Source organism: Zootoca vivipara, chromosome 1 (assembly GCF_963506605.1).
Source record: "Zootoca vivipara chromosome 1, rZooViv1.1, whole genome shotgun sequence".
Taxonomy (NCBI): domain Eukaryota; kingdom Metazoa; phylum Chordata; class Lepidosauria; order Squamata; family Lacertidae; genus Zootoca; species Zootoca vivipara.
Window position 1 is genome coordinate 14,427,406 of NC_083276.1, and position 121,896 is coordinate 14,549,301.

The window sequence follows — 121,896 nt, forward strand, 5'->3', positions numbered from 1 at the left end:
CTAGGGATTGCTGATCAGAAGGTCGGCGGTTCGAATCCCTGTGATGGGGTGAGCTCCCGTCGCTTGGTTCCAGCTCCTGCCAACCTAGCAGTTCGAAAGCACGCCAAAATGCAAGTAGATAAATAGGAACCGCTACAGCGGGAAGGTAAACGGCGTTTCTGTGTGCTGCTCTGGTTTGCCAGAAGCGGCTTTGTCATGCTGGCCACATGACCTGGAAGCTGTACACCAGCTCCCTTGGCCAATAATGCGAGATGAGCGCGCAACCCCAGAGTCGGTCACGACTGGACCTAATGGTCAGGGGTCCCTTTACCTTTACCTTTAAACTAAATTTGCAGGTGCTGGGCGTTATGTATATGTGAAACAGAACCATATATCCTAAAGGCACCACAGTTTCCATTGACCTTCCTTTCAAGGAAAACGAACCGCTCAGAGATTGCGATGCACACAGCAGTAATCTGTGTAGCTGCTCCCTGTGCCTGCATGTTTATTCAAACCCAGGTTTGCAAAACTCCACCTCCAGTGCAGGATGAGCCCAGAGTGACCTCCCAGCAAAGACTCCAAGGCCCTGGCAACAGATGAGAGAGATGACTCGCTTGGAGAACACCGTGACCATTTCTTTGAGAGCCGCAAGCATCTGCAGTCACCGCAACTGTTTTTCTTTTTTTTTTCCCGAACATGGAAATGTCGTTCCCTGACAGAGAGGTGAGAGGCAGCGACAGCTCAGCTCTGCTGTTCTTGACTTGAGGTGAATCACTTCCCCTCACTTTATTTTACCTTTCCCGTCTATAAAAACAAAAGCAAGGCAAAAAAGATTTGAGATAATGATACAGCTTGGAGACACAAATGGGCATGAATTGTTTAAAACTACTATTATTTCCCAGGATTGACAGCCGCCCACTGAGAAAGACAGCGCAAAGCAGGTGCCTGTTTTCTCCACTGAAAGAATGTCAGCCATTCTATGGCACACATTCAATATATGTATTTGTTTGCTTGCTTTTTTTAAAAAAAAAATCCCCGCAGACATCTTTATTAAAAGTTAAAAAATACATAATTATACATGTGCTAAACATGGTGAGACGTAAATAAAAGAGAAAGAAAGAAAAAGAGAAACAGCGCCAGTGTAGAAGGGAAAGTAAGGGGATGGGACCCAAAACGGTATACTTTACAAAGTTGTTATTGTACTTCACCAGATCTTAACCTATTACAGTATGTATTCATAAGAATGGATTCCAAATGTCATTGAATTTGTCCATGGCAAGTCTGCGTTTATATGCAAGTTGTTCATATGTTGTGAGTTTGTATAAGTCTTCAATCCAATCGTAGAAAAGAGCTGCGTTTTTATTTTTCCAATTCATCGGTGTCAGTCTTTTTGCTGTGGTAGGGGCACATATTGTCCTTTTGTAAGGTTCCATGTGCCGGGTATATAATTCAAGAGGATATTTTGCCCTGTAAATGTTAGGCTGTTCCATACAGTTCCGTTGATAGTTTCAGTTAACTTCTGTCGAAACTCTTTCAATATAGGACAATGAAAAAACATATGTTTTAGGGAAGCTTTATCCCTATTGCATCCCCAACAGTTAGATACCTTAAATAGCCCATTTTTAAACAAACGTGATGGGATCCAGTATATTCCAAATATTAATGTTTTGTTGTATGAGCCTCAATTTAAGGTCCAGAGACGCCCTTGTTATAGCACTTAAAACAGATTCCCACTGTGTGGTCAATAACAACAACAACAACAACAACAATAACAACAACAACAATAATATTTTATTATTATTCCTACCCCACCCATCTGGCTGGGTTTCCCCAGCCGCTCTGGGTGGCTTCCAACAAAAGATTAAAAAGAGCCACAAGACAGGTCTAAGCAGTTGCCCATCAGGAACATAGGAAGCTTATTCTGAGTCAGACCCTTGGTGCAACTTTCTGAGTATCACCTATGCTGACAGACCCTGACTCACTCTAAAGGGTGGTAGTGGCCATTCTCAGCCCTACTTGGATTGAACTTTCTGCATGCAAAGCAGGTGGTCTACCACTGAGCTGAAATAATAGGAGCTGACTCCTAGGGGCCGAGGTGTATTTGCCCCCCCCCAATTAAAACATTTGCAAGGGCTGCTGCCCCCAAGTTGATGGCCATTCCAAATCTGCAACCTGTTGGGGAGTTCCTTTCCTTTTTCGTATTCTGCTCGTCCTTGCATATTGATGAGACAGGCTTCCTCTCCTTCTTTTACCGCACCAGTCATTGCAGTATGAGGCTTTTAATGTTTAATAGATTATTTTATTTCATTTGTCTGTTGGAAGCCGCCCAGAGTGGCCTGGGAAACCCAGCCAGATGGGCGGGGTATAAATTATTATTATTATTATTATTATTATTATTATTATTATTATTATTATTCGTCTTCATCTTCTTCACCTTTCTGCATGTAGCACTTCCTCCTCTCTGTCTTGTCTTCTCTCAAAGGGAAACAATCCCTGCCATTTCAGCCTTTCATCACAGGCTGCTCCTGCTCCCTTAATTGCTTTCCCAGAGCAACTTTTGCCAGGCATATGCCAATTGCTTCTCGGATGTTGCTGGGGAGTGAGGGTGAAATGCATGCATGAGAATGTAACTGACTTGAATTAAAAGCACTTTGCTAAAAACCAGCAGAACAGCTACTATAACCCTGCAAGCCTTTGTAGTGATGCCTTTGCCAGATGAAAGGAGGCAGGGACATGACGCTGACCTTACAAATGGTACTTTCTCAGTTAAGGTTGCATTTCAGGTCTGCTAAGTGAACCCATCCCAAGGACTCCCACCACCCACCCCGACATAATGTATGATTCAGGAGCTAATGCAAAATATTGTATCTTCACGAACAGAGGGAAATGGCCCTGACATATGGCAGTCACCACATTATTATTTTTTGTTGTTGTTGTTTAGTCGTTTAGTCATGTCCGACTCTTCGTGACCCCATGGACCATAGCACGTCAGGCACTCCTGTCTTCACTGCCTCCCACGGTTTGGTCAAACTCATGTTCGTAGCTTCGAGAACACTGTTCAATCATCTCGTCCTCTGTCGTCCCCTTCTCCTAGTGCCCTCCATCTTTCCCAACATCAGGGTCTTTTCCAGGGATTCTTCTCTTCTCATGAGGTGGCCAAAGTATTGGAGCCTCAGCTTCAGGATCTGTTCTTCCAGTGAGCACTCAGGGCTGATTTCCTTCAGAATGGATAGGTTTGATCTCCTTGCAGTCCATGGGACTCTCAAGAGTCTCCTCCAGCACCATAATTCAAAAGCATCAATTATTCAGCGATCAGCCTTCTTTATGGTCCAGCTCTCACTTCCATACATCACTACTGGGAAAACCATAGCTTTAACTATATGGACGTTTGTTGGCAAAGTAATGTCTCTGCTTTTTAAGATGCTGTCTAGGTTTGTCATTGCTTTTCTCCCAAGAAGCAGGCGTCTTTTAATTTCGTGACTGCTGTCACCATCTGCAGTGGATAAATGAAGAGGGGAAATACATCTTTCATTGGTTTAGCTTAAGGTAAAGGTAAAGGGGCCCCTAACCATCAGGTCCAGTCGTGTCCGACTCTGGGGTTGCGGCACTCATCTCACTCTATAGGCCAAGGGAGCCAGCGTTTGTCCGGAGCCAGCTTCTGGGTCATGTGGCCAGCATGACAAAGCTGCTTCTGGTGAACCAGAGCAGCGCACGGAAACGCTGTTTACCTTCCTACCGGAGTGGTACCTGTTTATCTACTTGCACTTTGATGTTCTTTCAAACTGCTAGGTTGGCAGGAGTTGGGACTGATCAACAGGAGCTCACCCCATTGCAGGGATTCGAACCGCCAACCTTCTGATCAGCAAGCCCTAGACTCTGTGGTTTAACCCACAGCGCCACCTGGGTCCCATAGGTTTAGCTTAGTGGTGGGGAATCATTTGGCCTAGGCAGGCCAGATTGGATTTCAACTACTACATGCTCACCCTGCACAGTGTCTCATGCCCAAGCCACCCCACCCCGAAAAAACCTGATCCAGAGAACTGGGGGAATACCTAGAACAGATTTGTGGGGTACACAGGGAGAGGTGAGGGCAGGGATTTCCAATGCACAAATGGAAATCTTTGCACTGACGGGATGCATTAGTTCTATACCACCCTTGATCTCTCCCTCATCCAGCGCTGTGGTCTAAACCACTGAGCCTCTTGGGCTCACTGATCGGAAGGTTGGCGGTTCGAATCCGCGTGACGGAGTGAGCTCCCGTTGCTCTGTCCCAGCTCCTGCCAACTTAGCAGCTCAAAAGCATACCAGTGCAAGTAGATAACTAGGTACTGCTGCGACGGGAAGGTGAATGGCGTTTCTGTGCGCTCTGGTTTCTGTCATGGTGTTCCATTGCGCCAGAAATGATTTAGTCATGCTGGCCACGTGACCCGGAACGCTGTCTGTGGACAAACACCAGCTCCCTCGGCCTGCAAGTGAGAAAAGCGCTGCACCCCATAGTCGCCTTTGACTAGACTTAACCATCCTGGGGTCCTTTACCTTTACCATCTGGGCAGGACCACTCACAATCATCTTATGTAATAATGAGATAGCAAGACGGATTGTACTCCCCACATAATGGCTGATGGATTCAACTGATATTATGTAGGGATTGGGTGTGCAACAGAGGGTCCTGACAGGCTGGAAGTTCAATCTTCTGTTTAGGGAATCTATTTAGGGAAGTTTTTAATGTTTGATGCTTACTGTTTTTAATATTCGGTTGGAAGCCGCCCAGAGTGGCTGGGGAAACCCAGCCTGATGGGCGGGGTGTAAATAAATTATTATTATTATTATTATTATTATTATTATTATTATTATTATTATTATATCCTGCTTTTGGGGGGGTTAATGCTGGGGTGGGTGGGACATGGAGCTGGTCTTTTGGCAGAGCTGGTGGAGTAAACCCTCCCCCTCTGCCATAGACAAATAGAATGGCTACTGGTAGATGACAATGGGAAAAAATAAGAACTCCTGCTGATCTTATGCAGGATCTAGAAGATGCCCCAGCCTTTTATGCCTGGCAGCTGGGCAGCAATTCAAAAGCTGGCATGTTCCTTTGCCAGCAGAAGTTGGTCCAATAAAAGACCAGCATTATTTTTGTTATTTCGCAGATTTGGCTTTCCGTTGCAGTTCGTCAATAGCGGACTCTGAAAGCCGCCCTCTCCAACTCCTTTTATCCTTGCAGGTAGAATTAATGACATGGTTTGTGTTACAGCGGCAGCTGAAAGAAGCAGAGATGACTATATCACACCCCTGAGATGATTTCCAGCTGGAACCATTGGAGGCCAAATGCATTAATTTCAGTTACTCCCTCTCTCTCGCCCCGCAATCAACTCCCAGTACAGTTTGTGATGATCACGGCTGGTACCTCTCCTTGGCAAACCTATCGGGTTCCAATATGTAGCCTGTGAACAACAGAGACTGAAGTATATATTACGTTCTCTGCTGTCAGATGCAATACCTTAAATTTAGGAACAGGCAAAGGCCCATCTAGTCCAACATCCTGTTCTCACAGTGGCCAACTGAGAAGCTCAATAGCACTCTCTCCCTCAGAACTGGCATACAGAGAGAGGCCTTTTTCCTCTGACTCTAGAGGTAGAAGCTAGGTACTATAGCTAGCAGCTATATCCTCTATGAATTTGTCTAGCCCTCTTTTAAAGCCATTCAAGTTGTGGGAGTGAATTTCATAGTTTGACTGTGTGCTTTGTGAAGAAGTTATTTGTCCTGAACCTTTCAACATTCAGTTTCATTGGAAGGCCTACTAAAAACATTTTTCTATCCAGTTGTGTTTTAATCTGGGGTTCTTTAGCTTACCGTTGAGTTATTTATTTTTTTCAAAAAAATGTTTCAAATAGTTCTTTTTAACCACTTTTTCTTTTACTGATAATCTTATTATTTTGTTCCTTTGGTAAGCTGCTTAGTGGTCTAAGGGTTGGGGTTTTTATTTATTTATTTTGTTGATTGTGAAAAAAACAAAAAAGTAGCTATATAATGTTGGGGGGGGGGAGAGACAAATAGGCAATAAAAACTTCTATCCACTCCCAAACTGTGTGAATTTCACAATATGTCTTGTGCTTCAGTTAGCATAGTGTTTTGGAAAAGGGCAGATTTGGTAGGTTTGCTTTTAAAATGCAAACTGAATCAAATTTCTCCACCAACCCTAGGCACTAGATCCCTGTAAGCTAGGTTAGGCCACACATTTTTTGGGTGCCACAGTTGCTTGAGATTTTAAAAAGGCAGGAGGGAGGAGGTACGCAGGAGGCAACTAAGGCCAGCAATTCTCCTTTCCTCAAATAACAAGCATCCTAAAAAAAAACAACCAAAGCTCTCCATGGCTCTGGAGAAAGGGCTCCTAACTGATAACCTGGCAAGAGTTCAGCGATGGCTGAGGTAAAAAAAGAAAGAAAGAGAGAATTTGAGGGTCAAACTGTGCTTTATACATAATGTGTAGTGTGTGTATCTAAGGTCTCTTGTTTTTTCTTAAGTTAGTTACAGCCACAGGGAGGGAGATGTTTACTGGGATTGCAGCATGTGCTTCCCTAGACACGATCCTGCCCCACACTGAATGCCAGCCCTTCCACGCAGCTATACGAGGCTGAACAAAAAGCAGAAACAGTTCCAGTTGGCAAATTAAGGTCAAATCTACACCATGCCTTTAAGACACATGGCGAAGAAGAGGAGGAGGAGGAGGAGGAGGAGGAGGAGGAGGAGGAGGAGGAGGAGGAGGAGGAGGAGGAGGAGGAGGAGTTTGGATTTGATATCCCGCTTTATCACTACCCGAAGGAGTCTCAAAGCGGCTAACATTCTCCTTTCCCTTCTTCCCCCACAACAAACACTCTGTGAGGTGAGTGAGGCTGAGAGACTTCAAAGAAGTGTGACTAGCCCATTGTCACCCAGCAGCTGCATGTGGAGGAGCGGAGATGCGAACCCGGTTCCCCAGATTACGAGTCTACCGCTCTTAACCACTACACCACACTGGCTCTTTGGAGCTGCAGTTTTCCTCCAAAGCGCTACAGTTCCCAGCACAAATCTACCGTTCCTAGGATTCTTGGGAGGTAGCCACGTGCTTTCAATGTCCTTTAAATGGTGTGGATGTGACCTAAGTGTAGTGTGTTGTTTAACTCTGAGCCCATCAGCTGAACACTGTATCCCAATAGATACTCGGGTACATAGGAGCCAACTTCTAGGAGCCAAGGGGGTCCTCAGCTCAGGGCCCGGCACAACACCCAACCTTCTTCCAACCGTGGGGTGCTCCAGCGCAAGGTGCAGGGGGCTCGGCACAGCGCCCGGCCTTCTCACGACCGTGCAATGCTCTGCCACTGAGCTATGACCCTTCCTTGATTTATCACCTGTACCTTATTCCCTTTCCATTCTTCTTTTCCCATGTCACCAGGTAGTCTGTGACTGCTCTGTACAAAAGTATTTAAATTCGAATGTAGGCAAACATTTGGAATGTAACTTTTGCCCTCCTCCTGCTCCCCATCATGTCATTAGGCAACGGTGCTGCATTATTTGGATAGCACAGCAGGACTGTGAATTGCCGCACATTTCTGCTAAATATGTTTTCTTAGATGTTGTTTTGTTTATTCTCTAGCTACTTGTTAGCTTCAGCTGGTAATAGCCAGAGGCTAGTTAAAAAAGAAAACCCTTCTGCTTTTTAATTTCCAGTTTGGAGACGCTTAAGGGCACGGAGGAGTTAGAAGGCCAAACTAAATAAAATGCTACTTCTCCGAATGCAATTTGCATGCATGTTTTTTGTTATGTAAATAATAGCCTTATGGAAACATGAACAGCCTCAGGACGGAGGGCACAGTGGAGAGGGGAAGTTTCTTTCTCTGCCTCCAAGGTCCTGACAAAATACTGTCTCTCAGAAGTTGCTGTTTGCTCCATTGGCACAAGAGGAAGCTTTCCTTGAAATGCAAATGGCAGCTTTTGAGGGAAAGAGAGAGGGAGAGAGGGAGAGAGGGAGAGAGGGAGAGAGGGAGAGAGAGAGAGAGATGTACCTTCCTCCCCTGCCTCCCTCAGAGTCTTGAGGTTGTGCCCAGGTTCCCCTGTAGCTAGGGTTGCAAATTTTTTCTGTTTTATTGTTTTGCAAACTGCTTCGAGGGCAGTGTATAAAGGTTATTTACACACACACACACACACACACACACACACACACTGGTACCTCGACTTACGAACAACTCGACAGCCGAATTTTTTGACTTACAAATGGGGCAAATGGCCGCACGCTTATGAATTTCTCGACATCCGAACAGAAACCGCGGCGGTTTTAGATAGGGTTTTTTCGACTTATGAATTTTTAGATGGGGTTGCTTCGACTTACGAATTTTTCCATTTCCAATGCATTCCTATGGGAAATCATGTTTCCAATGGCGCTTTTCGACTTACGAATTTTTCGACCTACGAAGGTGCCTTCGGAACGGATTAAATTCGTAAGTCGAGGCACCACTGTATATATATTAGGTTGTTTTCTGCTGCTCCAGAGAAGCGGACATGGAGCAATGGATTCAAACTACAAGAAAGAAGATTCCACCTAAACAGTAAGAGCTGTTCGGCAGTGGAATTTGCTACCAAGGAGTGTGGTGGAGTCTCCTTCTTTGGAGGTCTTTAAGCGGAGGCTTGACAGCCATCTGTCAGGAATGCTTTGATGGTTTTTCCTGCTTGGCAGGGGGTTGCACTGGATGGCCCTTGTGGTCTCTTCCAACTCTATGATTCTATTACTGTTGCGCCTGTGTCCTGCTTGTGTTAGTTGATTTCCCTGTTACTCTAATCATGGTGACAAGGTCTCCACAAGACTCATCCGAAGCAGCAAATTGTACCCCAGGTCCAAGCAGCTTCTACAGCAGACATACACAGATGGCATAGTGTCATCCATTTAGAGCCATCATGGCCGCTGTACTGTGCACATGGAATATACCGTCACTGCTGGTTGTGATGGATATGTAGGCCTAGCAGGACCCAGATCAAGAGCTTATAGGATCCCCGCAGGCCGTTAGTGCAGCTGAACTAGATGGGACACCTGCCAAGGCGGGAGCCAGGAGTCAGTCAGCAATAGCTCCCAAGGTGTCCTTTCCAAAGAAACATAACAGCTCATGCAACTCTTCCCAGTAGGTCTTGCCCCAATGAAGCAGCTGCAAGGACTTGTGTTTCCCACCACACTCTAAATCTCCTCCTCCCCAGGGTCCTTCCCAAGCGACCTGAGACTTCTTCGCCTGGTATGCCTTTGCTCTGCCCTCTTCATACCTCTTCTGGGAGACCAAAGGAGAGGGGAGCTGGTCTCAGTAAGAGCGGAAGACTCCCTGCCTCCTCCAGCAGCCTGCCTCATCTCTGCCTCTGAGCCTCCCCTCCCCTCCAGTCTCCGCTTCTGCCTCTGATTCTGGCCCGCTCTCTGCCACAGTCTCTTCCCGCTCACCAAAACCTGTTACCTCTTCAGCTTCTGACGCCTCCTCATCTTGTGCCCAGGTTCCCCACGGGCACCTGGATGGCCACTGTAAGAACAGGACGCTGGAACAGATGAACCATTGGCCTGATCTAGCAGACTCCTCTGCACTTAGAATACGAGATTAGGTAGGACTTTGCTCTGATCCAGCAGAGCAGATAGTGGGGAGGGGCGGCTCAAATGTTACAATGCTCTCTTAAAAGATTGATTTATTAAAATAACCAAACCCAGACACCCTCCTCCTCCTCCTCCATTTTGTCATTCTCCGTGTCTTTAATTTGTAAGCCATCCATAGCTCTCACATTTGGACATAGCAGAATGTCGAAGTCAATGGCATTTTTTACTGTCAGGAAGTCTGTTTTTCTCCCCTTTACAGATAAAAGGGAAATAATATCCACATATATAGGAAGTAAATGAAAGGAAATGGGCTAGTGACAGGTTGTGGTGAATTTTAAGAAGGGAATAAAAAGAAGACGACTCTGAGGCAAAATCGTGTTTGAAAAAAACAATCTATCACTTCTAAACTAGAAGCAGTAAGAATAAGGGGGGAAAAACATTCCAGTTCCTGCATGTGATAATGAAAAGTCCCATGTGTGAATGAACAAGTAAAAAAGCCTTCGTAGAGTCTACATCATTAAGTGTGCAGTAAATCCCTGGAGATTTTGTGTTTTTGTTTTGTTTCAAGTTTAAAACACTCTGAGTTGGGGAGAGAAATGACTCTTAACTTCCTTTTCAAGAAATTCAGGCTGCAGTTATCATCTCTTTCAATCTCCTGCTCATGCAGAGAGCTAGCATCACACACATGAGAAATCATCTTAATTATTTCAACTTCATCTGCAAAGGGCATTAGGATTAATCATGCAGAGGCTGAGACACAAAGGAGGCTTCAGGTTTGAGATGAAGTATCCTAATGATGATAGTACAGTTGTGTCTCAGCTTCAAGAGGGCAGCCTTGAGTTTGATTCAGGAGGTATTTGTAAGATTTAAAGATGATCCCTTGTGCGTGTCTTGCCATGCTGCAGGATTCTATTCAATGTGGTGAACTGGTATGTTAATATTGAGCAAACTCGGACTGATAGACCACGGGAAGCTGTGAGAGCAATGTCCAATTGAAGCATCTCCTCAGAATGTCTCCTCATTCTGGAGCACGGACAGTTGAATGAGAGAACAGGGCATTCTGGTGGTGACCCTACATTTGTGGAAAACTACTCTAAATGGGTACCCAGGTGGCACTGTGGGTTAAACCACATAGTCTAGGGCTTGCTGATCAGAAGGTCGGCGGTTCGAATCCCTGCGACGGGGTGAGCTCCCGTTGCTCGGTCCCAGCTCCTGCCCACCTAGCAGTTCGAAAGCACATCAAAGTGCAAGTAGATAAATAGGGACCGCTCCGGCGGGAAGGTAAACGGCGTTTCCGTGCGCTGCTCTGGTTCGCCAGAAGCAGCTTTGTCATGATAGCCACATGACCTGGAAGCTGTCTGCGGACAAACGCCGGCTCCCTTGGACTATAGAGCGAGATGAGCGCCGCAACCCCAGTCGGACACGACTGGACCTGATGGTCAGGGGCCTCCTCTAAATAGGTCTGACTGGTGCCTAACTTCAATATGTTTTTTGTGCCGCAGGGCTTTCTACATTTCTTAACAATTTAATGCTATTTTAGTGTAATTTATTGTTAGCCTCTGTTTAGTGGATGACGATTAGCTGGTTTTAGCTCGGATGCAGGTCTTCTTAATTTTTTAAACGTTAATATGAGCGTGCCAACGTTGATTTCTTTCTTTCTTTTCATTTTGTTGGCTTTGTTATCGTGTTTGCATTTTGATGCTTTCATCATACACCGCCTAGAGCCCTTCGCTGCATGAAATTGATAAATATGCCAGACAAGCAAAATCATGGAAAAGACTGGGGAAACAGTGTGAAGTCACAGAGCTGGAAGCTGTCCCTCTGATCCGGAGGCATGTATGGGTCCAACGCCTGATTCTTAAGAACTCAAGAGCAGCTGTGCTGGGTCAGAACAAAGGCCCAGCAACTTGTTTACCACGATGGCTAACAAAATGCCTCGGGGAGGCCTAAAAACAGGATATGAAGGCAATAGCTTTTTGTTTTTGCTCAGCAACTTCCGAGAGTGGAAGGAGCATATAGTCATGACGACTGATAGCCATAGCCTCAATGAATTTGTCCAACTCCCAAACCATGTTCAGGGTTCACAGAAGATGAAGGGCAGAGGACGCCAGAACCTTATTTGGTGCGATCCGATTCTGCTTACAATCTGCTCCCACCAAGAAACTGTGATGCCGAAAGCTGAATACTCTATACCCAAATGTCCTGGGGGAAAAGGACATCTCTGCAACCTACAGCACAGAATATACTACCATTTTATTCCTCAACAATGACATCATCCGCCTGAACTCCTGCACTTTTTTTTTAACCTAGCCCACGGGTTCCCAACAAAATTTTCTCGAGGACCCCTCATCGAGCCGCTATTGTGACAAGGACCCCCATTAATTCCTAATCCTAAAATTAAAAAGTGAGAGCCAAATTAAGAGTCTTTTTATATTTTATATTTATACGTTTTTTACAGTTCTTCCTCTTCATCTGTAGGCCTTTGTCGTTTTAATGAACCACTTTTTAACCAACGGTCCATTTTTAACTACGCGAACTGTAGCTTCCGCGAAAAACAACGCTTTGTTTACAAACACTACTGTTTTGCAAAGAGGCAGTGCGCGCCAGGGAGGAGGGAGGGGAATGGAGAAGACAGGGTACCTGCGCAGTAGCGCACAAATGAAGCCGACACGCGCAAAGCATCTTGGGGAGGTGAGCGTTAGTAGAATGCGCACGCTGCCTCTTTGCAAAACAGTGGTGTTTGTAAAGCGCCACCTAACGGCATACAGCAGAACTACTGCCTCTATCTAATTCTAGTTTTGCGCTAGACTCTGCTCATGCAGGAAGCGGCCAAAACAAAAAATCTGTTATCATACGAAATATATTTAATATATTTTTTATTCTAATAGCATCTTGCGGACCCCTCTGGCATAGCTCGCGGACCCCTGGGGGTCCCCGGACCACCTGTTGGGAACCACTGACCTAGCCAATGAAGAGTTTCGCTATGTAAAAGAATCTGGTTTAAAATGTGTTAAATATTTTGGTTCTTCTAATACTTCTTTGCTGCTCCACATGAGAAAGTCCCAACTCTTAGTATATCACAACTTTCATTGTTTCATTTCATCCTTCTGTTTCAGATTTTCATGCTTTGCCTGTTTTGTTTTTGAGTTTATGAAAAAGCTGTGAAAACTGATTGAATTTCATATTGTTGCAAGACCAACTCTGCAAAACATTGAAATCTCATATGTTTAGACTGCCTAAACCTTCCCACTACTGTATTGCTGCCAATTAAGTAAGATGCTAGGGACCCAGGTGGCGCTGTGGTTAAACCACTGAGCCTAGGGCTTGCTGATCAGAAGGTCGGCGGTTCGAATCCCTGTGACGGGGTGAGCTCCCGTTGCTTGGTCCCAGCTCCTGCCAACCTAGCAGTTCGAAAGCACGTCAAAATGCAAGTAGATAAATAGGAACCGCTACAGCGGGAAGGTAAACGGCGTTTCCATGTGCTGCTCTGGTTTGCCAGAAGCGGCTTTGTCATGCTGGCCACATGACCTGGAAGCTATACGCCGGCTCCCTCAGGTAATAATGTGAGATGAGCGCGCAACCCCAGAGTCGGTCACGACTGGACCTAATGGTCAGGGGTCCCTTTACCTTTACCTTAAGTAAGATGCTATCCATTTCTTTGTCCAAGATATTAAACTAATGTAGTGAACTATACCTGATAGGAATTGATTGAGAAGCCAAACTTAATAGTTCTTGTTTCCTGTCACTCTCCACTCAATAATACACCAAGACTGAAATTGTATGCCCACTCTCCGGGGAGTAAGCGATGCTGAACTCAATGGGGCTTACCGTACTTTTGAATAGGCATGCATTAGATTGCACTATAAATGAAATTTTGAAATCCACCATGTGTCAGACCTTGTTAGTTCCTTCAAGTTATTAAAAGGATCTATATGTTAAGCCAAGACATAGCCTACATGCAAAAATGGATCCAACATGTATCTCAGTGAAAGAAAATTCAAATACTTTGTGAAAATAAATCTACACAGGATTGTATTTACCCCAGTGTTTCCCAAACTAGGATCTCCAGCTGTTTTTGAACTACAATTCCCATCATCCCTGACCATTGGTACAGCTGGTTGGAATGATGGGAGTTGTAGTCCAAAAACAGTTGGAGGACTGCAACTCCCGTAATTTCTAACCATTGGCTATAGAGATAATGGAAGCTGGGAGTCCAGTAACATCTCGGGGACCACAGATGGGGATTGGGGGTTGTTGTTGTTATTTTGATTCTGTATTTTGTGGTTTTGTATTTTTATTTTGTTCTGTGAACCACACTGAGACCTCGGGGTATATAAAGGAGGAGGAGGAGGAGGAGGAGGAGGAGGAGGAGGAGGAGGAGGAGGAGGAGGAGGAGGAGATTCCCCATCTGTGAGAGAACATGTTTCTAGGAGCCATGAAAGTGAATGGAAAATGGCTCAACACCATATGACAAAATAAAAACACAATTCTGTTTATTTAAAAAATATCACTTCCTATTTAGGTTTATTTCCCCCCCCCCCTTTAATACAGTTCAGCATTTCAAAGTTTTGCATTCTACACACTGTTCTCATTTATTAGCATCAAAACACAAGACATAGCAAGACCTTCAAACACAAATAAATACCAAATAACAATACAACAAACCAAAGGACAACATATAATAATGCTATTGGGAAATCAGGGCTTGTTGCTAATCATTATTAACAACCTGGGTATTGCTGAGCAATAAATTATACACTTTAAAAGTTCTTTTCCTTTAAAAAATAAACATACAAAAACCATTGATTACCAGATTCACTTACTTGCACTGTATCCTTTATAGCTATCAATAATTAAGACAGGCAGAATATACACAGTCAAATGAGGTTGGCCTTCTTTGGTCTTTGTTTCTGGATCAGAAAACCGAACACAACCAATGTACCTTTTTACCAAATATGAAATAAAAAGAAGTCACACAAGTTTTATACAGACTGATTTTGTACACAGTTCATGATTACTGGTGTGTTTTCAACAGACATTTCTTCTTGGAAAAGGATACCCATATTTCCCACCCACCCCCCAGCTCATTCAATAAATGGCATTTTATGGATGTTAAAAGGTTATCCTACTTGTCCTAAAGGAGAATGGATTCATTGCCCATCTCTTCAGCACGGGGGTGTCTCCAACGCCCCCTTTTTATCCCTAAATCATGAGAGCTTTTGGATCACAGCTGGGTGGGGAAATTATATATTTTCTCATAGTCATACAAAATGCAGAAGATATATATCCTAGATAGCTACATGGAAAACAATACTATGTGAATGATCCAGTGCCTCAGCACTAGCAAGAGCATTGTTCCCGCCCCGCCCCACAATTCTACAAGTACCAACAACTCCGCGGGCGGAAGCAGTAATGGCTGGGAAATGATTTGCTCGCAAGCAGCAGCCCAGTTCATAGCTCTAAGAGTACTCTCTCTGCAGGGAACGAGATCCCTTAAATTATGCTGATAAATGGTTTAATCTCTCTCTCTATATGAACCAGTTTACCAAGCAATCTGCAGGCAGTACTGCCTTTTGTAAGAAGTTTAAAGTCCTTGCAGAACTAGCCACTGCAGTTAATAGTTTTGTTCTTAAGAACGACTTTACATGGTGGGTGGGATGGATGAAATCTTATCAGCAGAGTTAGGGAGGGAATCCCAAATCTTAAGTCCAAAAGCATTATGGGATTCCAGTTCAAGCTGCATGCTTACAAATATTAAAGGTGTTAGCATGAATTCCCCATTAATAAGAATGAAAATTATTGAATTATTGACTCTCACTGCCTGATCCTAAGCTTCAATAAACCTTGCCGATCATCGCTTGGAATATGGTCTCCTGATAGCTGGTCCCGCAAGTCACGCTCAGCTTAACGCCAGAAGTGCAAACAAATGTTTAGGATCAGGGCTTATAACTGTGAAGTGGAAGACAAAAAAGCTACATAGTCTTGCCAATATGTTAGAAGGTAATTTAGGATGAAACAGATCCCTTTTGTGGTGTATCATTGCTTAGAAACAATGAAGGATGCCCCCATTAATGTACCGTACTTATTCCTACATCTGGCACAGGTCTCAATAAAGTCTAGGGATCGGTTCCAACGTAATATTTCGCATCTGAAGGATGGCTCCTGAATGAATCAATCTCATGGTTGCATACTTGGAAAACACTGTCAGAAGGGGACAGTAATTCTACAAGCGGAGAATGGAACATCGAACTCCTCAGTACACACATGTAAGTTATGAGCAAGTTCATTGGCTATAACCAACAAGTGTGTGGATAGCATATACACATTCCTTGGGAATACATTTCAGTAGCCATGTCGCGGATGCAAGAATGTTACGTTGAATTAAAAGGCAGGAAGTAATAGTAAAGCCCTCAGTGTTCTATTTTATTTTTGTTTGAAGTACATAATTAAAGTATTCACAGTGGAAAAGGTGACAGAACCAGAATTAAGTCATGCACTTAAAAATATTTTGAGTTTCCCTTGTCCAATAAAGCCCTTAAAAACTTAATCCTCTAAAACAAAAAACATAAATTGCTGTATCAGAAGATTTTTTTTTTATAAAAACCAAGACACAGGTTATCGTTTATTACTGGGCACAAGTGGGAATATGTTACGCTAAGCTTCTCGTTAATCTCATGAGCTCTGAAGAGTAAAAAGGGACACTGGAACATGGACAGCTGAGTCATCACATCACAAATACATTCCCAAAGCATGACAGTTATAGACTTTGCAATCCGTAAAACCGGTTCCTTGTCCCCCGTCCCCCCCCCCAAAACCCTTCTTAATGGGTTAGAGATCAAAAACGATGTTTCAGTGGCCTGAAAGCAGCACAAGGAAGCAAGAACTGGTGTTTACCATATAGCACCAACACCAGCTTTTCCTCTGTGCCACATTCAATTTCTACATAAATACGCAAGTCTATTTTTATTTTATTTTTGAGGCTTGACTGACATTTTGTAAAGCAGTGCACAGATGAAAGATGCACCAAGCACCAATAGTTGTTATATTAAACAGACTTGAAATCCCAGGTTCATTGGCTTGTAATTGTTTTTGGATTTGTAACAGTGAAGAGTACTAAACACAGTTAACTGTGGAAGCTGGTAGACATTCTCACACTGCCAATTTACTTATTGTTTTGTCCCTCCTTCCCTGTATTCCATTTCGGTCTGCTGAGTTCTATGGTCAAGTTTCTAGTTTGACGCGCCCCTGTGGCCCCTCCAGAGGCTCTCTCAGATATGGATGTTTCCAAGAAGCAGGGAGGCTGCTACTTCACATCAGCCAAAGCTGATCTTTTATGTTCTGGGCTTTCGTTGCCCAAAACCATTACTTACATCCATGAGCCCCTGCAGCAAATGGGGGGGGGGAGGCGGAAGGTAATTGAGTTACTAGAAAAGGACAAATTTCTGTGAGATTAAAGCTTCTGTCTTTTGCCTTGAAAAAAACCAAAACATAATTTGTAGCAAACCAAGGCTATGATCTATTATATTAGGATTTGTGCGGAACCTTTTTTCTTTTTCTTTTTTAAAGGTTTCTTTCGTGGGCTAATTTCACAGAACCACAGATCACCACCCCCAGTGGCAACTGGTTTTAAAACTCTTCTTGGATTTGGCACAAAAACATTTCAAAAGGAGAGCCCTGGCTGTGCACAGAAGCTATTTCTCCCTATCATCCCGTGGTTTTTTTTGTACAATGGACAAACGGAAGGAACTTCTTTATGACCAGGTCAGACTATTTTGTTTCTGTCCACCTGGCTATTGTGATTTGCATGAGCCCCCCCCCCCCCCGGGTCTCCAGGTGAGGCCTTTTAAATAATCAGATACCTGGTCCTTTGAGGTGGAGATGCCAGGGATTTTATCCAGGACCTTTTGCATGTAAAACATGTGCTCTACCTCCCAGCTACTGCCCCTCTCCCTATTAAGGGACTTTAAAGAACAGTTGGGAGCAGCTATTGGGAATATGTGCTTAGAATAATTCCGGCATGTGCCACATGCCTTTAGGTCCAGACCGGAAAACAAATTACCAAGTTGTTGTTGTTTCTCTTCTTAAAACCTGCCCACCTCTTTATACATTTGCATAGTTGCATAAATGAAGGCATCAAGACCACAGGAGATTGGAACTTGTGTCATCGAGGTGCAGAAAATATCTCCTGTAGTGACTGCTCTATGCCAGCCTTTGCATGCACCAGTCAGTATTTCTAAAGTGGCTGGTTTGTCGGTGAAATGCCTGTTGAGCACGATGAAAAAGAGATATAAACAGGTGAGGTTTTAGAGAGAGAGAAAAAACCCACTCAAAGTTTTATAAGCAGGTGAAATTGGTAGTACTTTGAGCAATACAATCCCAATCATTATAGCAAATCTCTATTTGGATTTCGACAAAGATTAGCATGGCAAAACACAAAACATTCCACATCTTTGAGTTTCCCTCCTCCCAAGGTGTAAGGAAACACAGCTTTTTATAAAGGAACTGAGAGTGCACCTCACTTTTAAAGTTTTAAGAGATCTATTACATTCCATCACTTGTAGAGCCATACCTCCTCTTCTTTTCTTCCTATTCTACATTCTTCTCAAGAACAATGAAAGTTACAGTATAAGGCTGAAAGACAAGGCTGCATTTTAGCCACTCGCATCTTACTCAATAATTGTGTGGTAGACAGTAGCTGAAACGAAATCAACAGAGAAGCAATGCAAATACAGTCATGCAGGAAGATCACACATTGATCTTTAGGCCCCGGAACAGTTTACTCCTGTTTGGATCTGAGACTTAAAAAAGAAGAAAATAGGAAACAGGGAGGACGCATGTGGTGCAAAAGTTGTTTGATGCAGCAGTCTAAAGTGCTTTGTAGAGGGTAGGAAAACAAAAGCTGCTTTGAAATGTAGAATGGGGAGATAAAGGACAGCAACAATGGGACTGTGCTTTCCTAAGCAGTCAGTGGCCAGAACTGTACTTTCAACACCTTATATACCCTCGTGTTGCAACACAAAAAGCTACAGTTATGCAACACCAGTGCAACTGTGGGGTTATCACAGGAGCGCAGAAGGGCGACACTAATCAATTATCTATACATCACCAAATTGGCCCTACAAGGCCATGAAGGGAGAGCTGTGATTTTGGGTTGTGCTCCCTTCCGCAACTGTAGGATCCTGGCATTTGAGCATCTTTCGGAACCATTTAAAGACCTTTAAACTGGGGCTGGCTTTTGCAACCAGAGTGGGGTAATTTGTTTGCTATATGCCTTTTTTTTATTTGTCTTTTTATGGCGCTTTTTAAAAAACCTACCTGAGCATTTGAGATAGGCTACAAATGTAAATACAGTGGTACCTCTACTTACGAATTTAATGCGTTCCGAACACACATTTGTAAGTCGAAAAAATTTGTAAGTCGAATCCCATAGGAATGCATTGGGAGAAAACATTTGTAAGTAGAAGCAACCCTATCTAAAAATTCGTAAGTAGAAAAAATCCTATCTAAACCGCATCCAAGATGGCGGACGGAGCTCCATTCGTAAGTAGAAACATTCTTAAGTAGAGGTACCACTGTAAAATTATTCTGAAAACTTGATCAAAGGGGGAGGGGGGATTAAGGAAAGGAAAAATAAAGACATTAACCAATAGTGCAAACCCTAATCTTATTTGAAGGCTGCATATTCAGAGAGTAAGCTTATCTTAATTTCAGGAAACTGCTTCCTCCCCAAACAATTGTCATGTGTGGCAGGCCAGCCAAATTTACTGCAGTGATTCATCAGAAAAAGTGAGCCAATCAAGGTATATTCTATGAGCCGGCAAGTACTTGGGCTTACATCTTTAGTAAATACTGAGTACTGTGATACATAACCGTTGCTCTGTCCCAGCTCCTGCCAACCTAGCAGTTTGAAAGCATGCCAGTGCAAGTAGATAAATAGGTACTGCTGTGGCGGGAAGGCAAACAGCATTTCCGTACGCTCTGATTTCCGTCACGGTGTTCCGTTGTGCCAGAAGCGGTTTAGTCATGCTGGCCACATGACCCGGAAAGCTGTCTGTGGACAAACACCAGCTCCCTCGGCCTGAAAGCGAGATGAGCGCTGCAACCCCATAGTCATCTTTGACTGGACTTAACGACTTAACTACCAACATGGCAGACTGCATACATCACCTAAGATTAGTGACCAGTATCTTGAGCTGAACATGATTTTGCCAAGAGGCGCAGCCCCAAAAAGACACTTGCATACCTGCCAAGTTCCTGCTGGAAAAATAAGGGATCAGCAGACCGGAAGTAGCGCTGCCGCTATTTCGGAACTGGGCGGAGCATGCTCAGAAGCGACTTTCAATGCTGCTCTTCCCAGTTCCAAAATGGCCGTCGCGCTGCGGCCATTTTGAAACTGGGCAGAGCAGCATCGAAAGTCGCTTCTGCGCATGCTCCACCCAGTTACAAAATGGCCACCGCTCCAGGAATCGCTTCTGCGCATGTCCAGACTCCAGTTATGCGCAGAAGGAGCCTCCCCCGGCCGGTAAGTAAACCGGGAAAAAACAAAAAAAATTCCGTTTTTCCAGCTAGGAACGGCTGGAAAAACGGGGGTTTCCTGGGGAATACGGGAGACTTGGCAGCTATGCACGTGGCTTGATGTGGGTGACAAAGAAAGTTGTGATGTGGAAAAGGGAGTCCCAATTAAACCTGCACTCATGAGTCATGTCTGTTGTAAACGGCACCATGTTTGAAGGTCAAAATCCCACCCCCAACCCCTTGGTAGTCCAAGCTACCTCTTTTCTTGCAGGGTTGCGGGCGGGATTGCTTTTTAACAATGGAGAGAATCTGCACTTTCAGTTATATCAGGGGCATTTGATATAACAAGGATGGGAGAAAGAAAAAGAAAAAATCCTTGTAATGGTGGAAGGAAAATAATTATAGCAACGAGTGTCACAGCTGGTGATGTATTTACTCTGATGTTCAGCCTTCTTTAAATGTAATAACAGGTAAGTATTGGAAAAAATGCCGCGGTCCCAATCCGGATATGGCATTTAAGCTTCGGGAAGCTGGTGACTTAATTTAAACGCCAAAAAGCGAAAACATAGAACTGTAAGCACATCAGAGAAGAAGAGCTGAGTTTGAATTTGATATCCTGCTTTATCACTACCTAAAGGAGTCTCAAAGCGGCTCACAATCTCCTTTCCCTTCCTCCCCCTACAACAAACACTCTGTGAGGTGAGTGGGGCTGAGAGACCTCAGAGAAGTGTGACTAGCCCAAGGTCACCCAGCAGCTGCATGTGGAGGAGCGGAGACGCGAACCCGGTTCCCCAGATTACGAGTCCACGCTCTTAACCACTACACCAAACTGGCTCTTGTAAACTTGAGTTTACAAGCTGAAAATTAGACTTCTGCGGACTCAGGAAAAAAGAGAGAGACTGCACTGACTTCCACTCCATTCACATTTTCTAGGGTTTCAAAAAAATGAAGAGATGTTTTGAAAGGAATTCTGGACTGCATGGGGTGTGGGTTGTCATCGAGCAGTATCATATTCAAACAGGACATAAACTGTTCGTAGAAGACCGCGCTCGTAAAATGCCCATGACGTAATAGCAATGAGGAGGGTGAGCCCTTTGGACATTTCCACTAGGGAATCCTGTTTTCAGTAAAATTCTGTAATGCATATACAAAAGCTCAGCTGCCTACATTCATGACTATTAAAAGAGTACCACAAGCCAACTGAACACTTTCCTCTAAAGCAGAAGGTTATGGGTTTACACCGGCCTGCGTAAAACTGCGCCAGGTTCTCTTTTCGGCAGGAGAAGTCTTCCTTTCGTGTCCGAGCCAGGATTTTAACGCTTGCCTTTCTCACGTCGGCTTGCACCAGCGGACACAGCTAAGTTAGTACCATAAGAGGAAAATACAGTACTTTGAACCATGGAAGGCAAGAAGAGGAAGACATGTTGCTACTGAAGGCTTTGGCTGCCAAGCAACAGGCAGTACTCAAGCAGGCGCCTGGGAAAATGAAATTAAAATGAAATAACCTCACGAGGATCACTCGGCATGCACGGTACTTGTTAACAGAACGAAAAGGGGGGGGAAAAGCCTCTGGCAGGCACTGAGTGAGAAGGCACAGCCATAAAAGACAATGGCAAGAGCAAGGAACTTAACTACAATGACGTGAGGTTTCAACTGAGCCCTAGACATGGAACTCTGGCTATAACACCCGACCTAAGCGGAAAGGTTGAGTGGGTACGACAATTGACTGGTTAGGGAAACGGGGCCACGGTCCCTCTGCGCCCACGTGCACGTCAGCTCTGTCCAGGGGGAGCACTCTAGTGTTACACAGCCACCCATGCAATTAAAAAGCAGCACCCACATGGTTGGCGTAGTAGTACAGGTCAAGCTATGCCATTAGACTTACTAGTCGCACAAGGGACTATTAAAAACAGAAGTCGGTAAGTTCTGTGGGTTGCAATCAGCATGATTCGAAGGCTGGGAAAGATGCTTCCTAGCAAAGGCTCAGGTAGTCGTTTATAACAGCAGGGTCCAGTGGGTTTCCCCCTGCAAGGATGCATGTCGCATCCGCCAGAAAGCCAACCAACCTGAATGCAATAGTTCAATGCATCCCCTTGCACATTCTGAAACCGAGCCAGTTTGAAATGATGTTAGCTCTGCTACCTAGGAGCATGGCATCATTGAACAGCAGCTCTCCTTGGAAACAGGGGCGCTGTCAGAAGTCCTGGCTCCATAGGAGCACCGTGCACCAAAAATATAGATATAGCACCTGAAGAAGTAGTATTCCACAACACTGAACGGGTGGAATATCTGGTTAAGTCAGAAGCACAGCTGTTTGGCTTCTGTTTCCGTATCTTGCAAAAAATATCGGTGTGGGTTTTTACAGACCAGTCAGCACATTATGCCTAAAGTCCAGTTTAAAAAAAAAAAAGAGAGACCATTTCAGGAATCTGAACTTAAAATCTGAATACAAAGCTATGAGCTATAAAGCAGCACATCACAGCTAAGGCACATGAATCGCATGCAAGCCACCGGTTCTCCAATTAAGACACTGCTTTCTCCTAACGGATTGTCCTCTGCAGGATGCGGTTAATTCCTAAGCAGAGGTGTCAATTAGCAGGTTTCCTATATAGGTATTACTCAGCACTATGCCCCCTTCTCAAACACCAAAAATATGTTGCACATTTATGCTTTAGCAAAAAAATAGATTATATATAGATATATAGATATATTTTTATAGAGCTTGGTCTGAGCGCATGAGGCAGAACTTTAAAAACATACAGGATTCCGTTTAGAACTCCAAAGTTCAACAAATGCCCTATTTTAGGGTGAAAATTATAAATCTGATAATGATGCACAGCATCCATGAGTGATTATCTTTTCTTAATTTTGAAATAGTGTCATTAACTACGACATATATTGTTAGGTTTACATTTCTAAAGAGAAATAACAGCTGTAGTTGAATAGTTTCTTTTCATATCACAAGTGATAACCTGCATTTGATCTTTTTTTTTCTTCCAAGAAATATCAGTCTATCAACAGTTTTAAAATAAAATGCTTTTTTTCTGTAGCAATTAATAGAACTCTAAACAAAAATATGACTCTGATTTAGACACTTTCGAGAAGATCTGGACATTCTGTCGAGGTCTTCTGGCAAAGTAATTATTTTAAAACAGAGACCAGGAGAGGCCTTAAAAATATACAATATACTGTATTTCAAACAGGATTGCACTTATCGATTTTCAAAGTAATAATATCTTTTAACTGCAATGCTACTTCATAATTTCTTCTTCTTCTTTTTAACTTAACATGCTGACAGTTTCTAGCTAACCCACATGTGAACTTTTACTTTTGTTTTCTAGTTAAAAAGGAATAAAAGTTTCGTGTCTTTTCCAGCACAGGATATTTTGTCTTTCCCCTCCCCCCTCCCCCTTCCAACTGATTAAGAGATTACCAATAAATTACGAAAAGGTTTTCTGACTGTAATCTTTTGTCCTCATGAGGATTAAGTGACTTGTCAGAACTCGAAGTGTTCCTATTAGTTTTAATTAGAAAATATACCATGGTATGACTTCTTAATGGGTTGCTACGTTTGCCATTGGACCCCTATGCAAATTTATGTCTCCAAATGCTTCCTTCTGTTAACACAAGGTGGTCCCCTCTGAGCTTTAGGGACCTCTTATTGAAGACAGGTAGATATAAAAAAGATCCCCAAATGGAGTTGTCTTCTGTTGACTCTGCCTCTCTTTCTATACGTCAGGGGTCTGGTAGGTCCGATGTATCCACTATGACTTTAATAAAAATAGTATCATCTTTAATATATGTTCCGTTTTCTAGAACGGTCTGTGCAACGAACACTGGGCAGCCAGAAGCAATATTCATTTCTCCGCTGGGCTTCTTGAAACTACTGCTGTTGGGGTCTGGTTTGAAAGCATCCCCTAAATGGCGCCGGGAAGGTCCTTGATCCATCAACATCAGGGTGACTTTCTGCTTGAAGGGCCACGGAAGCAATGCGTCGTATTCTCCCCGCATGATGACGAAGAACAAGGACAAGTGCGTCCCTTTTCCCATGCCGTCTCCATTGAGATAAACTCTGGCACACATCTTATAGCCGAAGTACCCCGTATAAAAAGGTTGGCTGTATAAGGACAAAGTCTTCCCCATGACCGCCTCTTGCTTCCGACGTTTATAATCTCGGATTTTCCAGATCAATATTCCATTGTAGCTGGCCGTTTCCAAAACTTGAAAGCGGAGATCCATATCAGCCAATCGGATGTCGTGGACGCTCAGCATCTGATCATGCCTAGATAATTGTGATTCTAGCATACCTGGAAGGAAAAGAGAGAAAATCCAAACATTATCAAGGAAAAACATTTATTTTTTTTGGGGGGGGGAGTGTTAGGTCAGTTTTTAAAAATGATATTGGGCTTCTTTTTCCTTGGGACCTGAAAACACAATGTGAACAATGTAATACAATGGAGATCATTCACACACGCACACGCACGCACACACACACACACTGTATGTTGTTTAGTCGTTTAGTCATGTCCAACTCTTCACGACCCCATGGACCATAGCACGCCAGGCACTCCTGTCTTCCACTGCCTCCCGCAACTTGGTCAAACTCATGTTCGTAGCTTCGAGAACACTGTCCAACCATCTCGTCCTCTGCCATCCCCTTCTCCATATATGTACTCTGTATCCACGGGACAAATGCATTCCAAGTGCAAAAAATAGAGTGTCACCGCAAAAAAATATGTAAGAAGCTCAATATGAAATGAAATCGGCAACAAAAATGCAAGGAAAGAAAGCAATACAGTGGTACCTTGGGTTAAAAACCTAATTCGTTCTGGAGGTCTGTTCTTAACCTGAAACTGTTCTTAACCTGAGGTCTTCTTCTTCTTTGGTGATCACTCGTATCCGAGTAACATTGTCTTCCATAAACCTGAGGTACCACTTTTGCTAATGGGGCCTCCCGCTGCCGCCGCGCCGCCATCATGCGATTTCTCTTCTCATTCTGAAGCAAAGTTCTTAACCCGAGGTACTATTTCTGGGTTAGTGGAGTCTGTAACCTGAAGCTACCACTGTACTTTGACAGCATGACCCAAAACACAGCCTTAAGACAGCAAACAAGGCACACCTCACTGCCAGTTTCTTACTGATGCTTAGTCCACAGAGCTTTCACCGTGGCATTTTGCTCTGTGGAAAGTTGCAAAAAAGGAAGAAAAACCTTGCAATTTTGACTAAGCGTTAAGAAAAGGCACACGGTAGCATCCACAGCAAGCAGAACTGGGTGTGGTGGGATGACTAACCTGGCTTCCCAACCCAGAGGTGGCTGGCTGGAACCAAGGAAGGAGGGGCGAGGCAGCAGAGGCCAGCAAAGTGTGGACACGGCAGCAGAAACGGCAGATTCCCTTCCCTGCTGCCCCTGCCCCAACCTCTCCACTGCCTTGCCCGTCCTGGTTACTAACAGCGACCTGGGCATTAGGAAGCCGGGTAAGCAACATCCCACCCTGTAGCCTTATTAGCTGATAAGGGTCCTTAAGTTGCGCCCAGGCAGGGACAGAGACAGTCAATATCACGACAAGAGTAAAGTAACACAAATTTGCAAAGCTTCTTATACACTTCTTGGGCTCCTTTCCCCCTCCTCTGTAAACGTGTGTCAGACTGATAGCATCAGACAAGACAGTCATCCGGCCTTGATAGCTTAGCAGGGCATTCTGTCTGGCTTACATTACCCTTTGGCACACAGAGAGAGGCAAAGAAAAAAACATTTTAAGCAAGACATCCCAGGGATATTGGGGGGGGGGGGCTGGCTAAGCCATACAATCAGATTTCATACAATGCAAGCAATGCAAACTATAGGATCAGATCAGATCAGATCCAGCTCAATAATACAATTAGCAATTCTCTCTCCACAACCCCACTTGATGCTACTAGAAGCACTTGCTGGCATTCTAAAAACATAAGAACATAAAAAGGAGCTTGCTGGTTCAGACCGAAGGCTTACATAGCATCCTGCTCTGACAGCGGCCAACCTGTTGCCTATGGGAAGCCCACAAGCAGAAGAGAAGCACAAACGCACTTCCTTGCTCACAATATACAGCAACCGTGGTTCAAAGGCATACCAGAGGTACTATAGCAATCAACTCAGAGAAGGAGAAGTTATATGCTTAATGCCTGTATATATTCTCTGTGGTCTCAACTGAATAACAGACCTGCTCTATGGGACTCCAGAATCAATTTTCTAAATTCATGGTCTCCAGCAATATAGGTCTAAATGGCTGTGCCCCTTTTCAGGTGGCAAAGGGGAAAGCGCCCTGTGCGCTGGTGAAATTCCATCTGTCACCATCAGGCACAACACAGCACCGAGTTATAGATCTATATACTACTGTTCAGCAATGAATGGACTGCATGTTTACACAAGAGTCCAAGCAAGGTGCAGTAACAGATGGCTTATTCTTCATAAAAGTTGTTTTTTCCCCTTGCTGATTCGCGTTTGAACCAAACCGTATCGGGTAAGCCGCTAAGAAAGGCCTGTGTCGTATTGCTAATTTGTGGTTTTATTACTTTGTTCACAGAATAAGGCAACGGCCTCCTTTATTTTATCATGGTGATGCTCAGATGAAACATCTCTCTGAACTACACATGAAAGACTGTAAGCCCTACAGCAAAAGCAGCCAGATTATAAATGGGGAGACTATTAAGGATATGGGAGGGGGGAACGATGACATTTTGGAAAACCGATTACTGATCGTTTGAATACTGATTGTGCTTTTTCAATCACAGCAGCCGAAAAAGCGTGCCAGCAACATGTTTGGGAGGTACTAATGCCTGTATGAGGAGCATCTAAAAGTTGTCTTCACCAGCAGGTCACAACAACTTAAAATTCTAGATTAAAGCGAGTTAAAGCAGGTTACAATCACAGGAATAAGCTGGGCCCTGGAAACACAAATTTCAGGTGTCAAAGGCAAGGTATAGAGAGGACTCATAATGTTCGTTATTAAGGGGTTGAGCCACATGACAAAGCTGCCTCGCCTGGTTTGCTCTGACAGCTACACAATTTGGCAAGGGAATCGCATAGGCTAAAGTCCTCAATTGGTGCTGTAGCATAGACACAATGGGGATGAACTTCTGAGATGGCTATTAAGCAGACAGCTCTCAAGAAACCACAACGTTTGCAGTTATTGCTTGTCTTCAGAGGAAAACATCCTCGGTAGGAGTTCCATTTCAGAATGCACCTTATTAGTTATTTTGACAGGATCTGCCAGGCAAGTTGTGCTCAGATTTATTTTTTTATTTTTTACCTGCATTCCTATTTCCTTGCCCGGCATTCTTATCGACGCTTTCCAGCTCAGTCACTCTGTTCTGGAGGGACTCGACGCTGCTCTTCATGCTGTCTGCTTCCTCCCAGTTCTGTCGGAAAGGACGGATCTCTTTGTCCAATTCTTTCAGCTTCTCAGCTTGGCTGTCTATCACTCGCTTTGTGAAAAGAATAAATTGTTTTTTTTAAAAAAAATTGAAAAAAGAAACCTCCAAGGGAAACAACAGACGAGGGAATACAGGAAGACTCGCTATTACTGAAGGAGGATCTAGGAAATGCTATGATGCAAGCATTGAAAGTAAATAAACGTCCATGGATTGTATTGAATGCTAGTATAACCCACCCTGCGGGACATGGGTGCCGCTGTAGTCTAAACCATAGAGTCTAGGGCTTGCCAATCAGAAGGTTGGCGGTTCGAATCCCTGTGACGGGGTGAGCTCCCGTTGCTCGGTCCCTGCTCCTGCCAACCTAGCAGTTCGAAAGCACGTCAAAGTGCAAGTAGATAAATAGGTACCGCTACAGCAGGAAGGTAAACACCATTTCTGTTCGCTGCTCTGGTTTCGCCAGAAGTGGCTTAGTCATGACCCGGAAGCTGTCTGCAGACAAATGCCGGCTCCCTCGGCCAGCAAAGCGAGATGAGTGCCGCAACTCCAGAGTCATCTGCAACTGGACCTAATGGTCAGGGGTACCTTTACCTTTATAACCCACCCCAATAAGCCTTCGTAGCAGCAAAGTAAATGGCAACAGACATGTTCAACTGGACTTATTCCTAGGAAAGTGTATACTGTATAGGACTGCGGCCTGAATTGTCATACTTTGCTCTGCAAACAGGAAGGCAAAGAGGAGAAAAATCCTCACCATGCTCTGCTCAAGCACAGGAAGAAATCAAGAACTTACCTGTAAGTGGTGTATTTTGGACTCATTACTCCGCAGCATTTCCTTCTGTCTCTCAATTTCTATTTCAAAGCTACAAATCTGATTATGTAAAGTTTGTATACTCTTGTTCTTTTCCAAACTTTCATTCTGGAGCATGGCCACCTGGGGGGGGGAGAGAGAATAATCTACAATTACTCCCACCAGACGTATGCAAAAAGAATCCGCCATCTCTCACGAACAAGGAGGAGCGTTCCAAATAAAATATATCTTCACTGTGTTTAGTGTATTTTCTAGCCCTTCCTGAAAGCAGATTTCTTCTTCTTCTTCTTCCTCCTTCCCCTCTAGTTCCCTCAACCCTGGATTAAAAGGAGTAATACAACACTGGTCATAACTCTTAACTTCTAAGCAAGTTTCACTTATTTAGTTGGTCGTTCCCTAGGCTTTGATTTCTGGAGATAAGGAAACTGCATTATTTGAGGGCAATCCATACTGGGCACCCAAGTCCTTTACAATAGACAGGCCAGCAGAAAGACTTATAGAAGAAAATGATGACCAAAAAGAAAAATAGAAAAGAGGGTGATTAAAATTGCTTCACCCCACCTGGTGTCTAAAGAGAGATAGGCTGTGGCTGCTTTAAGAATCGCGTTTGAATGGTTCTTCAGTAAAGGGCACAAGACAAAAACCAGCCTGTAATGATTTCTGTGAATGAAAGATACATACTTAGGGAGCAGTATGAAAGATTACAGGGGTATACACTGATGATATCATCTAAAAGAAATCAGATTGTCCTCGGAAAATATTTAGTGCACCTACTGGGCTGGGCTGGAACCACAAAGAACAGCTGACTATCATTTTTCACTCACTGTGAGGATCTTTCCTCTATTCATCAATGCTTTTCTTCCCTTCAACCATCTCACACCTGGAACCCTGCCCTCTCGTCTTGGCAAAGCGTGACGATTGCATTCAGCATTCGTCAGCAAAACGGCAAAAAAAGAAACAGCTAGAAATTTATGTACCTGAAATACCACCACAGACTGCCTAGGAGCACCATTTGTGATCCATCTAAAAAAAGTAGGGAAGACTTCTCAAATGTTTCCGACACAATGATGCCTATCAATAACAGTAAAAGCACACCTGTGCCAGTACTGATAAGGATGAAAGCATCCAGTTTTCTACCACAAAAGGAGGGGGTCAAAGTCTTTATAAAACTGGTTGTACTTCATTTTGCAATAAAGGCACACTTCCTTGCCAAAACAAAAAAAAAATTTTTGCTTCTTTCTCCAAGAAGTCCTGTCCTCTATTGAGTCTGGCAACCCTACTTTCAAGATGCAGAAATACTAGAGAGGTGTGGGATTTGACAGGCAGATTAGTCGGCCCACTGAGATGGCATAACTCAAGGATAGTTTGTCACCCTAGGATTTCAGTCCTCAATCTGCTCTTCGCTTTCCTGTTGGTTCCTGGATCTATGAGTGATTTGAGCACTCAGTCCAGATTCCTCTGAGACATAGCAGTTAAGCGCACTCAGCATGCCAACACACATAACCAAGCCTAGGGGTTAAAAAAAACAAAACCCCCAAAAACTAGAGCCAGATTTGTTAAAAGTAGTAGAGATGAAGGCATAATACATGCTGGTTTTCTTTTGACATCTGAGAAGGGAACAGACCTTTGCCATCCTTAAAGGGCTGAACAAGGGGATTTTCTTGGTAAACATCTGAAGAAAAACATCATTTTTCAGGTTCCTCTTCCGCGCCAAAACAAAAACAAAACCCCAAACCCAAAAGTCTTGTGGCATTTGCCAGTTATATTCCAGCTATTTCGCATTGGACAAGCTGTCTAATACATTAGCGTACTAAATTCCCTGATTATTTCAGAAGGCTATTTTTAGAAACCCAACCCACAAATGAGCAAACTTCTCCGCTTGTACCAGATTTGATAAAATGCTTATCGCTATTGCCTCGGGCTAAAAGAGTAAAATCCCTTTCATCAGCTAATAGGTTTTATTAGAGAGGGGCGAGGGGTTCAAAATTTGAATTCGGATCACTAGTCGCGAGATCCTTTTAAAAAGAAGTTTCCGTCTTGTAAAACTGGGGAGGGGGTTGCCACCCTACTTTGGAAAATTTTCTAAGTGGGGATTAATTTGGCAACTCCGGCTGTAGGAAGACAACTTCAATAAAACAAAAGGGTAACACCAGTGCCAATTCTGAAGTACCAACTGTATAACTGCACCTGCAGATTACAGATACTACTCAGAGGTAGTGCTGGGTCTTTTGAGAGAGCCTTCTTGAGTGAAAATGGTTGTCCCCCCCCCCATCTTTTCTACTATGCTACTCAGGGTATAGCTATGTAAGATGGCAGTTTCGTATCAGTTTAACAGTTGTGACTTCCTCTGAAGAATCATGGGAATTGTAGTTTAGTAAGGGCATTGAGACCTTGTTTAAAATATATTTAGCCATGCTAACAGAGCTACAGTTCCCATGGTTCCCCAGGGAAAGGAAATGGCTTTTGAAGGCTGCTGCACAGCAGAGCAAAACTAAGAGCAAAAAGAAAAGATTCTTTGATAAGGGGACAGCTGAGGATGGCTGTTTTATTTTAATCTGTCAAACCTGCCTTTTATGTAGGGAGGATAGAAATCTCACAAATAAACAAACGAGACATGAAACAGCCCTACAGAACAATCGTATGTAATTTTATTCCAATAAGTGTGCATTTTCTCCTTTGACTGCTAACGATGTATAATTGTTCAACTTACTTTCGCTGATTTGGAAGAAAAAGTTAAGTTTTAATTAAGTCCTGCCTCACATCTTAAACCACATATGGGACTTTTGTTTTCTGAATACTTGATCAGTTTGTATTGAATTAGGTCAGGAGTCCATTTCCCCACCCAACTCCATTCCAGAGCTTTGTTTGCACCATGAACACAGTGACATGCGAAAAGGGAGCAGGCCAATCAGGTTATTTTTTTCCCCCATTTGCTCTTGGGGGCTTTGGAGATGGCAGCAATAAATGTGAACTATAACTACATATTAGTCCTAGTTACAGATAGGTAGCCGTGTTGGTCTGACGTAGTCGAAACAAAAAATAAAATAAAAAATTCCTTCCAGTAGCACCTTAGAGACCAACTAAGTTTGTTACTGGTGTGAGCTTTCGTGTGCATGCACACTTCTTCAGATACACTGAAACAGAAGTCACCAGACCCTTATGTATAGTCAGAGGGTGGGGAGGGGTATTACTCAGAAGGGTGGTGGGAATGGATGATTGGCTGATAGGGGTGGTAAACCTGTTGACTGTTAACGACTGCAATTGATCTTACAGGAAAAAGCAAGGGGTGAGATGGCTAAAGATAGCTTTATCATGTATAATGAGATAAGAATCCAATGTCTCTATTCAGACCAAGTCTCTCCATGGTTTAAAGCAGGCATCCCCAAACTTCGGCCCTCCAGATGTTTTGGACTACAATTCCCAGCTTCCCGGACCACTGGTCCTGCTAGCTAGGGATCATGGGAGTTGTAGGCCAAAACATCTGGAGGGCCGCAGTTTGGGGATGCCTGGTTTAAAGCTTGGTAACGAGTTGCAATTCAGCAACTTCTCTTTCCAGTCTGTTTCTGAAATTTTTCTGTAATAAGACAGATACTTTGAGATGTTGTATAGAATGTCCTGGGAGACTGAAGTGTTCTCCTACTGGTTTCTCTGTCTTGTGATTCCTGATGTCAGATTTATGTCCATTTATAAACAGAAGTCTGGTGACTTCTGTTTCAGTGTATCTGAAGAAGTGTGCATGCACACAAAAGCTCATACCAATGGCAAACTTAGTTGGTCTCTAAGGTGCTACTGGAAGGAATTTTTTTATTTTTTTGTTTCGACTACATATTAGTCCCTAAGTAGAAAAATGAAGAGCAACACCCATGGCTATTTCAAACCTTGGCGTCCAGGGAATTCTCCATTTTATTATTTAACCAAATTACAAAAAACCAACACACACAAAGACATGTATATTAAACTATCTAGTGGGGGAGGGGTTATCCGTTTATTTTGTTCTTATTCTTGTTCTTATCATGTATTTTGTGTTCTTGTCTTTTTATGCTGTGAATCGCCAAGAGATCTACAGATGAAGTGCGGTAGAGGAGGAGGAGGAAGAGAAGAAGAAGAAGAAGAAGAAGAAGAAGAAGAAGAAGAAGAAGAAGAAGAAGAAGAAGAAGAAGAAGAAGAAGAAGAAGAGGAGGAGGAGGAGGAGGAGGAGGAGGAGGAAGAGGAAGAGGAAGAGGAAGAGGAAGAGGAAGAGGAGGAAGTTGTTATGCCAAGAAGGGGGGGGAAACATTTTCTGCAACGAAAGAGAGACATAGGTGCACTGATTCAAGTGTAGCCCTTCGTGGTACTCTCCAGATGTTGTGAGACTACAGCTCCCATCATCCTTGAAGATTGAGCATGCTGGCTAGGGATGATAGGAGTGGTAGTTCAACAACATCTTGAAGGCACCACATTGGGTATGCCTGCCAAGTCTACCATGCAAGACCCTTTAAAACTGAGGTGCCACAGAATGGAAGTTGACACCTTGTGCCTGTAAAGTATGAGGGGGTCTAGTACTGAGTTATGGCCTCTCGCTCTACGCTGAGCTGTTGGAAATGCCCACATTAAAAACATCCTCAAAATCAAGCAGCAATGCAGGCTTGAATAGCGTAGATTTTTCTTACTTGCCTGTCTTTGTAAGGCAGCCCAATGGGGGAAAATTATAATTAACCAGTTGGGTGTGAAATACAAGTTTACCCATCTACATTATGCACATTCTACCAGTTAATGAAAACCTCTTGGGAAGACTTCTTGTTTTTTTCAAAACGTAAGAATAAAAACCCTGCAGCTACACAATTCATTGCTTTCGGAAACTGAGAAGTATTTCAGCAGCCGTTCCGAACTCCCACAACGGTATCCCCTGCTAGACGCATAAAACATAAAAAGTAAGGCAGATAAAGGTGAGGAGGAGATTGTACCTTATTTTCTAGACAATTACTCCACTCTTTCAATAAGTCTACATGCTGCACTGCTGAGGTGGCTTCATGTGCTTTGACTTGCTGGTTTGTTCCCTGTGACAAAGAACATGATTTAGCCAACTTCATTCCTTAGCCAACCCTGCATTAAATGCAGCACCAACCCACCCACCACAGGTCTGGCCCGATGATGCATTTCTCAGGCATATTATTGCAGCAAACCTGCTTTAATAATAATAAAGACACGCAACACAAGAGACCACATTTGCACATCCTGCTAAACCATAGGTTGGTGCAAGGTGCACAAGCAAGCAATGTGCCACAAGGAGCCTTGAGATTGTGTGCTCAGGGCTTCCTTTTCCTCCACCTATGCAGCTGAGAGGAGTAGTTTGGGGGCTCCTGCTATATTGTTGTAAGGCAGCCTTCCCCAGCCTGATGCCCTCTGAATGCTCCTGGACTACAACACCCATCATCCTTGACCACTGGTCATGCTGCCAGGGCTGATGGGCTTTGTAGTCCATCAACGTCTGGAGAGTACCATGGCCATGAGGGGCAACCACTTTAACCTAAACATAGGGGTTGTTGTTTTTTTTAATTACTATTTTATGAAAATAATTTCTTTCATTAAAAAAAAAATAGGGTAAGGAAAAAACGTGAGAACGAAAAAAATAAAGAAAAATACTGTTACATTAAAAAGGTAAAGGGTAAAGGGACCCCTGACCATTAGGTCCAGTCGTGACCGACTCTGGGGTTGCGCGCTCATCTCGCATTATTGGCCGAGGGAGTCGGCGTACAGCTTCCAGGTCATGTGGCCAGCATGACAAAGCCGCTTCTGGCAAACCAGAGCAGCGCATGGAAACGCCGTTTACCTTCCTGCTGTAGCGGTTCCTATCTATCTACTTGCATTTTGACGTGCTTTCGAACTGCTAGGTTGGCAGGAGCTGGGACCAAGCAACGGGAGCTCACCCCGTCGCAGGGATTCGAACCGCCGACCTTCTGATCAGCAAGCCCTAGGCTCAGTGGTTTAACCACAGCGCCACCTGGGTCCCCTTACATTACCACACATTAATATACAGATGAGTATATCCTTGTTATCCTAATACACATATAATTGTCAATAACCTAATATATTCTGTGTAAACGGATTCCAAATGTCTCTGTATCTATCCAAAGAAAGTCTGAGTCTATAAGCTGTCTCACGTTGTCAATCATTGATTAAGGGGAATTGTATCTCCGTTCTTCCAATTCATCAGAATCAGTCTCTTGGCCATGGTTAATGGTAACTGCAGTTTGCCTGCCATGGCCAACCGTGGTTAAGTAACTGCAGAAGCACAAAAGCTTCTGAACTCCTCCTGGCTGCGTAAGAGGCATGGGAAGCGCATGAGCCCAAGCCTTACTGCAGCTCATTCCTGCTCATGCGCTTCACGGTAAACTGTGGCTTAGCATGATGTGGAAACACAGCCTGAATTGACCTTCCATTAAGGAACGCTGGAGCCAAACAAACAAACAAACCCTCCTGCATGGCTTTAAAACAGGCATAGGCAAACTCGGCCCTCCAGATGCTTTGGGACTACAACTCCCACCACCCCTAGCTAACAGGACCAGTGGTCAGGGATGATGGGAGTTGTAGTCCCAAAACATCTGGAGGGCCGAGTTTGCCTATGCCTGCTTTTAAAACTACCATGCAAAAAGAGGTTTTTGTTTTTAAATGCATTTCAGAACCATTTGTGTAACCACCAAAACACACACACACACACACACACACACACACACACACACACACACCAGCCTTCAAAAGGTAAAGGCTCAATCCACCACCCAACCTTGCCTGTGGGAAAAAATACCCCTATTTATTTCATTTAAACAGTACGTTGAGGGGACGAACAAAGGGGCAGGAACCCTATTTTTCTACAGTGTTAAGTTGATTGGAGATAATGGGGTATGTGGACCCATCTGAGGACCCAAGGCTAAAGAAGCACTTGTAATACCTAAATCTTCCCTGAAGACTCAGAACCCTAGAGCTGTGGGGGCCATTCTCTAAGGGGCACAGACCCTGGGTTGCTGGGCTCTCTCTTCCACCGTTAAGCACGGTGTGGTCTGGAGAGAGTGCTTCTCCTTCTCCTTCTCTCATAACAGGAACCCAAGGTCATCCAGTGCGGGTGATGGGCAGGAGATCCAGGTCAAAACCGTTTCTTCTCACACAGCATCCTTGGGATTTGCTGCTGCGAGATGCTTACGGTGCTGCTTTAACAAGGGGGATTAGACAAGTGCACAGAAGACGAGGGTGTCAAAGGCTGTGTGATACATCCTGGATCAGACACAGCATGTTTCTGTATGGCAACCCTAGGGGAAAGGCTGCTCCCTTCATGTCCTACTTCCTAGATGTGTCTAGCTAGCCACCATGAAAAACAGGATGCTGAACTGATAGGCCTTTGGCCTGTTCTCTCTTCAAACCTTTAAGGTTGGAAGCGAATCACAGATGTTCACACAGTCTGGCTTCACTGTGTCTGGAGGACACAACAATGTAAGAACAGCTTGCCAGGGGGCAATTTTTACTTGCTCCCAGAAAGTGGCTATTTGCAACCTGCCTTCCCAAGCAGCACTTTAGCACAATGGCAAAAAAAAATTTTTTTTAAAGCAAACTATTAGTGATGAAGTTTATATCTTATTAGCCAACAAATACCTTTTGAATCTACATGCTCTATTTTACTTGTCTTTTCTATTCTATGGTTATCACGTTCCCAGGAAAAGGAAGGAAGTGTGATGCAGAGAGAGAGAGAGAGAGAGAGAATGGTGGAAAAACTGTGAAAAGCAATATGCCTTCTGCTCTCTCCTGTGGCCAATGGGACACAGGTCTAGTTCTGATGCTGCAAACCATTGCTCACAACCTGTTCTGAAGCCCCTGAACTTCTTCACTCATTGGCCTAAAGGGTTAATTCCACAGGAGCAGAACTTGGTAGATTGTCTACCCAGGAAACTAGAGAAAGCAAACCAACAGGATTTGATGCTTTTATATATGGAAATGCTCACTGGCTGCATTTGGATATAATGCTAAACCATGGTTTAGTGTTACAAGGACAAGCTTCAGTGAGTCCTGCCCTTCCCCTTCCCCTCCTCTAACACGGGTGCAAGGAGTCTGGAAGCTACCACTTCTGTTCTATATTAACAGCAGCTTTAAAAAGAAAAACTTATCTAGACCACTTTTTTTAAAAAAATATGTGTTGTAGTTTAGTGTTTTTTCAACTCTAAACTCTGGTTGATTTTAACTATGATTAAACCATTGTTAAAGCCTTAAACTATGGCTTGAAGTTGGTTTGTTTCCACTAACCAGTTAAGATTAACTGTAGGTTGTCAAGGTTCAGATGACACACTAAATTATAGTAAAATAGAAGCTCCAGGTTCACTGAGGCTTATTCTCATAATGCTAAGTTATGATTTAGCATGACACCCAAACCAGTCCACTGAGTGAAAAGAGAACAAGATGTTTGTGGGGTGGGGGTGGGGAGCAGATTGAAAGATTATAATTTGATTCATCAACCCTAGAAATGGCAGTACTGCTTCAACAGAGTGAAATTTTTCCATTTTAGACAGTTTTCAAAATGCTCTGCTTAATGCTTTTAGGTGATCAGAAAATGTGTGATCCTTATAAACAGACACATCAGTATGAATAACTACTACATACAATTACATAGAAAACAAATACTATGCGGAGTATGTACATCTGCTTGTTTCAGTCCCTTTAGGGGATGAGACACTGTGCAAAAAAGGTTTGTGTAAATTAACCTTTCAAATGTGCGTAAATTAAGATGCAAGTTTAATATTTCTGTGATTTCAAATGTACATGTTCTGTATATTGGGTATTCCAGTAAAATATATATCTACATACGCACAGAAACATGGAACATAAAAATAGTGATTGGTGATAAGGGAACAGAAACCAGTGCTAACAAGACAGACTATTTCTACCACAGAGAGCAATTGTGTTCGTGTGCAAACTGTTGAATGCTTTGTTTCCCAGGTGTTAAGAACCCCTTGGAAGTTTCTTCACAGTGTAATCCTAATCAGGCCTACTCAGGAGTAAATTGTATTAAATTCAATGGAGTTTGCTCCCGGGTAAGTAAAGATAAGATTACGGCCCCAGCCCTGTTGCTCCTCACTGCTCTTATGGCCTGTCTGTGCTACAGATATATAACCCAGTTTAAGAGAATATTGAGAACCGTAGCTCTATATGGGAATTGGACACAACTATTCACTACCCCAAGAACCACCTGCAAACTTCACTGTTTTTGGGAGGGGGTACCTGTTGAGTTTTGGGGGCTCACATTTGGGCTAAAGAGGGTTTAAATTTTTAAATTAAAAAAGCAATAAACTGCAGGTCTGCAGAATGTCTCTTTATATCCTTGTTCCGGCACATTTCCTCAAAAGGAACAAGAAATGGGCAATTTATATTAGACTGAGCACTTCCCACTAATGCCCAACTGTTGATGGGTTTCACTGGAGAGCTAAGACAAGAGGCATGGCAGGAAAGAAAGAATCGATCTACCTGGCAAAAAGTCTCATTTTAAAGTTCAGCATCTTCCACTTGGCACACTCATTCATGGTGGCTTCATTTATGCATGCCAAGGGTTGGACAATGGACCTACTCTTTGTAGGGATAAAGAACCAGGGTCATCCTTCCCCCAGCCCAGAATCCTGCAGATGTTTGGGGGCCACTGGCCACTGTACCCCCGGCCTAGGCTGACACATTTTAAACTCCTTAAAGGCCACTCACTAAACCTCCACATATACCCTGTTTAAACGCACAAAGGCAGAAGTTGCAGAACAGAAGCTTATAGCCGGTTAAGCCTTTTGTGGATTTTATTGGGCACAAGCAGTATTAAGGCCGGCAAGTTTCATTGCAGAAAAGTAGTAAGTTTTGTGGAAGCAAGTAATTGCAGTCTGCTTTCTTAAGGAGCAAATTGTGCCTTTCGAATTCCAAATGCAATGTATCTATTATGTTAAGCAACAGAGTACTGAAACCCTGACACACTGTGGTTCCTAGAAACACATTTACACATTTAAATTTCTATGGCAGGTAAATTGATCATCACCCAATACATAACTTCAAAATCACTTAAGCAACTGGGTGCCTTTCTCTTAGCGGATAACGAGAGACGCCAAGCCCAGTCGAGAGAGCTTTCAATAAGTATTAAGTTTTCTTATTGTAGACTTTCAATCAAGTATATAAATCATTATATACTGACCTGAAAAATGCAGCCATAACGCTTAAAACTACAGGTGCTTGGGGCATTAATACATTCTGACAAATGTGCATTCAACTGTAACGGGAAAAAAATGTGAGTTTTTTTCTTTCTTTCTTTTTTGAACGGAAAAATGTATGCACAATAAGGTTCATAAGTATATTGGGCACACAATGCAGGTTTGTGCATTGTGTGACTTAGTTTTTTGGGGGGCTTGCTTTAAAAGCATGTGGTCATATATTACCTCCAGTTGTACTTGAGGGGTATACATATACACATGTAATCACAAGAACATTCCAATAAGATATACAAAAGTGACACATTTACAGTGAAACCTCTTCGGGCGACTACTGCAACCTGATTCGAAAAGGACCTCTGCACACTTCCCGCGTAATTTTGATTTCTGATGAGAGACTAATTTCTCAAAGTTATCATGGTCCGCTGAGCAGCCACTCTCGACAGCAGTTTCACTGTATTAATAATGCACCCCCCCCTCCCTCCTGCCCTCTCCGAAACTGTTTTTAATTCGGAACGGATTTTCTTCTTCTTCCCGAAACATGTCATGCAAAATTCCAGTGATAAGCATAAAGAACAGAATGACGGAGACTTAGAACAAATATTGCATGAAACGGACATATACATTTTGAATAAAGAAACACGGGTTTTATATTTACAGAAACAGCAGGCAAAAATAAGTGTTACTTAAGAGTAGAGAAAGGATCTTTCACACTCAGCATATATAAGCACCCTGGGGTTTCAGCTAGTTTTGGCTTAAAGGGCAGCAGCTAAGATCAAAACAGAAGACAGCAAGAAAATGGATGAATAATAAAGGAAACAAAGGTCCGTGAGTTTCCACGAAATGTTTTTGGACAGGCGTTGCTAGACTACCACTCCCATAATCCCCAAACGCTGGCCATGCTGCCTGGGGATGGTGGGAGTTGGAGTCCAAGAACTTCTGGAGAACCATGTTTCGTGTTTCCTACATCTGCTTTAGGACCTTTCAGGGTCCTAATATTGCTTATTCCAGAGCCTAGGGCAAGGTATACGAAACTTGGGTCTCCAGCTGGTTTTGGACTGCAACTCCTATCATCCCTAGCTAGCAGGACCAGTGGTCAGGGATGATGGGAACTGGAGTCCAAAAACAGCTGGAGACCCAAGTTTGGCCTAGCATGTACAATCTCTCCAGAGCTTCAAACCGCCTCACTCCTCGGTCCAACCTTGCAGCTAATAAGAAGGTCTGCATAGCCAGCTTTTTGTTGAAGGTGTGTAGCACGTGTGAGAGAAAAGCAGGGGGAACAGCAGATGATACGTGGAATGTCCCTATTATCACAAAGCACAGAAATAATCTAGGAATTTACTTAAGGTCTAACACTGAAAACTCTTTATGAACCAGAAGACTTAGTGAAGGGATGGAACAGGTGGGATTCATTCCTCTTACATTTATACCCCACCTTTCTTCCATCATGGAAACCAAGGCATCACACATGTTATTCCCAAAGAGTCCCCATTTCAGGCCACTGACCCCATCCAGAGCAGGTTCGCTTCAGCCTTACATGCCTTCAAAACATCCCTTGGGAGTTGGTGCTGACCACAAATATTGTCTGGCCTCAAGAGTTCAGATCATAGCTGCCAAGTTTTCCCTTTTCTCGCGAGGAAGCCTATTCAGCATAACGGAAAATCCCTTAAAAAAAGGGATAACTTGGCAGCTATGGTTCAGATCACCTGATTTGGGGCATTGCTTCAGGTTGCTTGCTTAAAAGGTAAAGGGACCCCTGACCATTAGGTCCAGTCGTGACCGACTCTGGGGTTGCGCGCTCATCTCGCATTATTGGCTGAGGGAGCCGGCGTATAGCTTCCAGGTCATGTGGCCAGCATGACAAAGCCGCTTCTGGAAAACCAGAGCAGCAGATGGAAACGCCGTTTACCTTCCCGCTATAGCGGTTCCTATTTATCTACTTGCATTTTGATGTGCTTTCGAACTGCTAGGTTGGCAGGAGCTGGGACCAAGCAACGGGAGCTCACCCCGTCACAGGGATTCGAACCGCCGACCTTCTGATCAGCAAGCCCTAGGCTCAGTGGTTTAGCCCACAGCGCCACCTGAGTCCCTCTTTCAGGTTGCTTATTAGATTGCAATTTACCTTTCGAAGTTCACTACATTGCCTGTGCACAGTCTACACAGCCCAAACCAGGACAGCCCGCAGGAAGATAAATCAGCTCATATAATCTTTGCACCAGATTCGCCTGCAGATGGAAAAGGTGGGCTCCACTGCAAAATCGATAAGGGATGACCCTGCTCCTCTCTTTCAGAAATGCCTGTGGGATTGTTCCCCACCATTTGGGGGGGGGGGCTGAAGCCTGGCATTTCGTAGTGTTTTACTCATGAGAGAGAGCAGGCATTATACGTTCTCTCTCTGCTCCCAACCTCTGCTCAGCACACACACTTTGATTTATGACAGGCCTGCTCCCCCAGTTTGAGAAATCACCTGTTGGTCCTGTTGTTGTGCTAAAATATTGATGTTTATTAATATGTCCCAATATCAATACTGAGCATTCTTGGGGTGCTCTTGACTCTAGGGTCAGATTCAAATAAATCTAGCACAGCAAGACTTCCCTCTCACTTGAACTCCCCCCCCCCCAAATCAGCTCAGGGGAACCTCAAAACAGCATGCAGGAGAGGAATAGGGTCGCTTGACAAGTGAAATGCTTGTGTTGATGCAACAATCAACTTAGCATGACACTAAGTTAGCATCTTCTAGGGCAGGCACCCCCAAACCCAGCCTTCCAGATGTTTTGGGACTACAACTACCATCATCCCTAGCCAGCAGGACCAGTGGTCAAGGATGATGGGAATTGTAGTCCCCAAACATCTGGAGGGCTGAGTTTGGGGGTGCCTGTTCTAGGGTCTTAACTTCCATGTCAGTGGACCATTAGTATACAGGCTTAAGGATGTTATATCATAAGAAAGTTAACATCATTGATCCATAATAGACAGCTAAATAGTATGCCTTATCGGACCATCACAAATACTATTTTTTTCCTATTTAATACCAATAAACTAACGTGGAACAACACATGATGCTGGTCAATGTATTTCAATAAATGTGTGTGACAGTTAATGGTGCGAGGTGCATTTATGTGCTCGTACGAAAACTTCAAATGAGAACCGATGAGCAGAATAAGGGGTGCTTAACCCTGCTCCCAGAGATTTCCCCCTAGGGCCTTCCCTCCCCACAGTTTGTTTTCAGTTTTGGACATGGTAGGGCACGGCAAGGAAAAAATGGCAGAGGAGAAGCAACAGACAACAGGCAATAGCTGCTCTACCCCTTGCACATCTTCCAGTTCTACCCTGCAATCTCATAGGATTATCATTCTTACTTTCTGCGGCTAGATGTTTAAGTCACTCTTAACGCTATACTTGAAAATGATGGTTACAGGAGCTGGATCACCTCTTTAAAGTTAAATTACCAGTGCAGAAGTTTTGTTCCTAGTGACAAAAATAAAATAATAATCCGCAGGTGAAATTAAGTGTAGCAAGAGGTGTCTGTGCGTACACAATATCAAATGCAAAGAGTGGTTGTGACGGACGGACAGCCGAGCCAGACCAGTCTGGTGGTGCAGTTCCCCTGAAACTGCACCAGAGTACCGGAGCCTCTCTCTGATTGGCTACAGAGTCGGTTAGTCACACAAGGGGGAGGAGCAGCACTTTGGGAGGGAGAATAAAAGGAGCAGTTTCAGAAGGAGAGAGTTAGAGAGGGCTAAGGTTCAGATTATGAGAAACTGCCTTAAAGCTTTGGACCTGGTCAGTAAAGGACTGAACTGACAGAAAAGCTGTGAGTCCGACTCAATTTCTTCCAGCACAAACTGCCCTGTGCTTGGGGAGCTGCACATGTTTGGCACATGCCATATGCCAACAGTCCTGTTGGTGCAAAGACTTCTGGTTCCATAAGAGAACTTCCCATCCCCAACCCTAAATCCGTTTCAGGGTTTCTTCCAACCATCCAGAACAGATATGGGGAGAGCGCACAGAGAGCAGGGATTTGTACTAAACAGAAATCCTTGCGCTAATGGAACTGCTTTGTTGGGTACTACACAAAACATTTTAAAAACTGGTGCTTTTTGTAAAAAAACAAAACCCACCCTCAACGTTGGAGAATCATCAGCTAGATTACAGACTGTAAGAGTATGTATTATGAACTCTTGTTATTCAAATTATTTTAGGGTGTTTTTAAAAAAAGCCTTCTAAAAGCCTCTAAAACTACAACTTAAATTCAGAGTACTAACACCGCCTAAATGTTGCAAAGGTTACACGGTGCCAAGAAGTTCTTCTCTGATACCCACAGTCAGCTTTCGGAATTGAGTTCTAACTATGACTGAAGCGATGAGAAAATAGACAGGATCAACGCCACACATTTAGGAGAGGGGGAAGGGGAATGTGCATGACAAAATCAGAGAAGTCTAGAGATTTCTTTATAACAGTACGAAGGTTTGTTTCCTTTTTACAGCAATAAAAAGCATACTGGAGCTGCTTCTCGCAAATTTCTTGCACGTTATTACTAAGAACAACATTCTAAGCCGAGTAATATATGACAGGCAATTCTTCATTCTTTCATTTTCATGAATGGCTGTGCAATATGATCTCTTACCTCTTTTCTCAGGAGCGCTGAAACGCTACATTTATGAGGACATGTGACCATAACGCAAGGGCAGTCTGCATCTTCATGTTTCTAAGCGGAAGAAAGGAGAAATCACATACTTGAAAGTCCATTAATAATTTTCACAGGAGGACATTAAAGAACCAGCACGTCTCTCCTTCGTAATTTACATCTCAGTACTCTTGAGACATATTGCGGTGTTTGTGAAGTCCTGCAACACTCGTTACTGAAGCCACACTTAAGAGCATCAACACACTTATTTCCTTTCTGATATAATTCACAAGGGTGCGCATTATTTTAAAACCAATTATTAAAGTAAATAAATGAAAAACCCTTGCTTCAAGCTGTAGCACATTCTTCAACCTCGGGTCTCCAAATATTATCATCATCATGACCACCAGCACTATTTATTAGATTTATTTCCTACAACTTCTCCCCCCCCCCCCGCTCCATAAAATGCTAACTGCATGGATTTCAGACTATATAGCTGCAATTCCAATGTTATAGTTTTAAACCATTTTAGTTTTCATTGTATTGCATTCCTTAGACACAGTTGTGATTAGGTGATATATGAAATCTATAAATAAATAAATAAATAAATATCAGACATGCACACAGGGAGTGGGAGGCTGAAACTGTGAATTTACAGTTCTCTGTGTTGTTAAGTTGTTGTTTTTTGTTTATTATTATTATTATTATTATTATTATTATTATTATTATTATGTATACCCTCAGGTCTCAGGGCGGTTCACAATATAAAATCACAATATAAAAACACAAAATACATAATAAAAACAAGAACAGCAACCCAATAATCCCTAACACATTTTAAAAGGTCATTGGATGTCAATCAACCAAACACCTGGTTAGAGAGGAAACGTATTTTGCCTGGTGCCTAAAGGTTAACTCAAGTTAAACTAACTGATTAATAGGCTTCTATTACACTGGTCATCGGTGCAGATAACAGGGCACGATACAGCATAAATCAAAGCATTTGACATATAAGAGACAATAAAACAAGTTGACGAAACGGAAAAAATTAGGAACCTGTGCAAAAGTCACCAGGCTCTGGAAAGCTATGGAAAATCGGTTTATTAGTTCTTGAGCTACAAAGGGGATTTCCAACTCTGCGAGGCATGCAGAGTCTATGAACCCTTGAGTTCTAGCTAGCAGAAGATATTTAAAGATCTCGTTTGCATAACTTTGATTCCCTTCCCTCCCCACAAAAAACAACAACAACCCTCCCCCCCCCTTCCGAAAGGGCAGAGAGAATTGTTTGCTTTCTTTTCATTTTCAGAACGTCACTGGAAGGCTGCCTGATATGATAAAATATGGATGGGTTTATCTTGTGACAAAAGAAGAGGCCTCCAAGCAAGCAGCTGCTAATTAAGAGCAGATCTCCTTTTGATCAGCTTAAAATGTTTCCCCAGTAAAGAGAGGAGGTTTCTTCCTGGAGTGGGCACAGTGTCCTATTCGCTGTGGATCAGATCACAAAAGATTCTAAGCAGAGATCACAGGCTCTATGCTGCAGCGCCATTTGTGGGTCCAAATGCCTCCCTACTGTTTTTAAAAAAGGCTTTTTACAGTTTCTGCTATACAGTAGTTGAAAAAGCAACGACAACTTTTAGCAATGAAGAGTTTTAGCGAAAAGCAATACTCACTTGTATCATAATCATTGGGACTTGGTTTTTACAGTATTTACACGTTGTTTCCCGATATTTACAGGTCTTCTCTACGTGGTCTGGCAAGTCTCTCCGCAGTATTTTCTCCTTACAATCAGCACGAGGGCATGGAAGCTCTTCAAACAGGCAGTCATTTCTCAGATGAGTCTGAAGCAAACATGCACCAGCTGGTCACATACACTTTTGGGTTTCACATTTTCTCACTTTAGCCATTAACAGGTGAATCTTACCAAGTTAATTTAAAGAGAGATAGCACCACCCTTTCTCGAAATCAACCCTTTCCCTTGTTTCAGTTCAAGTGCAAATATAATTAACCAGCACAAAGCTGGAAAAAAATCTCAGACACCTGGCTACCTACGCACCTGCGTTTGCCACCCAGAAAAGCTTTAAATACGCCTTTTGCAGATGTGGTGGTTGATACCTCCTAAAACTTAACAAAGTGGCACCTAGAAAAGGTACGGAGGTTTTCCAGCTTTGTTCAAAAAAAGCAAAATATTGGTACCCGACATCTTTCGTGACCACATAAATCCTAACGGCACAGTTCCAAACATCTTGCCTCCTCTACCCACCGTTCCAAACACTTCCTTTTTTCACACATTTAATGAATTAAATGTCCCACCTTTCCTCCAAAGGGAGCCCAGGATGGTAAACATACAAGCGATAAACAATCAAAAAGTCGAAAAAGCAATTCCAATAGCTGCAGATGAAAATGTAGCTTCTGCCAACTATGCTTGGATAACCAGCACCTTTTCTCACATTGCATTAGGAGTTGGATTACAACACCCCCTGGCAGATAGTCGCTTTATTCTGGTGCTTTGGTTTTGATCCGACAGGTCACAAACAGTGACTGGAGTGTGACCTGACTGAGGGCTGGCCCAGGAGAGAAAAAGTAGGGGGAGTAAGTGTTGGGAAAAGCAGGAGAAAGATCAGACTGAAGGTGTTTGTCCTGCTTTTTGAGATCTCAAAATCCACCCTTAAATGTTTTCAACAGGGAATGATATTCAAGGTTTCGAAGTCTAGGGGTCATTAGTTGTTCTGCTTTCCAACATCTGTTCCCTTGTTTTGGTTAATAGGGTGGACACGTTTGCACATCACAATAAGCCAAGGTTTCTGGTGCGCCGTGGTTTGTTTTGAATGAACAGCACGCTTGCACATGCTGCCCAATCACTCCCTCCCTGTGCACGAAGACAGGAAGCAAAACAAGCAGCTGCAGTTAGAAACTGGCTTCCCACTGCATCCAAACCCAGGACTGTAGTTTGCTGCTCCCTAACAGCCTGGGATCTGTTAGCCTATTGGCTAACCATGGCTTAAGCCAATATCAAACCATGGCTTAAGGTTGAGTAGCAATCCTGCCTTACTAAAGAGAAATAAATGAGATGCAATGGGAAGCCATTCTTAAATGCAACTTCCTTTTTCATTTCTCCCACTTGCACCAGGGGAGGGGTGACACAGGGGCATCTGGACAGCTCGTGGGTATTAAAGTGCATAAGTAAGGAACCCTGGCTCACCTTAATGTGTGAACGCAGCTGCTAGGGAACTTTAGTTAGTTGACCACAGAACATAGACCACGCCATTCTGTAAACTGGGGGGGGGGGAGTAATTGCAAGATATTCCAACTACTTACAAGCAACTGTCCCAAGGTCAATTGTTCTCTGCAACCTTTGTTTTCATTCCTGCAGAATATCTGAAGGGCAAGAAGCTCCCTCCGACAGCAATTATCTTTAAATATCTAGAATTAAGAGACATTTAACACAGATGGTTATAGCAGTATTCCAATTCTTCACACTATTACATGATTGTAAGTGGCTCACTAAAAGGCCAGCTTTTTATCAGCTATATAAAGACACACAGAGATTCGCATGAAACGAAGAAAATTGTTTCCAGAACAATTTCTTGAGAACAGTATCAGCTAACACCAGTTTTGAGCACGGGTGCTGCTGTTGTCACCTCGTGCAGACAGGCTATCAATCAGCACAACAAAAACATCCTGATTTCTGCCTACACAGCAAGACAACAGTGTTGCTGCGATGGATGTCCGATGTAGCCTGGGAAAGAGCTCTTTTTATTTATATCATGTTCTTCTTCTGTGCTATGAATACAGGTCTGAAAGTTGTCTACACTTTTAGAACACTCGTTTCTCTGCTCAAATAATTTGCCTTTTTTTTTATTAGCAGGCGTCGTAGTACAAAAAGTTAGGACACAAGCAGGTTTGCTCTTGGTTTTGCAAAGCAATGTGAATGAGGAGCTACAAATCTTTCAGCTGGCATCCCAATGAATCAAATGGGAGAGTATGATTGGCCATTCCAAATTAAATCAGAAGATTGCTACTGAATATCATCTGCAGGTAACCTTTCAGATTCTCAGCTGGTACAGATTTATCCTTTAAAAAAGCCCAGCCATGAAGAACCCTCTTAGACTGAAGACACTGAACAGCCACAATGTCACAAAAATTGGGGAAGAAGGTTCTGAAGTGATCTACGTTATTTGACTACAGTGGTACCTCTACTTACGAATTTAATGCATTCCGAACGCACATTTGTAAGTCGAAAAAATTTGTACGTCGAATCCCATAGGAATGCATTGGGAGAAAAAAAATTGTAAGTCGAAGCAACCCTATCTAAAAATTTGTAAGTAGAAAAAATCCTATCTAAACTGCATCCAAGATGGCGGACGGAGCTCCATTCATAAGTAGAGTTATTCGTAAGTAGAGGTACCACTGTACGTTATTCCTCACCTAACCTTCTGCGGGGATAAGGGAGTGCCAGACCACAGACCACATCAGCCTTGGCACCCTTCCAAAGGGACTACAATTCCCATCATCCCTGACCAATGGGCCATTGCTGGCTGGGGCTGATGGGAGTTGAACAACATCTGCAGGGCACCAGGTTGGGAAGGCTAGACTACATACACCAGTAAACTTGCTTTTATCTTGTATTTTAATCCTGAGATTTTAGGATGAAGGGTGGTATATAAGAAATAAATAAAATGAACTGATTTTGAATCACCCAGACAGTTTTCAAGAGAACCTGAGTGAAGTCAATGAGCATTCATTCCTTCTGGCCAATATGATGGCCACAGGTTTATTGTGGTGTATGCACAGACAAAGTGAGATCACAGGTCACTAATATAGTCCCCTCTACATATGCCTCCCAATATAGGTTGGAGTTGAGACTTGGGCTGATGACACCTGGAGAGAATCAGTGTCTACCCCATCACAGGTGGCGGAACACACTATGCTTCTTGTTGCCCAGCGAACACCCAACTCTCTTTTCTGCAGACCACACAGACCCAAGTTTAGAACATCTGAAGATAGGGCAGATGGCCCGTGGGAAAGGAAATCGGCTTTATGATGAAATAAAAGCCTACACTGGGTCATAGAAATCTGCCATGAGTGACCAGGGAAGAGAGAAACGCAATAGGACAGTGAAGAGTGTGCACCAAAAATGCTCTGTAGCAAAAATGCAACAAGGCCAGCTCAGCTGCAGCAGCAGCAAAGCAACAGAGAATGAGAATAGGGATCAGGTGGCCAAACCCATGATGGGAGTGAAGAAATATGAAAACAACCACAAAGCAACAGTTAAGATTTGTCTTTACTAGGCACTGAAGAAGAGTCAACACTTCTAAGAAGCCTCCAGCCCAACTAGCTTTGGCATGGTGACACATTATCAATTCCCACCTCCCTTCCTGCCCTCCGCTCCAATAAGGAAGTAGGAGGAGGCTTCCTGGATGATGTCAACAACTACTGACCACTGCTCCATGTGGCAAGCCATCTCTCTACAGCTTCTCGAGGAAGAAAACTCCAGACTGGCCTTTGGCTGTTCCTGGGGATGGCAGAGTACAAGAGGGATTGCTGCCTTAGTGGATATTTGCTCGAGCAACAAGGCCTACCTGAGCCGTGGCTCGCCTTGTGTTTCGCCATTTTCCTGCATTATGTTGGGATTCACACTTTCGTGCCTCTATGGGCATTAATTGCCCTTGAGTAGGCACCTTCATTTCTCTGGACCGATGCCCAGTCTGACGTCAGTGCTACTGTTATATCCTCCCTAAGTGTCCAATGTTTGACCCAGGTGCTTGTATTAACTTGCTTGGGTATAGTTTTGGAACATGAGGTGTGCCTTGTGCCACCTACCTCTGTTCCCACACTGGTCTTGATCACAGATCATTGACCATAAAGCCTGAAGGACTATTGATCTTGACACTGATTCGCAGACCACCTGGTTTTAAGGATTCAGTCCTGTTGGGTTTTCAAATGACCCGATTCTCACAACGATGCAACGGAGGCATGGGGCTGGTATCGACAGCCGTCCTTTCTCCTACACTGCGTGTGTTTCAAATACCACTACTGCAGTCTTGGATACCAGGATTACCTTCGTATGAACAGTCGCAGTATCCTGCTAAAGCTGTAGTACCTAGAGCATTTCTTGGCAGGCTCCAGTTTAAGCCTGAACAGTTGGCATCCCTTGGATATGGAAGTCTCGGTAGGCAAGCACATGCCTTGGTACCTAGAGTGTTTCTCTAAACTGGCAGTCTTGGTGTTTGGCTTGTATTCTGGTGCCTACGGTTCCTCAGCACCAACTCATGCCTAGTGCTAGTCCCAATATCTAGCCTCTCACTCTGTCCTGACAGGTTTGAATTCCAGCTCAAGTCTCCGTTATTGTGGGTTTTAATGCGAAGGTTATCTGCTTACATTCCAATTTCAGTACCTAACATTTCTCAGCAATGACTGTTTCAGTGGCAAGTCCCATCCTTTGCCCCTGATATCCAACTCTATCCTCAGCGCCACGTGTTCTCTGTACAAAGAGTGTTCAAGCTTCAGTATCTCCTGTTTCCTCATTACTGGCTGCTCTAGGACCCGGACTCAGCCTTGGAACCTCACATCCTCTACATTTTATGGGCTCAATGTGGGCATTTACAGGTGGCCTTGACACCTGCGATGGTGTCCCTGGGTGGGCACGAACCACCAACCTATTTCAACACCTTGGTGGCCTTGACATCTGGCCTATGGCTTGGTGCTCATTAAAGAGGCAGTCCCAGCCAAAGCCCCAGTGCCCTACACTCCCTGCACTGGGCAACCCTTGGCGTAAAGCACATACGGTTGAAGTGCACTCAACAACATAGGCACCACATTTTCTGGGCACATAACTGCTTTTCCGTGAATGATCTCGGTTCCCAACAAGTTCTAGCACAAAATGCACGCTGTAAAGTGAGAGGAACCTTAGGCCCGGGGCCCAAATGTGGCCCTCCAAGAATCTCCATCCGGTCCTCAGGGGTCTCACCCAGGCCTCACCTGTCACCAGCCCTGCACTGTGCCTTCCTGGAGTGCTCTTGCCTGGCTGAAATGTCAAAAAAGCTTCTTGCTTGCCATGATGGGAGGCAGGTGTGTGTGTGTGTATATACAAAACCTCTGGCTTTTGCACAATTGTCAAGAGTTGCATGCAGCTTTGCACCTGGTCCCACATGCCACAAAGGCAGCTCCAGGGGCCAAAATTGCTCCCCACTCCTGCTGTGCAGACTTGCTCCTAAAAACCTGTAGCTTTGTAACCTGGCTTCAATCCTGGAGCGTGCTGCCTTCGCAAGGAGCGTTTAGGTCTGTGGTCCATACCCCAACACCTAGCCTTCTGCTATGAATGCTTTATTTGCACGGCAGGCTTTCTCCTCCTCCTTCTGCGCTGTCTACATGCTCCTCGGCATCCCCCTGGTTTGATTCGCCTTCAAGTGAACTTCATTAGCAGCCCACATCTGAACAGCACTGTTCTCAGAGACCGCATGCTGTTGACTACCTGGCTGTATATATCGTTAAGGCTGGAGTTCCTACCTGCCTCTCATTTATTAGCATCATCCCAGTGGCAGCTTGTCCTTACAAATCACAGCAGATTACACCACGGCTATCAGGAGTGATCAGGGACAATGCGCACCTGTACACTTTCTGCATAGGGAGCATCTAACCTTCTAGGGCTTCTGGGACATGCCCTGCGTGTTTTCCTTCAGCAGATGCACCTGCCTAGCTGTCTTCTAAGCACCTGCCCAGCTTGAGTGTCAACGCAGAGCCACTAACTGGTGCAGCAGGACCAGAAGCAGGGTTTTCACGGCAGCCTCAGCCATCCCGCCAACTTTCGCCTAGTGACAAATCTCCATCAGATGATCACTGCCAAGCATCACCTGCTGGCTTTGCTAGAAGACGAGTGAATGCTTGTACTTGTGGGGAATGCCTGCTCTCTCATCGCTGGATGCAACTTCCTCTACTTCCCCCATGGGCACTGGACAAACTCCACACTAGTAAAATGAGAAGAGACAGGTAATTCTAGTTCTTAACCGCATTGGTGCTGCCACGGGGCAGCTATCTGCATCTCTGGTGACTTGACCATGACTCTCTCTATAAACCTGTCCACAGCTTCCCTTTCCTGCATGTGTATTTAGGAAGATCCACATCCATGAGGCAGTATTCAACTGCATAGGCAGAACGATTTCCACTTGTGCAAAGGGACTTCCTCCTCTCTCCGCCCCTCGTTCCCCCCCACAACCCCCAAATCTGCCCCAGTGTTGTGGGAACCTCCACAACAGGTTTAGGGGGTGAATGGGGTGAAGAACGTTCTGATACACAAAGAGAAATCATTGCACTGATGAAACATTCCCCACAACACATATATATACATAGCTAAAGGCTAACAAGAGGGATAGAGTGTGTTGAAAGGACCCGCTCAGCAGCTGATTGCAAGAGAACGGGGAGGGAGGTAAGGGAGCTAGCTCTGCCCCGCTCCCTTGCCTCAATTGTTGTCTGCAGAGAGAGGCTGCTTGTTTCCCCAGTGACATGTGACTGGCTGATTAGATTATCTGTCTGGAAACTGTAGAAATGGGTCCCTTTCCTAGAGAAGCTGCAGAACTGTGAGTTGAACCCCATAAAAACAGGATTTCTCCCTTTGCAAGGAAACTCAGCAACTTTGAGCTGATCCTAAAAAATGGAGCTTTCCCCCTTTGCAAAAGAAGCTCCCTCAAATATTTAATCGGGGGGGGGGGGGGCGCAAAGGGACCTAGGCCTCTAGAAGTTGGCTGCTATGCCTACTAGGACAATTCAAGAAAGCAAAATATTTTTTTCTTGTTTTCCTACTCTAAAAACTAGGTGCGTCCTATAGAGCGAAAAATACGGTAAGTACATCTCTATCCGCCTGTTATGGACTGTTGGCTACCCGCACCTCAGCTGATTCCTCAGAGAAGAACTGCAGCTATGTGTGAATGGTGAGCAATTAAGGAGACAGTTCATCATCAGCTGCCTGCTATCAGGAGTTAGAAGATCAGCTATAAGAATCCTGCTCTACCTGCTTTCCTGGGGGGTCAGGTGGGCCCTGTTTCTGAAAAGGACAACCCATACAAGAACTGCACTCATGAAAAATTCTGGAGCAAGAGAAAGAGAGCTAGAAATGCATTTACATTGCAGAAAGTAAAGGCCAATTTCTTGTTTTGAGGTAAGCAAAGCAACCCAGTTTAAGATGCAAAATAAGGTGGTTTGTTTGTTCTTTTGTTTTGTTTTTTGGGGGGAGGGGGTGGGGAGATGGAACTATACCTTATCTTTCACTATTGTTTCTTGACATGCTGTACATTTTGGAATTGCAGAGCTAGAAAAGAAAAACAACAACAACAACTGATCTTACACCAAAACTTCGTTTGCATACATGTAGCATTTCATACGTTGACAATAAATTTAAACAGAGGTCAGTACATTTATTTATTTTTTTAAAAAAGGAAAAATAGGCAAAGGTTGGGACCGCACTGGTCATAGAGGTTAAATGACACACATACACGCAAAAAGCAGGCAGAATACAACCAATCAAATCAAAAGCCACCTTATAAGTTGGGTCCAAAACTTGCTCCTGTATGAATGAAAGAAAGGGAAAGGAAACGCTGATCCAACAGAGGCTCACCACTAGTGAAAGGGAGCAGGGTGGCAATTTCTACTGGTTCCCCCTTTCCACTGCAACCCCCAGCACAAGCACCTATGCTGTTCCAGAAAATAGTCTCCCACGAGAGGTGGTGGACTCTCCTTCCTTGGACGTTTTAAAGCAGAGGTTGGGTGTCCATCTGTCATGGGTGCTTCAGTTGAGATTCCTGCAATGCAGGGGGTTGGACTAGATGACTCTCAGGGTCCCTTCCAACTCCACAGTTCTACGATTCTGTGGCCCTCTGGGTTGAGCATCTCAGGGGGCTACAGGGAAGAAAAGGACTCAGCACCCATCTTTCCAGCACAAGGAGAGCTCTGCTCAGCACAAATCTGGATCCAGCCCAGTGAATATTCAAGAAGAATATTATTTCCCCTTCCTTCCTTTTTTTTTCTTTGTTTAATCTGTATGATCAGCTCAGCATGCTCTTTACCAACAAGGTTAAGTCTTCCTGAGAGAGGTTGTGCCAGCTTTCCTTAACCAGATGCTTCTCGGTCAGGAATGTTGGGAATTGTAGTCCTAAACAACTAGAGGACACCAGGTCGGAGGAGGCTGGGTTATACTATTTACGGCTATTACGGAAGTTTATGGCATTAAAATGCCTGGACAGCTCAGTTGATTAGAGCATGGTGCTGATAGCACCAAGGCTGCAGGTTCGACCCCTGTGTGGGACAGCTGATGGGGGTCCCCTTCCATCTCTAAAATTCTATGTTTTAAAAACGGGAAGCTATAACTTTATTAATAATGTAGCAAGCTTACTGTTCCAAGTCAACTTTTAAAAGCACGGCTATAAACAGTTTAAAGAAACCGTACTTGCACCGTAAGACCGTCTACCTGCAACCCTGAGCCAAAGCTCTTGCAAAAGCAGCATAATGCTATTGCAATGCTCCATTCACGATCACTTGTCGGCTTTGATGCAACAAGAAGATTACCTTAAGAGCATAACACTGAGTGAAAGCTTCTTTCTTACTGACAGCAACAATGCTGGGAGATAAGGTTGCTTCGCAGCTGGTGCCTTCACGCACACTGTGTGCACACGCAGTTCTTCATGCGTGGAGGGGGTCCCGCTCCCGTAGAGCTCACTATGCCCCCCTGACAGCTGGACATGCACAGTGCCAGCACAGCGATACAGTTGGGGGAAAGCTTCCTCAGGACACCTGGCGGCATCTCCCAAAGAGGTCCAACATCTCTGCTCTTCTCCAAAGCTCCAGTGCATAGTCTTTATGTGTGCCAAAGTTTCAGCCCCGATTGTCTGCTGCTCAATGTATGAGTAGGATGCTGGCAATTCAGTTGTGCAAAACTCAGCGGCCAATGCTGTTCTAGACGATGCCCTCGCATCACCTATATTAGCTACTTCAATTGCAGCCCTTGATTACTCTAGTCAATTTAATCCTCATCTTTTAAATGCTGTCATGCCAACAGCAACAGACTTTCTAACGTCTTAGTAGGCCACAAGCTTAACGTAAGTTAACAGAGCGATGCAGCAGCAAAAAGGAAAGGAAAGGAAGCTAATGCAATTCTAGGCTGCATCAACAGAAGTACAGTGTCCAGATCAAGGGAATAGTCCCACTCTGTTCTGACTTGGTCAGACCACACCTGGAATATGGGCACCACAATTTAAGGAGGATGTTGACAAGTTGGAACATGTGCAGAGAAGGGCTACCAAGATGATCAAGGGTCTGGAAACCAAGCTTTTATGAGGAACGGTTGAAGGAGCTGGGTATGTTTAACCTGGGTTAAGAGGAGACTTAAGATGATGCGATAGCCATTTTGAAATAGATAAAGGGCTGTCAAATGGAAGATGGAGCAAGTTTGTTTTCTCCTGCTCCAGAGGTTGGGACCTGAACCAATGAACCAAGTTACAAGAAAGCAAATTCCAACTAAACACCAGGAACCACTTTCAGATGGTAAGAGCTCTTAAGACAGCAGAAAGGTCTCTCTCGGGAGGTTTCTAAGCAGAGGTTGGATGGCCATCTGTCATGGATGCTTTAGTTGAGATTCCTGTGCTGCAGGGGGTTGGACTAGATGACCCTCAGGGTCCTTTCCACCTCTACGATTCTATGACTCTCTTCATTTCTTTCATCTCTAATTTTCCGTCCCTTTGAGATGAGGATAATGCAGGAAACTTGTGTTCTGCTTTAGAACAAGCACCATTCATCTGATACTGTGCTATTGTCTCCTAGTCCTTATTGAATGCACTCAAGCATCCTGTTTGCTCTTTTAAACTACTGCTGCATACTGAGCAGTAATCTTCACTGGGCTGTCTTCAGTGGATCTCGTCTCTCTATCCTCAGATGACCCAGAGAGAGAGTATGTGAAAGGCTCCACGGCATAATCGTTATATTCTAACAAGTACACGAGAACCGAGAATGGAATTGCTTTCCACCCACAGCTCCAAACCCAATGCAGTGGCACACTCTCCATTCATTTTAACAGCCGGGAGTTGGAAATGGAAGCGGAGCCCACACAATCACTGCAAACAATGATTCTAGAAGAATTATATAGAAAGGGGTAGTGGTATGCAAACAGCATTGCACGAGCAGTGAAACACCACAAAGCCATTTACTCTTTGCAGCTTTCAGATTATTTGAAATTCATATTATTATTATTTAATTCACACACACACACACACACACACACACACTTTCACAAGGCCATTTGCTTGGTACAACACAAAAACACAATTAACATTTAATCACATATCTAAACATCTTAGGGAAGCAGATGCCAACCAAGTTAGCTTTTTGGACTACAAGTATCATTCTTCCCAAATTGATTTCATCATAACAGGAACATTTCCCCCCCACATCTTTCACTTTACCTCATCTAATTATTATTATTATTTGCCTCCCTCTTATCGGCTGTTAACAGTACGAGATGACAGCATTCTACTATGAAAATCACACACACACACACACACACACACGAACAAATGACTTTCATTTCTAATATATCCTGCATTGCAGGGGGTTGGACTGGATGGGCTCTTGAGTTCCCTTCCAACCCTATGATTCCATGATACATATATCCAGGAAGAAATAACTAGACTTTTCCCTTTATTTGCAATAAAACAGCACTTTTATCTGTAGGACTCATTAAGATTTGTTTCTGATGCCTGCATATTTACAGTGATGGATCAAGAAGGACAAGAAGCCTAGGTGCTGCGCAATGAGCTTAACAGCAGTAGCGAGCAATTAACAACTGCCTGAAACAATATTACAGCCCATCATTCCAAAAGCTCAGAGCCACTACGAAGGCCCTAGGGCTGGGTGTCTTCTTCACTTCCGTTTTCTTCTACAGCTATATAATTGGTGACGTGGATGTTTCACATCTATCCGGCAAAATATGGAAATGTCAACTCCTCCATTTCTCTGGAACTATTTCGGAACTGGCAAATAATTTATGGTAATGTTATCAGCATCAACTTGCAAGAGATGCAGTTTAAAATTAGCTACTCTCTCAGGTGTTCCATAACTCTTCCTTTGGTCTTTGGGGAAAATATAATCCCATTCTTTCCGACTATCTGTCTGTCATAGAACCACAGAATTGTAGTGTTGGAAGGGACCATGAGAGTCATCTAGTCCAACCCCTGCAATGCAGGAATCTTTCGCCCATTGTGGGCTTCGAACACACAAACCTGAGATTAAGAGTCTCATGGTCTACCGAATGACCTATCCAGTCTGTCTTCTCTCTCTCTTTCTCTCAACAACATGCATCAAGCACTAAGGAGCAAAGGAGTTTTGGATGGCCTTCACGGTCAGCCAAAATGTATGGTTCCCCTAACTGAGGGCAGGGGGGCAGAATCTCATACCTGGTGTCACATAGAGCACTATTTTCTGGAAGGCGAGTGAGGTCACAGGGGAGCCCACCTGCCCATTTTGACTCAATTAAAAAATGACTGGTGAGCTGATTTGTGGACTGCGAGATATGAAACTAGTCCAGGTGTTTGCTCTTTATGTGTATATGTTCAACATGCGAAGTTACTTCATGCCTAGAACTTGACCATGAAAGGATTTAGCTTAGGAAGCCAGCACCTTGCCTTCAGATATCATTTTACCCCATTGAAACAATACCAAGAAACACTAACCTTAGCAAAGCATTCATACAGGTCTCACAATACCGATGTCCACATTCCGTCTGCTTTGGATTGCACAATATGAGGTGGCACTTTTCACACTTGTATTTGTCCTCCACTGCATTCACAAATTTCTCTTTGTAGCCACCTTGTTCGGGTACGTAAATGGATGGCACTGGGCTGCGGTCGGGATTTGCCTTTTGGACCAGTTCCACTGACACCGGGGGATCTGTTTTCTTGCTTGCGTCCATGTTGCAGCTGGTAAATATTACTAAAAGGAAACACACATCCACACAAATGAATGAAGAGAGAGTCTTGTACTCACACAATTCAGATGAAAAACAGGTGCGTATTCCATGCAAACATTTGTCTGAAGTTCATCCAACACCATGAGCATCGGAATGTATTGAGTACAGAGAAATACCGGTATGCAAAAGCACTTCCCTCTCTTTCCTTCGAAGAGAAAGTCCACACATGCAGATTTTACTACTCAAGAGCTGCAACAGCAAGTGGCGATTTGCAGGCTTGGCAAAACAGCTTCAGACAAAACTCCCATTATCATCTATCTCCTCAAACACAATGCTTCTCCAATGAGGTTGTTCCAGCATTCAGTTGCAAATGACCAAATGAAAAGTCACCCACTTGTGTCTGTGGTGGGGATCCTGCAGCCTGCAGCCCTGATTAGGTCCACAAGACCACTTACCTGAAGCCACAGCCACCTGCCCTACACCTGACAAGTATTATATTAGGTATGGTGCGGATAAAGACGCCTAAAGGAAGGTTTGAAGGCAACTGCAAAGCCATTCCTTTTATTCCAAACTACGCTGGCAAAAGAAACTCATCCCCTGACCTCAAGGTGATGCAAAGGTATTGACAGGTGGGTGGCCAGGATGCAGCCCACCAATCAGATCCAGCCCCTCACGCCACCCCAACATACAATGAAGATGTTGGAATTTGATATAGGTGCCTAGTCTGAAAGTAGTAAGGACCGATTAAGCCTGAAATATACTTATTTTATCTAAAATATTTGCACGCCACCCTTAGAAGCAGACTCGTTCAAGGTGGCTTCCAAAAAAAATGGCAATTAACAATAAAGGCACAATAAAATATTAACAGGCCAGCAATTAACGCGACTTAGGCCTCAAATATCTGAATGGACAGCTCCTTCCCTACAAACCCTCCCAGGTTGTAAGGTCAACAGAGGGGGCTTTCTGGGTAGTCCCACATCCCTCAGAAGTTCGGGAAGGGTGACCGTGAAGAGGGCAATCCCTGTGGCAGCCCCTGAGTTGTAGAGTTGTTGTTGTTGTTTAGTCGTTTAGTCCTCTTGTCCTCTGTCCATGGAGTTTTCTTGGCAGGGGTACTGGAGTGGCTTGCCAGTTCCTTCTCCATGTGGATCACGTTTAGTCAAAACTCTCCACTATGACCTGTCCATCTTGGGTGGCCCTGCATGGCATAGCTCATAGCTTCTCTGAGTTATTCAAGCCCCTTCACCACGACAAGGCATTGGTCCATGAGTTGTAGAGTTCTCTTCCCATAAAGGTGTGTCTGGCATCTTCAGCTTTCAGCGAATGCTGATGAGGCACCTCTTTGACTACCCAAGATGTAGGGCCCATCCTATTCCTGTGTACTGCGTTTCAACTGTATTTATAATTCTGATTAAACTTCTGTCATATGCCCCAGGACCTGCTGGTGAAGGGCAGGTAATAATCAGCATCAGCATCCCAAAACTACTAAAATATGACACACACACACCCCAAAAAAACCCAACAATAGCCAAAACCCTAAACTAAAACACCTTCTGTGGAAAGCTAGCGAGGAAAGATGGGTTCTCCGACATTTTCAAAAGGTCCTACAGTGCTGGTCTGCTGGGGCCCAATTAGCAAGATCCTCAGTGAAGCTGGCAAGACTAAAAACCACAACCAGTAGCCAATATTCTCCTTAAGCTCATTCACAGCATCAAAGAGTTAGGGTCATTACGAAGACAGCAAAGAACAATGAAAGCAGTAGGCTATCTACTCTGTAGCCTCCACTGCCACTAGCCTAGCACATTCTGCCCAAGAATACGGTGTTAGGAGACTGAAATATAGTAGCTGTCAACATACTACTGCAGAAACGTCTGACCTGGTTACCTCTTGTTTATCTCTGTGCATCAGCTCTCTCCCCCTGGCCTTCCCCTTCCGCCCCAGTTCCACACTTCAGTCAACGCAGGATGCCTTCCTCTTAGATCAAGGTCGGCCAGTTCCTCAGAGGTGATGTAACAAGATCTTCTTACAACTGACAGCTAGAGGGCATAAATAAAATTTCCTGCCATCGCATCCTTCCCAACAGTCTGCGCTGTCACCAGTATGCCTTCCCTCCTGACTCCAGCCTACTGGAGGGCGAAGAAAAATCACATTTCGAGCTGAGAAGGGTAAAAGATGCAACGTACATCTCCATTGCACCTCAATGGATACAACCTTCTTGGGAGCCATTTCTATTCCCTCTATTTAAATTATTGTGAGCCACTCTTGATGCTAGTCCCTTGGCATAACTTAATTCCACACTGCAATAGATCAAAGCTTATATTAAAAGCCATTCTAGAATTCCCTTCCCCTCAATTCCCAAATCCAAGAGTGCAAGGCCATTTTGTTTCCCAAGACGTTTAACGGTTGCTAACTTATTTTAATCCGTGCTTTGGCTATGTTAATTGCTTCCCAAAGATGTTGCTGCTGCTATTCTTTTTTATCGCTTCTTTTAATTTTTTAAAAAATTAATATTATCGCTTCTTTTTAATTCATTTGCAAATTCAAAGGAAAAAGAAGAGGGAAGAGAACTTTTTAAAGAAAATTTAAAAATACTATTGCTATTAGTTTTGTGTATTTTTATTTGAATTTTTTTACATTGAAAATCAGTATTTGTGGTTTTTGAAGAAATTACAGAGACTTCACAGAATGTAAAATGTTATGGGAACTTTGAATGGAAAGTCAGGATAGAAACTATGCAAAACAAACAAATATAGCTGATAGATTATGGAAACACACAGCAAACTCTTCTTCAGAGGAGCAGGCTTTCTACACCAAATTGAAGTACTCACTATCTATCCAGATATACTCTCTTCAAATCCCCTGCTCTCTCATTCTTAAAGGTAAAGGGACCCCTGACTTTTAAGTCCAGTCGCGAACGACTCTGGGGTTGTGGCACTCATCTCGCTTTACTGGCCGAGGGAGCCAGTGTTTGTCCACAGACAGTTTTTCCGGATCATGTGGCCAGCATGACAAAACCGCTTCTGGCAAACCACAGCAGTGCACAGAAACGCCATTTACCTTCCCGCCGGAGTGGTACCTATTTATCTACTTGCACTTTGACGTGCTTTCGAACTGCTAGGTTGGCAGGAGCTGGGACCAAGCAACGGGAGCTCACCCCATCACGGGGATTCGAACCGCCAACCTTCTGATCGGCAAGTCCTAGGCTCAGTGGTTTAGACCACAGCGCCACATTTTGCTAATGCTTGTTCAGTCAATATAGACCCAAACCCATTTCTGGTAATGTAAGAATTCATCAATATCCCATTCATACACAAACTTTCCTTGGGTTGCCTTTCAATGGTTAACCTTCTTTAAGATTAATTTTTTTCCATCGAATATGTTTAAACCAGGGCTACTCTGCCGGAGAATTAAAAGCAAATGAAACTGGGTTGTTACACAGTGCTTGGATCAAATACCACATCTGGCTCATGCAGAATCTCATGCAGAATTCATGTGGCGTTTGAAGTGTGGGTATTTCTGCAGGAATCCACCGCACGTTCAGCTTATGTCACTTTTTGCCTCTGAGGCTCCCAATTCGGCAGTACCTGTTTTATGGTGGGGCAATTTCATTTTGATTGAATTTATCCATAATTCATTTTACCTGTTCCACACCTGACATCACATAGGGCATCAGGTGTGAGGCTTGTGGCCATGTCTCCCTGGTGGGCCAAATGGGCAGGGACTTATTAGGCAGGCAGGCAGGCCAAAGGTGCCACACTCCTGTCTTACAAGTTAACAGGCAGTGTATAACTTACATTTCAAAGAAAATAAAATTATTCATTTCTAGCCCCTTTTTATGGAAGAAAGGAGTATTAGCATTTATTAAATTTGTATACCGCCCGATGCACGCAGGTCTCAGGGCGGTTCACAGCATAAAACCACAATATAAAAGCACAAAATACGAGATAGAAATAAAAACAAGAACAATCCAATAATTCCTCCGCCACCAGCACATTTTAAAAGGGAATCAGATGTCAATCAGCCAGAGACCTGGTTCAAGAGGGAAGTTTTTGCCTGGTGCTGAAAGTACAGTGGTACCTCGGGTTAAGAACTTAATTCGTTCTGGAGGTCCGTTCTTAACCTGAAACTGTTCTTAACCTGAGGTACCACTTTAGCTCATGGGGCCTCCTGCTGACGCCACACAATTTCTGTTCTCATCCTGAAGCAAAGTTCTTAACCCGAGGTACTATTTCTGGGTTAGTGGAGTCTGTAACCTGAAGTGCCTGTAACCTGAAGCTTCTGTAACCCTAGGTACCACTGTATAATGAAGGTGCCTGGTATGCCTTCCTGGGGAGAGCATTCCACAAATGGGGAGCCACAGCAGAAAAGGCCCATTCTCGTGTTGCCACCCTCCAGACCTCTCATGCTTAAATAGCTGTCCTTTAATGAAGCTGCCTCATAAATCTGTCCTCTGAATCACCTATCCCATATATAGCAGGATATTAGCAGACAAGAAGCACTTTTACAAGAGCATTTTGCAAAACCACACCAAAGCAAGAATTTCCATGAAAACTGGAGAAAGCACATATATTTCGTTTCCTCTAGTACTCCTCACTACTGCTGCCACCCCTTGGTTATGCCACATCTACTTGTCTTTTTTTTTAAAAAAAACCCAAAATTTCAAGAAGAACAGTAGACGGGACAAAAGCTGCCCCTCTCCTTCCCATTTTCCACTCCCAACTGCAATCTTTCAAGCTTGCCTTTCATTTAAAAAAAAATAAAGGAAATCGAGACCAGATGGAAAGAGATTGGGAACTGTGCATCGTGTATGGTTTGGCCCTGAGAAGAGGTGGGCAGGTCAGCGGCTGATTTAGGGACTCATCAGAAGAGGTTGTTAAGAATTCACCTGAGCAGATGAGATCACCAAGAGAAATAAGTGTGGGCTTAACAAGTTTCTCCACTCCTGAATAAAGCATAAATTGGGGGAGAGAAGGTGACTAGAGAAGGCGATGAAGAAATGGTTTTACAATTTGAGGAGAATTACAGCGAGCGCAGGATGTCAGGGGCACAAAGAGGACAGCCATTCGATGTTTAATAGACACGCAGCAATCAAAAGAAGAAACAGGAAAAATAGCACAGACCCCCAAACCCTCCCAAATAGCAGTATTTTGTCATATGGAACTGAACAACTTGATACAAAAAGGAAAGTGGTAAAACACTGCTATTTAGAAGAGTTTTTTGCTGCTATTTTTTTTTTTTATAAGTGCCTATTCACAGAGGCTAGGAACCAAATTCAGAAAGAGCAGCCTACGAGGGCTTTCTGTAAGCTTTAGGCAGCTTGATTGTCAGCTGGCAAATCATGTTTCCTATCAACTCAAGACATGGCTCCTCGGGGTTCCATTTTATGAAACAGCATATATTGGCTATTGATTTCCAGAAAACAGCCAGGAAAAATGCACCAGTAAGCTATATCTCAGCAGGAGGTAGTGCTGGCACACTAAAGACTTTGACAACAGGCAGACAACAGGCACGATGCCCAGGAGGAAGAGAACTTCACCCAGGTGCCACCCTGGATTCTTGGCTGCGATGGGAACAAAAGGGTGAGATTGTCCACAAAATTTGGAACCAACTAAAAAAAAATGAATGAACAATTCAGTATAATTTGAACACTACATCTACAAAAAATAATAATCCAGAAAATGAAAATTTTACACTCATATTGGTCCGTATAGTTAAAGCTATGGTTTTCCCAGTAGTGATGTATGGAAGTAAGAGCTGGACCATAAAGAAGGCTGACCGCCGAAGAATTGATGCTTTTGAATTATGGTGCTGGAGGAGACTCTTGAGAGTCCCATGGTCTGCAAGAAGATCAAACCTATCCATTCTTAAGGAAATTAGCCCTGAGTGCTCACTGGAAGGACAGATCCTGAAGCTGAGGCTCCAATACTTTGGCCACCTCATGTGAAGAGAAGACTCCCTGGAAAAGACCCTGATGTTGGGAAAGATTGAGGGCACTAGGAGAAGGGGACGACAGAGGGTGAGATGGTTTGACAGTGTTCTCAAATCTACCAACATGAGTCTGACCAAACTGCAGGAGGCAGTGGAAGACAGGAGTGCCTGGTGTGCTCTGGTCCATGGGGTCACGAAGAGTCGGACACGACTAAATGATTAAACAACAACAACAACAACAGTATGGCCCTATACCACTAATATTCTTGTTTCTCTACACAAAATGTATTCATTAAATTTGTATACAGTACCACCGTTTCTCCCCAAAAGGAGCCCAACAGCTTACCTGTGTAATGGCAGATGAAAGGGGCAAGGGCATCTACGTTCGAACAGAGAAGAAAAGGCAACAAAAAATGAACTGCAAATCCGTTTCCCAGTTGATGCCGTCAAATGTTGACTCCTGTAACTTAAGAGACAGAAGAAAACTCAATTTAAGTCCACATGCAAAATGAGATTGCACTTAAAATCACAAAAGCCTCTGGAGAGTAGGGATAGAAGGACCTTGTGAAATTTGGTTCTCTTAATCTCTCATTTTTCCAAGCTTAAAAATCTAGTTTCCCACATTTCCATAGCAATCAGCCTTTTAAAAAAAAAATCCCCATGAAAACTGCATACACATTGCATGGACAGGCGGAGTTCCCCCAAACCCCCAGGCGACCCCTGAGCGGAATAATGACTCAAGACAACGTGCTATGGGATTAAAATTGGCCACAACTTTATTAAGTTTCAGATGGAGGGAGACCTTGGCTCAGGCATTGGGCCTTTATCCTTACCAGTCCCCAGCCGGGGAGCTGGGGGACATCAGGGTTATCCAGAATGTGTGGGGATTGGGCTGGCTCTGGAGAACATATGTTCAAGCAGAGAACCCTCCCCCCGTTCGCCACCGTTGCAGGGGAGAGCAATGACAACCTATCGGCGTATGGCCAATGCCTCCCCTCAAGACCCCTTTAATGGGGAACCTTGGGATCACCGCCGCAAGGAGGGCGTGGGTCACCGCTTCACCCCACCCACCCATTTAGGAAGATAGACTAAAGGATTCTGCCCAGGGGCCTGAAACCGCTAAAGTTGTGACACTTTGCTACGGGGAAGGCAAAACCTGCCAATGCAGGAAAATTCCTTTCCGGCCCTTCAACAGCGACCATGACGTAGCAGCTCCTGCGTACCGGTCGGGAAGAGTTTAACCTGCAAAAAAAAAAGGCTTAACTGAGGGAGGGCAGGGTGGGAGAAGCTCTGGAGCCAACTGACGCTTCGCAGGTAAGATTCACCTTCTGTTGTGTGGGCAGGGCGGTCCCTCACCCTACCTGGCCGATCCCTTGGCAACACCTTCCCAGGCAGGATTGGGCGATTGGCTGAGGTAGGTGGAGACCTCCAGGTATCCATTCTCGGGAGGGCAAAGCCAGCCCGTACTACTGGGCACCGCACTGGGATCCGGGGGCTGCACACGACCACGCAAAATGCGCACCCCTATTTGATGTGGGGAGCGATCTTTTTAACTGAGGCACGTGTTTTTGCAATTTCCCCAGAGGTTCGCAGGGCAGGCGGGGCGGCGAGGAGCAACATGTGCCCCCTACCAAATGCGCCGGGGGCCACCAACCCTCTGGTCCTCCCTGCACGATGCAACTGCATAGATTTATTGATGGCAGGGTGGATAAAAATCAATGATTTTTTTAAAAAAATAAAAAAAATCGGATTTTTTTGATTTAAATCGATTTTTTTGATTTAAATCGGATTTTTTTAAATAAAATGCTTTTTGAGGAAAATATATTACCATCCAAAGGTTATTCCATCATGAAATAAAGATTAGTTTTTTAATTATGTAGAATAAGGTTGTATATGTTTAATTTTTGGGGTAAATAAATTCCATTAATCCATTCACAATGTCATGCTCTTCCAGAGGTTTTTGTAAGATTATTGGGCAGTTTCTAACCCTAACCCTAACCCTACAAGATATTGTCACAGATGCTTGGTTTACTTTTGCAGTTCTCAAAACTGAATTTGACTCAACAGAGATCACATGCCTCTTCTTCACAGCAAAAATGTTATAACATGAACAGAGTTGAGAAAAAGACCTTAATCCTATTGTTCTACAAACCTATGAATACAGAAACACCCCCTTCAGTGCTAAGTTTCAAGAAGTTCAGTGAATAGAATAGAAACAATATTTTTCTGATTGTTTGGAGTGGACAGTATTTAAGTTTTTCATGTGTAGGCTGGGCTGACAGTCTAAGTTTCTTAAAATATATTATTTTGTTTAGCCAAATTAGTTAACAAACATGGATGTTTGTTTAAGCAAATAACATATGCTGTAATGTTATTGTTTCAGTTGAATAAATCTATTTAAATTGTTATTATTAAGGTAATGATTATTTTACTCCTTCCTAAGTACAACAGTAAAGTTGTCCAAATATGAATAACCCATTAAACTGGGGATAAAAAACTAATATGAAAAGTTGTTATTCTAAAAATCTTCATCTACTTGCATATTAAAGTTATACCAGAAAGAATTAGTCTTTATGTAGAAAACTATGATTTAAATCAAGCCTTACTGACTAGTGATTTAAATCGTGATTTAAATCATGATTTAAATCAGATTGATTTAAATCAAATCCACCCTGATTGATGGCAAACATCCTAGCACAGCTAAGCAGAACATAAAAGGACAATGTCTTGCAAAAACAAAACAAAAAACCCTGATACTTTTCAATCAGATGTCCAAGCGTACTTTGTACTTGGCAAGCATGAGAACAGATTTTTATTGATCACAAGCAGTGCTATTTCCAGCACAGTAACATCTAGATCAAGACTGATAGGTTTAGGTGTGTGCTTTATGAATGTCACTTAGGAAAGCAGGTCGCAGGACCAATGAATCATGTAGCACTGCAGCTTCGCATATCTGGCACCCCATGATGAAGACATGCCCGGGCATCCTGAAACACAAGGGCAAAATCGACACCTCCTAGTTATAAAACGGAAGAAGCAGCTACACCTTACAGAGGAAGAACCAAAAGTTCTTGCGAATAACATAATTCACGATCTCACCTCCCTTTCCCCCCCCCCCACCGTTCTGTCCGAAGTGCTTTTCTGCGCGGGGTAAAATTTGAATTGTCCCAAGAATTGCATCTTCCCTGCTCCACACTCTAATGTAAGTGAGTAAATCGGGCTAGCATGCAACATTGCAAGCCTAATCGAAAGGACATTGCCATGTTTATGGATGCACAAAAACACACCTCTGTGTGATCAAGCCTTTGCAAGCTTTCGACTGAAATGCATGTTTAAAAGCCTAAGCTTTCTCAACAAGTCTTGTTTGAATGCTTTGAAGACAGCTTGGGAGGGCGCGAACAAACCATGCTCGACTTTCCCATCTCTTCCTGCTACAAGGGCACAGAAAACTATCTTTGTGGCAGAGAAGAGATGGGTAGGGCAGGTTACAGGAAGACAGCAGCAGTGAGCAATCCCCCAAACCCTAGCCAAGTGGCTTTTCCTGCAAGGAATGGGACCCCCGGTCCCAGAAACCCCAACAGAAATGACTTAATAGCATAGGCTTTGCACCAGGGATTCTAAATGACCTTCGGAGGGTCCTTCCAACAAAAAATTACATTTTTTCCTAGCAGGCAGTGCCAAGAGCAAAACAATACCGTAGGTTTCTGTGTGTTTTAATGCCTACTTCTGAAAGACGTTTAAATCATGTTGTGGGGAGAAACTGGGCTGCCTCCCTGTACTTAGTCCTGCAATAAGTTTCTTTAGTGCTGAAGGTACAGTGGTGGCTTCCTAGAAAGTATAAATTGCCCAGCTTGACATCCTTGCCTTCAACATTTTAGGTTATAGTTCATTCCAAGGGATGCAGTAATCTTTTTACCCACCCATCCCTTCCCAGCAAGATGCCTTTCAATATTTTGGCTGCAAAGAACAAAGCTTTTAGGCTGAAAAGAGTATGTTCTAACGAGCAAAACATCTGAAATGTTTCAAAGAGAACCTTGATCCCTTCCCCTGGTTTAGACTAAACTTGCAGTACTACTATTGAAAAGCATACTATATCTAATATCTCCCTCCCTCCCCCCCCCTCTCTCTCTATATATATCAGTGTAAGCAGCACAGTGGAGATAGCACACGTTTATTTCCACTTACTCTGACAAGAAGAGGAGGTATTTATTTCACTTAACTTAGACCTGGAATGCCTTTACCATAGTTTGCCTAAATGTGACCTAGAAGCAGTAAGGGTGCCTGTGATTGGTTGGGTCTCGGTAAACCCTAGACAGAATCATAGAAAGGTCATGTAGTCCAACCCCCTGCAATGCAGGAATATATGATCAGCTGCTTCTGCTGCCGAATGGAAAACTACATCCCAATTCACTGCATGTTTCCTTAAAAAAAAAAAAAGGCTCAGGGAGCATGTATATCGATTGATATTTCTGCCACCCAGGAACGTATGCAGAGGAAGGCAACCAAGATGAAGGGTCTGGAAACCAAGCCTTATGAGGAACGGTTGAAGGGTATGTTTAGCCTGGGGAGGAGGTGACTGAGAAGAGATATGACGGCCATCTTCAAATACCTTTATGGAAGATGGAGGAAGCTTGTTTTCTCCTGGAGGGTAGGACTTGAGGCATTGGCTTCGTTACAAGAAGATTCCCACAAAACATTTTGGGGGAAATTACAGACAATAAGAGGAGGAGGAGGAGGAGGAGGAGGAGGAGGAGGAGGAGGAGGAGGAGGAGGAGGAGGAGGAGGAGGAGTTTGGATTTGATATCCCGCTTTATCACTACCCGAAGGAGTCTCAAAGCAACTAACATTCTCCTTTCCCTTCCTCTCCCACAACAAACAATCTGTGAGGTGAGTGGGGCTGAGAGACTTCAGAGAAGTGTGACTAGCCCAAGGTCACCCAGCAGCTGCATGTGGAGGAGCAGGGACGCGGACCCAGTCCCCCAGATTATGAGTCTACCGCTCTTAACCACTACACCACACTGGCAGTTCGGCAGCAGAACATACTGCCCACAAGAGGTGGTGGACTCTCCTTCCCTGGAGGTTTTAAAGCAGAGGTTGGGTGGCCATTTGTCATGGATGCTTTAACTGAGATTCATGCATTGCAGGGGATTGGACAAGATGACCCTTGGGCACCTTCCAACACTATAATTCTATGAAGCCCAATTGAGATGTATTGTTGCTCTACGAATGCTTCTGCTGAAACGTAAGAACAGCCTGCTGGATCAGGCCAATTGTCCATCTAGTCCAACATCCTGTTCTCACAGTGGCCAACCAGATGCCTGCAGGAAACAAGAGAGAACTTGAGCAGAAGAAAACTCTCCCTTCCTGTGGTTTCCGGCAACAGGTATTCAGAAGCATTGCTGCTGCCAACTGGGGAGGTAGAGTATAGCCATTGATAGCCCACTCCTCCTCCATGAATTTGTCGGATCCTCTTTTAAAGTCATCCAAGTTGATGGCCATCACTGTCTCCTGGGGAGCACATTCCATAGTATGACTATGACTATGAGGAGGTACCGGTACTTTCTTTCATCTCTCCTTAATCTTCCAACATTCAACTTCATTGGATCTCCACGAGTTCTACTGCTATGAGGGAGAAAAACCTTTCTCTATTAATTTTATTCATGTCATTGTAAGTTTATAAACTCTTATCATGTTGCCCCTTACTTGCCTTTTCTTTAAACTTGTTATTGTTGTTTAGTCGTGTCCGACTCTTTGTGACCCCATGGACCAGAGCACGCCAGGCACTCCTGTCTTCCACTTCCTCCCGCAGTTTGGTCAAACTCATGTTGGTAGCTTAGAGAACACTGTCCAACCATCTCGTCCTCTGTCGTCCCCTTCTCCTAGTGCCCTCAATCTTTCCCAGCATCAGGGTCTTTTCCAGGGAGTCTTCTCTTCTATGAGGTGGCCAAAGTATTGGAGCCTCAGCTTCAGGATCTGTCCTTCCAGTGAGCACTCAGGGCTGATTTCCTTAAGAATTGATAGGTTTGATCTTCTTGCAGTCCATGGGACTCTCAAGTCTCCTCCTTCTTTAAACTAAATAGTCCCAAATGCTGCAAACTTTCTTCATCCTTTTGATTATTCTTGATGGCACTTTTCTAAACCTTTTCCAGCTCTACAATATCCTTGTTGAGGTGAGGTGGTCAGAACCTACAGTTTGTGTGCTCCACTCTCCTCTTTCATGAATCAGATAAAGAGATTGAAAGGTTCTATTTTCAGTTTTAAACAGCCCACAGTTCCTGGTGACTTCCAAGCTCTGTGAACTGTGGTTTGTTCAAACTAGGGTTTAGTGAGAACAAGGCAAGATCTAAATCCATTTTACTGACTTTTCAATAAACATAGTTTAAACAAATGATGGTTCCCAGAGTTCAGACACCACAGGAAACTGTGGTTAGTTCAGAAGTAAAGTGGAACATTTCACTCTTATCAATGAACTCAATGGGACTTACTACCGAGTAGAGGTGTACAGGATTGTGCTGCAAGGGTAGTCAGTTTGAATTCAGAACACCTTTGCACTGTAGCACTTATAAACCTATGTGTCATGGGGATCAACAAAGGCCATGTATTGTAGAACAAGCCCATCCATTACAGAAAATAATTTAAATGTCAATGAGCAAATCTAATTGACCTTATGAAATTTGCAAAACCCGTTCCAGAAAAGAAGAATGTCTTGTCTAAGGACACAGAGTGACAAATGTAGAAGTCTTTTAAAGGCAGATACAAGAGAAGATTGTCCCCTATTACAGCGTTCTCCAAATGTGTGCCCTCAAGAACCACAGCTCTACCCAGCATGGCCAAAGCACCTGAAAGGCACATTGGAAAGCTGCTCTAATACAGCTTTTCTGCCATAACTTCAGAAACTATATTTCTATACATTACATGGTTATTTATTTCAAAACCACATTGAGGTTATTATAAAAGAGGAGGAGAGAAGTTTCACATGGCACGTTATTGTAGGGGTGGGGTAGGGGAAAGAGACTTAATTTACACCGATGAATGAATTATATAGTTGAATTAATTAATCAATTTATCTTGAAATCTGCATTTCACAGTATATTTCACACTTACCAACTAGCAAAATATTAATCAAAAGGGGAATTTCGTATGAAGGAGCTGTCTCGGCTACTGCTCCTCTCTGTAAGCCCCTGTTCACTCTTGGCTCTCAGCTTCCATCCCTTCCAAACTATCAAGTACTGTATGGCGGTTTCTGCACCTCTTCTTAACATGAAGTGAATTGGTTGCTAGACATGCAAATAGATTTAAGGTGAAGCTGCAGAGCAGCAGCACCCCAGCTATGGAATGCCCTCCCCTCGAAGATATAGGTGGCAACAGCATTAGCTGACACTGGAATGCAAGCAAAGAGCTCAAGTCTTTGCAAGGGGTTAATGCAATGCAGCCAGTTGTAAACCAAGAGATTCCCTGTAGTATTACTCATGGTGTTCACAAAATCTGATGTTTTAACTTTTACACCGCAATGCTCTTTGTGACTGTAATCCCTTGTGTGGGTTCCATGATGCAACCCACTGCAGGACTGTGTATCAATGAACAGCGGGCTAGAAATTGAAGTAATTATTAAAATTATTTGCTGATGATGGAACCAAGGTAGCTATGATTCCTTTAAGAAGGAGAACACCACGTTCCTCTATGTAGTTTGGAGTGTGTGGCCTTTTTTAGAGGCTCTATGCCAGATGGAAGGATATGATCTATTATCTCCCACCTCTCAGCTTTCCAATGGTACCTGTCAGGGGGACTCCCTACAGGGAGCCCTCCCCCCCCACACCATCCTAACCAGCACTTCGCCCAGCAACAGCGCTAGCAGCCGATCAGGGGAAAGCGGAATGGAAGGAGGAAGGCTCAGTGAGGCATCAGAGCCCTGGCAACACTCTGGGGAACAGACAGTGGAAGAAGGGCTCAGAAACATATTGGAGCCCCTGCACCACTCTGACCAACAAGTGGAAGAAGGGGCACCGCTCCTTCCAGCGCCCGAATTGAGGCGCACGCCGAAACGCAGGGCGAAGGGGCGGCATTTCGGGGTGCCCAGGTTATTATGCTGGCCCCGAAGCCGACGGGCGCCATTGCCAGGTTCTGAGAGTGACTACGCGGTCATGTTTTCTGCTATCTCTGCACTGTAAATAGCATGCACGATAAAACCTTTAAAGACACAACGGACTAGAGCGTCTTTACTCGGGAGTAGAAGCAACGACTCCCTGACAGTACCTCTTCACACATTCAGAAAAAGGAAAGAAATAGATTTCATGAAGTTTTTTGTCTGCTCACTATGCATTGGTCACCTTTCAAGATGTTGTACCCAAATTTTGCAGAACTGCTCCTGAGATCAAGGAGCAGGTTTTCATCTATCACCACTGGAAACCATTCTGAACCAAGATGGCGGACGGAACTTTTCAAAACGGCACTGATTTTTCGGTGTCTCATCTCAGAATTCCTGAGCAATGCCAGGTACAAGGCTGCTAGTAGTTCATGTGAAGAACAGCAAGGAGTGGACAGGTGGGATATTTCAAGAAAACCCAATGGAATTGGGTGGCAAATCCAGACACACGCCCTTCTCCTTCCTGCCCCAAACCTACACAAGCTGTGCCAGGGAACGGCTCTAGACATGGCAGTGGCTCGACAACAAATCTCCCCTACTCACGAAGGTTGGATTGCTCTTACCATGTCACAAAGTCAGAAAACTTAAGTTTTATTTATGGAAATCCTTTGCCATCTTCAGATCCAGAGGTTGCTGCTGGCAAACACTAATGGGATAATGGAATCAGTTGCCAACTGGTTTCTGAAGCCAAGGAACTTTAAAATAAAATGCATTAATAGCCATTTGACATTTAATAAGTTTTTTTTTGAAAAAGAAAGAAATTAAGACATGAAGCCCTCCGTAAGCTGCTCTTGCGATATAGTTAGAATCACTGGAAGGTCCACAGGGATTTCTACTGACAGCGATTTGTCTGGTGGTATTACAAGAAGCTGTGCAAGGACGCTAAAGATGTTTGGGATGCATATAAGTAGCAGCTTCTAACTGGGAAGCTGCCAGATCAAAAGGTACCCAGAGGACACCCGCCATTTTTTATCCTGCAAGTCATTAAATGCACTGCCTCAGCAGCTACATCTATTTTAGCTGGTGGTAATCAGGATTTCTTCAAATAACCAAGATTATGTGTGGGGATTTTTGTATAAGCGAATAAGCAAGGAGGCTGGGTGCTAGGTTGGAGATCCAGATCCATTGCTTGAGAAGTAATCCAGCTTCACCCCATTGCCTAATGATCCAACGTTATCAGGTAACCTCCTCCTCCTCCTTTCCCTGAATCTGCTCTTCAAATCTTACGGTAAGAAACGTGTGTGAAGCAATTATTCCCTCGGTAAAACGCTAACAGGCTGAATCCCGCAGAAGATCTGCGGGGCTATTTCACCCATACAAATCAGCAATTTCTGTTGACGTTTCCATAATTACTAAATGAGACAGTGTTAAAAGAAAAGTTAATTGGCAAAGGAGGTGTAGCTGTCGTGAAATAAATTATATTAATATACTTCCTGTGTGGATTTCCTTGATGCCGTCATGGAGCAAGGGTGGGCAAGCTGTGGCCTTCAGCCTAATTTTGTGCACGAGTGGGTGACTAGAGGAAGAGACGCGGGACAAGAGGAGAACAAAATGAGGGAGAGGGTGGAACAAATGGTGCAATGGAAGGAGATGGAGCAATGGGGAGAACTCATTGGTAAGCAATCAGATGACAGACTTCTGCAAGAGAGACTTGTATGTCCCTTGGCAGTCCACTCAGCGAGGAGATAAGGAGAGAAAAGTGTACGCACAGAGAGATAAATGGGTGGTAGTAATTGCTCCCCAACAGATTATCCTAAATTAATTTATTATTAAAAGGTAAAGGTAAAGGTACACCTGACCGTTAGGTCCAATCGCGAACGACTCTGGGGTTGCAGCGCTCATCTCACGTTATTGGCCGAGGGAGCCGGCGTACAGCTTCCAGGTCATGTGGTCAGCATGACTAAGCCACTTCTGGCGAACCAGAGCAGCACACAGAAACACAATTTACCTTCCTGCTGTAGCGGTACCTATTTATCTACTTGCACTCCGTGCTTTCAAACTGCTATGTTGGCAGGAGCTGGGACCAAGCAACGGGAGCTCACCCCGTCGTGGGGATTCAAACCGCCAACCTTCTAATCGGCAAGCCCTAGGCTCTGTGGTTTAGACCACAGCGCAACCCGCAGCCCTGTAATTTATTATTAATATTAATTAAATTTGTATACAGCCCTATACCCATAGATCCCAGGGCAGTGGACAACACAGAATGTGGCCCTCAAAAGAGAAAAAACAGAGATCCCCCAACCCTGACATTTGTTTTCCCCAAAGGTTTTTGAGGGAGGAATCAGATTTCTAAATCCATAATAAATAAAACATGCTATGCTTTCGAAAACATTTCAAGAGGCGCCCTGTACAAATCCTGCTAGAGGCACAGTCTCCACCAGAAGCTGTCGCAGTTAGAGAAGGATAACACAATGGAGAACCCTCCTTCAATATACTTTGACATTGCTTCCATTTACACTCAAGATTAAAGAGTGATCTCAGCACCACCACCCAAAATATGAGCTCCAGAGAGTTTGGGGACCCTCCAGAACTGGGTGTGGAGGGTTGTAGGAGAAGGGGGAATCAGTAAAACTCACTTTTTGCCTTCTTCTTCCTAAGCACAAGAGCACCGGCTGTATACTGTCCATTGAAGTACAAGTGTCCCCCCCCCACATACGCACAATCAACTTGTGAACGGCCGTATAAATGCACAGTGCCAGGAAATAAATAATTCAATCCAAACTTGGAAATGCTGGGAGAGAGCGGGAGAGTCCTCGTGGCTTGCAAGGAGAACCTCCCCGGAACCCAAAGAGGGTGTTGATGCGGGCAGAGGGATCCCCAAAGAGACCAGAGATGCAGTGGCAATTGTTTAGGCTGCTCGGCCTCCCCGGTGAACAGCTGGTATGTGGGGTTGCGCAACAGCCGCTTCTCACAGATCCTCCAGCTAGACCCAGAGCTTCAATTCTAATTGTGGATATTTTGGATACGGTATTTTTGTTTGAGATTGGTGAGAGAGCATCAGGGAGGGCATCTCACCAACCCCAAACAAAAATGCAAAAATGCAAAGGCACACAAAAAATAAGACTCAAAAGACAGATATCCCAGGCATTGGAAGCATCTTTATTAATACGCCTAAACACAATCTTCCCAAGGTACTGTTCCCAAGTCATGCCTTCACATTTCCTAGCACAATTAATGTAAACTGCCCCCAAGTATGTTAAGTTCAATTTGCACCATTCACATCCATGTGGCCAATTCAGTTCAAATCAGAATTCTCACCAACTCAAGTTGTGAAACAGGTGTTTGAAAGGTACATGATGGGGAAAACAAGCAACAGGTAAAATCTGGATTTGCAGTTGCTAAATCCCTCCATTTTATAACCATAGTTCCTCGCAATAATATCCCAAATCCTAAATCAAGAGGAGCAGCACTACCGGTAGCTATAGCATGAAAATTCCAGCATTAGCTGGAATAATCTACAGCTAAGAGAACAAATCTTACCTTAATCCAATAAATGGCCTAAAAAGAAAGCATTACTGTTTTACAGTACTGTTCTGATACAAAATATGGCTACCATATTTTTCGTTCCATAAGACACTTTTTTCCTCCTAAAACGTAAACGGAGATGTCTGTGCGTCTTATGGAGTGAATGCATGGTCCCTGGAGCCAAATTGCCCAGGGGCTAAAGGCAGAGGGAATGAGAGGTTGAAAGGAACCCACTCAGCAGCTGACTGCAAGAGATCAGGAAGGGAGATAAGAGAGCTAGCTTGGCCCCTTGCCTAGGCTTCAATTGTTGTCTGCAGAGGGAGACATGTGACTGGCTGATTAGATTATCTGTCTGGAAACTGTAGAAATGGTTCCCTTTCTTAGAGGAGCTGCAGAACTGTGAGTTGAAACAGGATTTTAAAAACAGGATTTTTTCCCTTTGCAAGGAAACTCAGCAACTTTGAGCTGATCCTAAAAAATGGAGCTTTCCCCCTTTGCAAAAAAGATGCACAACTCTGAGCTGACCCCCCCCCCCAAAAAAACGGGGCATTTCCCATTTGCAAAAAAGCTGCACAACTTTGAGCTGATCCTTAAAAAATGGAGCTTTCCCCCTTTCCTCAAATATTTAAATGGGGGGGGGGGCAAAGGCTCCTAGGCCTCTAGGAGTCGGCTGCTATGCCTAGGACAATTCAAAAAAGCAAAAAAATAATCTTGTTTTCCTCCTCAAAAAACTAGGTGCGTCCTACAGTCAGGTGCGTCCTATGGAGCGAAAAAAACCGGTAAGTCCCATACGCTGAATGTAAGTCCAGTGCACTGAAACAGACCCAGACAGATACACATGTGGAGCCCCTGACATGCAGTAGCAAAACTTCACAGAAAAAACGTGAATTTCTAGTTTCTTGACTAATAGTCAAGCCTTGAAAATTCCCCTGCACATAACACAAGACGCTACCTTTCTGACTCATGAACTCCACACCTGCCTGCCCCTCCTTTGCAAGTGGGAAGGGGCAGGCAGAGGAGTAGAGAAATGTTACCATAGACTTGCACTTTTAACTGTCTAATACTAGCTCACACCAATTACTGCATTGCAGTCTTCCTTGATGGCTATACAATCAAGTCAGCATGGGAAAGAGCTTTAGGAACACAAGTATACAGTAAACTGCTTTCGCAGGAGCCATATAATTAAGCAGATTACCTTCAAGGCATTGCAAATTGAGTTGGGACAGAGGTTACCAAAGCAGGGTGGAATCTCCATGGCCTGGCCTCCTCTCTCTATTCCTTCCTCCAAGCCTATTTTTGCTGCTCCAGGAAGTGTTTCATCACTGAATTGTTCATGGAATACCTATTTCGCATGACCAGAGCAGAATTTGCGAAGAGGGAAAACCAGATTTTTATCGCTACTAGCTTCAAGCAGAACTCCCGCCCCCACTCTAACATGTTTCTCTCTCGCACAAAACAGTGCTATAAGACATCCATCAGCAAGCAAAGAATTTGACCCGGGATTCCATGCTGCTTGCTGCACAGCAAAAGGTCCATTATCTGGTATTACCCAATACAGTGGTACCTTGGTTTGAAAACAGTGTGGTTTGCATATGTTTTGGATTACAAACACGTCAAACACGGAAGTGTGTGTCCTGGTTTGCAAACTTTTTAGGGATTACAACCCCTTTTTTTTTTAATTACGAACAAAAAAAATTTGGAGGCCCCATTGGCGAAAGCACGCCTTGGGTTACAACCTGTTTTGGTTTACAAACAAACCTCTGGGACAGATATGGCTGTGTAAACCAAGGTACCACTGTACTTTTAAACAGGGGTAGTTGTGACAATGTTCAGCTTTGCGAATGCAGTGAGACCCACCACTGTGTTAATGAAATATGGAACATAGCAAAATGTGGAGGTAACCACCTTGAGATCAGCCCGAGCTGAATGGGTTTTTAAGACGATTCCACTGAACACAGAACCACCGATTCTGAATTCCATCACACTGTTTTTCCATTACTGACACATTCATTTTGCAGTCAACTGCAGATGAATTAGGTTGCCATATGAAACATGGGAAGGTGCCTTATTCCAAATCCAACTACTAGCTCAGTAAAGCCTGACTGGCAACTGGATTTTGGGCGGGGGATATTCCCTACCTGGAAGATGCCGGGGATTGAACCTGGGACCTTCTGCATGCAAAGCAAATGTCCTACGCAGAGTGATGGCACTTCCCTTCCATGTTATGTCCACATCTGCATAACAGGAACTTCGTACACATGTTTCTTGAACCCAGAAGCGTTTTGACAGCACTGTTCATGTGCTACAATCTGAGGTGGGTGATCCCTGCCACAACGTGCCCGAAAATCATTTGCAAAGCAGATCATCTGAATTGTCGTTGCTTTGCTGAGAGGTAGGGAGAATTTCACCACATCAAAGGCAGGCGTCCATCAGAATTCCCAGATGTACAGCTGTAGAAGCACAAAGCTCACTACTGTTTACAGCAACTTCCACCAGAGCTTGTACTATGCTGCCAACTAGTGCCCAGATCAACACAACACACTAGGGTGTAGAGACTAATGTCAGTTTCAGTTTCTCATTTTTCCAGCCTTAAATTCAGTTTGGCACAATTCCACACCACTTTGAAGGTCCTCATGAAAATTCGCCTGCATTTTATTGCATGTTCCTCCTACGCATTTTTGCAAGCAATCCAAATGGTGTGTTTTTGTTGTTGTTGTTATTTTCACTTAAAAGGCAAAGTGGCCCCTGACCATCAGGTCCAGTCGTGTCTGACTCTGGGGTTGCGGCGCTCATCTCGCTCTATAGGCCAAGGGAGCCGGCGTTTGTCCGCAGAGAGCTTCCGGGTCATGTGGCCAGCAAGACAAAGCTACGGAAACGCCGTTTACCTTCCCGCTGGAGTGGTACCTTGATGTGCTTTCGAACTGCTAGTTGGCCAGGAGCTGGGACCGAGCAACAGGAGCTCACCCCAACCAACCTTCTGATTAGCAAGCCCTAGACTCTGTGGTTTAACCCACAGTGCCACCTGGGTCCTGTATATTTTCACTTACACATGTGCTAATACATTCATAGGTAAAGGTAAAGGGACACCTGACAGTTGTTGTTGTTGTTTAGTCGTTTAGTCGTGTCCGACTCTTTGTAACCCCATGGACCATAGCACGCCAGGCACTCCTGTCTTCCACTGCCTCCCACGGTTTGGTCAAACTCATCTTCATAGCTTCGAGAACACTGTCCAACCATCTCGTCCTCTGTCATCCCCTTCTCCTAGTGCCCTCAATCTTTCCCAACATCAGGGTCTTTTCCAGGGAGTCTTCTCTTCTCATGAGGTGGCCAAAGTATTGGAGCCTCAGCTTCACAATCTGTCCTTCCAGTGAGCACTCGGGGCTGATTTCCTTCAGAATGGATAGGTTTGATCTTCTTGCAATCCATGGGACTCTCAAGAGTCTCCTCCAGCACCCCTGACAGTTAAGTCCAGTCAAAGAAGACTCTGGGGTTGCAGTGCTCATCTCACTTTACTGGCCGAGGGAGCCGGCGTTCAGCTTCCTGGTCATGTGGCCAGCATGACTAAGCCACTTCTGGCGAACCAGAGCAGCGCACGGAAATGCCGTTTACCTTCCCGCTGGAGTGGTACCTATTTATCTACTTGCACTTTGACGTGCTTTCAAACTGCTAAATGGGCAGGAGCTGGGACCGAGCAATGGGAGCTCACCCCTCGCAGGGATTTGAACCGCCGACCTTATGATCAACAAGCCCTAGGCTCTGTGGTTTAGACCACAGCACCACCCGCGTCCTAATATATGCATACTTTCCCCCAATATGTGCATTCTTTGTATGTCCCTTTTGGATGGAGGCCTCACAAAATTTGAACTTATTTTATACGCTGAATTCATGTCCCATTTTAGCAGGGGCAGGAGATTCTGTGGTCAACTAGGGGAGACAGCTGCAAGCACATAGGTGCCTGCTTGCACCATGTGGGCACTCCTGAACTATAAGGGCAATGAAGAGAAATCCAGCAAACCACTCCCATCAGCCAGAGCCATCCTAGCCAATGGTTATGCATTATGGAACTTGTAGTCCAAAAATATTTGGGAGCCCAAGACTGAGAAAGATTGCTCTTGGCAAATGCTGAATGCCACCTTAACAGTTTAACCAAGAGCTTTCCAAATTGTGTGTCACAACACGTGTGACATGTGTGTCACAACACGGGTGTCAGCTGCGGTGTGTAGGCGTGTTGTGCGAATGCTTCCCGCACTCCTCCCGGAGCCAGATTTGGTTTGCTAGTAAAAGTGAATTACTGTGTCGCGAAATGATGCATGTCTAAAAAGTGTGTCACCAACATGAAAAGCTCTGGTTTAACCTGTTGAAAAACTACACCAACACTTTGTTTTTACAGCCAAATAAAACTCTTTATATTAGCAGGCAAAACCCCACTCTAAAAATAAAAACAAAAACAGAAATGTTTTGTCTGTGGCAAGCAAACAAAGGAATTATCATCAAAATGTCCAAACAAGAGCCTTTGGGCACCTCCTGGCGCAACCAGATGAAAAGCAATGCAATTACTGAATACTTGAAGCCATATAGTGCCTACAGTGATAATGGGGATGAGATCGACTCATCAGCCTGGGGCAACTATGATTCCAAAATGAGAAACCCTCAACAAGCTTCATTCACCGGGACATAATTTAACCTCACAGGAACATTTTTAATTAGCAGCCAGATGGAATAGTTTACACTACAGTTCTCTCACCAATCACATATTCCACAAAGTTGCTTGGCGAAGAAAAAGGTGGTTGTTTAAATATATATATATATACATATATATATATTCAAGTATTTACTGGCCAACTTCCAGGCCCTCACCCCCACATGGGACCATGCACAACAGAATAAGATGAATTTAGATCTTAGCACAGCCTAAAGTTTAAGAGAGCAGTTCTTAAGACAGGGCTAGGTTCTCCATCAGGGGTGGCTAATCTACACACACACACACACACACACACACACACACACACACACACACACCACCTCCCAGCCAAAAGCAAACCTTGGTGACATCTGGTTTGCTGAGTTAGACAACTCGGTAGAGCATGAGACTCTTTATCTCAGGGTTGTGGGTTTGAGCCCCATGTTGGGCAAAAGATTCCTGCACTGCATGGGTTTGGACTAGCACTAGATAACGCTCACGGTCCCTTCCAACTCTGTGATTCTATGATTCATTACAACCCAAGCTCTACCTCTCTTTTAAATCAGAACCACTGAAGGTGGTAACGGCCCCGTGTGAGTTGCCTGGAGGCAGTTGGAGGATGGATGGCAGCTAACAGATTGAGGTTGAATCCTGACAAGACAAAAGGGACAGGGAGAGGGGACAGGGGGTGGGTGGGTGTGGGAGACTCCCTGGTCCTTAATGGGGTAACTGTGTTAGAGTATCGGGGTGTAAAGCCCAATATTCTTCCTCTTGCCACTGGCTTCTGTAAAGAAGACAGCAAACAATTGTAGCTTTTTAACTACGTTTATTAGAGAGCGATAATTAAGTGTGTACAGTGGAACCTCGGTTTATGAACACCTCGGTTTATGAATTTTCGGTTTATGAACACCGTGGACCCATCTGGAACGGATTAATTCATTTTCCATTACTTTCAATGGGAAAGTTCGCTTCGGTTTATGAACGCTTCAGTTTATGAACAGACTTCCGGAACCAATTACACCCATGCTTCAGTTTATGAACGCTTCAGTTTAAGTACTCCGCGGACCCGTCTGGAACGGATTAATCCACTTTCCATTACTTTCAATGGGAAAGTTCGCTTCAGTTTATGAACGCTTCAGTTTAAGTACTCTGGAACGGATTAATCCACTTTCCATTACTTTCAATGGAAAAGTTCGCTTCAGTTTATGAACGCTTCAGTTTATGAACAGACTTCCGGAACCAATTGTGTTCATAAACCGAGGTACCACTGTACTTCATCACTCTCCAGTCAAAAGTGAAAGTAGAAACAAAACAAAGAATATCACATGACAAGAGATCAAGTTACAGCGTCTCCTATGTGTGTGGGAAAATACAGCAGTCTTATAAAGTAAACAATTCAGTCACATGCAGCTTTTTCTCCATGTATAGGATTTTTACTAACAAACTGTGGCCCTGAAGGACCAGGCGCGCAGCCTGGGAGTCATTTTGGACTCACAGCTGTTCATGGAGGCGCAGGTCAATTCTCTGCCCAGGGCAGCTGTCTACCAGCTCCATCTGGTGCGCAGGCTGAGACCCTACATGCCTGCAGACTCACCAGAGTAGTGCATGCTCTGGTATCTCCCGCTTGGACTACTGCAATGCGCTCTACGTGGGGCTACCTTTGAAGGTGACCTGGAAACTACAACTAATCTAGAATGTGGCAGCTAGACTGGTAGTGGCCACCAAGACCACATAACACCAGTCTTGAAAGACCTACATTGGCTCCCAGTACGTTTCTGAGTACAATTCAAAGTGTTGGTGCTGACCTTTAAAGCCCTAAACAGTCTTGGTCCAGTATACCTGAAGGAGTGTCTCCATCCCCTTCGTTCAGCCCAGACACTGTGGTCCTCTGAAGGGCTTTCTGGTGGTTCCCTCACTGCGAGAAGCGAAGTTACAGGGAACCAGGCAGGGGGCCTTCTCAGTTGTAGCATCCACCGTGTGGAACACCCTCCCATCAGATGTCAAGGGAATAAACAACTTCAGTGGTACCTCTATTTACGAATTTAATGCGTTCTGAACGCACATTCGTAAGTCAAAAAAAATTGTAAGTCGAATCCCATAGGAATGCATTGGGAGAAAAAATTCGTAAGTTGAAGCAACCCTATCTAAAAATTCGTAAGTAGAAAAAATCCTATCTAAACAGCATCCAAGATGGCGGACGGAGCTCCGTTCGTAAGTAGAAACATTCGTAAGTAGAGTTATTCGTAAGTAGAGGTACCACTGTACCTGACTTTTATAAGACATCAGAAGGCAGCCCTGTTTAGGGAACTTTTTAATGTCTGATGTTTTGCTGTATTTTAATATTTTGTTGGAAGCTGCCCAGAGTGGCTGGGGAAACCCTGCCAGATGGGCGGGGTATAAATAATAATAATAATAATAATAATAATATATTATTATTATTATTATTACTATTATTATTATTATCATCATTATTACAAGCCCGGGTTCTAATGTAAACACTAGGCCAAATGACTGCTTAGCTCCCAGGAGTGTGGCATCAGCAGAAAGGGAAAAGAGCAAAGCAGCCACAATTTTCCCAGCATGCTTCCTTGTTTGCACCAACCCAATGTTTGACCTGGTTTGCACGTAACTCTAAGCCAATGCCATGCTTTACATGGAGACAGCAGGCAATGAAGTGGGGAATTCAACATTGATCTCATCAATTGGGGGGGGTGGAGTAGCGATGTGTTGTTTGTAACAGCCAACTCTGCCTTTTAAGACACTTTAGAAGTCTTGCAGACTTGGAAATTCTGACACAGCCCTAACTCCATTCTTCCTGCCTTCCAGAAGGGCCATGGCTCAGTGGTAACAATATGTGCTCGGTTCAGTCCTCGACATCTCAAGGTACCCCGTCTGAATCCTTGGAGGGCTGCTGCCCATCAGAAGCACTGAGCTATACTGTAGTACCTCAAGTTAAGAACTTTACCTCAGGATGAGAACAGAAATCGCGTGGCGGCGGCAGGAGGCCCCATTAGCTAAAGTGGTACCTCAGGTTAAGAACTTTACCTCAGGATGAGAACAGAAATCGCATGGCGGCGGCAGGAGGCCCCATTAGCTAAAGTGGTACCTCAGGTTAAGAACGGTTTCAGGTTAAGAACGGACCTCCAGAAAGATTTAAGTTCGTAACCAAAGGTACCACTGTATAGGCCAGGCACCCCCAAACTGCGGCCCTCCAGATATTTTGGCCTACAACTCCCATGATCCCTAGCTAACAGGACCAGTGGTCAGGGGAGATGGGAATTGTAGTCCAAAACATCTGGAGGGCCGAAGTTTGGGGGTGCCTGGTATAGGCCATTCAGCTCCACAAATGTAGTAAACTGGGCTTCTCGTTAAATGCACGTCATTCTCTTTTCACAAGACTGCTCTCCAAGAGGAAGCGCTACTAAAAGCGTAAAGTAGCGCTCAACTGCTACAAAAGGAAGGTAAAATAAGAAAATTCCTTAGTAGCACCTTAAAGACCAACTAAGTTTATATTTTGGTATGAGCTTTCGTGTGCATGCACACTTCTTCAGATACCAGGTATCTGAAGAAGTGTGCATGCACACGAAAGCTCATACCAAAATATAAACTTAGTTGGTCTTTAAGGTGCTACTAAGGAATTTTCTTATTTTGCTTCGACTCAGACCAACACGGCTACCTACCTGTAAAAGGAAGGTAGTTTGCCCGCACTGAGGTTCCCCGATTCTCATAACATAAACACAGGCTTGAAAAGGTACTAGGACCTTCCACCTGCACTAGAAGAGGCTATCCATTACTGTACTGCAGAGTGGCAAAGCATGATGCAAGGCCCCACTCCACATTTCCAAGTGATAAATACATAATGTACTACTGCTGGAGAACGCGGTCCTGTTTCTATTGGAAATTTAAACACTCAGGGGTTTCCTGCTGGGAGACGAACCCGCAAAGCTCATTTTAACTGCCTGCTATTAATATGCACAAGCAATAAAGCAAGCCTCAAAGGCAGACAATAAATAGAAATCTGGGCATATGCTGCATCTTTCCAAAGTGTGCACACAAATATTGAGACTGCATTCCCTATAAACATTTCTCTCTTCTTGACTGCTACTACCTACATGGGTCAAATCCAATGAATGTACGGAAAAATATTTTGCTCTAATACCAAAGTGTCTACAGGCAATTGACAGCATAGTTTTGAGATACACTGATTTATCACAGAACCATAGAATTGTAGTGTTGGAAAGAGTCCTTAGGGTCATCTAGTCCAACCCCCTGCAATGCAGTAATCTCAGCTAAAGCATCCATGGCAGATGGCCATCCAACCTCTGCTTAAAAAATCTCCAGGGAAGGAGAGTCCATTCCACTGTCAATTATATGGGGCTTATGCAAATATTACGTTTAGACAGAGATATCCAGAAAGCCCAAAAGTGGTGTCAACAGATGGATCTATTAGGCAAGCAGATACAATTCTAGTACTGCCTCCTGATTATTGCCTGTGGTTAGCATGGTCACCCAAACTGAGTGAAAGTGCTTGCAGGGACATCTAACAATCTGGCTCTACATTTTGCCAGGACTCTGATTCCAATAAACATTCACTTTTTTTCTCCTTGACAATCATTAAGTACAGTTGTACCTCACAAGATGAATGCCCTGCAAGAAGAATTTTTCGCAAGATGAATGCATCTTGCAATCTGATGGTGACTCGCAAGACGAATTCGTTTTGCGAAAAATTCGTCTTGCGAATCGCGGTTTCTCATAGGAATGCACTGAAATTTAATTAATGTGTTCCTATGGGCAAAAAAAAGAAATTTCAATGCATTCCTATGGGAAACCGCGATTCGCAAGACGAATTTTTCGCAAAACGAATTGACTCGCGGAACGAATTATAAATTCATTTGCGAGGCACCACTGTATTTTCATTTTAATAATGGGATTAACTTTACGAAGAAAGGGTTTATTAAAAACACTGCAGTAATTAGTTACAGGTAGGTAGCCGTGTTGGTCTGAGTCGAAGCAAGACAAAAAAATTCCTTCAGTAGCACCTTAAAGACCAACTAAGTTTATATTTTGGTTTGCATGCACACGAAAGCTCATACCAAAATATAAACTTAGTTGGTCTTTAAGGTGCTACTGAAGGAATTTTTTTGTACTGCAGTAATTAGTCGTTCTGAAATATTTATTATAACACATTCTGGCCTCCTGAAACCCTGCCTGAAACCCTGGAGAGCCACTGCCAAAAAGTGTGGACAGTACCGAGCCAGATGTGCTAATGGGTACGATTCAATGTACCTAGGAGACTCCCATTATTTTCTTCCCTTGCAGCTATAAAAACTGAGTGTTAGTCACTTAGCAGCAGCAAGCTACAGTTATTGAATATTATTTTGATATCCTTTGCTTGATCGTAGTGGAGACCTTACTTGCTCGAAGGCCCTCCATCAAACCTCGACAATCGAAATATGGAGCCAACACTGAAAAGGCACTATCTGTGGGGTTCATCCAATGTATAGGTGAGTTCAGCTCTGTCTTTATTAGTTTTATACAAACCTTAAAAGGTTATTTCAATATTTTTATTATGAACTCTGTGAGCAGGATGCATACTGTTTTTACAGAGCTGCTGTTTTCAGCTTTATCTCTGGATTGTGGAAAAATTAAACAACTGTTTCTTTAAAACATCAATTGCTTATTATAATTGTTTTAAGTAAGGGGGGGCTTGGTGGCATATAGATATTGGATGTAAGTGTTTCATAAGGGGAGAAGTCAACTGTCCCACATAATCACCTGACACCACCACCATCTGGGCCTCCATAAACAGAAAAGGCCCAAGATTTTCCTACAATACAGTGGTATCTCTACTTACAAATTTAATGCGTTCCGAACACACATTTGTAAGTCGAATCCCATAGGAATGCATTGGGAGAAAAAAATCGTATGTCGAAGCAACCCTATCTAAAAATTCGTAAGTAGAAAAAATCCTATCTAAACTGCATCCAAGATGGTGGACGGAGCTTTGTTTGTAAGTAGAAAAATTTGTAAGTAGAGTTATTCGTAAGTAGAGGTACCACTGTAGTTGTTTACCTTATACACTTGAGTATCTATTGAAACAATGCGGTTGCTGGTGAGGTTTCAGCATTCCTTCAGAGCAATATAATCTGGATTGCCAATTTGCGTTGTTAGTTGCATTATCGTAAAAGATACAACTTTATTCCCAATTTTTCGCAAGGAAACTCAAGGCGGCCAACAAATCATTAACACAGTGTGTGTGTGTGTGTGTGTTTTTAATCCCCAAACTGAACCTAAGTACATAATTAAAAAATAATAACATAAAACTAAGAACAAATAGAACAATTCCAGGACAGCCATCAAATCATCACAAAATGTTAAGCCGGGACAGATATAAATATCCATCTGCAAGTGTTTTTGCTTGGCAAGCGACTCCACAGAGAGAATGGCCTAAACATGGCTGATACCAGCCTAACCTAAGAAGACATCAGAGAAAGCAGGCAAGAGCATTATCGCTCGCCTCTTGCTGAATTGCACATCCTCTTCCGTTCCTTTTAATAGATTAAAATGGAAACCTACCAGCAAACTATTCAGTCACTTGCCCGATTTGAAAGGTTTGAAGCAGATGTGTGGTGCACACATGGAGCTTACAAAGCGCTTTGAGAGGGCATTTGGTTCATGCATTCAAGTGACTTAGCTCTTCAAAGGCTTGCCTGCGTTAAGTGTTACAGCGATTCTATCCCATTTGGATATTGGTACCTCTTGTTTCTAGATTTCCATAAACTGGTGCTTTCCTTTCTTCTTACATGTATCTGTGTCAACCTTGAGGGACCGTAAATGCTAATTGTATCTGAAAACTTCCTGCTTAATTTCCTCCACCACCACCCATCCCAACCACCAGAAACACTAATTCCTCATTAGGCATTAATTCCTAATTAGGTGCTGTTATATATTTAGGAAGGTGATGAATGTCAAGGTATAAACTCCTTCAGCTCATGCTTCAGAACACATATTTGTCCTCAGGTGCAAGTTAAGTGAATCGTCAAGAGGTTCTTCAGAACGAAAAAGAAGATTTTCAGTTCAGAGACTACAGTACTCGCTGGTACTCCAGGCTTGAAAAACACCTTCATTATCTTCTCCACGCTGTGGATCTCTCCGCAGCAAGGAATCGGGGGTCAAGCTTCAAGAACGGTGCAGACTGTAATGAAGTTTGTTTGCTCTTGTAGCAAAGAGCATTAACACAAAGAATTTCTTCACCCACCACTCTAGTGTTAAAGCAACAACTGATGCAGAGCACACAACTTCTGGAACAGTGCCTTTAGGACACAGGTGGAGGGAAAATGTCGTTCTCCATGTCTTGTGGGCAATTCTCATTATCCTTGGGCCACTGACCACGTCACCTTGAGCTGATGGGCAGTGTTCGAAATCAGCAAGGCGCCAGGTGCATTTTGCACCTGGCTTTTGACCACTTGCGACCAAGTGAATATTCCTGGACGCCAGGATGGGACCTGACATCTCCACCATCTGGAGGTGCATGCCTGGGAATCCTTGGATCTGGACTGTTTTCACAGAATTCTACCTGTTATATTCCATCTGCACAATCGGAATGAATTTCTGCAACCAAAATGCTTTTTCTGAGCAGGAGCGGTCACACTTAAGAAGAACTCAGAATAAGCCAAAATTTATGTGGACCGTCCCTGGATCAAGGGACTTTTCTTATTTAAGTTCTCAAAGCTCTTAACTTAGCTCAGGGGTGGCCAACTCCCAAGAGACTGCGATCTACTCACAGGGTTAAAAACTGGTAGTGATCTACCCCATTTTGGGCAGTTTAGGTCAAAGTTGTTGAGCTTTGCCAGTGATCTACCGCAGACGTCCTACCTGTTGGAAATGCCTGACTTAGCTGAAGGTGGTCATCTGAACTAGCCAGATGTTTAACTGATGTTTATTTGAAAAAAAAGGTGATGAAGCCAAAATGGCAACCAGACATCCCATTTTGGCATCTCTAACCTTGGTTTAAGGTGCCATTTTGGCACCTAGCTTATATATCTGAGTTTCTGACACCGCTGATGGGAGTTGGAGTCAATCTGCATCTGGAGAGCCACCGGTTCCTCACCCCTGAGGCTAGTTGTTCAGAAACACACACACATCTGCAATTTACATTGGGGTGGCGGGACTCCAATTAGAGCAAATAATAATAATAATAATAATAATAATAATAATAATAATAATAATAATAATTTATTATTTATACCCCGCCCATCTGGCCGGGTTCCCCCAGCCACTCTGGGCGGCTTCCAACAAAAGAGAAATTCTAAAATACAGAAATCCATCAAACATTAAAATACAGAAATCCTTCAAACATTAAAAGCTTCCCTAAACAGGGCTGCCTTGAGATGCCTTCTAAAGGTCTGGTAATTCTTGTTCTCTTTGACCTCTGGTGGGAGGGCATTCCACAGGGTGGGTGCCACTACCGAGAAGGTATGCCCAAGTTAGGCAAATTGAAACACCTTGTGTGGCTGAACAACAGCAAACACTAAGAACAGATTCCACCACCCCACCACAAAAAAGCCATAAAGGAAGGGGTGTAAAGTAATGGTCACCAACCCGAATGACTTAAAATGGGGTTCAGACAAATTCTTGAAGAGTAAAGCTATTGATGGTCACTAGGTGTGTACTATCTAAAGCAGGCATAGGCAACCTTGGCTCTCCAGATGTTTTGGAACAACAACTCCCATGATCCCTGGCCACTGGCCCTGTTAGCTAGGGATCATGGGAGTTGTAGTTCCAAAACATCTGGGGAGCCAAGGTTGCCTATGCCTGATCTAAAGTATTGGGAGGTGTTATGGCTCTGTATACCAGTTTCTGGGAAGCACAAGTGGGGAGAGTGTTGTTGTTATTTGTGTCCTGTGTGTGGGTGTCCCAGAGGAATCTGGTTGGCCATGGTGAGAATGGGATGCTGGACTATTCAAGCTTTTGGCCTGATCCAGCAGAGTTATTGTTATGTACACAACTGAAGAACAATGGGTAAACGAAGGTTCAATGAACCCTAAACACTCTATTATTATTATTATTATTTAAAAAACAACCAACCTCTATTGAGCTGGTGCCTATTAAAAGGAATAAGGGAGGAACAAGGCTGCATGAGGGAGAAAGGTTGTTTTCTGCTGCTCCAGAGAAGCGGACACGGAGCAATGGATTCAAACTACAAGAAAGAAGATTCCACCTAAACATTAGGAAGAACTTCCTGACAGTAAGAGCTGTTTGGCAGTGGAATTTGCTACCAAGGAGTGTGGTGGAGTCTCCTCCTTTGGAGGTCTTTAAGCAGAGGCTTGACAGGCATATGTCAAGAATGCTTTGATGGTGTTTCCTGCTCGGCAGGGGGTTGGACTGGATGGCCCTTGTGGTCTCTTCCAACTCTACGATTCTATGATTCTAGGAGCAAGTCTGATGGCCTTGGTACCAATACTGAGAAGGATTCACCCCGTGTCTCACGACCCTCCACTCTTTCAACAGAGGGGGGGACCCATCCACCTATCTTCATTAGAATCACTGTGATTTTTCTAAATTAAGAATGGTGTACAAATGAACCTAATAAAGCAAGTACATTCCTCCAGCCAAAATTAAATTTAAAAATATAGTCTTTTATCCTAATCTAGGCCATTAATAACCTTAATGCCATTAGGCTGGTCACATGAACAAACACAAATTTTAAAAAAAGGAAATTTCCACCAACACCGCAGAGTCCAAAATCCTGACATAATATAGACTGGCATCTGAACCATCCACAAAGTATAGTTTGATTGTTTCTTTCTTACCTTCCTTCCCAAAATCATTTTCAGTGGTGGCTGGTGTCACACATTGAAGGTGGCATGCGCAGAGTCCTCCTCTGGCTGCACTGAATAGGCCCCCAAGGAGCATTTTGGGCTCCATTATCACAGGTTATTGCCACCCACGTCTGCCTCTGCAGAATTACTTTCATGTGGGGGGGGGGGAAGCAAACACGAAACTGCTTTTATCTCCTTTGCCAAACGCAAAATTCAGAAGGAAGGTCATATGAGTTGAAGAGAGCACACACTTTATATACAGAGGTTCCCAGGTTCAACTCCTGGCACCTCCTGGTTAAAAGGACCAGGTAACGGGGGATAGGGACGAATATCTGCCCGAGATCCTGGAAAAACCACTGCCAGCCAGACTGATGTGGCATAAAGCAGCTTCCTACATGCCAAACCTTTTATTAAATTTATATGATTGTCTTTCAATTTAAAAAGTCTCTAGGCACGTTACAAAATCAAAACCACTGTATACACAAATTACAATAATGAAAGCAACAGAAGTCCCACACCACCGCAAGGCCTTCCCTAGTGTGGATGGAATGAAACAGCTTACAGCTCACCTTAAAGCCACACCAAGAGAACATCCTTTTTTATCATTTTTATTATTACTTATTTCTAGACCACTTTATATTTTTAAGAAATGAATCTCAAAGCGGTTTACAATATAGACATGAGATTTATTTAAAACCATGTTAAAATAACAAAGACTAAGCTTTGTTTTTAAATGAGATTGGGGATGTACAGTCAATTCCCCATCAGCAGTTACAAGAAACACAGCCCAAAGATTTACAGACTGCAAGAGAATTAAGCCTCAGTAAATAATAATGATTTATAGGATTAAGTCTTCATGATAAAGGCAAGGACAGTGCCAGAACTACAGCTAGTGAGTTCTTGTCTTAAGATGTGGGTGAGGAAACCGCAGCCCTTCAACCTGTTGCTGGACTCCAGATCCCATCAGCCCCAGCCAGGATGGGCAACAGTCAGGGATGATGGGAGTTGTGGTCCTACTACATCTGGAAGACAACAGAGCCCTCATCCCAGACCTAGGAAACAACAGAGCCTGGTGGGCATGATGCCTAAGTTGAAAACACATGGAAAATTCAAAATCTCACACAGCTTTGGGCTTCGTTCACAACACACACTTAAGGCACATAGCTTTCCACTAGGTTGACAAACCTAGACAGCATCTTAAAAAGCAGAGACATCACCTTGCCGACAAAGGTCCGTATAGTTAAAGCTATGGTTTTCCCAGCAGTGATATATGGAAGTGAGAGCTGGACCATAAAGAAGACTGATCGCTGAAGAATTTATGCCTTTGAATTATGGTGCTGGAGGAGACTCTTGACAGTCCCATGGACTGCGAGAAGATCAAACCTATCCATTCTTAAGGAAATCAGTCCTGAGTACTCACTGGAAGGACAGATCCTGAAGCTTAGGCTCCAATACTTTGGCCACCTCATGAGAAGAGAAGACTCCCTGGAAAAGATCCTGATGCTGGGAAAGATGGAGGGCACAAGGAGAAGGGGACGACAGAGGATGAGATGGTTGGACAGTGTTCTCGAAGCCACCAACATGAGTCTGACCAAAGTGCAGGAGGCAGTGGAAGACAGGAGTGCCTGGCGTGCGCTGGTCCATGGGGTCACGAAGAGTCGGACATGACTGAACGACTAAACAACAACAACATGTGTCCTGGGAACTGCAGTTTGGCAAGCATGCTGGGAATTGTAGCTCCCTGAGAGGTTAAGCTATGATGCTTTAGGGGAAGCCATGGCTGTTACAAATATGCTCTAAATGTTTTGCGCTCATGTGGTGTTGGTTGAGACTCAAATTTTGGTGGCTCGTGCTAACCAAGTTCTAGGTAAGCTGCTGTTAAATAACGGTGGAATTTTCACCCAAAATAACTCACATTACTCAAAAAGGTTGGACATACGTATGGCAAATACTTGAACTAAACTATGCCCCACTTCTACGTGGACCCAAGAGAAATTCTGCCACTCTATATCGAAAGTAAATAGCCTTTCAACCCCTATTCTGAGTGCAATGAATCATTCTGAGAAGGTAGAAAGCCCTCGTGCAGTAAAGCTAACCAAAAATTTTCATGGCCGGATGTGATCCATCAGGAAAAAAGAAGTGAGAGCAAAGTGGCTGAATTGCTTGCAACGTACTTAAGCCTCTCAACAACTGCTTCCATCGTTTTAAGCAGCACAGTGAAAACGGCATTGCAACTACTACCCATGTATGCCTAAAGAAAGCAAGAAATTTACTAGTGAATCTCTGGCTGATTTGCGGCGCCCTCCTCTCTCTCCTTTTCTATCATGTCTATTGGGGAGATGTGCAATAAATCAACAAGGGTTTCCAATTACCAATTGTTGAATAACAACACAAAAAAGTTGTTGTTGTCCCCACCCCCCACACAAAAAAAAGGCTGCCGACACAAAGGAAGCTTTTGGGGGAAACCTGGAATGGATTTTTGTATGAAAGGATTGGGAGCTGTGATCTAGTGTTGAATGGAATCCAACTGGTGCCACTATGCTCATGTAAGCACTTTAGACCCAGCAGGTATCTCTGCTAATGAGAAGGAAGGGGTTTGGGGGTGGGTTTTTTGCCTATTTTCTGTTCCCTTGCAACACCCCACCTCCACATTCCACTGTGTTCTGTAGGGTTCCCTGGCAATAAAGACCTATCTCGGGTGCAAAAACGGCTTCTCTTCCTCTTTGACCTCTTTGATTCTCAAATGTGTCTGCTAGATCAAAAGCCCTTCCATTAAGTGCCCTTGACAAAGCCAAAGGCTCAGACACAGGGAGCTTTAAAAATATTTAAAAATACCACTTTAACATTATTTTTTAAAGACAACTCTATAGATAGCAATGCTATAGATAGCGAGCCTTACATGAGGCATGCCCCAAGGGAGATTATATTTTAATGTCTCCTGGATTTTATGGCAGAACTCTGAAATATGCAACTCTATTAAATTCATGAAGTCAGAAAGTTTCAGCTGTTGCTCCACAAAGGATGTATTGCCACACAACGGAAGCCTTCTCTTTCGCCTTCAGCATCTGTCAAACTTTTCCCTTCATCTAATTTCTCTCTCCACTCACCGAGATAGTCTCTGCCCTTTGAATACATCTCTACACTGGCTCCCTCTTCCCTACTGGATTAAGTTTAAAGCTTCTTTTATTTTGCTTTAGTGCCTTTGTAGTATCAGCTGTTAGCGTTTTCTTCTTCCTCATTTTGGCATTATTCTCACTTCATCATATGATAAAGATGCCTTAAGAGCAGAGGTGTGTGGAGTTTGTGGCCCTACAGATCAGCCGTTCTCAACCCTGGGTCTCCAAGCTGTTGTTGGACTACAACTCCCACCATCCCTAGCTAGCAGGACCAGTGGTCAGGGATGATGGGTGTTGTAGTCTGACAACATCTGGCCTGCTCTAGATGTTGCTCAATGCCTGCTCCCATCAGCACAAGTCAGGGTTCATGGAATCATAGAGCTGGAAGGACCACAAGGGTCATCCAGCCAAACTCCCTGCAATGCAGGAATCTTTTGCCCAACATGGGGCTTGAACTCGCAACCCTGAGATTAATGGTCTCATGGTGGGAGGGGGGCAACATAACATCTGGAAGACTTCAGGATCCCTATTCCCTGCCTTATATCATTGCTACATCCAGCTCAGTGTTTCCATCTCTGACAACATTTCCCCAGGGTCTTGGGTATGGATCCTTCCCAGTCTCACTGCCTGACCTTTAATTTCTTTCCACTCCAGCACCACAGGTACTAATAACCATGTTCCATTAAACCATGGTCCATTAAAACAAGTCCAGACCAAGGAAGCATCCAGTATCACTAGCATTCAGTGTGACTTGAGGATCATTAATTTGAATGCAATATAGGTCTGCAATGCAGGCAGGCAGGAAATTGTGCGCAAAATTCCAGGGGTTCCAGGCACTTAACCTGGGGTTCACATTTCCATTTGGAAATGAGGCACAGCAGAGACTAGGGTGGTTTATTTACACATATAGTGGTACCTCTATTTACGAATAACTCTACTTACGAATGTTTCTACTTACGAACGGAGCTCCATCCGCCATCTTGGAAGCGGTTTAGATAGGATTTTTTCTACTTATGAATTTTTAGATAGGGTTGCTTCGACTTACGAATTTTTTCTCCCAATGCATTCCTGTGGGATTCGACTTACAATTTTTTTCGGCTTACGAATGTGCGTTCGGAATGCACTAAATTCGTAAGTAGAGGTACCACTGTATATACAACCTGAGCCTACGACGGAGCGGTTCACAGCATCAACACCCTTCCATAGCATCTTCCATAGCATCTGCCTTGGATTCAAACAGAAATCAACCATCGGGCTCTGAAATTCACTCCAGCTTGCTGCCTTTACCAGCCTGCAACCTTTTTTGTCCTCTAGAGCAGTGCTCCCCAACCTTTTTATCGCCGCGGACCAGTCGACGTTTGATAATTTTACCGCGGCCCGCTGAGGGGGGGGGGACATTGATTGTTTATATTTTATTTAGATTGTTTTGATTTAATAATTTTAATTTAATTGTATTTAAATGTTTCTTGGGCGACCCGGTACCAATTGATCCAAGGACCGGTACCGGTCCGTGGCCCGGGGGTTGAAGACCACTGCTCTAGAGCACATCACAGCCAACTCTAAAATTCTACTCCCTCTGGCACAGAGCCCCCTCACCCTGGCTTTCCTAATGGCTTGTCACCTTTATTTTGTTCTTCTGGAAAAGGGCCAAGCTTACATTTTAACATTTGCTGAATCCAGGAGTATGTGCCACCCAGAAACTCTTAACATGGGAGTCAGGCACCCACAAACTCACAACAATATATATCTGCCTGTGTCTGTGGAGAGGAAAGTATCTCCTTTATGGTAGCACACAATCAATGGTGCTCCAGGATCAACATATAATAACTAACAATCCTTGATTGCCCAGATTTTATCCCAAGCAACCACTGAGCAGGCACATCGGAATCTGTCTCGTTATCCCCTAGTATAGGAACCCTGACTTGGTCTCTTTCTAAAAGCAAGTGTTTCTTGGGTAGGTCTAATGACACAACACTGGGAACTTCAATGCTTTCTTTGCCATTACATATTCATAGTTACACCATGGATTCAAGTAAGGCAGGAAACGTGGAGTTTTTTTGAGGAGGGATAGTATTCAAATATGGGTTTTCTCAATTTTGTGTGGTATTACCATTTTACTGGTTAATGCCATTGTTAGCCACAGAACGAAGACTTGTAACTGGTGGGTGATTTGAGTCTCTTCTTGTTCCTGGCTGAAGGTCTGGTTTTCAAAGTGATAATCAGTTTATGTATTGGAACGGAGGTGTCCTTCTGAAGATCTTGAAGGAAAGGGTTCCTTATGTGTAAGGTCATGACACTAGAAAGACGGAGGACTACCTCAGAATTGGGTATAAACCATATTTAACAGGGTAACACAGAAAAATAGTTTCAACAAGATCAATGTCTGCTGGTATTTTGAAAGTTATTAATCCAGACACATTAATTTCAGAGACTGACTTCTTTCATCAAATCTTATTCAAAGAAGAACTGGTGCATCTATGCAGCCTGTATGATGACGACAGCAGTCAGTGGGAGTTCCAAGTGACACAGCCAAGATCAGGAGCCTGTAGCCCTGCAGTTCTTGTGGGACCACAGTTCCCCTAATCCCTAAACACTAGTCATGCTGGCTGGAGCTGATGAGAGTTAGAGACCCAAAACACATAGGTTTCTCACTGCTGCCAGCACTGGCAATCTAGAACAGTGTGCCGCGAGACGCTGGCTGGTGTGCCGCGACGTGCGGCGACGAGAAGGGCGACAGTCCTGGCTCAGTGGTAGAGCATCCTTGCAGGTAGAACGTGCTGGGTTCAATCTCCAGGTATGAATAGGGGAAGACTCTTTGTCTCAAATCTTAGCTGCCACATTCTGGATTAGTTGTAGTTTCCGGGTCACCTTCAAAGGTAGCCCCACGTAGAGCGCATTGCAGTAGTCTATGCGAGAGATAACTAGAGCAGCGTTTCTCAACCGCTGTTCCGCGGCACACTAGTGTGCCGCGAGACGCTGGCTGGTGTGCGGCGACGAGAAGGGCGATTTGCATTGTCACGTGCCTGGCGGCCGCCAATAACCAACACTGACCCGCCGGAAAGCAATATTTCTCCTCCTCTTTCCCAAAGCTCAGTGCAAACGAGCCTGGCGGCCGCCAACACTAACCCATCGGAAAGCAATATTTGGCAAGTGTTTCTTACAGTCATAATTATAATATAGGGCGGCACAGAGTTAATTTTTTTAACTTTTTTAATGGTGGTGTGCCTCGTGATTTTTTTCACGGAACAAGTGTGCTGTGGCCCAAAAAAGGTTGAGAAACACTGATCTAGAAAACTAGGCAAGCTTTACTTTGCCATGTATTTATTAATTGCATTTTAAACAGCTGTTTCAAGTACAGCATGAAAACCAGTGTGGTACAACGGCTAAATTTTTGAGCTTGAAAATACAATGGTACCTCGACTTACGAACGACTCGACAACCAAATTTTTCGACTTACGAATGGGTCTAATGACCGCACGCTTACGAATGTCTCGACACCCGAAAGGAAACCGCGGCAGTTTTAGATAGGGATTTTTCGACTTATGAATTTTTAGATAGGGTTGCTTCGACTTGCGAATTTTTCCGTTTCCAATGCATTCCTATGGGAAATCGCGTTTCCAATGGCGTTTTTTGACTTATGAATTTTTCGACCTACGAAGGTGCCTTCGGAACGGATTAAATTCGTAAGTCGAGGCACCACTGTATGAAATCCGCGTTGAAATTCCTACTCCATGAAACCTTGAACAACTTGCTGTCTCTTGTCTCTCTTTTTCCCTCCAACCACAGTGGTGAGTTGCTGATCTAAATTTCTTGGGAGGAGCAGCTGATACAAAAATCTAAATAAATAAAAAGAAATGTCACTTGGAGTTACCAGTGGTTTCCAGGCACAGCAGCAGCAGTGCCAAATCAATGGACCTGTGTTCATTCACATTCTCTCCCCAACCTCAAGGGTTGATCTCCCAATCAAATACCACTTCCTCCAAGGCGGCTCTGGGATGAGGTAGTTAACTCTGCAGTATGGACATAAATCAGCTGACTGCAAGCATCTGCAAAGAGTGCGGACGTAGTTCTGCTTCTTCTTATAGGGGAAGGCCCCTGGAAGATATTGGTGGTCATCTTCGAGAACTTCCTGGGAGAGGGTGGGACCTGCAGGCTTCCTTCCTCCACCACAGTTTAAAAAGTGCATGAAAGGACACAGGCTGAGACATGTAGGTTTGGTGACAGAAAGCAAGGCCATCTCAGTAGTGGTTTGTAGGCTGGGTAGTTCCTTCCTAAGGGAGATTCAGAGCACTTCCTCACTAGTGTGTTGAATGGGCAACATTTAAAAAAAAAAACTTGTATCTTTGCAGGGGGTTTGGAACAAATTATGGATAACTGACTGTTCCTACTTTTTTTAACCCCAGCTTCAAATACATTGGGATAATTAACACAAATTAACTCTCCGTTTTTAAAGGTTGTACAGGGATCTAAAATTATGCTCTCGAATAAACGGTAGGTTTCTGCGTTTTAGGGTTTGTTTTCAAAAACGAATCCACAAGGACCCAACGAAAGTTTCATGTTGGCAATTCTCTCAAGCCTGCCGTGCAGCATTACACAAAGTCTCTTTCAATACGTGCAATACTTTTCCGCTAGTGGGGTGGAGCTATAAACTCAAGGTACAGTCCTGGTTGTACCCTAAACATTGATTGTTTTTGCTGCAGCAACATTTGAAGTTTTGTTTGAGGAAAGACAGCAACACTTCTGTGCTTTACTAATCCAGCCATATGGAAGAAAGCCTGCAGTAAGATCCAGAAGTAGCTCTGAGCATCCTTAGGAGATTCTGTTGAAAGCAAGTAAGGACCACTCCGGAATTCTACACACAATATAAATTGTTAGCTAGAACGGCTCTGTCAAACAAGGTTGACACTATTACTACCTTGTACAATCCCAAGAGGCATAAAACAGTAAATCCCAGAAGAAAAAGCACTGGCATGTAATTATTACTGAAACACATACCACCGTATATTTGCGTGGACACAAAACCACACACCATAAAAGGCTACCAATGAATTTACCATGATGGGAGTAAAATCAGATATAACTATTCTAAGGCGGGGGGAGGATTTGGAATCCCCAAACTGAAGTACTTTAGGGTTTTCCGTAATGAAGAAATCCTCATTTTTTTTAATAATAAAAAAATCTAAACCACTTGGCTGCGGAAGAAAACTTTGTACCCATTTTATAGGTGAATTTCAGAGATCCGCAGCTCCCATCGACCACTGCTACCCAATGGGCTAGCTCAAGTTTATTTCACCACCACTGGAGCAATGCATGAGGGGGAAGTGAGGTCACACTCTGGCACTTGCTAAATGCCCACATCCGTAGAATTCCAGCTGATTGCACAGATCAGGAACGCATGCATTCTATTCTGTACATTACCATTACCTTTTTATTTTATACATGCACAGGTCCTATGCCTATTTTATGCCCACATGTGGGTGTTTGCTGCGCCTGGAGGTGGAACAGGTGTGTGCACTGGGAAAGGCAGAAAGCCACAGCCTTGCTTGCATGCCACAGAGGGCTTCTGCTTGTGGGGAAGGACAACAATCTCACTTTCCACTGGCTAAGAAATCGACTAGGCTAAAAGAAGCCTGTCGAAAAGAGTGTGGAGAGTGCCACTGAGTCAAGACACTGAGTCACAAAAGGTCATGTCAAAACATCTCAGAAGGCCATTTGCTAGCAACCGACTTTGCAACTCTAGGTTTTTTTGTTGTTGTTGTTGTCTGCTGCTGCTGCTTATGTAGACTTGTGTTGATTTTAAGACTAGCTGGGATCCAAGGCTATATTATTATTACCATTATTATTATTCAAAGAAACCCATAAAGGGAAAACAAACTTAAGAGCACGTTGTGCTATTTAATTCCAGCGTGAATATTGCATCCGCTCCACTGCATCATCCCCTTTCCTTTAACCAACAGCCTCTTTTCCATCTCGCCTCATCTGTATGTATTGCAATGTAAAAGTCACTTGAGGGCACGGAAATAATTCACATGCATTCAGGCATTCTGAAATTCATCCTCGGCATAGATCCTTTAACATATCCCTGCCGGTTTTGGAATTTTCATTGATGCTGTTCTCTACAAATTCGTCCCTGGTTACCGAAGGATACGGCTCTCAACAGCTACTACTCACAATGGGTATATACTCCCTCCAGATCAGAGGAAGCATGCATCTGAATGCCAGTTGCTGGGAAACAACAGCGGAAGAGAATCACCGTCTCCATGTCCTGCTTGCGAGCTTCCCAGAAGCATCTGCTTGTCTTGACCACTTGTGTAAAAAAGGGATGCTGCAATGGACAGGCCTTTGACTGGATCCAGCCCATTTCTTAGGTGTCTTACTACACACTGACGAATACTACAGAATTCCTTGCTTTTAACCCCGTGGTGTGTTTCATACCCACTGATGACTAGATGGCAAAAACATACACATTAATTCAACTGAAATGTCTCATGTACGGCAATCCCAAATCGTCTGCCTATTTCACTTCCAGAATGTCTGTGTCCAGCTGTCACAAAAGATCAGCCTTCCTTACTGCTGTATTCCAGGAAAGCTATGGACGTCAGTATCCTTCCTCGCCCACAAGCTGGATTGGCTCCTTTGCCACCATACGCAGAACATGTTAAGTGTTCGGTGCTACTGAACCAAAAAGCATTTCACTAACATACTATACAACAACAATGAACACAGCCTGCATTTAGAAGCGTTGTGCAAAATCCTAACTACAAAGATAACTTTAGCTGCCTAACCTCAAGTAAGATCACTGTTTCCATTATTAACCAGTATTCTCAGGGGCTTCCCAACGAGACCATGAAACCACACGTTCAGACATGAAAGTGATTTTGCCTCATACGCTTAATGCCTTTCCTATACTGTAAACACTTTAAACGAAATGCACGCATGCTATATTCACAAGCGTCTTAATCCAGAAAATGTAACTTTGAAAAAGTGCCTTATTTTAAAGAGCAAAATATATGCCAATTCAAAACCATAAGCTGGACCTCAGTGATTAAACAAGATCGTGGGGTGGGGAGGAAGACATCTGTAGATGAAAATGTATTCATAGGTTGCCATTTAGCTATCGTACACCCCCAGTAACTTATTTGGAATAAGCATTTTGCACTAAACAGCCAGGGTCAGAATCCATGTTGAAAGCCATTCATAGTACTGCAATTCAACAGCATATGCTAGAATAGAAGCTACACCCCTTTATGGACAGCACTTGAGGACTACAATACCACTGGCGTAATTGTAGCCTCAAAGATGTCAATAGAAATTCACTCACCGAGGTCAGTAACAGGCAAAACAGAGCCCAAATGCATCCCTTAAAAGTAGTAACACGTAATGCTTTTCTGTAAACTCATTTATCACAATGCACAACGTTCAGCCATCGCCAACAGACTGACAACTCTTCTTCCCTCCTCACCCTGATGCGTTGCGGGTCCTTCCCATTCTGCTACTGGGAAATGGCAAGAGCAAAGAGGCTTAACTACAGCTGGAAGCATGGGCTCCCGCAGCTGGCTGGGCTCATCAGCAATACCCTGGTACAACATTATGGAGAGATGACCAGAATGCTAAGCGAACTACGATTTTCCAAGTTTAATCATACCTCCAAGCATTATCTAAATATACATCTCTGTGACTGATCAGTTACTGGCTTTTCCTTCCTGCCTTACTGGTGGGGGGATGGGACACAAAAACATAGCAGTTACTGCTTTTAACAAAAGATTCGTCTGCAGAGGAATGACTCAGGATAAAACTTTAAAAAACCCCATTCCCTTTCATTACACCACGACATGACGTAATCCTACACAAGTTAACATTCCCCACGTTAAAACCATGCACATCTAAAAAGCACCGTGGGTTGCAAACGGCAAACCAATTCATAACATGTAAAGGCCATAATAGATACCTTTCTTTCTGTGTCCTTTACAGGAGAGCTCCTTCTTCCGCACTGGCTACAAGGCTATTCCTATGAAAGAGCACACAGACACACACACACACAAGGGTTTTTTTTCCCAATAGAAGAGGATGCACGCACCCATATTACAGATAATTCATCCTGTATCTTGTCCTAGAGCTCTCCCTCCACTTGTAACCGCAATGTTCCCTTATCCTGCATGGCTGCTACCACTGATTGAAATTCAACGTGCAACCTACTGCAAGCATCAGTGCAGTCGCCGCGATGCAACCAAGCCAAAAAAATAAGGTTTAGCCTGTGGGAGCATGCAAAGTTGATACAACAGGAGTTTGCCAGAAGTGAATTAAAACAACCCCCACCCCAATAAAAGGTTTGCAAGGCAAGACACTTCCCCTTTAAATACCTACGGCCCGCCTACACGGACTGCATAGGGAGGGAGTCAAAAATTAAGAGAGCATTCTGCATTCAAACAGCACATCAAATGCATGCAGAGACACCTTTAAGGCACAGGCAGCAATGGGAGAGGAAGAGGAGGGGGGGTCGAAGCATGCTTCCTTCACCAGCAACCCACATATACACATAAACCATTCTGAATTCATTTATTTAAAAAAAGACTTACTGGTCTGATCCACTTTCCAACATCGAGACGTTAAGGTTTTTTTCGGCCTTCCAAAATAGTCTCTCTCCCTCTCTCAAAGAGCAATAATGCACACACAGGCGCGCGCGCGCACCCGGCTCCAAAGCAAGCACCAAGGCAGACTGAAGCGGCGGGGGTGGGTGGGGGGCGAGCAGCTATAGCAGCAAACAGCTGGAAGGATGAACTTGGGTCTGGAGATCTGAGCAAAGCCAGCGGCTCAGGAGCAGTAGCAGTAGCAGCAGCAGCAGCAGGGAGTGAATGGAATCTACCTCTGAGCCCCAGAAGCCTTTTCCCCGGCAGTCAATGCATGGAGACCGAATGGGACTGAGCAACAGAAGCAACCGGGTCCCTGCATAGTCCCCGGGCATAGACCCCTTCTTTGCGGGCAGCTGCTTCGAGTGGAATGAGGGGGGGGCGCCAGAGAGGGAGAGCAAAGCAACAGCCGCGAAGCGGGAGGGGGGCGGGAAAGCGAGCGTCCCCTCGCGTGCCCTCAAGCAGCCCCGACAGCTCCTCGCGCGCTCCTGCCCGCCGCGGCGCAGCCGAGCCCGCCGACCTTCCTCGGCTCTGCCCCGGCCAGCCCCTCGCAGCTCCAGCCCAGGAGCCGAAGCGGCGCCACCATGAAGGCTGCCCGTCCACCCAGCCGCCCCTCTCCTCCTCCTCCCTCACGCCCCCTTCCCTTTTCCCCGCGGAGGCTCCGGAAAGGACCTCCGGCATTCACCTCCTTCCCCTCGCAGCCTGCTCGCAAATGCAGCAGCGGCAGGAGCAGCCAGCAGACGAGAGGCGCCCCCCGCCCGCCTCACACACACAACACACACACACACACCGCCTCCTCAGCCGGAGGGGACCCCGCTCGCCTCCTCTCCCCGGATTCTGCCTGCGCCTCGAGGGGCGCAACAGCCCGGCTGCCCTACCTGCTTCCTTCTCTCCTCTCCCTGCCCAGGGAAGGGAAGGGGGGAGCGGAGGAGAAAAGAGCCGTCGCCACCGCCGCCGCCTTCTCCTCCCGCGAGCGCTCCTTCTGCAGCAGCCCCGCCAAACGCAGCAGCAGCAGCCGCCGCCTCGCTCCGGCTGCCTGGAAAGTCCCTGGTGCGCTGCCCCGGCTCTCTTTCTCTCCCTCACCCCGCCCCGCACTTCCTCTCCCGCCCTCCCGAAGCCCAGGCTGGAAATCCCCGGCACGCCGCGTTCCCTTCCTTTCTCGCCCTGCCCGGCTTCTCGCTACGGCGCAAAAGCACAAGCGCGAGACAGCAGGCGCGGCAAGCAGCTCGCCGTCGCAAGCCAGGCGGGAGGGACTCCGCCGGGCGCGCCCGCCCCCTTTCTGGGCGGCCGGCGCAGCGGACTGGCTGCCTGCCCTGCCAAGCAAAGAGAGAAGCAGCGGGGGGGGGCGATGGGGTGGGAGGGGCCAGCCGCTCTTCCCGGAGGGATTTCATTCAATCCGTCTCGCACGATCCGGCCCGCCTTTCTCTTGCAGCAAGCGCGGGGAGGCATCGGGAGAGGGTGCCAGCCACCAGTAGGCCAGGAATGGCTTCAGGGGCTGCGCTTTTTCCTCTCTTGCACACACACACACACACACACCCCGCCGGGATTGATAAGGTGTGCCTGCAAGCCTGGTGCTGTGGAAGCCGATGGCGAAAGTGGCATCTCTGAGCATGTGCTGAGCGCTCCGCCCTCCTTGCACTGGGGACCGGTTCTTTGCAGGCCTGGTGGTTTCTAACGCTACCCAGTCGTTGCTCTTCCACGTTGGTCTTCCGGTCCTTAAGGTAAACGGGGAACTGCTTTCCGCAGCTTAGGAGATATTTTGTGTGTGTGCGGCATCCCTGCTGCATTCCATTCGCACTAGTGGGTGTGACCCGCTAGGTAAGGAGGCGAAGAAGGGGCAGTTCTGAGCATGCCCCTTTTTTTAAAAAAAACAACAACACACGTACACATACAAAACCACAATTCTTCAATTTGGACTAAAGTCCTTTTTAATTTACCAAGCCCCATTGCGCATTGTGGAACCTGTTCTGAACAAGCAGACATAGGTGTGTGCTGTAAACGATTAAATAGGCATAAACGTGCCTGAGAGTTCGAGTTGTTCAATTGTTCCAAAGTGAAAAGGCATGATTAGTTTTGGGGTGATGCGCACATGATTCATAAGAGGCACCCAGTTAGATGTCCCTTCATTCTCACCCAGAAAGGGCATGCCTCTTCTATGACGGAACTTACCATTTGCAGTTTGTATCGAAAATAGTTCTCCACCAGTTACTAATCCGGGTGCCCTCCAGATGTTTAAGACCACCACAGCCATGGTGATGGAAGTTGTGGTCCAAAACATCTGGCAGAGATACCAGGTTGGCAAAGGCTGGGCTAGCCAATGTTTCATCACTACTTATTTTCCGATCAAGTTATGTGGAAGCAGGACAGTTGTTACTCAATGGCACACAATATGTTTCAGAACTGAGCACTGAAATTTGGGCTCTGTGTCTCAGGTGGTGTAGTCAGCCTAAGCAACAACCCAAAATGTCACACTTATGGCTGGGCTGAAATCCCACTCACACAAGATCCCACCCCACCCCCCAAAAATATTTGTTGTCGTTTAGTCGTGTCCGACTCTTCATGACCCCATGGACCATAGCACGCCAGGCACTCCTGTCTTGCACTGCCTCCCGCAGTTTGGTCAAACTCATGTTGGTAGCTTCGAGAACACTGTCCAACCATCTCGTCCTCTGTCGTCCCCTTCTCCTAGTGCCCTCAATCTTTCCCAACATCGGGGTCTTTTCCAGGGAGTCTTCTCTTCTCATGAGGTGGCCAAAGTATTGGAGCCTCAGCTTCACGATCTGTCCTTCCAGTGAGCACTCAGTACTGATTTCCTTCAGAATGGATAGGTTTGATCTTCTTGCAGTCCATGGGACTCTCAAGAGTCTCCTCCAGCACCATAATTCAATTCAAAATATTAGCCAAATTCAAAATATTAGCCTCTTGCAAAAACTGGGCCAATCTGCTGCAGCTGCTTTCAGGACAATGGCGGAATTTCTGTTGATTTTTTTTAGGAGGGAACCCGCTTTATCGGGTCTCAGCAGGAACTGTGGCTTGCAGGAAGTAGCGGAGAGTGCCTTGTATCACTTCCTCCTGGCGACACTTCCCAGAATGCCTTGGCCAGGGTCAGCCCAATACTTTTGGCACCCAAGGTGAACCACAAAACGGTGCCCTCTCCCCGCCAGAGAAGAAAGGGTGAGTTAAGATCTACATCAAGGACAAGGGAGGAATAAATATCTGACTGGGATCTGTGAATCCGCCCTTCAGGCAATAGCCTGAGGCGGTCACCTCACCTTGCCTCATGGATGTGCCGGCCCCAACTTTGGGAACAGCAGCATTCTGGAAACTTTGGCCAACAAGAAGCTGAGACAAGAGTCTTGTGCCCTCTGCAACTAATTTTTTTATTTAAAAAGGGGGGGGTTAAAGTGAAGGGGCACAGAAAACCCTTGGCCACCATGTGATATTAAGTGCAGTAGTAAGCAACAGTCCCCTTCTGAAAACTTTGAAGAAATTCCCTTCTCTGTTCCCAACCCCTTTTCTGTTGAGAGTTTTGTTTAGTTCCCCACCCGCCCAACAAATGGTTGACAAATACATTTTTGCCGTGGTTCACTACATGACAGTGACGGCAGGGACTACTGATTAAGTACACATTCGTTCGCAATATCTGTCTCTAATACTTTTCTTACGGTGTGTAACTTTGTGATTGGTTGGGTTGCAAAAGTACAACAAGCTTATGCGCATTGTTGGGCTTGCATCCCACACATCCCTGTGTTGTGTTGTGTGTAGGATGCTCTGCCAGTAGTGTGTGGTACCCTCCAGAGATGCAGGTGAAAGGTAAGGAAGGAGGCAGAGACCAAGCCCGTGAATACATTATTGTTGTTGTTGTTGTTTAGTCGTGTCCGACTCTTCGTGACCCCATGGACCAGAGCACGCCAGGCACTCCTGTCTTGCACTGCCTCCCGCAGTTTTATTATTATTACGATTTATTTATCAGCAGTCTTCTAAACCACCCTCTCAAAGCGATTAACACACAAGGTGATTAGAAACAGTGAAAAACACAGGAGCAACAGGTGCATTTAAAATATGACTAAAACCCTAAGAAGTACACCCACATAAAGACCTGTCCATCCAACAGGGGAGGCTGTCAGAAAGAAAATGTCCTGAATTGTTTCCAGAAAACGCTAGTGGTGGTTGCCTGTCAAATCTTGACAGGAATGCTGTTCCACAAAGCAGGGGTTGCCACACTAAAAGCCCTGCACTGAATGACTGCGGAACGCACTTCTGAGATCTTTAGATCTTGCAGGAGAATCTCTCCTTCAGACTGCAGCAATCTACTGGGTATTATAAGGGGGAAAGGCGGTCTCTCAAGAAACCTGTCCCTGAGCTATACAGGGCATATATTATAGGGCCAACAACTTGAACCTGGCCTGGTTTCAGACTGGTAGCTGGTGCAAATCCTGAAAGCAAGCTGTCGGTCTGCTGGTGGTACTTTGCCCCCAGAGGCAGCCAAGCCGCCATGTTTTGCACCAGAGGTATCCTGTACCACTGTACTATCCTGTATTATGGTGCTGGAGGAGACTCTTGAGAGTCCCATGGACTGCAAGAAGATCAAACCTATCCATTCTGAAGGAAATCAGCCCTGAGTGCTCACAGGAAGGACAGATCGTGAAGCTGAGGCTCCAATACTTTGGCCACCTCATGAGAAGAGAAGACTCCCTGGAAAAGACCCTGAAGTTAGGAAACATTGAGGGCACTACCGGTAGGAGAAGGGGACGACAGAGGACGAGATGGTTGGACAGTGTTCTCAAAGCCACCAACATGAGTCTGACCAAACTGCGGGAGGCGGTGCAAGACAGGAGTGCCTGGCGTGCTCTGGTCCATGGGGTCACGAAGAGTCGGACACGACTAAACGACTAAACAACAACAACAACAATTCTATAATGGTAGTTGGATTTGATTTGGTGTTTGGCTTAGCATCCCTGTTTGAGTGGCTGTTGCCTTGAGGCCAATGCTGAGCTCCCATCTCTGGTTCGCATTCCTCGTGCCACCCCCTACCTTGAAAACCAATGCATGCTCGATCACTATGGGACTGTTAAATTGTGAGCTCAGCTGGACTTAATGGCTAGCAAATTCACTGGTGACTATAAGCTTAATATGTAGAATTATTGTGCATATGAAAAAATAAATGAAGTGCATGTTTCTATTTAGAAAAAAATGAATTGAGGGAGACCTCGGCCTTGTTTTCTTTGTTTTGGTTCATGCTATTTCGGCCTGCAGGAGAGATCTCATGTATGCCTTCTCCCATATGAAGAAACTCCAAAGCCATACAATTCTTCGCATGGGGGAATATTCTTGCCAAACCTTCTTCCCAATATACTCGTATGCAGGACCACTCAATCATAAGAGTCTCCACCTGCTATTTGAAAAGTATAGTCCAGAAACAGGGTCATCGTCACTTTATCTGGTGTTTATAAGGACTCCAGTATCTCTGTAAAAGGAGGAACATGGGGTAAGGTAAAGGTAAAGAAGGCTAAGAAAGAACAGCATTCTCTCTCTCTCTCTCTCTTTTTGATATATTTTTATTGGTTTTATAACAAATCCAAAAAATATAAAAAATAGATAAAAGAAAAAAGAAAACATAAAAAACAAATACTTATTCACACTTGAGCAAACATATAATCAAACTTTGGTTTCCTTAACAATATAATGCTCCAATATACTTTCTCTTACTCTATCGACTTCCTCCTCCCCCCCCTTCCACATTTCTATTTATAACTAATATAGCACTCTCTACTTCTTAAATCCTTTCTTCTTCTAAAAAACTCATTATAAATATTATTCTTGATCCATTTTAACCCCAAATTTCCAATATTTCAAAATATCATTTGGATCTAGAAATCATGATTATTTTACATTTAATCTTATTTCCTCCTTACTATATCTAATTGCTTCTTCAGCCTCTTTGTACTTCCACTTCCCTTATTGTCCATTTTTAATCTTATATTTCTTCTCCAAATAAATCTTAAATTTCTTCCAGTCCTCTTCCACCATCTCCTCTCCCCGATCTCGGATTCTCCCAGTCAGTTCAGACAGTTCCATGAATTCTATCAGCTTCATCTGCCAATCGTCCACAGTAGGTAGATCTTCGGATTTCCAGTTCCTTGCTAATACAATCCTAGCTGCTGCACTGGCATACAGAAAAAAGTAACATCTTTCTTTGGCAATTCTTTCCTTGTGATTCCGAGTAAAAAGGCTTCTGGTTTCTTAACAAACGTGCTTTTAAACACTTTCTTCAACTCATTATAAATCTTGTCCCAGAAGCTCTTTACTCGGGGACAAGTCCACCACATATGGTAAAAGGTCCCTTCCGATTCTTTAAATTTCCAACATTTGTTATCCTTTTTATGATATATCTTCGCCAGTTTCACTGGCGTAAGATACCATCTATACATCATCTTATACAAATTTTCTTTTAACACATTACAAGCAATAAATTTCATATTACTTTTCCATAACCTTTCCCAATCTTCCATCATAATATTACGTCCTATATCTTTTGCCCATTCAACCATACTGATTTTGTTTGGAAAGAACAGCATTCTCCAATGTGGTGCCCTCTAGATCAGGCATCCCCAAACATTGGCCCTCCAGATGTTTCGGACTACAATTCCCATCATCCCTGACCACTGGTCCTGTTAGCTAGGGATCATGGGAGTTGTAGGCCAAAACATCTGAAGGGCCACAGTTTGGGGGGTGCCTGCTCTAGATGTTTTGGACTACAACTTCTAACCACCCTGACCATTGGTCAGGATGCCTGGGGCTGATGGGAGTTGGAGTCCAAAACATCTGAATGGCACCAGGTTGGGGGATGATGAGAGAAAATGTTCAGCACGGCTGGTTCTGTGCAGAATGAGGCAGAGGCATGCCTTTGCAGCATGTGTGGGGCATCATCAGAGGGTGGCAAATGTATTCCACAAGGCAAGAGGCCCTTTGGGATTTTCCACCTCATGTGCCAAGTTGTACGCAATCGCTGAAGATGAAGACAAGAAGAGGAAGAAGGAGCATCACAAATGAAAGCTAAAATGAAAACGAGAGAGATTACCACACTGAAAAAAGTAAGCCTTTACCCAATGCTGGGAAGTGTTATAACTGAAACAAATCAAGTATATGAAGAGAAAGAATTACAGTGGTACCTCTACTTACAAATTTAATGCGTTCCGAACGCACATTTGTAAGTCGAAAAAATTCGTAAGTCGAATCCCATAGGAATGCATTAGGAGAAAAATTCATAAGTCGAAGCAGCCCTATCTTAAAATTCGTAAGTAGAAAAAATCCTATCTAAACTGCATCCAAGATGGCGGATGGAGCTCCATTCGTAAGTAGAAAAATTCGTAAGTAGAGTTATTCGTAAGTAGAGGTACCACTGTATATCCAGTGTTAGTAGAGCAATTAAAACAAATTGATTTGACTAACTGAGAGACTTTTCTTATTTATTTCTCTGACCTGAACCCCCCCCCCAAAAAAACCGGGACGTCCCTCCCTAAAAAAAAAGCTCAACAACTTTGACCTGAACCCCCCCAAAAAGGGGTAGATCACTGCCAGTTTTTAATTGTGTGTGAGTAGATCACAGTCTCTTGGAAGTTGCCTATTATATAGGCTTTCAAAACTCCACCAATAAGCAAATACCTTTTGTCTCAAATGCTAGGTAACATGTATAGTACATAACTTCCTTTTGCCTAATAAATATTATCCACTGGCCCTGTCGTGTGTGTGTGTGTGTGTGGGTGTGTGTGTGTGTGTGTGTGTGTGTGCTATTGAGGGTTATTCATTTGTTTTCTTAGCAGTGTGGTGATAAACCCATAGAAAAGGAAATGCCCATTGCCTGTTGCTGGAAACTGCAGGAAAGAAAAATGCACTAATGCCTGGATCTGTATTGTGAGTTCTCTACGAGCATCTGATCAACCACTGTGAGAACAGGATGCTGGACTCGATGGGTTATTGGCATGATCCAGAAGGTTCTTCTATGGCTCTTCCGCCAGAGAAGTGGACACGGAGCAATGGATTCAAGCTACAAGAAAGAAGATTCCACCTAAACATTAGGAAGAACTTCCTGACAGTAAGAGCTGTTCGGCAGTGGAATTTGCTGCCAAGGAGTGTGGTGGAGTCTCCTTCTTTGGAGGTCTTTAAGCAGAGGCTTGACAGCCATCTGTCAGGAATGCTTTGATGGTGTTTCCTGCTTGGCAGGGGGTTGGACTGGATGGCCCTTGTGGTCTCTTCCAATTCTATGATTCTATGTCCTTATAGAGCAGTTCTGTTGATGATAATGAGTTTGGCTGCTGGGCTATGGCAGAGGGAAGACAGAAGATAGCTCAGATCGCTGGTGAGCATTGGGGAACAGAGGAAGAACCATTAACCCCCAGCAGAGCAAGGACACTTCCTGGAGGGAAAACATTGGGTTGCTGGGGACTTTTTAAAGTTATTTCATGACAGACAAATAGAGCAGAGCTGAGGATAAGCTCGCTTGGCTCAGCTAAAGGGCAGGGATAGGTCAACTGCAAGCTAGAGTTCTCGGCATAGAAGCGAGCATAATACTGGACGACTTCAGCCAAGAGGAATGTGCAAAATTATATAAGGCTTTGTTGCCTACACTAATTTATTTATTATTTTAAAAAATGCTGTGCCAACCCTTGCTAAATGAAACTCACTGGGAAGAGAGAGATGTCTAGGTGGGCAAGGTGCCAATTTCTAATATAGTGATATGCAAAAGTGAAATGACATATTGGCAGGTATCAATAGTTAAGAAGAAGAAGAAGTGTCATTGCTTGTATAATATTGCATTGTTAGCAGGACAGAGTCTCAAGCAAAGATGGGCTCTCCCAAGCCCACATTCCCAGCATGTTCGCATTCCATAGAATCATAGAATCGTAGAGTTGGAAGAGACCACAAGGGCCATCCAGTCCAACCCCCTGCTAAGCAGGAAACACCATCAAAGCATTCTTGACATATGCCTGTCAAGCCTCTGCTTAAAGACCTCCAAAGAAGGAGACTCCTGTCTCAGCGACGTCTATGCTGGCTTGGTCATGTCCACAGAATGGAGGATGGCAGGATCCCCAAGGATGTGCTTCATGGGAAGCTGGCATCAGGCACCAAAGGTGTCTGCAAACACGAAGGTTGGCAACATCAAGCCTGCTATGTGGGAATCCCTTGCAGACGATCACTGTGCCTGCAGACAGACAGACAGGCAGACAGACAGACAGACAGACAGACAGACAGACAGACAGGTTGTGTTTCCACAGCAGTGACAAGGGGAGGAATGGCCCGCTGGGAGGAGCACAGAGAGAAGAAACACCCTGTTGCATCTGCAGCAGCACAACCGGATGCCTTCGTCTGCCCCAGCTGCAACAAAACCTGTCTCTCCCATAACAGTCTCTACAGCCACAGCAGGCACTGTAACTCTCCAACAGTTTGACTTAACTCCCAAAGGTGTACTCTTCCATTATCTCCGAAGACAGATAGCTGCTGACAATAGTGAACAAATGAGAGATTCCCCTATAGATTTTTTTTTAAAAGAGATTTTTATTAATTTTCAAACAAGACATACACAAGCAAGACATATAATATAACACTGTCCCTTCATTTTCCCTCCACACACCGGTCCACTTCTGCCACCAGTAGGACCCGTGTGCTTTAGGAAACAAAGGGGTCCAATTGTGAGTTGAGTTCTGCTTCCCCCCTCCCTCCTCCCTCCATATCCCCCCCCCTGCCACTGAGAGAACAGGGAGGAAGGGGTTATGGGGATCTGCATCCCCCAACTCTTTCATAATCATATTAATAAACCTAGAGGAAAAAGAAAGAAAGAAAGAAAAGAGAGAAAAAAACAAAAAAAAGGAAAATTGGGAAGAGTTCAAACTTCCCAGTTCTTATTATTTTAACATCTTAATTGCGACTCCCTCGATAGTCTTCCTCATGGTTTTCCTAACAAATTCTGATTACTTGTGGCGAATTTTCCAACTCAGTTTCAAATCTTAATCTTATAATATTAACTCAATCCTCCTCCTTTTTCATGCTGCCCTCCCACAGGTCCCCTCCTGCCACAAGAGGTGCCTGCAGAGCACAGCACTTCCAAGGTTCCATTTCCTCCTCACCCATCTGAGCACCCCCTGCCACTGAGTGCCTCAGAGTAAGGAGAGGGGGGTAGGCAACTTTCTGCCTAAACACCTCACTTAACCTACAATAATTTACAGTAACTTAAAAATTCTTTCCAAACCATTCTTATACTCCCTTAAGGAAACATAACTTTTTTTCCCTTTCTTTTTTACATTCCATCTCCTCTCCCTAAGTCTTTTCCCCCCAATTGGTTCAGCATTTCCATTGTCATGCCAAGATTTTGAAGACCGTCTTTCAGAAACCAAAACAATACCTTTTAACTAAAGTTTTTACCCCACACCCATTCTTTCCCAAATCCATCTCCAGGCCTTTGCCCCCCCCTGCCCCTGTCCTTCCCATCCCTCAAAAACCCCACTCCACATTTTAACCCCTCCAGGATCTTCAATTCCATTAGATTTTAAGTCCCTTTGTCTCTCATCTTCTTGTTCTGCTTGTTTTTCTTCCTTTTGAAAGTCATATTTTGCTTCATCCCAAACAAATTTGTCATAGTCCAAGTCCTCTTCCAGTTGTTTCTCCTCACACACAGTCTCAGAATCAGCAGTCTCCAAATTTAAATTATCCTCTAAGTCCTGGACTTGGACTTCAATCTCAACTGGTGGTAAGTTGGGATGTTGCCGTTCCTTGTAAAAATCTTCCCATGACAGCAAGTAGTTCAGCACAGTCTCCTGGAAGGCTCGAGACAGCTTTGTTTTCATACCTCTCGTAACCGCAGATAAACAGGGGGTAGGGAACAATGGGTACTGGAAAATTCCTTTCTCAGACGATCGACTCCATTTTGGCTGTTCTTTTTCTTAATTCTTAACTCAGTCCCAAATCCATTCTTAGTTCCAATTTAAATAGTTCTTTCACATTTTCAAACAATTTTTCCTGTTCACAGCAGTGCAATCAATCCACCCGGTCTTTTGACAGTTTGACAGCTTTTGACAGCTGTCAAAACACTCTTCCCCTTAATGCCGCTGTACCTCAAGGGGTGCCGGACTCAGGGGCTGAGATGGTTCCAAAAAGTCTTTTTTCCCTCTCGGGTCCACAGTTTCAAATTCTTTCGTTATTCGGCTTAGGATTTTTTTTTTCCAAACGCCTCCCAGTTTCCCATTAGGAAGAGACCGGCTTCCGTTTCTTTAAAGTCTCTCCTATTTTCCAATCAGCAAATTTAGGATCCAGATCAAAGTTCCACTTACTTCTTTAGGAATCTTTAGTTTCAAATCGGAAGAATCCGCCGCTTGCCGGGTCAGGACTCGGAGCTTCGCTTCCCGGAGGTAAGATGTGGCCCAAAATGGCTCCCGCGGTTCAACCCCACCGGCTTACGATCGCTCTATTGAGCTCTCGGGCGGCGGGGGATCCGCCAAACGGAGCAGCCGCTGGACGCCTGAGTCATCGGAACTCTCGATCCGATGCTTTTACGGGGAGTCCGCTCGCTCTGCGGACTTCCCCCCCCCCCTCCGAGAAGCCAGGGACCTCGGCACGCGAAGTCCCTGCGTCCTTCTCACCGCCGCGACGAACCGGAAGTCTGACCCCTATAGATTTTTTTTAAGGTACTATCTACAGTATATTGTGCTTGTGGCAGTAAAGCCTCTAACAGTGATTGCCTGAGTGAAGCAGAATATTCCTCGGAGAACTCATTTGCAGACCAGCTTCTGCAAGGGAAGAGGAAATTGTCGATTTGGCTGGGTTTGAAAACTCACACTCAGACAAGCTATCGGAAAGAGGTCCTGCATGTCCAGAGGCCAAGGATAGGAATCCTAGAGGCAGGTAAACTTAATGGACTGTGCAGACTAAGCTAATGGGTTGAGAGAGAGTCTGATAGGTGGCTTGGGGAAAAGGGCAAGCAACTTGGGGGGGGGAAACATCATAGCAATGAAGGTCAGGGGAGAGAGACAGGAATGCTAGGAAGTCTGGCAAGTACCGTAGTTAAAGGAAGCAGTTACTAGACCTATCGTCTAGACCCTAACAGGGGAATTCTGGCTTCTATTGTTGAAGAAGTATTATGACATAATAAGGCAAAGGGAAGCAAGCTGGGGGCTGAAAAGCTGTGGAAGAGAGCCTGAGTTGCAAATGCTCATTTAAGAACAGGAGAAGAGTCCAGCTGAATGAGGCCAGTGGCCCATGCAGTCCAGCACCCTGTTCTCACTGTGGCCAACCAGATACTTAAGGGGAAGCCGACAAGCAAGAGCTGACCACAAGAGATCTCTTCCACTTGTGATCCCTAGCAGCTGATGTTCAGATGCCTTAGTCAGTGCACTGAAGGTAGAACGTGGCCATGAGAATTAGTACCCATTGATGTTATTATCCTCCGTGAATTTGTCCCAAGTTGATGGCTATCACTTCATCTTGGGGGAGCAAATTCCATAGTTTGAATAATACCTTCTATGTCAACAAACGGGCTAGTTCCTTGGCTACGGGGCTTCTTGTTTCACAGTAATCTAGTCCTCCTTGTTCCTTGACTTCTGGGTTATGGCATTGCTCTGAAAAAAAATCAATATATACATGTACCGTATATTGATTTCTCCCCCCCCCCCGAAAGTTTCTCCATATCACCACCACCATGGCAATCATGCTATTATAATGATTTTAAGCTATGCTCAATTGGCAGTAGCCCCTCCTTGATCGAGAACCAAGTACTGGGACACCAGTTGCAGCAGACAGGTAACTGGATGGGATGGAAAGGGGGGGGAGAGAAGATGGGTAGGTGGAGAAGAAGGACTGGACCCCCATCATGCCCTTCATTGCAAATGTGGCAGGAAACGAAATGTTCACTGCAGCATCTATAGCTAGAAAAACCCCTTCATGCCTTACGTTTTTGAATGGCTTTTCCTAGCTCCAGTCAACCTCAGTGCCAATTGTGGGGCACCCGCAGTGGGCATGTTTGAGCACCCAGCACAGCTCCATCATTTCCAAAGCTACCCCAGACATTTGATGGAAAGATGCCCAATTTCCGGCTACCACCAGCGAGACCTTTAAAAACAAATCACGGCGTTTCAATATCCTATAGCAACTTTCAGAACCACAATTTTAGTATGAGACATCATCCTCATCGAGCCTTTCGGAAGTGGCAGAAGAAGAAAATGGTTCTTATCAGATCAGAAATGTGTTACAATAATGTTCACGCCTTATGTTTTGCCTGTCGTTTGTTTTGATCTCTTTCGACATTAAGCTGGCCAGCATTCACACTCCACAGTTTGTTGTGTACTCACTGAGTTTCCATTGCCGATTTTTAATCCGTGTCCACATGCTGGATAAACTACATTATCCTGTGGTTTGTTGTAAGATACTACTGTTTGATGTATTGCTTCTCAAAACAGCCTCACTCAATTGGAGTGCTTAAGCCACCTGTCTCTGGCCAAGTGTGAACACCTTCGCCTAGGGGCAACCCAGTCAGATGGATGACATATAAATAAATAAATTTACTATTATTATTATTATTATTATTATTATTATTATTATTATTGAATTTGTATATACAAATGCAGGTCTCAGGGCGGTTCTCAACATAAAATCACAATATGAAAACACAAAATTTATAATAAAAACAAAAACAACCCAAATATTCCCCCCCCCTTCCCAACACATTTGTAAAGGGCTAGTTGCAGGTAGGTAGCCGTGTTGGTCTGAGTCGAAACAAAATTAAAAAATTCCTTCAGTAGCACCTTAAAGACCAACTAAGTTTTAATTTTGGTATGAGCTTTCGTGTGCATGCACACTTCATCAGATACACTGAAACAGAAGAAACCAGACCCTTATGTATATTCAGAGGGTGGCCCATCACCCATTCCCATCACCCCCACCCTCTGAATATACATAAGGGTCTGGTTTCTTCTGTTTCAGTGTATCTGATGAAGTGTACATGCACACGAAAGCTCATATCAAAAATTAAAACTTAGTTGGTCTTTAAGGTGCTACTGAAGGAATTTTTTAATTTGTAAAAGGCATTGGACTTAACCAAAGGCCTGGTTAAAGAGGAACGTTTTTGCCTGGTGCCTAAAAATATATAATGAAGGCACCAGGAGACCCTCCCTGGGGAGATCGTTCCACAGATAGGCAGCCACTGCAAAAAAGGCCCGTTCTCATGTTGCCACTCTCCAAACCTCTCATGGAGGAGGCAAACGAAGGAGGGCCTTAGAAGATGATCTCAGGGTCCGGGTAGGTTCATATGGAGAGAGGCAATCCTTGAGGTGTTACGGTCCTGAGCCATATAAGGCTTTATGTCAAAAACAGCAGTTTAAATTGGGCCCTATAGGGTAAAGACATTCTTGTAGGAAACAACTTCACTGTACGCCATACAGTGAAAAGCAGGATATAAATACTACCCCTCTAAAAAAACATGCATGAACAAAACATAATACGAACCATGAAACAGCCCTGGTGCTTTCCAAAGGATAGGGGTGGGTGTGTAAACAATCTGAGCCAACCTGGTCCAAGTTTGGATGGGGAACGATATGAATTACAAGATGAGCTCTCATTATTCAAACTCACACCCAGCTGTATTTTAGGTCTTCCTAAATCAGCAAAAGCTAAATTATTGCACTGACATCTCTGGGCCGGCAGCCAAAGGAAACTTTCAAAAACGAAAGTTCAGCTGATGCCCAGATAAATAATAATCTGGTTAGGGTTAAATCCATTCTGTTTCAAGCAAGCAAACAAACAGGAAAAAATGTGGGAGATGTTCCATGCAGACATGCCTGAAGTCAGGCATTCAAGCAGACACAGCATCAAAAAATATAGACTTGAGGTGGCAACAGAACCATCACACATCACCATGCAAACCAACAAGTAAATAGAGTGCAGTGACTGTGACAGGGGGGGGGGAGAGATGTGCTTATGTTTCTTTCCTATACCTGCATCCAGAAAACAAGGAAGTCTGTCGAGTTTCTTGTCTTGGGCTATCACCAGTGGCACAAGATTTCCAATTAAATACAGTGGTACCTCGAGTTACAAACGCCTTCAGGTTACAAACGCCTTCAGGTTACAAACTCCACTTACCTGGAAGAGTTACCGGTACCTCGAGTTGAGAACTTTGCCCCAGGATGAGAACAAAAATCGTGTGCTGGCGGCGCAGTGGCAGCAAGAGGTCCCATTAGCGAAAGCACGCCTTTAGTTAAGAACAGTTTCAGGTTAAGAGCGGACCTCCGGAGCGAATTAAGTTCATATCTAGACGTGCCACTCTAGTTCAAAAGAACTTCATCTTTCCCCACACTCCATCCCAAGGGGCGGGGGGACCCTGTAGGAAAGGAAATTTGTTGTTGTTGTTGTTGTTGTTTTACTGCTGTTATCATTATTGAGATAGTATTTATAATCCACCCTTTACCAAGAGGTACTGAGGGTGAATATATACAGTCTCTAAACCAAATTGAACATTAAGGTTAAAACTGCATACAACAAAAATACAGACTTCAGTTACAGATAGAGCCAGCAGCAGCAACAACAGAATTGTATTCTGTTTATTTATAAAGGTGTTTATATATCACTATTCGTTTAAAAAATGTCAGAGCAGTTTACGAAATGATATAGAATAGGAGAGACGGAGGGGGTGGAACTTTACTCGGAGCAACGCCATTATCAAAGAGGCAACATCCTATGTCCCTCTCTGTGAATATTGAATAAAATGCCATGGTAAGAGCTTCTTGTTTTCCCATTACTGGCAGCCTGTCGTGAGGGAGGGAGTGGGATTGGATTCTCCGAAGCCTGACAGCCATGCAGAATTTTACAAACTCCTATCATGTCACTTCTTCCTTGCCTAACTAAAAAGTCCCGGTCTGCAACTTTCCCTTGCAGGGAAGCTTCTCCACCCCATTGATCGTTGAGGTTGGATGGTAAATTAAAATAACAGTAAGGGTAGTAATAAAGGATGGGGAAAGGCTTCTAAGTGGTTTCTGATGTAACAACCAATTGTTATGAAAGAGCTCTCCCACCGGTTATCTTGACTGACATCGCAAGTCCTAGCGTCAATCAAACATCACACGGCAGCACCGGATTACCCTCATTCAAGAGCTCCACACAGTGTTGCCTCTCTTTTTTTTGCAAATTGGCAAAAACCGTCAGCATGGGGTACCATGGGGAGAAGTAGATAGGCCACCACTAAGCTAAATAGATTATCTTTCCTCCGGGATAAGGCTTTGGCGTGTTAGAAAACTGCCAACAAGTGCACCGAGAACCAAACAAAGCATGCTGTGCGGCGTTCTGCCTTAAAACACCATCTGCCGTTTTCTACGTGCACGGCAGAAAAGTATCATTATGACACTCGGTTTCCACAACAAATCTAGAAAACCAAGAACACAACAACAAACAAAAAGAATGGTGCGTTATTTTGTTTGTTTTCCTCACTAGAAGGGATCTGCATCCATTTAAATCCTCTGTACTTGGACCTCAAAGGACCTAGCAGGGGAAATCTCCTCCTATTTGAGAAGAAAGGGACAGTGGCCCTTTTCAATTAAGCCCCCCAGCGATGGAAGCCACAGCTGTATTGAGGCAGCGGTAAGTGTTGAAATTTTGCAGCCCCTAAAATTTTTGAACCCGGGGCAACTGCCCTTGTGGCCTCCTGCCACACTACACAACTGCATAAGGCCCTTCAGCATATAAGTGCCCTCTCCAGACTAAAGACTGTGTACAGTGGTACCTCTGGTTAAGAACTTAATTTGTTCCAGAAGTCCGTTCTTAACCTGAAACTGTTCTTAACCTGAGGTCCTACTTTACTAATGGGGGCTCCTGCTGCTGCCGTGCCACCGGAGCACGATTTCTGTTCTCATCCTGAAGTAAGGTACTATTTCTGGGTTAGCTGAGTCTGTAACCTAAAGCGTTTGTAACCTGAGGTACCACTGTACAAGTACGGTACACACTCAAGCATTTCCTCCTGAGGAATTTCAATGGAGCCAAAATGTATAGGCAGTATGATGCCCTCCAATATGTACTGGTGTTCCACAGTCCTTTACCCCCCCCCCCTCCCCAGTCCACCTCTAACTAATCACAAGCTCAGCAGCCCAATCCTAGGCTTGGTTACATGGAGGTAATGTTCCACTGCGTTCAATGTAGCTGCTTACCAAATAAGTCTGCACAGAATATGCATGCATACTCCGAAGTAAGTCCACCCTGTTCAGTGGGGTTTACTCCTTAGCGAGTGTGTTTTGGGTTGGAGCCTTAATGCATCCAGTCTCGAAGCAGCGCTGCACAGTGCTCGGAGCATAACTCCCCTTCCCCCACAGCCATACGAACACTCGATGGCCTTTTGAGTTTGAACTCAAGCGTCAGCTAACATTTCTAGGTGAGAAGCAATTACATGCAATTATATAAGCCGCAAACACCGCGTAAGAAGTCTTGCTCTCAGAAACACACAGTGTTGGTTTACTAAACCCTTGTTCGACAGCCAGAGGCAGAAGCTGACAACCAGGGCTGGCCCAAGACATTTTGCCGCATGAGGCAAAACAGAAGATGCTGTCATCCCTCTGCCTCCTCCTCCTTCTCCACTGCCTCCCCACCCCAAACTGTCTGAGGCAACTACAGGCACCCCAGGGCAGAGAGTAGCAGGCAGGGGTGGAGGTGGGGAACAGAGGCGGCGGCAGTGGAGGATGATGCAAACAGCACACTCCTGCTCTTCCCAGCTGCCGCCCGAGGCAACTGCCTCACCAATCCTGATGGGTGGGCTGGCCCTGTTGACAACAGTAAGTTGTTGTGAGCCACGTTGAGAGATACATCAGGGCAGATTTCACATGCATTTTTATCAGGCTGATTGTGAGTGGTGATTTGCATGTGTAAAGGATGCTCCACTTATTTACTGCAAATAGAACTTTCACCACACCTGATTCCAGGCCCTCCAAGTGTCCCTATTTTCCAGGGATGTCCCTGATTTAGAGAAGCCGTCCCAGTTTCTGATTTGATCCCAGAATATCCCACATTTCCTTATGATGTCCCTATTTTCATTGGAGAAATGTTGGAGGGTATGGAGTTATCCAGCACCCCCCTCCCCAAGGCAATCCTGTACAGTGGTGCCTCGCAAGACGAAATTAATTCGTTCCACGAGTCGCTTCGTATTGCGAAAATGTTGTCTTGCGAAGCGCGGCGGAAACCGAGGAGTTTTTTCTTGCGAGTTTTTCGCTGCGTGAGGCATTCGTCTTGCAAGGTACCACTGTATAGGGATTTTTTAAAAAAAGAAAAAGAGTTTAATGTTTTATTATGTTTCTATATATGTTGAAAGCTGCCCAGATTGGCTGGGCCAACCCAGTAAGATGTGTGGGGTATAAATAGTAAAATTATCATTATGGAATGGGACGTCCCTATTTTCATCAGAGAAATGTTGGAGGGTATGCGATTCCAGGGTTAAAGCTTTCGCGTCTGACCAAGACTTACTAAGGTTGCATATACAGTACACCCTACATTTAAAGTGCATTACTTTCCCCAAAGAATCCTGGGAACTGTAATTTACACCTCACAAAACTACAGTTCCCAGCACCCTTAACAAACTACCCTTAACAAACTACCTTTGACCAAAATGGTCAAAGGCCTGGAAACGATGCCTTATGAGGAACGGCTTAGGGAGCTGGGTATGTTTAGCCTGGAGAAGAGAAGGTTAAGGGGTGATATGATAGCCATGTTCAAATATATGAAAGGATGTCATATGGAGGAGGGAGAAAGATTGTTTTCTGCTGCTCCAGAGAAGCGGACACGGAGCAATGGATTCAAACTACAAGAAAGAAGATTCCACCTAAACATTAGGAAGAACTTCCTGACAGTAAGAGCTGTTCGGCAGTGGAATTTGCTACCAAGGAGTGTGGTGGAGTCTCCTTCTTTGGAGGTCTTTAAGCAGAGGCTTGACAGGCATATGTCAAGAATGCTTTGATGGTGTTTCCTGCTTGGCAGGGGGTTGGACTGGATGGCCCTTGTGGTCTCTTCCAACTCTATGATGCTATGATTCTATGATTCATTCCAAGGATTCTTCGAGGCAAGTGCTTCAAACACATGGTGTGTAGGCAGCTGTAGTGGAATGATAAGAGACCGAGCAAAATTTGCACATGCGTGAACAAGCTGAGAGTGAATCCAGGGAATTGAATCTAGTGAATCTAGGAAATTGTCCAGGCTGCCTTGAAACCACCCTTTACCTTGGAAACGTCTAGGACGGTCACTTACCCAATGCCATGAAAAAGAGGAAATGTGTCATTTAAAAGCAGGAGGGCAAAAGAGGACACAGATTTGCATAACATTTGCACATTACAATGCATAGATACAAATTTAGAAATGGTGACGATAATTGAAACAGAAATGGGAAACGTCTCAATCAGGGACTGTTTGTGAGCTTCCCACAAGACATCTGGTTGGCCACTGTCAGAACAGGTTGCTGGACTGGATGGGCCTTTGGCCTGATCCTGCAGGGCTTTTCAGATGTGAGATAACCCTGATCTGGTGGTCTGTATGTCTCCCCATTCCACTGCCCGGGTGCTAATTGTTGATGGGCAGCTTCAGGGCCCCTGTTCATCCTTCTTCAAGTCCTTTAAAGGACTTGGAGTGGGCAGGCCTTCAAATAAAGGACTTCTTCAAATGGTGGGTTGTCCTTTGTGAAGTAGGACACCCTATAAATGTCATTAATGCTCAATTACTCCTGTTCCTGTGTTCCTGTGGCCTGCTGAGGAACCTCAATGGACTTTTTGGCCATAACCTTGGAGGCTTAACTAGTGAAGCGCACTGGCTCCATCCTGGTCTCAACAAAAAGCGTTGGAAATGGACCAGGCCCATCCACTTCTCAGGAAGGGTCATTGTCAGGGTTGAGCCAAACCAAAGGCAGTGGTCTAAAATAAGCCAGGAATCTTTAGTCAGACCAAAGAAACCAAACAGGCATTGGAGATGAGGGTAAAACGGGAATCATGGCAATCCAGACTGTTATGTACTGAGCTGAATCCTAGAACAAAAGGATCCAGAATGCAGCAGTCTGATTGGTCCGCAGGAGCCACCCAATCTATCCAGCTCCAGGTGGAAGTGAATCAGCAACCTGACTGGCCTGCAGGAGCAGCCAATCAGGCTGTTGGCAGAAGTGAATTCGCTACCTGATTGGCCTGCAGGAGCAGCCAATCAGGCTGCTGGCAGAAGTGAATCCGCAACCTGATTGGCCTACAGGTGCAGCCCTGAAGTAGCCAATCATGCAAGGCCCATTGTGTAAATAATGTATATAAGCAGACGTTTTGGGGAAAGAGCCATTCTTCTCTTCTTCTCCATTTGCTACTACTACAAGCTGAATAAAGAGCATGAAATTCACTCTCGACTCCAAGTATATTTCACAGACCAAGGTCAGATGTCGGGACCAAACGACAAACCCAGAATACACAGAAGATCACACCAAAAAGTTCAGGAAGTCCTTGCTGAGTGAGGTTTTGCCTCAGGAAACAAGGAGCCCTCACAATCCTGTCTGTCCACAATGACCCAATGGATGGCTGAAGGCAGACTAGGTTACCAGTGTACTTCACTGCCTAGACCCAGGGCTAAGGAAGCTGTGGCCCTCCGGCTATTGCGGGACTCCAGCTTCCATCAGCCCCAATCAGCATGGCCAATGCTCAGGGTATGATGGGAGTTGTAGTCCAACAGCAGCTGGGGACTGCAACTAAGGCTGTGTCCATTCTTAAGGATATGTCTGGAAGTGAAACAACTGCACAAGCTCTTTGAGGCAGGGCCTGCCCTCTTGTATTCTGTGAAGATTCAAGCATGATTTGATGGTATTAGTGGTGTGGGTGTGCGCGTGGGTGTGCGTACACACACACACACACACACACACACACACACCTCTATCTATCTATCTATCTATCATCTATCTATCTATCTATCTATCTATCTACACACACACATGTATATAATGTTAATCATGTTGGGTGAAAGGAAGAAAGTTATTTGCGAGGCCTCATAATACACACCAGGCTCTGCAAAATTA

The 121,896-nt window shown here is 44.3% G+C and overlaps 1 protein-coding gene across 6 annotated transcripts; it reads right to left on the reverse strand.

The window, feature by feature from the left end:
• Positions 1 to 19,961: 19,961 nt before the first annotated feature.
• TRAF3 (TNF receptor associated factor 3) lies at positions 19,962 to 101,922 on the reverse strand. Of its 6 annotated transcripts, none has more exons than XM_035105552.2 (13): positions 101,732 to 101,922; positions 100,175 to 100,234; positions 63,347 to 63,466; positions 56,840 to 57,098; positions 52,380 to 52,431; positions 46,446 to 46,550; positions 44,801 to 44,968; positions 43,131 to 43,211; positions 38,491 to 38,565; positions 33,251 to 33,343; positions 28,290 to 28,430; positions 27,376 to 27,550; positions 19,962 to 24,396 (listed from the first exon to the last, which is right to left on the reverse strand). In XM_035105552.2, exons 4-13 carry the CDS (start codon positions 57,076 to 57,078, stop codon positions 23,825 to 23,827), a joined length of 1,701 nt encoding a protein of 566 aa, XP_034961443.1. In that variant the 5' UTR covers positions 57,079 to 57,098; positions 63,347 to 63,466; positions 100,175 to 100,234; positions 101,732 to 101,922; the 3' UTR covers positions 19,962 to 23,824. The 6 variants fall into 6 exon arrangements, with proteins under 6 accessions (XP_034961443.1, XP_060127723.1, XP_060127728.1 ...); XM_060271740.1 differs by having other exon boundaries at positions 100,803 to 101,922; XM_060271745.1 differs by lacking the exon at positions 100,175 to 100,234.
• Positions 101,923 to 121,896: the final 19,974 nt, after the last annotated feature.

What these genes read in the sequence shown, in the direction of transcription:
- TRAF3 (XM_060271745.1), bottom strand. Translation starts at nt 57,078, where the DNA reads ATGGACGCAAGCAAGAAAACAGATCCCCCGGTGTCAGTGGAACTGGTC. An exon ending in TGACCTTGGGACAGTTGCTT is followed by an intron (nt 44,969 to 46,445) that starts GTAAGTAGTTGG and finishes TGTTTGCTTCAG; the next exon opens with ACTCATCTGAGAAATGACTG. An exon ending in GTTATGGCTGCATTTTTCAG is followed by an intron (nt 33,344 to 38,490) that starts GTCAGTATATAA and finishes TCTTTGTCACAG; the next exon opens with GGAACAAACCAGCAAGTCAA.